Source organism: Lucilia cuprina, chromosome 5 (genome assembly GCF_022045245.1).
Source record: "Lucilia cuprina isolate Lc7/37 chromosome 5, ASM2204524v1, whole genome shotgun sequence".
NCBI lineage: Eukaryota > Metazoa > Arthropoda > Insecta > Diptera > Calliphoridae > Lucilia > Lucilia cuprina.
In genome coordinates, this window is record NC_060953.1 from 60320658 (window position 1) to 60444657 (window position 124000).

Below are 124000 nucleotides of genomic sequence, written 5' to 3' on the forward strand. Positions count from 1 at the left end.
ACAAACACTTCATTTCAAAATCGCCCACAGACGATCGATTGTAAAATTTTTTAATAATGAACAAAAAAGAACTAAATAAAACAACACTTAAAGAAACTAAACAAATAAAAAACCATAAACGTTTTTAATATCATTCATTCTATTCTTTCATTCAGAGAACCATAAAACGGGCCAACAACACACAAGAACAGACAGACAGACAGATAGCCAAAGTTAACTAAAAACTATGGCTTAAAAAGTATTTAGTTTGTCTGATAGAAAACACTGAATATGAACGTTTCTTTGGTTGACTGAATTGAATATTTACACTTTAACATTTAACGCTTGTCTGATTTGAACAGTTGTTGCCTCTGCTGCTTGCTCATTCAATTGTTTTCATTATACCCTACACCACTATAGTGGGGAGGGTATTATACGTTTGTGCTGATGTTTGTAACATACAAAAATATTGGTCCAATACCCACCTTAAAGTATACCGATCGATTCAGAATCATTTTTTGAGTCGATTAAGACATGTCCGTCCGTCCGTCTGTCCGGCTGGCTGGCTGGCTGGCTGTCCATGTAAACCTTGTGCGCAAGGTACAGGCCGCAATTTTCAAGATAATTTGATGAAATTTGGACCAAGCATGTTTTTTGGCACAAGGACGAAGCCTATTGAAAATGGTTGAAATCGGTCCATTATTTCACCTAGCCCCCATACAACCGTACCTCCCGATTTGAACTTTTTATGCTATAATTACGTCAAATATTCTGCTATCTATCTAAAAATTGGCACAAATAAGTTTTATATAAGTATAAATGATACTGCAGATTTTCGTAAGGATCGGCCTATATTTGACCCTAGCCCCCATACAAACCCCCCTTCAAAAAATGACTTAAACGTCTAAAATTGACTTGTAACCATTTGTATCGCAATGAAACTCAACAAAACTAACTGTTATTTAGAAATATATCCTTTTCCCAAATTTACCGAGGATCGGCCCATATTTGACCTATGTAAAGCCTCATTTAGAAATTTTAGTTTTTTATCAATAAATGGCTTAAATATTTTGGAATTATGGTAATATTCAACATAAAAGTTTCTTTACAAAAAATAAAAATTTTATAAAAGTAAAAATATACTCATGGTGTAGGGTATCATATGGTCGGCCATGCCCGACTATACTTTCCTACTTGTTTTTTTATTATTTCGCTTTTATGTTGCACAGGTTGTTGTTGTGCTCTACCGCAATATGTAGTAAGTTGTTCGTTCACAAGCCAACACCAGTTACTTCTTGTGTGGACTTCAAATCAAATTTTAACTCAAAATATTTGTTTAACAAAATCTAAATGAATTATGAACATAAAAAAGATATGAGGAACAGAACTACTGGTGAGCTGTTGAGAGTTTTAACTCAAAGTATTTTTTCAACTCAATAGAGCGTGAGTGGTGTTAAATGGATTCAATGAATATAAAAAAGATTAATAATAAAAAAAATATTTTTCCAAAAAAAAAAAAAATATTGTTTTTGTAGGTGACACCAATACTAAATTATAAAAGTGAAATTTTGCCTCTCGAAAAGATATGTGCCAATCTGTGCTGGTCATCGTTATATATTTCTCTTGGATAATATGATAACATTTTGCTCTTAAGGTATACCTATTTTTTCAACATCTTAGTATATAGGAGTTTTTGGAAAAACCCTTTATAAATATTTTTTATTAAAACTTTATAAACATTATAATAATTAAATATTAATACTGAGCATTTGTCAATCGTTGATTTTAGAACCCTTAGATATAATTTTTCTTATATATTATAGGTCTGACATCTATCCATGTATAAGAAATTTGCTCAAGCCTTCAAGCTTTCATATTGCTAACCATTCTCATCTGGAATATCCGGAAATTTTCAAACTATATCTGAAGATATCCTTGATAACGTACACTTGGTAGATTTGGCATCAGGGACGTATTTGGTAAATTGAAGAATTATTTCCATTGTTAGATCAGGTATGAACAGAGTAAAGCCCTTACTTATTATATCCGAACAAAGATGGTAAATTTATCGATTACTTATGGACAAAGTGCTTAAGATCCACTGGGCCTGACATTTAATCTGAAACATGAAGTCGTCATATTATCAAAGGTTAATGAGATAAACCGCACACCTCTAACTCAATCTGCATCCTTTTTCTGTGATGTGAATCCATCATACTATATAACTCTGTGAGGTACATACATTGTTATTCTTCGAAGGGATCTAGTCATTACCATGTACAGAAACCCAAGTCGTTGAGATAATTTTAAAAAAATTTTTCCATGGAAAAATCTTGATCCTTGATGATTATTTCTGCAATATTTTCGAAATGGGTGTCGAAAATTTCGTACTTTTATATATAAGTTTTTTCAATAAATGATTTTATTCAACAATTTCTTTTAAAATTTCGGACGAGTGAAATCCAGTATTGGATGGTCACCAACTGGCCTCTATAGTCCCCCAGATATTGTATTGTTTTCAAAATAATTGTCACAAAAATTTAAAAAATTACATTGCAATAATCTTAAATCTTGGTGAATAGACGCCATTTTTATCACTTACACTTCCAAGAGTTTTTCGAAAAAACTATAAGTGGGAATTGAGTGGAATTTAGATCCGTAAGTTTGTAATACAAAAATAAAATGTCAATAATTTTTTAAATTTAAGTTTTTTATTAAAAAAAATTATCCTAAAAATTACTAAAAATCGGGACAAAAATGAAAAATCTGATAAAAACTGGGTTAATGGAGACGTACATTTTATATTACTGATTGTTTCTGAGTTGATTGTTAGATTCCCAAAACAGGTGCAAGAACCTAAAACTCAATTCTCATTTTTAAATATTTTTCCATCACTACTAAAGAAACCACTTTATCTCAAAATTTCGAAGTAAAAAAAAAATAAAAATTGTTAACAAACAAAAAAAATATTAATTTATAAACTTGTGTAATTACACTTAAAAATGGTTACAAAAAAAATCAAAAATGCTTTGAAACTGATTAAAAAAGCGTCTCGCGGGTAGTGTACCATTTTATCATGTATCATGATGAGCAAAAAATTATTATATTGATTACTTTAATCTTGCAGAAGAGTCATAAATGGCTCGTTTATACATCAAATCTAAAGAAATACACTTAGGACTCTATCGGACCTTTTGCTCGCTCCTTAGCCAGTGCTTCAGATAGGAATCGAACCCAACACCTCCGATCTACCTCCGACAAGAACAAGGTTTTAAGAAAAACATCCTTCCCAGATATATGAATGTTCATAACTTTGAGGTATATTGTATTTTTTATAGCCCTTTCCTCTGGAGTATTTCCAAAGCCGATATTGCGAAATTAATCTTTGTTTTGATAAATTGACTATTTATAATCAATCGGCCTTACCATGATAATTATAACATGCCATGGTTACAAACTAAATAACTTTAATAAGAAAAACCTACAAATCTGTTAAATACTGGAACAAAGCTATCATTAATAAATATATTCAGTTCAAAAGTTTAAATACTATGTATTATCTTTCCATCCAACTGTAATACAAAAAAAAAATATTACCCTCCCTCCTATATTTTGCTGTTATATAAAGAAAATATTTGTTGTTGTTGTAAAGTCCTCTATAATTTATTTAACTTTCATTTAATAAATTTCATAACAAAAGGCGTTTTTTTTTTTCTTAACCAAAATGTTTGCAATTTTTTTTTGATATAATTTTTGTTTTCATATTTTTATTATTGCATGTTGTGAAGTCTGTTCCTTGTCAGATATTGTACTATGTATATAAAGTTCAATAAGTTTTTTTTTGTGGTTTTTTGGTTAGTATATTTAATTCTTATGCACAACAAACTATGTATATATTTTTTCTATAGATTTTGTGGTTTTCTTTTTATTAAAAAAATAAGAGCTTTCATTTTCATGTCTACACTCTTCAATTGAATAGGAAATTCTAAAGCATGAATATGAGTGTAGAGGGAAGAAAAGTTATTAATGTCTACACTCTTCAATTGAATAGGAAATTCTAAAGCATGAATATGAGTGTAGAGGGAAGAAAAGTTATTAATAATAAATATTATTTTTAATAATACCATAAACAACCTTATGTTATACTAGTTAAGTAACATCATGCAATATTTCAACATTTTTGCATTTGAATAGCAAAACACACAATTTATAATATTTAATAAAATATTCTATCAAATTTAAATTCAGATTTCTTTTAAATACTTTCTTTTAATTATTTATCTTAATTTTTTAAGTATTAAGTAAACACTTTTATTACCATCAATAACTTAATTTCCTTAATATAACCTTGAAATTGCAAAAAAAAAAACAAAAACAAATATTTCACACACAGCAAAATCTGGTTATAATACTAATTAATTTAAATTATAATCATTGTACGAGAATATGTTAATAATACAATGTTTTTCTTTTGATTTCCTTTTGCCTGCAAATAATCAGTTGCCTTGAAATTTCAGATTTCAGTTATTGCTGTTTTTTTCTTGTGCTTTCTAGAGACTTTAATACCTCATGAAACATTTTGATTATGTTTTACAAAAAATTTTGTTAACAAAAAAAAAAAAAAAAATAAAATCCAAAAGAAAAATAACGAAACGAAACAGAGAAATGAAATACAAACTTGTAGTAGTAAAAATTTGCTTAAACTCCACTAAATACAAATTGTGAACTGTGTATGGATAAAAACTACGTTTTTTCACGTACTATTCTTTTATACCTTCTTTTTTTTTTGCATTTTGAAGCTTTTATATTATTTTCCAACATTTACATTTTCTATAGTCAACCAGGCAGTTCAGTTAAAGACTCCACTTTAGTTGTTCACTAAAGTTGATTATTTTGCATGAATGTACAATTCACGTAATGTTCGCTTACGGTTTGCTCTCTGGTCTGGTCTTATTATTACCACTAGTCAGTGAAACATAGGAAGTATAATGTTTCTTTTTTTTTCTTTCATTATTTTCTTCATCTGGTTGTTTTTATTTCAGCAGTTTCAACAAGTAATACAATAGAAATTAAAGGGCATTAAAGAAAAGAGGGAAGATTAACTTTTATACATATATAACCAAATAAACATGGAATCATGTATGTATAGGGCTATAGATAGATGTTAATATGTACATATTAACATGCTTATATACTGATATGTGTTTATACTTAGTATCTCTAAGAGTACTATTTTGTCTTGAAGTGAATCTCCTTTAATTATTAAAACAACAATAAATCGTAGGTATTATAGTCGTTTCCAGAATCAGGCTTGGGGGGTAATGACTACATTTTCAATTACAATTACATTTGAAGTAATTGTAATTGAAGTATTACCAATTACAATTACATGTAATTGTAATTGAAGTTTTGTTAATTACAATTACTTGTTATTGTAATTGAAGTTTTCAATTACAACTACTTGCAATTGTATTTGAAAAAATTCTAATTACAATTTTTTGTAATTGTGAATTTTGTTCCTTATTATAATTACATGTAATTTGTAATAAGCAATACCTAATTTCAATTACAGATACAAGTAATTGTGATTGGCAAAATTTCAATTACAATTACAAAGAATTGTAATTAGTTATTTGTCAATTACACATTACAAGTAACTGAAATTGGAAAATTTTCAACAATGTAACTAACTAACGCACTAACAAACAAACAAACAAACAAACTAACTAACTAACTAACTAACTAACTAACTAACTAACTATATTCTGGAGGACAGATTTCGGTTTGGTTAAAACACAATTGCTGCATTATCAATCAATGAAAAACAAAAAAGTCAAGGAAGTTAAATCCTTCATTGTGGAGTTATGAAGTTTGAGGACATATTTTGGTTTGTATTTAACACGTTCTAGTCGAATTTCATAGTTGTAAGCACTCATATTATTAATCTATCACCCATATTTTAATGTGTTATAAACGAAGTAACAAAATCATCTTTATCTTTTTTTAATGAAAATTATGCTTAGGAAAACATCTAAAAAATATAGGTTTCATTTCAACCTAACGTATTTAAAAAATTAATTTAAGTTAACTAACAGCTGGTGTAAGGTATTATAGTAGCGGTTATGCCCGACTGTACCTTCTTGGTAATTATTTTTTTTTTTTGAAGAATGTTTGGCTGGAAAAATAACAGTTAAATATAATTTTATCTTTATTTTGCTATGGCTTTTATTTGTTTGTAGTTGTTGTTGTTGCCTTTGTAAGCCAAATAATTTGCAATAAAAAATTTAACTGAAAAGAAGAAGAACAACAACGAACATCTTAAAGATGAAACAAGATTAAAGTACTGGTACTTGTATAAAACACTTACTCTTGAATATAATATTTACTATGAATATGTACATATATGGATAAAAAATATGGCTGTAATGTAGATTGTAGTTAAATAATTTCTGGTATTAAAATATTACTTACCAGTAATATTTAAGACACATTCTCATATGTATTACTTATACTACTAGTACTACTTATTTCATACGCTTCATGAAGCTTGGCTTCGTTGATGGTTTAATTAGCTTCGAACTTTTGACTTTTGACTACTAAGAAACTGAAGCTAAAATAATAAAAATGGTTTTAAAAATTCAGAATTTAATACTTGTGAATATTAGTGGTAATGAGTCAGTAGTTTTAGTTCTACTGGTATGAATAAATAAAGTTTTTAAATTATTTGGTTTAAGATTTACATATATTTTTTTTGAAAAACTGTGTAATTTATATAACATAAGAAATGTGTAATTTATGAAAGCTGTTAATATGTATGTGGATATAGAATAAATATTAAAATGGGTTAAAGTAAATTTCTTACTTTACTATCAAACATTTTGTATAGCTTTTTATAGTAAATATTATTTTCATTACATTTTTATATAATTGTTGAGGGTTTATATTTACTTATGGGCAATTTCAAACTTAACACAAACAATAGATTTGTATGAAATTCGCACCAAGATTACTACAATTGAATAGTAGTTCGGACACAAATTGTTCAAGAACTGCCTGTTTATGAAGGTGCCAAAGTAGGACAAATAAATATCACTTTTCACATCCATATTTGTTTTAGTAAATCTTGTTCAAAGGAGTTTATAAATCTATTTCTTCACTGTTTCCAAAAAATGAGCAACTATTGAATTTTCCATTATTCATTTTTGATTTGAATAAGTTTTTGTTTGTTTTATGTAAAATTTTGTGTAAGGCATAAGATAACAATCTTTTTTAGAAAAAATATTTGTACAAATATGACCAATTTTAAAAAATAGGTATAATTTACATTAACTTAAATTACAAATTATTTGAAATTATTACTGTCATCAGAATGATTTTCTAAATAGGACAGTAAATATCAGCTGAGTTCAATAAAGCTCTATAGAAAGAAAGGGTAGGATGTATTATGAACCGATCCTCATAAAATTTGTCGGAAACATTTATATTTCTATATCACTGGTAAATATTATTAAGGCAGTTATTAAGGGTAAGTTGTTTTCTAAAGGTAATCATAGATGTGGTTTAAAATCAATTATGAACCAATCTTTAAAAAAACTTCAAAAGAAGCGAAAAAGAAGTACAATTTACTCCATGGAAGTACTGAAAAAAACCTGAAGAAGTGATGATTTTAACACAGGCTTGTCATAGGAGGTATGTTGATTCCAAATTCACTACATCTGAAGTCTTTCTCAATAATCTATTAACTCAAAAATAAAATTGGTTTAATTTAAAAAAAAATCAGTACAGAAAATATGGCTTCAATTTTAAACAAAGTTAGATTCTTTTCGCTTCTTTGGAAGTCAATAAACATAACTTTCAAATAAAGTAAAAAAATCACTTAGTGCTACTTTTAAAGTAGTGATAAATTTGATTCTTTTGGAAGTACTTCATTTTATTTTTGCTAGGTTGTTAATGTTTTAAAGCTTTTTTCCGAAGCTTTCAACACTACAAGACTACAACCAATAGACTTTACACAAATGTCCCACACTGTGCAATGGATAAGTAAGCATTTCTTGTTGTTGTTGTCTTTTGTCAAACAATTGTACTGTTGTTGTGTGTGGTAATTTGCTAGAGCGTATAAACGCGCTTGTAAAGAGTAGTTAACTTTAGTTTTCTTTGTTTTATTTTTTGTAAATACCAGGGTTGGAAGTTTTAGTACTATAAATTTTTTTATTAAATTTACTTCAAATTATTTTTTTATTATATATATAAATAATGGCCAGAGATCTCCAAAATTATATGTGTATATTGTGAGTTTTTATTAAATTGTAAGATGATTTAGCCATGTCCGTCCTATCGTTTGTACGTCTTTCTGTTGAAAACAGATATAATATTTCACAAATAATTTTATTGGTTTAAAATGGACAAAATCGGTTACCCATACAAGTGGCCGGTGGAATACAGTTTAAGAGTTATAACTGAAAAATGCGATTAAAATGATGAAATTCGATATACGACAATTCTATAAGTACCGAAATGTATATGGTGAATATTATAAAGATCAGCCTCTTCATATAAGGTCCCATTCAGAAAATTATCCAAATCTCGATATAAAATGTTTAAAAAATTATTATACATAAATCATTTTAAAGTTATTTTTTTTAATCAATTTATAACTTTCTCGAAATCTGACCTAAGTCCTCATAAAAACACATTTATTTATTTGAACTCATTTAGGTAATACGTAATAATAAAAAAATACTCTCCAGGCTGAAGTTCAGAACCATTTCAAAATCTCAATTGTTCATACCTGGTAAATATTGCTGTTGACCAACAAACTGTTGCTGTTATTGGCACTCTGTTAATCTGCACAGAGAATGTGTGTTGTTTTGCTTCTGTTACTACCAACATTAACTACCAATTTTAAGCTGCGGCTGACGCTTTTGCTGCTAGTGCTGCTCTAGCAGTGGCTGTTGCCCATGCGGCATTAGAGTTCTTCAGTAACAAACTAAACTTGAAACGTTACGGTACTAAAAAGCTGATTTTTCGCATGAAATTGTTAAAGCAACAGAAAAGGAATAAAGTAAATAAAGCTTGAAAATAATCATAAATATCATTCAACAGGTGTTTTGTGAGTGTTTTTTTTTTGGTCTTGCAACCAGCCTGAGAAATAATTTGTATTTTAATGCTAAAATAGGGAATTTGGATAAAAAATATACAAACGACTACAACAAAAACCTATTGATAATTGTAGTGTTTTCTGATAAAAGAGTTTAAATAAAATTAAAATCAGTTTAAAAAGAGCAATAAAGAGTGAATAGAGTTGTTCGTAGAAAAAAAATCAAGAAGAAATAAATAAAAAAATATTAAGTTTGTTGCGCAGGCGCACATGAATGTGATACCACAACAAAACGTAATGTATGTACGAGTAGTCGTCGTTTCGTCGGTCGGTTACAAGTATTGTTGTTATTGATATCGCTCCATAATAAAAAATATATACATATAATAATAAAAAAATCATAAAAAAAGTTTTGCTTTATTTATGGTTTATTTGTGTGGAATTGAACCAGGTTGAAAACCTCGTGGCCAAAACCATTGTAATGTAGATTTTTGTTTTATATTTATAATTTTTGGAGTGTTTTTGGCCTTTTTTGTGTGTAAGAGTGTTTTTTTTAGTTTATTGTTAATTTTCGGCCGCATATTATGAAACCGTAATAATTCAATAATACACAACCACAAAAAGGTGGTGAATGCCTTAAGAAAAATATAAAAAAAACAAAATAACCAAAAAAAAAAGATTTATAAATATGTGCTGATCATTATTTACGTGTGTATGAGATATTTGTAAAAAAGAAGAGAAAAAGAATAATTAAAATAATAATAAGCCAAAAGTTAATGATGTTTATTTGTTGAAAACAAAAGAATTTATAAGAAATACTTAATAGCAAAAGAAAAGTATTGTATGGAAAAATTAACATAAAATAACAAAATTTTTATTGAAGGTGTTAACAAATTCATTAGTTGTAACGGTTTTAAAGTTACATATTTTGTGGGTTTTAAACAATACTGTTTAACACAAATAACCTTAAATACAAGAAATATTTTGGATTTTAACGTTTTACAAATGTAAGTATTATTGTATAAAGAATTTTAAATTTTAGATTTAAAGAGAACAATTGTAAATTAAATGCTTTGTCAGAAAATGTCTTTTCATATGAATGAATTGGAATTTAATAGAAGGCGTTATCTTTTTTCATTTCTTTTTAAGAATATTAAAAAATTATAAAGTATTTAACAAAAGAATGATGAAAATATGTTAGATACTTTAATCAAAATAAACACATAAATAAGTTTTATTTAAACATAAATCTATCCCAGTAATTTTATAAAAATTTGGCCTAAAATTTTATCTTAAAACAAAAGACTTAGACAGCAAACTTTATTATAGAACGTTAGTATGGACTTGGGTCCTTATGAATTTATACTTTCATTATTTACTACCAGAATTTATTAATCTAAGTATTAGATTAATGCTGAATTATTTTAGCATAAAGCTATCATTTACATTCTATGGAAATCTGCAAAACAACAAAATACTTAGGAAGAGCACTTTATTGTAGATCACCAATATATTTATACCCACCATCAAGAAAGATATTGATTTTGTCATTACGTTTCAAATACATCAAAATATTGGTCATAGGCGCGCAAAAGTCCCATAATATATAGTGTCCTTATTAAATTCTAAAACAATCTAGTCATGTCCGTCTGTCTGTTGAAAGTACCATATATCTGTGATAGTACCAGCAGAAAGAGCTAAAAAGTATTAATTATCCACAAATATTCCTATAAATTAGGTTTGTTTGGTGTAGAAAATGGGTAATATAGGTCCATTTTCTTGGATATCCCCAGACTAGTAGACCTTCGAAATACAGCTTTAACGGGCATAATTATTTTAAAAGTTCTAGTATAAAGATGAAATTCATCATTAGTAAGCTTTTTACAAGCCAAAGCCTGATAGGGATAGGATCATCCCCTATATAGATGGGGCACCCTTTAAAAAATTACTTTAGCACTCATTACTGACATAAATATAACTTTAGAGTCGAATAAAAACAAAAGACTTAGACAACGAACTTTTTTTGTCGATCATTCAAACTTTGAAAGTTCAATTAGTTGGCTAAAACTCCAGTATAAAGTAATCGTGTTCCGGACAAGTTTATCACAAAATTCTAAGACTCGCTATAATCAACATTTAAATGTAGAATTTTAATAATAAGGAATGTCCATTATAACAACCAGATCACGACAAGTAAAGCCACGGTTTACTGATGTCTGGTTTATGGATTTACACTTCCTCTAACAAAATTTATTAAGGATCAGTAAGTTATATAACCTAGTCCTCACATTAATTTTCAATTAAAAATTAAACGTATAACCCTTAAGGTAGTTAAGAACCCGAAGTTCTAATCTTGGTAAGGCATCGATTGGATTTTATTAAAAAACGCAGAAAATCTATTACTTTAAACATTTAAAGAAAACTTCCCACTAAGAAATAAGTTAAATTTATATTATGTGTTAATTTAAAACCCTATTCATATGAAATAGTATCTCATTTTCAAAAAGTTAAAACCACATAAAAGAAATAATTATCTCGTATATATAGTAAAACTATTGTTTAAAAAAAAATAAATTTTTTAAACAGAGTAACTAACACAAGTCGGCATTTAAATTTTATTGTTGTCAGTTTTAACAAAAATTTGTAAACAATAAAAAAAAAATTAAATGAATAAACAACTAACGAATGAACGGATGAGTTATTATGTATGTACAAGCAGCCATAGTAAAAGTGGAGGTTAATGTTATAAATTACACAACTACCCCCTTCCCGACTGTTACAGATTTGACAATGTGGAAGCAAACATGTTGATGATGACGTTGATGATTTTATTGTAATCGCTGATAAAGTTTAAAATGATCACCATCATTATTTGCTGCTGATGATGGAAAACAAAGTATTTATAATATTTTATTTAAAATGGTTTGCAAGTGACAAACAACATTGTTTTCTAGTAATAAAACCAAAAAAAGAAAGATGAAAAAGAAACATACACATTGAAATCAACATAAAACGCATAAAACTCAACCAAAACGCAACCAACCATTTAACAACTTTACAATAGCAACAACAACTATTGTAATTGTTAACATAATCACAATGATGATGATTATGATCATTACTATTGTCATCGTCATCATTTAATATTGTATAGAAACTCGTCATTTAAATAGTTGTTGTTTTTTATTATTCTTTCTTTTGCATTTTTTTCCTTCAGTGTTTTATTACTGTTGTTGTTGCTGTTTTTATTATGACTTTTTTGCATTTTTCAAATTATTACTGCATTTTTTTGTTTATATATTTCTACAAATAAAGTTAAAATATGCTGACAACTGCTTGAAAAGTTTATTCATGTTTACTAAATAAATGTCTGTCTGTCCGTCCGACCGTCTGTCTACTAGTCCATCTGTCTGTCCTTGCAACATACATTTGACAGTCTGTCTATTTGACAATTCTGAGCTGCTAGTTGTTGGCGGTTTGGTTTAGTTGGTAACTTGTTGGAAAACCATAAAATAGAATTAAATAAATAGAAATTATAATAATACCGAAGAAACTCAAAAAAAAAAAAAAAACTCATCTACAACTCGCATAAATAAGTATGTTAAAGTACATTCCATGGAAAATATTTTTTTAAATGAAAAAACGCAGAAAAAAAACTGAAAATGAACGTGAGAGTTAAATAACAAAAGAAATACTTTCATACTTTTATTATGCATTTAATTGCTATATGATTAAAATTTATAAACGACAATAATATTTAATGAAATTTTATCAGCAGGCGGCCGTTCCATGTGTATTCAACTTAATAATTATAAAAATTTAACATAAATATTAAAAAAGAAAGTTTTTTTCTTTAAACATTTGTGTCATATTTGGTTGAGACTTTAAACCACATTATTTTATAGTCATCTTCAAGCAAGAGAGTATACAAATTGAATTATAATTATATTTTTTATGGCAATGAATAAAAATAATGTAGAAAATGTTAAATGTTTAATTTTTATTAAATTCCACAAACATGCTTTTCTTTTAAAGTCATTACCTATGACAATTATAGTGTAGAAAATTTTAATAATTCGATCATATATTCCATTTAACAATTTAGTAAGAAAATTATATTTTTATGTATTATTGAGTTTATTGAGATAAAGATTAAAAAAAAGCAAACAAACAAAGGACTTAGACAACAAACTTGTTTTGTCGATCAATAACATTATTTAGGATTAGTCGTATTTAATATCACATATTGCAGAATTTTACGTATATAAACAAGGTATTGCAAATAATGTTTGTTGCTAAAATTTTAATAAAAAAAAAAATCATTCTAAGTAGAAATGATCTGTTTATGGTCTTCTGTAACGATCACAGATGTTTTCGAGATGAGTTAGAGTCAGTTCTAGTTTAGTTCTAGTTCAGTTCTAGTTCACATCTAGTTCAGTTCTAGTTCAGTTCTAGTTCAGTTCTAGTTCAGTTCTAGTTCAGTTCTAGTTCAGTTCTAGTTCAATTCTAGTTCAGTTCTAGTTCAGTTCTAGTTCAGTTCTAGTTCAGTTCTAGTTCAGTTCTAGTTCAGTTCTAGTTCAGTTCTAGTTCAGTTCTAGTTCAGTTCTAGTTCAGTTCTAGTTCAGTTCTAGTTCAGTTCTAGTTCAGTTCTTGTTCAGTTCTAGTTCAGTTCTAGTTTAGTTCTAGTTCAGTTCTAGTTCAGTTCTAGTTCAGTTCTAGTTCAGTTCTAGTTCAGTTCTAGTTCAGTTCTAGTTCAGTTCTAGTTCGCATCTAGTTCAGTTCTATTTCAGTTCTATTTCAGTTCTAATTCAGTTCTAGTTCAGTTCTAGTTCAGTTCTAGTTCAGTTCTAGTTCAGTTCTAGTTCAGTTCTAGTTCAGTTCTAGTTTAGTTCTAGTTCAGTTCTAGTTCAGTTCTAGTTCAGTTCTAGTTCAGTTCTAGTTCAGTTCGAGTTCAGTTCGAGTTCAGTTCAGTTGTTGTTGGTTATGTATGTATTTACTAATAAAGGATGGTAAAATGTATCTAGTATTGAATTATGCAGGCTGTATTAAGAGTTTAAACTCTCAAAAAATAATGAATTATCTAGGTCATTAATTGAATGTCAAACTAAGACAACAATTAGTATAACTATCACCTAATATAATTATTTAAAATTTACTACAGTTTTGCAATTAGCAAAATTGAGCAATTCGCTTCAATATTTTTAGAGCAGTTAATTTTTTATTACATTTCGTTGCTTAAGTTAAATTCTTAAATACAATTAGCGGAAAGCTTAACTAATTTGGGGACTGTTTCTTAGCAACCTGTAGTATAACTGTTTAAAGAATACAATCACAAATTTAAATATTTTGCAATATTCATCATCATTAAAACATAAACCATCAATCATTATTACAAAAAAATAAATATTTTAAATAGAAATATGTTTATAGCTGTTTTAGCAACAATGACATAAAATTAAACATAATTATTGTTGTGACTTTTTTTATACACTACAGCACTGTATTGGGTATCTTATATCTTTGCTGCCGATTAAACTATTGGAATCGGTTTAGAAATGTTGTATGTGTATATTTAGTTTATTTAAATTTATTCCCCTGTAGAGTAGCATATAGTCGTTCTTGATCGTCATTTATTGCTTATTTGTATTGTCTAAGTTCAAAAAAACTTTTTACTACAATTGCATCAGGCATATGAAAGAAGGGTAAGGAAGGGTTAGAAGGCATTCAAAAATTGTTTAAGTTTTAAAAACTAACACATTTTATCTGAATAATTGTCCAACTTTTTTTAACTATTGACTAAAATATGAATGTCTAATCATTTGTATTTCTTAAAGGCATTAAAAAAATTGTGAATTATCATATTTTAATAAGAAAAATTTAAATAATATCTTAAAGAATATATAATTATTTAAAATATATATTTTTCGACATCTTCCAAGTTACATGAATCCATTTAAGGGCTATTACTAATAAAAAACTGGGTGTTATTTAATGAGAACTTTAACATATAGATTTATTTCTAGATATGCATGTATGTCGCTTTTAATATTTCTTATAACAAATCAATAATTGTGTCACTTGCAAAGTTTACATGTTCTAATACCCGAGTTACTTCTTGTATTTTTATATTCCATTGATTTGCAATGAATTCAACCTGTTTACCCAAAAGGAATATAAATTTAATAGTACAGCAACTAACTTTTTGTTTTATTCTTTATTTATTGTCAATAATATATAAAAACTTTACAATAAAAAAAAAAAAATTAAACAAACTATAGAAAGAACAAAAAAGTTTTTAACCCTTCTCTCTTATTTTTAGCCATAGTTCTACTTATTTTAACTGTGTTGTTGTATGATGCAGTTATTGCTTTAGGTTAAATCCGCACAATAACAACTATAACAATGGACTATAAAAACGTTTAGCTTTGATATTAAAGCAAAAAATAAAGAAGTATATATGTATGTGTATACATAAATAAATATATGAAAATGTCCAACCATTATTGAAGCAGTAAAATTATAAATTGTTGTAAAAAATAAATATGTATCTATGTAAAATAGGTTTTAGTCGATTTAGAATTACACTATATGAGAACAAGACCTGAACTAGAACTGAACTAGAACTGAACTAGAACTGAACTAGAACTGAACTAGAATTGAACTAGAACTGAACTAGAACTGAACTAGAACTGAACTAGAACTGAACTAGAACTGAACTAGAACTGAACTAGAACTGAACTAGAACTGAACTAGAACTGAACTAGAACTGAACTAGACCTGAACTAGACCTGAACTAGACCTGAACTAGACCTGAACTAGAACTGAACTAAAACTGAACTAGAAATATTTCTTAACAATTTTGTAGAAGTTCAGGGTCAAACAATAGCTCTAAGCCACAAAAAAACCAGTTAGAATAAATAAATAAAACAGTCAAATCCTAATAAAATCAAAGTAATTTCAATGTGACATATTGTAGTGTATGTGGGCGGAATAAAAACGTTTTACAATTGATAAACCCTCAATAAAGTGTAGTTGTACTTTTTTCTAACTTCTTTGAAAAAACGGCATTAACAACAAATACTTTAATTCTCTTACAAACATCTGTACATATTTGAACATAAATAATAAATCGTTGGCGCTAATGTTGTTTGCCACATTCATTGTTAACTGGCTGCTGTTTTTGATGGAGCTGCCGTATTTGCCTGTGTTTTGATCTAAACCATGGCCAACTTGTACAAAAACAAAGCATTTTCTAATATATTAGCACATACATAAATGTGTATGTATATCATTTTTGTTTGCTATTTTTCACTCGACAATGTTGAGGTGCGACAAGCGCGTTTGTGGTGATTTAGTTCGTATATATTTTTTATAATATTTTTTCTATAGATGAGAAAATGTTTTACATACTTATGTCGATTTTTTAAAGATTTTGCGCCAGTTTTATTCTGTTTTTGTTATAGTGAAAAGATAAAGAAAACACAATCTCTATTGGCACTTCTTGGTATTTATAGTGTGTAAAAACGTTGATAATACATCTTTTAAATATAATGATTTACAATACATTTTTACGCTTGTTTTTCCCATTGAATTGTAAAGAAATAAACAATGAAATAAATTTTCATTGCCATCACATTGTCATAATTTTCTAAGTAGTGAGAAATATGAGGGCACGCTGAAAAGTGAGTTTGATATATTTAGAAAAATAGATTATGCTAGTTAAAGTAAATTTTATTTTACAGCAAGAATTAATTCCTGAAAGCTAAAAATGTCTTACCTTTTAAATAAACTTACTTTTGACTGAACAAAGTTATGTTCTCCATGTACTAGTTATATTAATTTGATACATAAAAGTCTTTTCATACCGTTCTCACCTTAATTACATTTAAGACACAATTTAGGCCCCCTTTCATATTTCTAACATTTTCGTAAAACAACTAATGTTGGGTGTCAGTTTTCAAGTTTATTCGTCTTTACTGTCCGTCCGTTTGCATGTTTGTCTAATTTTTAGTCTAACTATATGTTTGTTGTATATTGCAAATTGTATTACGGTTAAGCATGCGCTTTGACAGTTACACACAATTTTAACGTCATGTTATTATTTACATAAAAAAGAAAAAAACCAAAAAAAAAACTACCTAACTGAAAATTGCAATAATCTATAGAAAATTAAAAATTACATGAGAAAATATTTAAAGCTAACACAATGGCTTACTTAGAGTAAAATAACTGAAACTAAGTGGAAAATAGATAAAGATTTACAACATGTGCATGAAATTATTTATTTAAATTGCATTCAGTGCCAATTTTTATGAATGTATACAGTCTCCAGTCAAAAACATTTTAAAGCGATTTATTAAGTCATTTATTTATATGGATTAAAATATTTATATTTAAATTGCTATATTTAAATTAAGAAAACATTGTCATTAAAACAGCAAAGACAATTTATGAGGTCAAAGCAATTGTCTCTACTATTTTATGCATTTTGTTGTTTCAAATCAGAATTTTGTGCAGCATAAGAAGGAAAATTGGAATTAATTGGATGTAATTTAGTTTTATTTCAAATCTAGTTAAAATGTATTTTTGTATTTCTTCGTAGTTCAGTTCTAGTTTAGTTCTAGATTAGTTCTAGTTCAGTTCTAGTTCAGTTCTAGTTCAGTTCTGGTTCAGTTCTAGTTCAGTTCTAGTTCAGTTCTAGTTCAGTTCTAGTTCAGTTCTAGTTCAGTTCTAGTTCAGTTCTAGTTCAGTTCTAGTTCAGTTCTAGTTCAGTTCTAGTTCAGTTCTAGTTCAGTTCTAGTTCAGTTCTAGTTCAGTTCTAGTTCAGTTCTAGTTCAGTTCTAGTTCAGTTCTAGTTCAGTTCTAGTTTAGAAAGTCATGGACAGTTAATAGACGGAAATCGATATTATATAGAAATAATATAAATATATTCGTATCAATCAAGAGCTTAACGTCCTTCTTGTTAAACAAACGGATTATATGATTTCGTATAACAAACTAATCTTAATGTGCATATTTTTAAATAGTCACTCATCAAAAATATTTTTTACTCACTACTAGATACAAATAATAATTATGTTAAATTCCACTTATAATAAGTTTATTAAACAATGACTTTACTTGATCTCATCAATATTTCTTGATTTATTTCAGTTTTCTTTAACACTTTCAAAAGCCTTTGTTGCTCAATAATGACTTAACGGATTTTTTCTTTGGACTTTTTTTCTACTTATGGATAGATAGACATTTCGTTTGTTTACATGTTATATTTTTTGCATTTCACTGTATTATACAAACACACAAATATGCTCTAATACATACAACTCATATTAAGTCAATGACATTCATATGACAGCCACGAATGTTGGTTAATATACATAGCCATAAACAACAGCTACTTGAACATCCAACATTATCGATGAAATACAGTTACTAAAATCTGCCAGATATTTTCAGTTCATACGATTATAATAGATGTTGCTTTAACTATGTTTTCTTTTTCACTTTTTTCATTTATTATAAAATTACTCTATTATTATCAATAAAATTGCATGAAAAAAACCAACTGAATGTTGTATACGTAATTATAGATTTGCATAAAACAAAAAGCGGAAAAAACTTTGCAATAAAAACATTAAAAACAATTGAGTTGCGTTTTTTGCTGTCAAAAGAAAATTTATTTTTTGTTTAATTATTCAGTTGTTAGTTTTTCAAGTGGCAGATACTGATACGTGTATTTTCATCACTTTATCATTAAAATTACAGGTTTCGTGATTATGTATATATGAATTGCAATTAATTTGACAAATGGTTAAGGCCTCATGAGCAATTAAAGATTATTATTAATATAAAATATGACTTTTTAAAACATTTCTTTTTTGTGCTTATGGATGATGTAATTAAAATATTTAATTTATTGAAATAAACCTTGTTTTCATTATTATTAGAAAATTACATTAAAACTATTAACTAAAGGATTTAAAAGTCGTCAAACTAAACCATATATCAAAATGTTTATGTAAACCTATAATAAGGCTATAGATTACAATTTTAAATATAATATATATCATTTCGTTCCGCAGTTCCATCGACTTTCGTTATTTCTAGAAGAACTTGTTCTTTGCTTTAATATTTTAAATAATTTTAAAAGAGATATTTATTGCAAATTTTTAAGTTTATAGAAAATATACAAATCCTTGTGCATTGAACCTCTTGTGCTTCCTTTGCTTACAATTTTTTTAGGGTCTTTAAACATAAGAAATTTATATTAAGTGGTTTTGAATGCAAAAATACGATTTCTATTTTAGATAAATTATTTATAAATTAGTTGTGTTTACATATTTATTTATACAAATTTTAAAAATACCATACCCTGCAGTGCGGAATGATATAAAAAAAATAAATAAATATAAAATAAAAAATTATAAGTTGAAGAAATTAGCAAACTGGGAAAATTTAATTCAATAGTTTAATGAAAGTTGCTACAGAATTTTGTCTTGGGGTTTTTAGTAAGGTGCGAAAAGTCAGCATTTATTCCATGTATGCTAAGTTAGATGTTGCAGGTCAAAGATTACAAAAACAGTTTTTTTACAAATATCTCGATTGTTGTAATTCCTAGGACATGAGATACTACTATATTTCTGTAGACAATTAAATATCCAAAATTTTAGTTCAAAAGTACTATTTAAGTCATTAATTGCTTTTAAATATTTTCAAATTTTAATGTAGATTTTATGTCTGTCTATCTATAATTTAAGATAGTGTCACAGGTCATAATTTTAAATAACTAGTATGAAAGATTTCCTTTCGAAAGATAATATACTACTTAAAAGGATACATCAATTCCTTGCTAAAAATGCTGGTATATTTTAGTATTATCCACAGTTACTCTTTTAGGCAATCGTGTAGGTGTGTAAGTAGATTTGTCATTGTGTATGTATTTATGCTATGACTTTTTTCTATTTTAGAACGATAAAAACAAACAACTGAAAAAAAAAACAACAGCAACAACAACAACAACACTGTATAAGAAAATTGTCTCATGTATTAGAAATAACAAATTGCATTTAAAATGCCTGGCTCGTGTAATTTCTAGAATTATTATTTCTACTTTTTATTACTACGTCTTCTTCTGCTGCTATTCTTTTACTTTTCATAGAAAAATTAACAATGTTGTCGTCTAAAATCACAGTGTAAGTTGTTTGTTTTGCCATGTTTCCATGGGTGTCATTAGTACTTTGCAGTGATTTAACTGGAGACAGTGGAAGCTTTTGATTTTTTTCTCCATTCTTTCTTTTATGTTTTATTTAAGAGTTTATGTGTGTACGTTGCGTAGCATGGTTTCTAACAAATGTTTGAAATGTAAAAAAAATGTGTTGGAAAATGTAAAACATAGAGAAGGGGTGGGGGGAGTAAGTGAAGAAAAAATAAAAATGTTTCTTTTTATGAATTATAATTTTTGCTAAGAAAAATAAATTAAAATAATATTTAAGAATTTTTTTACTACGGTTAAAGTCGGTAGGGAAGTGCCCAACAAGTAGTATCAAGATGCTTTTAAGTTTTAAGTATATATTAGTTCGATTTTAGAATATAGAATATAAATATATCCTGGTTCATTGCTCTATATATTTATATATTTAGATTTGCTTAGGATTTCTTGCTGAAGATTCCTTTTTCACATAACCATACATCCATTCAAATTCCCTTTACTCTCTCCTTTAATATACAAAAATGTATATGAACATTAAATCAGTTTGAGTATGTAGATATCCCCCTTCCTCCTTCCACTAAATTAAGATTGATTAATTAGACACATATATTTTATACCACACTGGTGCATTATTTTATTTACTTTATTGCCATTTGCTAGTTTTTCGACTAAAAATAAACTCATGTTTAACATATTTCTGGTGTATTTAGTCATCAAGTACATTTTAGTACATTTGTCGTTCTTGTACATTTCCGGCAGACAGATGGATGCATAAATAAAAGACAAAGCACTTAACACAAAAGGACAGAATAGCAACTATGTATGCATGTATTCTAGTAGTAGACCTCCTAGAGGTATACAATTTCAAAATGTTACAAAAGGCAAGATTAACTTACAATGCTTTCCCCTTTTATGGAGATGGTTGTTGTTGGTGTTACAGCAAACAAACGCGTATTTTAAATGACGCTACATGGTTATGGTTTGGTTTGCATTGCTAATGTTTTTTCTCTTCAGTTTGGTCACACTATGAAATACTAATTTCATATTTTAGTCAAGTCCAAGTTTTACACAGTCTGCGTGAGTCTTGTGTTGGTATTTGTGTGTGTGTGTTCATGCCGCAGCAACATCAGCTTCAATAACTTGGTACGTTTTAGTTTGTTTCTGTTTAATTCTTTTTTTCTACTTTTTTTCGCCAAATGAGTGTGTTTGGAATTTTAAATAAATCCGTCAATTGTTTCACGATGGCTTCGATAATATTTGTGTTTGTTTACTTTATTTTTAACGTTTTTTACTTTTTCATGTAATATTTTATTTATTATTTTGAATTTGTTTAGAAGTTGTGTTTTTTTCGAATATCGTTATATTTTGTGCCCAAGGATTTGCGCAGTTGTGTGTGTAAGCATGTATATGTGAGCTTATGAATTTGTATATGATATTTTATTTTATTTTAAACCAATATCAAAAGCTGTCGAAGTTACATGTTGTAAATATAATGTTTGTATATTATGCCTTACTACTACATAGTAGCTAACTAGCCACTGAATTTGTTTTTATTTATACTGTTTCAAATTTCTAATGAACTTTAGAACACATTTAAATCGTTGTAAAAAATTTCTATTTCGTGATCAAGGTTTCATTGTAAGGATCCTTACTTATTTTTCCAATGAGAAATTTCATTTAATTCGGCTCTTCTACAGTCCTAGTCTTAATTTAGTACATAGTGCAGTCTTTTTAGTCAATTATATACTCTATTATAAAATCTAACCTATAGTCTTGTCTATAGTCTACACTATAATCCAGTCTATAGTTTAGTCTATAGTCTAGTCTATAGTCTAGTCTATAGTCTAGTCTATAGTCTAGTCTATAGTCTAGTCTATAGTCTAGTCTATAGTCTAGTCTATAGTCTAGTCTATAGTCTAGTCTATAGTCTAGTCTATAGTCTAGTCTATAGTCTAGTCTATAGTCTAGTCTATAGTCTAGTCTATAGTCTAGTCTAGTCTATAGTCTAGTCTAGTCTATAGTCTAGTCTATAGTCTAGTCTAGTCTATATTCTAGTCTATAGTCTAGTCTATAGTCTAGTCTACAGTCTAGTATATGGTCTAATCGATAGTCTAGTCTATACTCTAGTATATAGCCTAGTCTGTAGTCTAATCTATAGTCTGTTCTATAGTCTATAGTGTATAGTGTATTTTATAGTCAATATTTCTTTCTATAACCTAGTCTATAAATATTCTAGTTTATAATCTATTTTAAAGTGTATTCAATCGTGTAGTCCGTGGTCTAGACGATTGAACAAAAAACTTATCGTGTCGCTTCAGTGAAGGTTCGAGTTTATGTCCTGGAATTTCCATTACTAATAATATCGCTATGAAAAACCTATACAATTAATATCAAAATAAAAATGTTAAATATTATGGTAAATATTTTTTAGGTATAAAGCAAACAAATTTTGTAAAAATTTACAAAATTTACTTATTTTATATTATTTGTACATATTTTGGTTTGTTTATTTTGCCAAATATTTATATTTTACCCAATCTTTTTACCATTCTAACTGGCAGACAAAGCCAATAAAAAAACGTGTTGTGTCGTGTACATTATTTTGTTTATTATAATTTATATAGATTATATTAAAATTTTAAAGGTACTTCTGGGAATATTGATTAAATGAAATATTTATTGAACAAGTAAATTTGTAAAATTTATTGACAAATTGACTAAAAAAAGAGAAATTATATATATTTTACAAAAGGTGTTTTAATATTTGATACTTAAAATAACCACAAAATTTGCCAAAGTAAGAGTGTTATTACAGAGAAATTTGTGTGTTTGTGGATATTAAATATATTGTATAAATTTGATAATAAAATTAAATAAATTCAAGGTTATAGTTTTATAAACATATAAAGCTGTGAAATATAAAATTAAAATTATTTATTAAACTTTTAATAAAGATATATTTGGTATATTCTTGTATATTTTATCTCTTTTGTTTCTTTGTATCATAATGGGTTCACTTTTTCTGAAATGTTTAATAATATTGTCATTATATAATATTTTAATGACATGTCTATTATGATTCCATAATCAATAACTTGTTATTATAAGTTCTATACATAAATAGTCAAAATTTAAAATAATTTTTTTTTTAAATTGTTGACGTGTTAAGATTTATTCATGCTTTTTTTGTGAAAACCATAAACTATTTAACATTTTCTAAAAAAAACTATAAAATTGATATGTTTTATTTATTTTTAATTTATATGGATGGGTTTTTTATGATGAAAAAAAAAAAACATGAAAAATTTTAAATGTTAAATGTTTTTAATAAAACATTATTTCTAATTTGCAATTCTATTGTCTGAAAGAGTTTATAAAATAGATTATTTTTTTTGTAAATTTATAAGAAAGATTAGATTCGTTATAAATTATTTTTATTGTTTTTTTATGAGTGGGCTGTTATTATTAGTTAATTTAAATATTTTGTTGTTTTATTATTCTTTTTTAAAGACTAATACGGATTTTATTCAATTTAAATCAAAAAATGTATATGACATTAGCAATGTAAGTAAAAATTGGACATTTCATAGACACTTTAATAAAAAACAGTCTGCTGGTTATAAATACATAGAAAAATATTTTATATTTATCTGTATATATGTAGACACATGTATAAATAGTATTTGTACATGTGTATACCCAGTAGTTTTGCCAATCAATGATTATTTAATATTCTACTGAATAGTCTATTAGCTAGTCTAGTCCGTTCTAAACTATTGACTAGTTTAAGGATAACTGTTGTTGTTTTCTTAATCATAGTTAGTTTTTCTATAAAAACAAACTACGAGTAAAAGTTATTTCTTCGAAAGAAAAGTTATTTAAATAATTTCTATAAAATATAGCTGTTTGAGTTAGAGTAACTTTCTTTATAGAAAAGTTATCTTTATCAATAATAAATTGTTTTGATAAAAGAGTTGTCAAAATCAAAATACAAATTACATAGAAGTAGTTTGTTAAGGTCTTACTAATAATGTGTTATATAAATACGTTCTAATACTTTAGTCCTCTTGACTGCCAACCAATTGAAGTTGTATACTTTTTTCAGCGTTTGTTGTAAGTACTTGCCTCCAATGACATCATCGTGATAAAATAATGACTTAAAATGCTATTTTGTAAGTAAATAGCATACCTTACATAGCAATGTAAGTTTTTTGCTCTATATAAACTAGTTTTCTGAGTAATTTATAAAACTAATCATTGTATAGTTCTATTGAATGCTTTGGTATCTAATCTATTGTTTTATGATAGAAGGGCTTCGAAACATACGAACAGATATGATATTGTTTATTAACTTACTCTCAAAACTGCAGGGTCCATATAAAAATACTACAAAAAAATGATGTATGTATTTCGTATGTACGTACGTGTGTTCAAACAACTTTAGTAATAATAATCCACAAGTATATCAAGGTCCAAAAGTAATTTGAAAAAATAATAATAATTATTTCGTATAACATATACAATTCTGAGCAAATAAAATTTATTAAAACTTTAATATACCGAGGGATTATATTCAATAGTCTCTATCTGTCATTTTCTTGAAAATAAAATTCTGATGGCAAAATATTCGGCAAATTTTCCCGCATTAGTAATATAAATTTCTAAAAAAAAATATATATTTTTGACAATTTTATAGAAATTTTTAAATTTCTCTATCTTAAAAAAAAGAAAAGTTCTGAATGCAAATCTCTTTGCCTTATCCATAAATTGCTTCAAATTCTTTTATTTTGGATAATTTTCTGTTGCGACACAAGTGTCTTTACTTATTTGGACATGATGAATCGGTTTAATAGTTTTCGAGATATTGCTCATTATGTTAGTAATTTGATTAATTTTATTGCCTGATTTTTATTATTTCTTAAAATTGCACAAAATAATATATTTTTTGATTTTAAATTAAATTAAATTTATCTGAATGTTGTAAATAAATTTTGGTTGAAATGAAAGCTCTATCTAATATAAATTTATAAATATTTTTTTTCTTTTTATATACGAACTTAGAATATGATCATAAAAATATATATTGTTGAATAAAATATGTAAAAATCTTTGCAAACAGTTTTTTGGTTTTCCTGAAAACTTTCATTATTTTAGATAGAGACTATTGAATATAGTCCCTCGATATATATTTTTTTCAATTTTAACTCTACATCATTCAAAAATCAAATAAAACTTTAAATTAACACATCATTATAAAGGTTGAAAAAATCATTTTGACACATTCTCTCAGAAGAACAGATTTACTCATAAATTTTGTTTAAATTACAAACAGATGTCTCAATTTATTTTCTTAAGACTTTACCAACTTTCATTTATTTTTCATTATCAACAGATGACCATAAAACTACATAATTTAAACAAAATTTCTCAGCCCAAATCCATAGAATTAATTTTTTTTTAATTCTTTTAATCAATTCAATTAATTTGTTCGCTTTCTTTAACAAATCCTCTAATAACACGAAAACCTTCTTTAACAATAAAATGAAGCGAAGAAAAAGGAAAAAAACAGCAAATAATTATGTTAAGTAAAATACGACAAATATCAGATAAATAAGCTCTTAAGAAAATAAATTTTGAAAAGAAAAAAAGTATTTTCTTCTTTTCTTGACTTTTTTTCTTACGAATATTTTTTATTTTCTTTAATAAAAACATTTTCACTTATAAATATTAATTTTGTATAATGCCATCATCATAAATGACAGCAGAAATAATAAATGGAAATTCTAAAGAAACTGACTGACTGAATAACTAGCTGACAGACGGACTTACTGAATATTACAGAGAGCTAGCTACTCGAACAATAAAACATTTTAAGAAAATCATAAAAAGTAAATCTAGTGCAAAAGGAGAAATAAAAAAAAATCATCAAATTTCTTTACGTTTAGAAAAACTTTATGAATTTTATTAGTTGATTTCAAGAAAACTAAAATAGTTTTCCTATTGTTATTTTTTTAGAAAACGAAATTCTGGAAAAATGAAATACAGCTAAGAATTGCATTTATATTAATTTCTATGTTTAATTATATAAATATCCAATTTTGTTAAAAATATTAGTTATCATTGATTTTTATTATATCTTCGAATTATTTGAACTTTATTAAAAGTTTTGCATTACCCATGGAATAATATTTTGGAAATAACTTTTATTATAAACATTTTTATGATTGCTATTTTAAATTTAAAATTTACTACTAAATTTAATGCATTATTGTAAATTTTTTTTACTGAAGTGATTTAATTATATTAATGTCAGATTTTTTCATATTTTTTGTAATTCCTATATTTCATAAATGTATTTTTTTTAACGAAATAAATGGGTAAAATAAACAATACATATGTTTGAAAAATAAACAACATAAAAAATGTAATAAAACATAAAAACATCATACATGTTTTATTCAATATGAGTTTTTATGATAAGGTTTGTATTTAATTAAGTTGGCCAAGTTTTAATAATTGACATTGAATTTTTTTCGTTATTTATGATATCGTATTTACATATTTACAAGCAAAAATACAGGTGAAAAAAATGTTTCAGCAAAAATACAGGTGAAAAAATGTTACAGTTGAAGAATTTTTTTAATAGAAAATTTGCCTCATAAAATAATAAATTTATTCCACGAAAATATTTATCAGAATCAGAGTGCCTTTTCTTTTGAATAAATTAGAGCTATTTTTATAGAAAAGTTGACTGAACCTTTTCTATTGAAGAATTGTGTAAATCATATCAATTTTTTTCTATAGAAAGTCTCAATCTGTAACTTCTTCTGTAGAAAAATTGAATGAATAAGAGCAATTTTTTCTATAGAAAAGTTGTATGAAACGGAGCAACATTTCTATTTGGTTTTCTATAGAATCAAACTCTCTGAGTTAGAGCAACTTTTTTATTGAAAAGTTTTCTGAATCAAAATAACTTTTTCTACAGAAAAGTTTTCAGAGCAACTTTTTCTATATAATTGGAGTGTCTGAATTAGAGAAACTTATTCCATAAAAAAGTTGTCTGAATTAGAGCTACTTTTTCTATAGAAAATTGTCTGAATTAGAGCAACTTTTTCTATAGAAAATTGTCTGAATTAGAGCTACTTTTTCTTTCAATCAGTGTAACGTTTTTAGAAAAGTTGTGTGAATCAAAGTTACTTTTTCTATGCAAAAGTTTTCAGAATCAGAGTAACTTTTTCTATGCAAATGTTGTCTGAATCAGAGCAACTTTTTCTATAGAAAAGTTTTCTGAATAAAAACAGCTTTTTCTATAGAAAGGTATTCTGAATCAGAGCAACTTTTTCTATATAATTAGGGTGTCTGAATCAGAGTAATTTTTTCCATAAAAAAGTTGTCTGAATTAGAGCTACTTTTTCTATAGAAAATTGTCTGAATTAGAGCTACTTTTTCTATAGAAAGGTATTCTGAATTAGAATACTCTTCTACAAAACTCCATATAATTGGAGAGAGAATCAGAGAAACTTTTTCTATGGAAAAGTTTTCTAAATCGAAGCAATTTTTTATATAGAAAAATTGTCTGAATCAGAGCAACCTTTTCTATAAAAAGTTGTTTGAATAAAAAAAAATATTCTAAAGAAAATTTGTCTTAATCAAAGAAACTTTTTCTAAAGAAAAGTTGTGTGATTCAGATACACTTTTGCTATTGATCTTAATCAGATCAACCTTAGCTATTAAAAAGTTGTCTGAATAAGGTTAAGTTTTTCTATAGAAACATATTCTGAATCAGAGTGTATGTTTTCATTAAAATGATGCAACATTTTTCAAAACAAAAAATTTCCAAAAAAAAAATTTGAAATTTGCAATAATATTTTTCCTATAAAATAAATTAATTTGTTTTAAATTACTCTTTTAGTTAAATTATAAATATGCAATAATAATTTTAATATACGAACATACATACCATACTTCAGCTATGATGAAATATTTTATAAAACGTTTCTTTTTGTATTAAAAGATCACAACAGTCTTTCCCTACTTGTTGTTTTATTAATTTTCTCATCAAATACTACAAATATTAATGTCTTAATATTTAAAAATAGGCCAAAATATCATATTAAACACTAGAATTTTAAGAAAAACACAAACAGCAACATATACTTATATAAACTGATTTAAATAAAAGAAAAATAATTACATTTTTTATTATATGTGTCGGCTTATTCTATTTAAAACATCCCAACACATAATCAAGTCTTTAAGTTTTAATTATATGTTGAATGACTTTAATAAAATTAAGAATAATATAAAACTCTGAATTGTACAATATATAGTACAATCTCAACATTAAACAAATATGAGTCTTGACAAAACTACATCTTTACTAAATTTATTTATATTTTTCATTTTATTCATTCGTTCGTTTTCTTTCTTAAATACTGAACAAAAAGCACTAAAGACATTAAAAAAAATAATTAAATAAAATTTCACACGCTCGCTGTAATGTTTTAAATGTGAACACGAATACCAGAAATAACCCCCATTGCTGGCTGGTTCAGTCAGAAGTTTAATAATTATTTAAGAAAAAAAAAAAAACGAATTAAAATAATAATAATGTATGCATGCTTAAAGTAAAAAGTTAACAGAACATTAACTAACAAGTACTTCTTAAATTAAGAATAATTTTAAAATACAACAAAATACACTAGACAACAGCCTCTACAATTTATAAGTATGTTGGTATATGAAAGTCTAATTATTTTTTATTTCAAAAGAAGTCCAATTGGAAATATAATAAAAATTAAATAAATTATTAGAGCGTAAAAAAATAATAAAACAGAATGTTAATTTAAAAGGTTTTATTTAAATGTATTATAAATAATTAAAAAAATCCTAAATAAAGGAATTTACGAGTCAATAACTTTATTATTTATGTATATCCGATTAGATTCCTTTTAATTAATTACTTTTTTCATTTTAGGAAATTTATTTTATTGGTCCAATTATAAATTATTTTATGGCAAATTTAAAATTAAAAATTTTACTGGTTATAAAAAATACAAAAACTCTATTAAAAAAGTTGCTCAAATTAAAACAATTTTATTTTTAGAATGTTTTCTGAATCAGCTCAACTTTTTCTAAATAACTTAACGAATCCATGAATATAAATGATTCTGAATCAGAGCTACTTTTTTCATAAAATAGTTGTCAAAATCAGAGCACTTTTTTCCTATTAAAATATTATCTGAATTGGATCTATTTTTCAGAAAAGTTGTCTGAATGTTAGCAACTTTTTCTATAAATCCTTATATCCATAATATAGTTGTGTGGATCGGAGCATCTCTTATGAAATATTATCTGAATCAAGTTTTCGTACCAAAAAATTGTCTGAGTTTTAGCAATATTTTCTGTAGAAAAGTTGTTTGTGTTATAGAAACTTTTTCTATAAAAAATGTTGCCTGAATCAGAGACACTGTTTCCAAGCAAAAGTTGTTTGAATCAAAACAACTTTTTCAATAGCAAAGTTGTCTAAATCAGAGCAACTTTTTGTATAGAAAAAATGTCAGAAATAGAGTACATTTTTCTGTAGAAAAATTTTTTCTGAATACGAAGTTGTCTAAATCAGATAAAATGTTTCAATATAAAAGTTGTCTAAATCAGAGCAACTTCTCTACAAGAAAAATCTGAATCACAGCAAATTTTGCAATAGAAAAGTTGTCTTAATAAAATAATGTTTTTCTATAGAAAAGTGGTTTAAATAAAAAAATCCATAGAATAATTGTCTAAATCAGAGCAACTGTTTGTATAGAAAAAATGTCAGAAATAGAGTACATTTTTCTGTAGAAAAAATTTTTCTTAAATCACAGATAAATTTTCTATAGAGTAACTTCTTCTATAGATAGTTGTCTAAAAAATCTTTACTTTCAAACTCTTTATTTTTCTACTGGGTATTGCATTGTCAATTTTTGCCAAAAATATAACAATTTGTAACTTTAATAAATGAAAAATAAATAAACTAAATAAAATGTTGTTGTTCTTATTGCTGTTGCTGCTGTCGTTAGTTGCCTTTTGTTTATGATAATGATCATTTACAAACAATGACTTATAAATCCGCCATCCAAAAAACCGCATCAGTATCTGAATTACAGTGTTTGTTCATTCATATCTATGTATGTATCTATTTACGTTTGTTTGTTTGCTTATTAGTTTCACTCGATGGATGTATGTTTGTCTGTGTAATTTTTAGTAGAATACAAAACAATTATAAATGTTTGTAGCACGAAAACGTATAATAATCAAATGTGTGGCAGCAAAATGCCTTTTTGTTGCCAAAAAAAAAACACATAGCGAATAATTCTAGCGAATTTGTTGCGGTTTTCAGTTGCTACCACATATTAAGTATGAATAAGTATAATTATGTTTAGTATGGATGAATGTGTTTTAATACTCGGCATGAATGTTACTTCCACTTCAAGTGAAGAACTAGAGCAAATCGTTAGTTAGTATAAGTTAGTTTCTTTTGTTTATAACTTACAATACAAGGATGCACAAATATACATTCATGTGTGGCAACATACACATGTATACTCATTCATTAATAGAACATCATTCAACAATCATAATTGCTGGCTGCTGCTTGCTGTTGGTTCAACAGTAACCAGCACATACATAATACATTCATTCATAAGTGCTTACATAGGACAGTGGCTCAAAAAGGAAATTATTTGAGATATTATTAGGATTTTTAAAAACTACACTTCCGTAAAATATAACTTTTCATTACAAAATTATTGAAATCACTGAGTAAACGAATGAAATATGATTGGATTTCCAAAGTTTTAGTGGCATTTAACAAAAACACTCCACTGTGCGTACATACTTAAGTGAATGAATGACTGAATAAATTGGTTGGACTGTAGATCCATCCGCGCCACTCTGCTTTCATGCTTCCGTAGTTAATTATTCTGTTATTTTCAAAACATTCAATGCCGCCCAACAAATTCATTTAGTTCATAAATAAATAGCCTTTTTAATATAGACAAAAAATAAAACTCATATTTATACACCAGCAAATGGTTGATGGAAAATTATTCATAACCATTTTGGATCATTTTTTTAAGTTAATACCCTACAATAGGGTTTGTGGGAGTATAAAAGATGTAATGAATATTTTAAGACAATTTATTTAGTTGAGAAATTTCCTAAAATAAAATTCACAAATAATTGCTTTAGAATAAATTATATAAATTATATAATAATACAATGTAAACGTTTATACTTTTTTACAAAATTTGGGAAAAATTATATAAAAAAACCTTTACTTCTGAAGGTCACTAGTAGTTAATATTAAATGTTAGGATATTTAGAGATAATTTTTTAATTTTAAATTATGGATTGAATATTATTGGATACCAATATGGTTATTAACAGGCCCTATTTCTAGACAGAAATAAGGCCAATACCTGGTCCTATTATTAAACACCAGAACGACCAGCAACTGTCTCTATTACAGGACAGCAACATGGCCAAAAAAATGTTTTTTGTGCTGGACACCAATAAGGCCAGTAACAGGCACTATAAATGGACAGCAATATGTCCAGTAACTGGTCCTATTACTGGACACAAATATGTACAGTAACTGCTCTATTAGTGGGTAACAATATGGTAAGTAACTGGTCCTATAACAGGGCATCAATATGGCCAGTAATTGGACATGTTGCTGGACACCAACATGGTCAGTAACTGGCCCTGTTACAAGACTGAACTATGATCAGTGACTGGCCTTATAACTCGACAACAATATGGTCAGTAACCGGCCCTATTACTGGACAGCAATATGGACAATAACTGGCCACTATCTAGCCCTATTTATATATACTAATATGAATAAGAACTGGTCCAAATACTTGATACTAATATGTCTAGTAACTGACCCCTTTCTGGCTTTTCTAATATGCCTATTACTGGACATATTAGAAAGGGGTCAGTTACTGGCCATATTAGCATCAAGTATTAGGACCAGTTACTATTAATATTAGTGTATATAAATAGGGCTAGATACTGGTCAGTTATTGTCCATATTGCTGTCCGGTAATAGGACCTGTTACTGACCATATTGTTGTCCAGTTATAGGGCCAGTCACTGGTCATAGTTCAATCTTGTACCAGACATAAATATGTCAAATAACTGGTCCTATTACTAGACATCAAATACATGTGACAACTGTGCAACCTCTAAAAAGTGAACATTGAGAACGTGTACATACTTACATTTATAATTAATTAAACATAATTGTGTATATGTAGGGCATCATAAATTTAATATCGACAACTATTGTTATTTAACAAAATGTTATTATTTTTTCTCATTTATATTCTTGTTTATTTGCACGCTTTTGCCACTAACTCAATATAATATTCCATTTCAATATCACGGTTAATAAAACAAGGGGGAAAATTATTAGACCGTAGTGTGATTAAAAGACCCGTTAATTTATGATTGTTGTTGTTATTGTTTTTATAAACTTATATTCGTTAGCATTATTGTAAACTGACCATACATATCACATAAAGTGCAAAAATTTTCCAAACAAATTTATGAACAAAACATTTTTTTTTTTCATATTATTACCAACAGATAAGTAATTTTTTTCTGCCATTATTATAGGTACTAGTCAGTTTTATTCAGTTCATTTTATCTTCTTCTATACGTAGGCAAGTGGATATATTTTTAATTTAATTATATTTGCAAAAATATTTTTCAATTTATATTTTTTAAACAAACATGAACAGCCAGGAATAAATAAATAAATACTGGGTTAAATTTTTTATATTGAAATATTTAATAATTAAGGAAATACTTGCAGTTTAAATGAGAGTTTTGTTGTTGAAACACGTAATAGGAAATTATAAAAGTAATTTTAATGTTGTGTTCGTAGTTGTTAGTGTAAAGCGTAAAAAACATTGAGAAGCATAGAGGCTCTACAAAAAGTTTTAAGTAACAAGTTGAGTTTTATGGAAATTAAAAATTTCATAGTAAAGATGTAATATCAAAGAAAATTATGTAACTTTTAGAAATAACCCAGCAAAATCTTTATTTACCCCTTAAGTAGGCAAGTAATATTGGAGCAAAGAGTAAGTAATTCCTTTTTTTTTGGAGAATTACTACTTTGTTTTTGTTCGCCGATGACTAAAAACTAACTGGTTGCAAATGTGCTTACCATACTTTTCTGGTTTTAAAACTGGCTTTTAAGTAATTTTCTATGTTTATGCTCTATTAACATTTCATTTTATAACATAATTTTATCATTCTATCTAAATAGATATTTATTTTAAAATGCTTTTAATATATACTAGTGTTAAAATACTAAGTATTTCCTTAATAGACATATGCCATAGACAATTGGCTTCAAATATTACTAAAAGAAATTAATGGTTGAAAGATAAAGACCACTCATTACCATGTTATGTATGAAATAACTATATAACCAACGGTACTCATTACCAAAATTTTAAAATATTTTACTGAGAACATATCCATAGCAAAACTTTGTAATGGTTTGCAATTATAACCACTTATCTTTGAACATACTTTTCAATGACTACTACATATCATCTTAATAACATTGAAGTAGTCTAATAAGGACTTGTTAATAATATGTTATATACTTTCTAATTCATTAATCAGCTTCTGCTTAAAGATATAGAAGCATTGACTAATGTTTTACATTACTTGTAAGCGATTATGGTAAGCACTTGCCTTCATGCTATTTACTTAAAATGCTTAAGTAAGTTTTAGCACTTTAACTCTTTATTTGGTAATGCAAGTTTTTGCTGGGTACTTATTGTAAATAACTTATGAATTTCATACATTATATTTTAGTTATTCTATCTTCTTTACTTCCCTAGTATCTTATTAATTGAATTATTTCCAGAGTGAATCCAAAATTATCATGAAATTTTAAACAAATGCATATTTCTCATTTTTACGATGTATTGACTCTATGTCGAACTGCTGGTATATTAATTTAGTAACAAGCTAATGTTTTACTTTTTATGTGTGTATATGTGAATAATACTATTATTCAACTCACACACAGATATTTTCCATTAACTATAAGTATTTTAATACATTTTACAAACATACTACTAGTACTTTAAATGGAAACTTGCATCTATGTTAATGAAAGTCTAAAAATGACCAAGCACTAATACATAAACAGGGATATGTATGTATTTAGTAGTTACTTAAACATACTAACACACAGTACTACTACTTAACACTTATTATATTTATTTAAAAGACTACCACTTAAAATTTGAAATGTAATGTAATATTTAAATAAAAAAAATATTTTTGTTTTATAATCAGTGGAACTATCCTAATATTTATAATATATAGACTAAGTTAATTGTTATAGTAAATGAAACTGTGTCATTTGCTTGTGTAGAAAAAATACATACAACTAGAATATAAAAAGCATATCAATAAAATTCGTTATAATGTTTATAATAGTATAGTGTAATACGTATGATTCTTACTGTGTGGTTTTAAATTTCCTTAACTGTTACATACTTAAGTGCGGAAATGTATCTGTAAGTGTATATTAATGTGCCAACCAATTGGTATGTTTTGTGTTATAGTTTGTATGTGTATATGTTTGAGAGTGCGAGAAAGTGTAAATCTTCTGTAGCATAAAATCTTTGTTTAATGAAGTGTTGAAGTATAGGTCATTTATGTCTAAATGCACGAATGTAGGAGTATATAAATATATATAAAAGACCTTTTAATATAGTAGAAGCATTTGTTATATTCGATATTATAAAGTATATTCTGGAATATAGTTTTAACAATTTACTGATCTATAGTAGTGAAAATAGACTATACTATGGTGTTGACAGTGAATTAGAATTTTTTAAGGCTATAATCAATACAATAAGTCAAAACTAACTATGGCTGTGGAGAAGAATATTTCTAGAACAGATTTTTATAAGAATCTTTCGTAGGAATTTGGTTATAACTTCAGTATATCTAGTTCAAGGGATGTCCTACTGTATAATCAAGACTAAAAACCTGTTAATAGTCAACTGCCGATACTGGTATAATCTATAGTCAATTATATGAACATATCTCCAACCATAGCCAAGAGTTTAGTCCTGTCTATAGTCAGGTCTATCTATATTAAGGTGAATCTAATCTATAATCTAATCTATAGTACATAGACAAGACTATACTCCATACTCATGACTAGGGTCTGAAACATATGAAGTCGAATCTGTAATCCATACTATATTCATACCGTGTTTGTATTCATAATTGTTGGTTGTTTAGCCTTTAAATTTCTTTTACAATAAAATAGTATGCCCTCGTTTATAGTAGTGTATATAATATATATGCGCCGATATTGCTTTGTGTGTTGAATAAAGTTAATGCCGCTGCCACACATAATGCTTATAACAGAAAAAAAATAAGTATGAAATTAAATAATGTATTCTGGAAATTATGTTCTAGGCAGAAAATAGTAAAATTGTGTCAGTAAAATAATAATAATGAATATATGTACATATGTATATTGAACTCATACATACAGACTTCTCTACATATATAAATGTATGGAATTCTTATGAAATTATGTTTGTCATGATTTTTGCAATAATAATTTTTTTCTGTGGAATTAATATTTCAATTGGATAATGGAGTAAGAGTAAATGACACAATTTCAATAATATGGTTGGGTTAATGAACAAATGTTAAATGCAATAATGAATTTTTTTTTAAGAAAATGTAATGGATTTTAGTTAATGAAAACTAGAAAATATTTATTAACTAGGTTTAGGAAATTAAAATATGACAAATTTTAATTTCCTAAAGGGTATTAAAAAAATCAAAATTTTATTTCTTTTATTGTTGGATATATATGTATGTATAAATTTATGTACATATATGTGTGTGTAACATTTTATTATAGTACTTTTGCTAATTTTCTATTTACATTCCTAACAAAAAAATTTAATAATATGTTAGCTGTAAATAATGTGACTAAAGTATAATTTAACCATCAATACCAAACTACAGTAATTAATGTCTACTTTAGTAAGAATTTACCCCTTTTCCAAAGCAGGAATTGAATATTGATACCGAAAGGAAATACAAATGAAATAAATATACATTTGTATTTATACATACGAATGCGTAGTATTGAACCTATACTATACATACAGTTGTAAAGATACGTATTATGTATTTCCTTTACTTACTTTTTTGCGTTGTGTTAACATAAAGTTCTTGACCTTTTTTGGCGTATTTATACCATTTTGGTGGTGTTGTGTAAGTTGCTTGTTCTTTCTCAATCATTAAAAGCAATTCTTTAGTTTCAGTTTGTTTCTTTCTTATTTTCTGTTTCATGCTCATGTTTCCCATTGTTTGTGTATTTGATCTGCAAATGCTTTTAAGTTCATTCATTCGCTTTTTTTTTTGTTTTTGCTTAAAACTCTATTTCATTTTTCCTTTTTGTATGTTATTTAAGTAGTGTTTTTTGTTGTTGTTCTGTGTTCGTTTTACATTTAACATTTTGAACGCATTTCCGTTTGTTTGTACAACTGAAATCGTCTGGTTTTATTTTTTGTGTTTATTTTTGAAAGCCCTACTCCAGATACTGATGGGTAAATGATGATATTTTAACACATTTGTAACCGTTTGATATCTTAATGTTGTTGGTTGTTGTTCAAATGATTTAACGGAAATTTATTTAGTTAAGAGGGTGTTTGTTTGAATAGAGCACAGTGGTTTGAGTTAGTTTTGATTTGGAAAAATTGTTTATTTAATAATAACCTACACCACAATAATAATTTTAAACCGCAATATTTCATAAAAATTTTTAAGAACAATTAAATATATATTGTTCAGAAAAATCACCATTTACAGATAAACTTTCGTTTTTTTTTAATTACAAAAAAACAAGTTCTTGGAAAATTTCTAACAAAGTTGTTAACATTTCCAACATTTAGTAATTTCCTTAAATTTTTCGGATTTTTTTTTAATATTTTTTAAAAATTTGATGGTGAAGCAGAATATTAAAGAAAATTCCTATAATTTTTTGCAAAAGTTTATATAAAAATATATTTTTCTCCAAACTTTCTGTAGAAGAAAATTTTTACAAAATGTTCCATAAAATTAAAAGTTTACATTTAATTTTTTGTTGAAAAATATAATTTTTTTAATTTCCTATACAACGAGAATTTTTTCAAGTTTTTCTAATTTTTCAAAAAACTTTCATTAAAAGAGATGTTAAAATATTTATTTTAAAAAGTGTTCTTTGCAAATGTATTTTTTAAACAAAATTTTAAAAGAAATTGTTTTTTTATAAAAAACAAGAGTTTTCGTCAAGGTTTTCCATTAAAAAACTAGATTTTTTGCAAGATTTTCTATGAAAGGAGAATTTTTTGGAAAATTTTCATTGAAAGGAGAACTATTCATAACATTTTCTTAGAAAAGAGAATTTTTTATATTATATAAATTTTATACAAAATTTTCTTTAAAAAATAAATTTTTTGCAAATATTTCACAAAATTTTCTATAATTTTTTTTGTAAAATTTTGTATTGAAAGCAAAGTTGTTTTTGTAAAATTAAAATTAAACTTAAAGGAAGAATAAAGTTATATCAAAACGTAAATATCTTAAAAATTATTTATTTCCTACATAAATCAAGGTGTTTTGGAAAACTATTAATATCACTTGATTTATGTAAATATTTTAAGGGCATTCAAATGGTCAGTTTATGTCGGTTTATAATAAAAAAAAACTCAAGATAAAATCTACTATTACATTGTAATTTTATGCCATTTTATATGTTTAAATTGTATCATGTGTTTTTGGTAACTGACCAAAACGAAAAAAAAAGAATTTTGCTTTAACCAAGTGTATCGGGGAAAAGAGGAATCAAGAAAAAAATTTAATGGAAATATAGCACTGGGTTCCGTATTTAAAAATTACTTACTTTTTCATAGGCACTATAGGGATTTCCTTTAATATTTTCCTCCTTCTTTTTTTGGCTTTAACATCTTCATACTAGTCTATAGTTAAAAATGGTGTTGTATTATATTTTATTCATTTAAATGGTTGGATGATTCCTCTTTATATCTTCTGGATTGTATCAACTTTCACTAACCAATTTTTGTTTTCTGTCTTACGTTCACTCATTCAGTTATTCAGGCTTTCATTCACTCATTCATATACCCATACAAGTAGTAGACATTCATTGTGTTATTACTTAGGTTCTGTGTTTTAACTTGCGATTTCAATTTTAGTATTAGCTACTACTGTTAACAAACTACGTACTAACAAACTAAACTTTAGAGCATAAAACCACGAATCATCCAACCAAACAACCATCCAATAATCATGGAGTACATAGTTGTTTAAATATTATTTCAGCCATCAGCTAAATGTACTTACGTCTTACGACTACCTCCTTTCCGCACAACTCCCACTCTCTTATGTTTGTGTTAAAAAAACTCATATTACCTTGCTTGGTTTTCTTTTCACTTTTTATTATAGTGATACTTCGCAGTATACATATACATATATTTAAAAAAATATCTATAAATACATACATATGAATATGATTTAAAATACATATAATATGGTGTTTTAATATTAGATTTCGTAAGTTTTCAATATACTAACGGTACAATTAATTTGAATTCAATTAAAATTTTTTAAAAGGTTCATTTTTTAAAATCTTAATTAAATGAAAAAATTTGCAAGAAGTTTCTACATAAGTTGAAATGCTGAGACTCTTTTAACATCTGACATAATATTGGATCAACACTTTTCTGACAATGTTCCAATTGACTCAAAATCATTTTCTGATTATGTCTGTCCGTACGCAAGCTTCAACGGGTGAGATCTCAAAAACTATAAAACTTATGCTTTTCGATATATTTATTGTATTATACCCCGTATAACAAGCAAAAATATTGAATTAACACCTTACTGAGGATGTTCCAATCAACTCAATATCTCTTTTTTATGTCTGTTCATCCGTAAACTGCAACGGATGATATGTCAAAAAATTTTTTTTTGTAAAATAATTAGCCTAAAATGGTGTGTTTTCAAACTTCAAGACATTATATCTCAAATTCCAAAATTCTGAGGCCAGATTCGGATTCAATGGTACTCAATCCATTAGAAAAGTGTACTTAAGTCTCTGGGTTAAACGATCTTTATCAAATATGTTAAAGAAAAGTTTGTTTTTATAGATTTTCGAACTTCTATACTAATTATACTACTATGTATTATTAAATCAGTTATGAGCGTTAATTTTTTGAAGGAGGTTGGTTCAATTATGGTCTGATCTCCGTAATATGTATAATACAGTAAAATTTCTGCATAAAAATGCATTTTGTAAAATTTTATCACGATTGCATAAATAAAAATATGAACTTTTAAACTGTATTCCGGTGGGCACTTATATAGTGGTGAAGTCATGAACCGATATTGTTCTTATTCAATACCTACCGTAAAGGGATTACTCCCCTAAAAACGTCAGGATGAATGAACAGAATATTAGATTTTAAAAACGAAATATTTCTGCTTTTTAAGTAATAAGCATATACCTTAAAGAAAGGGGGACTATGCAAATATTTCACATTTCAAAACCATTTTCTAGCTTTTGACCTACGGACTCTTTAATGCTTTCAACAGGCGTGTAAACAGACAGATAGGTGAATGGACATGACTAGGTCGTCTTAGAATTTAATAGGGACCTGGAATATACATATACCGTTATGTCTGTGGTTCTTTAAATTTTTTGACGTTCTATAAACGAAATGGTAAAAACAGTATACATTTTTTTCTCGAAATTTTCTATAAGAAGAGTATATATCTATTTTTAAAAATTTCTATAAAAAAGTAAATTAAGAAAATATTTAAAACTGAAAATTAAAAAAATTCTATCAAAAGAGAGTTTTTGGAACATTGCCTGTAAAGAAATTTCACAAAAATTTTTTCTTAAACATGTTCTATACAAACGTTTATTATATTAATCTATGTATATTGATTGAAAACATTAAACACTATTGTCCTGATATAGTATATTTAAAAACAATATGATGCATCAACATGTATCTGTATATATAAACATACTACGTGCATTTTTGTATACACAGGTAAACGAGGTACTTTTATTATTTTATTTCGACTTATAAAACATTCAACCACCAAACCCAAAAATGTTTTTTTTTTCGTATACCACATAGTTATTCGAGCGTTTAAATGGTTTCCTTTTTCTCACACAGTGCTCCAAATACATACAATTTAAAAATACAAACATTTAAAAAACATAACAAAAAATACACTGTGCTGTTTTCTGTTACATACGTATGTATATTTAATTCGATTTTTTTGTTAGTTAAAGGGAATGTGTTTAAAAATAAGCTGCAATATTTTGTATTTTTAGTTGTTTTTTGCAACAACAACAAAAAAAAGTTGTCTTATATTTCCGCAAATTTGTTTTGGGAGTTTATAAGCATAACTACAAACTTTAATAAACTTAAAGTTTTTATTATTTGCTTTTTTGCTTTGTTTTTTTCAGATAATATCTTAAAAAATTCAACAGATGTTATAAATATTTTGCGCAAAAAGGAAAACAGCTACAACAAGATATTTTGTACATAAAGTGGCAACAAGTTAAATACAGTTCATAAGAGGGCGAACGGTATTTTCTTTTAGTTTTTTTTTTGTAGTGTGAGTAAAAATTGTGAAGTTTAAATATTTGTAGTTGTATCTTATATTTTATAATATTTGGTGTGCTGTTTTGAATACTGAAACTAACATATAGTAGGTTAGTTTATGTGTAAATGAAGATTGTGTGTAGTTCAATAATAAATGTTAGAGTGGTAGGACCTTAAGTGTAGTATTTGATATACATTTTTATATATGTAAGTACCCACATAATAATGTTTGGGTGTGAAGAACATAAGGTTGTATTATGCCAATCGATTTAATACGATTAGTCATACACCCACCTTAAAGTATACCAATTGACTCAGAGTCACTTTTTGAATCGATTTAGCTATGTTTGTCTATATGTGCATGTAACAAGGACAAAGCATTATAGAAAATGGTTAAAATCAGTCCATTATCTCATATAGCACCCACGCAACCGTACCCCCGAATAGGGTTTTTGAGCTCATAACATTGTTAAATGTTTTAGTATCACAACAAAAAAACCGGATATAACATTTTTTATAAAGGAGACAATTTCAAAAATGTTCTAACAAAGAAAATTTCTGATATTTTTCTCTGCAACAGAAGAGGAAAAATTTTCAATAAAACCACACATTTTCAGAAAATTTTTGCATAAAGATAACTTTGGGAAAATGTTTTTTAAATAGAGCAATTTTTATAAAAAAAATAAATTTTTAAGAATATTCATACCTGTTTTTCTTTAATTTTTTTTAAGAAAAACAATTTTTTATGAAGAAAACAATTTTGAAAAAGTTCTAAAGAAGAAATTTTCTACTGCAATAAACGAAAAATTTTCCATAAAATGACACATTTTTAGAAAAATTTCTATAAAATTTTTGTAAAAAGATAACTTTGGAAAAATGTTGTCTAAATATTTTCGACAAGAAAAGCGAAATATTTGAAAATATTAAAAAAACTGGAATTTTTTTATAAAAAGAGAAATTTTTAAAAATGTTCTTTAAAATGATAAATTTTATAAAATTTTTATAAATGTGAAATTTTTAAAAAACTATTGAAAATTTTTAATAAATAGAAATATATAAAAAACTAAATTTATGTAAAAAAATATCTTAAATAATTTTTGTATTAAAATATTTTTTTTATTTTTGTTCAAATGAATTTTGGCAAAAAATCATTATTACTACTTTTACAATTAAATATATTCATATCATTCTTGAAAAATCCTACTATTTTACTAACCTAATTTCTAATTATAATCAATCTTTTTATTACAGTTAACAACAGCCAGCCTGACAAATATTATTCGGAAAATCCAATTAAAATCTTAACAATACAAATGGGATTAGAAGCAATATCAACAACAAAAACAGCAACAATATTACAAACAAATCTAGCTCCTAGTGATGCAAGAAAAGACAAACATTTAAATTTTTGATACAAAAGTGTTGTCAACATTTACACTGGCACTTGAACATACAATTGTACTTGTTTATAATAATGATCAATAATATTTGTGAAACTAATAAATCTGCAAAAACAGACACGGCCTTTAAAGCAACGACAACAGCGGCAATTGTGGACAACAGACACAATGATGGTGATGAGTCCCATGATGTTGCAACAGCGAATAATAACAACAATAGTAGGGGTGGGATAGTACAAACTACATATGGTCATGGCATTTGGTATAGTGAAATTATTGATGGTGCCAGTAATACAAATAATAATAAAATTTTCCATCATCAACAACAATATTACAATAATGCCAATAATAACAACAGCAACAACAATAATAAAGAGAATGCAGTCAATAGAAATGTATGGTCAACAACGCGTAGTGATGTTGTAAAGGATCAACAACAGAAACAGCATCAAACTCTTAACAATAATACGAATAATGAGTGTGATATTATTATTGTAGATATAGAAAATGATGACAATGATAATGTTGAGGTTAAGGGGGAACAGCAACCAATATACAGTGTACCTCAAAAATTTTTCATAAATGCAAATATGCATTTTTCCAAAAATAAAGCAACATCAATTTATGACAGCAAACATATTGCCAATGATGGAAAAGTTGATTGCAAGGCTGTCGTTAACAATAACACGGTTGCAATAGTTAATGGCGATGAGGAGGATGATGATGATTCGTTTGCATCAATGGAAACCCTTTCGGATAATGTCTCAATATGGATAGATGGTGAAAAACATTGGGTGGCAGGTGTTGATGCGAATACAACCTGTTCAGATCTAATCTGGGCACTGCTCAATTATCAAAATGGACAACAAGTCAGTCAGCAGCAAACGCAACATCAACATGCGTTTGCTTTAGCCACGACAATGCCATCGGAAAATGGGGAAAATATTGCTACATCTGTGATTAACAAAACAAATAGTAATCAATGTGAAAAGCATATAATGCAACAGCAACATCAACGACAACAGCAGCAGCTGCTGCAGCAACCACCAAAAGCATATGATACAAATGTTATAGATTTTAGTTTTAGCAAGAGTACAAATGAGGACAATAGCAATATGCAATTTACAGGCAAGAAACCAAATATTCCAAATACAGCTAATACCAACAACACAACAAATCCCAATACCACTACCAGCAACACCATTACCACGACTATTAATCAATCAATGCCAATAAATACCAAAGAAAATTGCAAAATAATCCCAAACTCAACGTCAGCGACAGCAACGACGACTGCAGAAGCTGCATTATCAGCCACACCGATTATATCATCATCTGCACCTGTTCCAGTTATGACACCACCGCCACCTACACTTTTACCTCTAACATTGCCACCTGGCATCACAACTGTTTCGCAACTTGCCACCGAGTATGTCATCGTTAAACAGTATCATCACTGTGAGGAATATCTTGATGGTAGTACAAAAGTTTTTGATGTTTTGCCACGACGTGATGGTTCGCATAGAAAGGAGGTAAGTGAGCAGGGACTAATAACTTATGTATGTTGACTAACTATTTCATTGTTGAAGTTAGTTGGCTGATGCCTGTAGGTGCATATATGGTTGCAAGTATTGGCAGACTGATAATTGACTGTTGTAAATTGTTATTGTTGCTTTTTTTTGTATGTTGAAGTTTGAGTACGTAAATGAGTGTGGTTAGTTTCAAAATGTTTACGCTATTTACAGGTGTTAATGGGACTGCTTTTAATATTCACAATTTTGTTGTTTCCCCCATTTTCAAACATTTTATACATTGACATTCTTATCGCTTCGATACTTAATAGGATTCATTATTTTGTGTTCTTCTGCCTTTAGCTTTAGATCTTCTATCGGGTAGATATCAAATTGGAAACAATAAGGACTTCATACTCGTAAATCTGTTCTGTAATCTTTCATTAAAACTATGATTGTTGTTAGGATTTTTCATCCTTGGAGCTGGTTCTAAGGTAGCCTTTGACAACTTATACATATACCTTCTTAAGGACAGTTGTGGAACTAGTTATTTTTCAGATTGAAACCATTTTTAAGAATAAATAGTTTTTCCTACTCAGATAACATTTTTTTAAATCATCATAGCAAATTTCTTGTAGAAATTGATAATAGTTCAGTTTTCTACTCAATATATAGAAATTTTGAGTAAAACAAAAATATCTAATTGCAAATTTCCATTTACTTTCCATTCCATTAACTTTACTTGAAAATTCATTACCAATTTGGATAATATAAATTCTATATTTTAATGTTACCAACTATGTACTACAATCAAAATGTACAACTAAAAAGCTATAAAGTTTGTAAAGTATTGATTGTCTCTTAATGTTAAGTATTTTTCGAAAAATTTGAAGAAACTTTTCAAGTACTTTGTGGTTTTAAATTGATGTGTATTTTATGTTAGATAATGTTTGCATTGATAGTTTAAAAAGTTGTCTTGAATATTACGTAGTAATTTGTTTTAAAGGAAAGGTGTGGTCAAAAGATTAAGATTTTTTAGTAAAACGAAAAGTTTTCAAAAGGGAAAATGATTAGGAAAGCTATTAAACTATTTAAGAATGTTTAAGTAAAAAGCTTTAAATATAATGTAAGAAATATGATTTCTATATAAAGTGCCCGGTACAGGTTACTACTTATTACAGGGAATCTAAAGCAAATACAACTGATTCATTTGAACTGATTAAAAACACTCACAATATTTGGACAATATTTTTGTCTACTTTTGTTACCCCAAAGATGGAAATTGGTCATATCTAACAATTTTCAATACAGACTTTGGTTTAAAATAAATCATTATTATAATATAATAATCCCAGTGGATTTAACTGTATGATATTTACACAAATATTTTCTAAACTTTGTCTTTAAATCCTTTAAAAAAACATTTCTTGAAAATGTCATAAACTATAACAATAAACTTTCTTAATAAAAACTAAATATGTATGTATAAATGAACGTTCGTACGTATAAAATGACTTCTTTCCGCTTGGTAAACCCACATTGAAAAGTAATTTAAAAACGTCATTTAATTTATTTTCCATCTTTAAGAAACTTGTTTGAACAAAAAGAAAACGCTGTAAAACATAAAAACTTCATACACAATTTGGGGAGGACAAAACTTTCAAGTACACAAAAATATACTACGTCTAACCTACATATGTATATGTGTTACTTAATATTTTTTTTCTTTTAATAAAATAAGAAAATATTCCATATTTTGTTAAAAAAAGTATAAAAAAAACTAAAAACTTTTGGTTGCTTTGTAATATGTTCTACAAAAAAGTGTTTTAAAACTTTTTCTTTTTTTTTACTTTAACTTGTCTTGCATTGTTGAACATTTCATTATCCTTGTTACACACATACTACTCATGCACAAATTTAAACAGAATATTGTATTGTCTGTATACACTCATGCATTCATGAAGTTGTCTGTATGTAGAGGATATATAAGTATGCTTGCTTGTGTAAAATGTTGGGAATTTTTGACAGCAACTACAAATATGTACTTGTATACCTGTATTCAAAAACTTCTTATACGAGTATGTATGTATGTGTGTTGTGGTTTGGATGTATGGAACTTTTGGTATTTTAAAGATACGAGCACTTAAGTGGCTGTAGACAGGTCACGCAAAGTATTTAAATCAGTTTGTTTTTTTATTATTGTGTTTTATTCTGTGTGTGTGTGTGTTCGTTCACTTGCTCATTTAAGTACTTGACGTTCATTTTAATATATTTGCTACAAAATGACTGATGTTGCAACTTCAGTGTAAAATAATTGTTTCAATTATGTTATTTTTTGCTAGTATACACAAGAACTTTGCAATGTTTTTGCGAGTGTTATATAAGTATTTTTGCTATGGTTTTTCTTGTTATTTATTGAAAATAAATGTATTTTGTGTATTAAATTAAAGTTTTTATCGATACGTTGATGTGGTTGTTGGTTTTTTTTAATAATAAGTAAAACGTATCTTCGTTGAAGATATGTAAAGTATGGAGTAACTGATGTTACAGCATAAAATGAAAGGTATTATTTCTCTAATTCAATGTTTGGTTAGCTTCATCAAAGAATCTAAAGGTCCATTTTGAGATTTTAGTGATTTTTTTTGGTCTCCCTAAGAAAATAAAAGAAAATTTGGTATCACAAATATTTTTAAAAAGCTACCTCAAACTACCGGAAGAAAGGACCTTTTATGGGTAAACCAAACTCCAAAGATTTTACATCAATAATTAAAATAAAGTTTAAAATTAATTAATTCATTGATTGAATTAAGTATGAATTTAATACAAACAAAAATAAAGACAAAAATTAATTATCTAAAGAAATAAATTAATTCGATGATTGAAACAATCACTTTTAGCATTTGTCATTTTCTGGGTCGACAAAGACATGTCCGTCCGTCCTTGCATCTCTCCGACTGCAATGTTTGAAATCGGTTCATTATTTCATTTATCTCCCATATAATCGGACCTCCCAATTTAAGCTTTTTATAACATAATAATATCAAATATACTACCTCTTCAAAAAATAGTATAAATAACACTGATGATTTTTTAACGATAGCCCCCATAAAAAATGTTTTACATAAAAAATAAATCATTTTTAAAATATATACTATTTGTTTAATATATGATTTGATTGTTTCAATTATCGACTTAATTGATTTAAAAAAAATTAACAAAACGTTTAATTTACTTGATTAATAAAATTATAAAAATGAACTAATAAATTCTTAATTTTAGTTCAATTATTAATATTAATTATTTTGATTATTTTTTTAATTGGAAAAGGTACCCTGATAACGGTATGACAAACTAACTAAAATAAATCTACCACATATAATTAAATTATCAAGGTTAGCATAAAACGTTTTATAATTGGCCTAGTTCAATGACCTCCTAAAAACTTATTTTAGGCCTCAAAAACCATACATAAACACAAAAACATATGAACACATTCCTTACTTGCTTTTTATTTCAAACAATTATTTATATTACTTAAATACAAAAAAATCTTAGTAATTTTTTCTCTATAAGATCACCACTACATTACTCTAAGCAGCTACATTATTAAGTAAAAAGCATAAAAACTTAATTTCAACTGAATTAAACCCACTTTGCCTCTTTTACTTTGACTGATGTTCGGTAATATGAAATGATTAAAAAGAAAACGAACAAAAAAAAGGCAACTTAAACTTCAACATTATGAACAAAATATGGGTGAAACATATAAATAGCAATGAATTAAGACAAGTCACGCAATATGCACGTTTATGAAAGTTTGTGTGAAAACAAACAAAAAATCCTTTTATTTTAAGATGTACACAGAAACTGTTGAAAGTACTAATATCCTGTTTAATGTTTTTTATCACTTCTTTGCTGTTGTATTTCTTTGCTTCGTTTCATTATTATTATTATTCTTATTTATTTTTCTTTTAATTTTTTTTGTTGTTTCCTTAATTATATTTAAACCACAGTGTGAATTGTTGTTACGCCATTTGGGTCCCGCACCAGCCGTATACATCAATAATACAACACCACAGTTGTCATCATTAATCTCCACCGACAAGGACAGCGGCATGGGTAGTCCGGTGGGTAGTGCACGTAGTGCTAAGTTTCGTCGTCGCAAGCATAAATCATCCCAATGGCTGGCACAGGCCAATACGCTGCATCCGAAATTATCACGCTGTACAATGGGCAATGAGCGTCTGATGAAAATAATTTTAGCTCAGGATGAGACAATACAGCGGCAATTGTCACTGTTACGGTAGGTATTCTTTTGATTAAAGTATTTATAAATAGCAAATATGGTTTAATATTAAGGTGGGTGTGATTTTTATTGATATTTTTCAAAAAATTTTAAAGTTTTAAAAAAATTATTTTCCTTATCTTAAAATGTTTATTGTCAAGTTCAAAATTTCAGTTGACTTGAAAATTATTCCTGTAATTTTCGATATTTCTTAAAAATTTACTCTACTATACTTGTGTATCGCATACAAACATTTACATAAATAAATACATGGACATTTTCATAAAGAAACGAAACATAAATTTATTTTAAATGACATATACAAAAATTTCATCATATATTAACAAAGATACAAATGCGAATTGGGATATAATTGTGATACTTTATATATACAGAGATGGACAAGTGACCTTATTTTCTGATAAATAAGTAACTTTCGATAACTTTCTATAGGAGAATTTTTACGAAATCTATAATAAGACATGTTTTTTATAAAAATAGAAATTTTATGAAAAATTTTTGTAAAAAGTTTTTTTTTCAGAAAATTGTTCAAACATTTCTCTATAAAAAAATCTATAAGATATGATTATCCACACAATTATTTTTAAAAATATGAGCTTTTACAAAATTCTTCTAAAAATTAAATTTTTCATTTTTTTAAATTTTTACCAAATTTTCAGAAAATTGTTTAAAATATTTTATAAAAAAATATTTTTTCATATTTTTTTTTAACTTTCTATAATGTTATAATTTATTACAAAATTTTTATATAAAAAGATAATTTTTCACAAAATTTTCTATAAAATATTTTTCACAATATTTTATAGAAAATGACAATTTTTCACAAAATAATTTTCTATAAAAAGATTAATTTTCGAAAAGTTTCTATAAAAATATTTTATAGTAAATTTTCGAAAGAAAATTAAAAACTGTTTTTTTAAGAGTTACATTTTCTATATAAATTATTTTTCACAAAAATTTCTTTTAAAAATTAATTTTTCTATCAGAACCTAATTTTTCAGAAGATTAAAAAAAGATTTTTTTTTAGAAAATTCGCTATGAAAAACAATTTCTATAAAAAAGTACTTTAAAACGTCTTTCTAAGTACGACCCTTTTCATATCGAAATCGTCATAGAAACAAAAACTGTTTTGCTATGAAAACGTCTTTTTTTTTAGCAAAAGTTTTTTCAAAAAATTTCCATTTTTATAGAAATTTATTTTAAAACATTTTTTGTAGTTTCACAAAGATCTTCGACGACAATTTTTAAAAAAAATATAATATTTCAGAAAAAAATTATAAACATTTTCAAAAACTTTTCTATAAAAAAATAAAATAAAAATTGTAAAAAATGAATTTTTCTACAAAAAAGACACATATTTTAAAAGTCTGCTTAAATTAAGGATATTTCAATTTGCAAAAAATATTTTAAATTATGTTTTTGTGTAGTTCTCTTGATTAAAAACTTTAATTTATACAAGTCACCCATTCATCTCTGTATGCATATTTCAATAATTTTGTTTTTTTACAAGGTTGATATTAAAGTCATATATTTACGAAAAGTAATAACAACAAGCATTGTGTTGGTCATAATTAAAAGAAACTGCTTGTATAATTGGGTTTTTACTTAACTTTTTATCTTTTATTTCCGTTTTTGTTTTCGTTTCGTTTTCATTTGATTTTCTTTTTGCTGTCTCTGGTTTGTCATAATGTTTACTACTCTCTCATATCCTGCCTTCCTGATGACACAATGTAAATGTGTATTTTGTTTGTTTTTACTGCTTGCTGCCTCTGGGCTATGTCTTCTGATTTACAACAATAATTTGTGATGCTTTTGGACATACATTGGAATATTGTCACACATAAACATACAAATGCACTCATACTATTGCCAATAAAAAATGAAAAAAAAAAAAATATATATAAAAAATAACAACACGTTCACAGTGAAAAGGAACGTCAAATTACCAAGATTGAAGAGGAGAAACATCGTAAACGTGAACGTGAGTTGGGTAAAAACTATTTGCTGGAAACCTATTTAAATGGTTTAGATGAAGCCGAATGCGAACCGGAAATACAAGATGGTGAAGAGATTTTTATAGGTAAGTACATGAGGAACATCATGATGAATTTCCTTTACTAACACAACAAGTAACAAAATGAAACCAAAAATTATTATTATTTTTATTTCATAGATCTATTATGTACTACTACATAGATGTATGCATAAGGTTATATACACGTTTGAGATTTTTTGACATGTTTTGACATTTAATACGTGTTACATGTATGTCTTAGATTTCATATCAATAACAAAGATTGACACAATTTTAAATTGCTACAGATGTTGTACTGTTTTTTATGTGTGTATTTCAATTTTTTTTTTATTTTATATTATTCTAGAAAACAAGTACATCTTGTTGTTTTATATTAAGTTGTAACCATAAATCACTTGAAATGTTTAAAGAGGTTTCAAGATGTTTTCTGTTATTTTAAGATAAGGTAACGATAATTAAGACGTAATTGTTTGGAAAATGCTTAAAGGTATAATGTCCATTGTAATGGAGTTTGCTTAATTGTGTTTTTGGAGAATTCGCAAAAGTATCAATTAAGGTTATACTTATTTCCAAGGAAAGATAATAATTAAATAATAGAAAAGAGTGTTCCTTAAGGTGAATTTTTTTACAGTAAATAAAAGAACTTTTTGTCTTTTTCTGCTGCAAGCAGTCATCCTTAAAAGCTATTTTTCTATAACTATAAAATGTTGCTATGTAGAAACCCATTTTTATTTGAATAGCAGTCTTTGCAAGAAAGTTATTTCCTTTCACATGTATAGGAAAACATTGATCATTAGAAAGACATTTTCTACGAAGGAAAGTAGAAAACCTGCCATTCCTTAGGTAGACTTTTTCATTAGGAAATTGGTTCCTATAGAAAACAGTAATCCTTAGGAAAGAAAACAGTCATCATTAAAAAATGCTTCTTATAAGAAGAAACACACTCTTCCGTAAATAATAGTTTTCTGAGAGAAAACAATCATTCTTAAGAACTTTATTTCTTAAGGAATAAAGTTTTTCTTAAAAAATGTCTGTAGAAAAACGGTCTTGGAAACTGGGCCACCTTGGGGAAACTTTTAAATTGAACTCCCTTCTTTTGTCACACAAGAAATAAGAAAACATTTTCTTTAACATAAAAAGCAAACAGTAACAATAAAGTCTCTACCACTACTTATAAAAGATGAATGTTGAAAAACATTGTAAACATTTTACCTTAAAACCACTTTTCATTTATTTATTTATTCCCTTTTTTATTATTGTTAACCCATTTTAATTTTAGTATTCTTTTCGGGCGACAATGTTTGTTTAGGTCTCATAAAAAATATTTACAATCGTTAAAATGAACCACAATACTGTAAACACTTAAAAAATATTATTTGGTTAAGGTGAAAAGGACTTATAACAAATTATTTGTTATTTTAAAAAAAATCAACAGGATAATTGTTAAACAGTGTTTGAAACCATAGCTAAAAGTCTAAAACTAATTTATTTGAGACCTTTTTAACTTAAACCGTAAAAAACTTTGTCAATTTTATAATTATGTATATGTCTAAAATATATAAAATGTTATAAAATAAAATGATGTAACAAAAAATTGCTATTCCATTGAGGTTTTTTAGATAGATGTATCGAATTAACGAAACTTATCAAACGAAAGTTTTACCTAATTATAAGTTTTAATATTTACTTAATATATTGAAACAAATTCAAATTTTCAAAGTTTTTAGAAAGGTCATGAATAAAGTATAGATTAATGCTTTTATTTAACATGACTCTACTAAATACACAAAAAAAGTATAGTACAGACTGTTGATATGCACTAGGGTATTTAATTATTCGGGTTTTTGTCTTATTCGGTTTATTCGACAAATAATTATATGAGGTTTTACGTTAGCCGGTTAATATTCGGATAATCAAAATTTATTCGTTTATTCGAATAAAAGGAAACTAGATGTTATTTTTACAATAATTTTCTTCATTTAACACCCTGTAACAATTTTGAAAAAAGCATTCACATATGGAAAAGTTGACAAGCATGTGAAAATAGATTCCACTTATAGAATTGCGTACTCCGATTTTTATGTCCTTAAAAAAGGATTTCAAAGTTTAAAGGATTACAAACGAATATTTAAAATATTTATGTGTATTATATAATGCTAATATTCGTATCAAATGGAAGCTGGGAAACTGCACATTCTATCTATATTTTTGTGACAAATTTTCTTTAAGGTTTCCAATTCTTTCTTGATGGTCTTGATGATTTGAAATAAATTATATTATTTCGAAGCAGAGGAACTCAGCTTCATTTGAAATTGATATTTATACCAACTTTTTAATATCATTTTACTGATTTGCTGATTTTCCTCCAGTGTTTGTGTATGTTAGACTGGTAAAACTAAAAAAATGAAAGTAATTTTACATGAAATAAGTCTTATCAATAAAATACCTACAAAGACAATTTTGTTGTCTTTAAACAACATAAATAAATCTCTTCAGGTGTGTTGTAAGAACTCCTTGCTTTTCATTAAATTTGTTATGAAACAAGTAAGAATTTATAGCCGGACAAGGAAGACCATATGACACCTTACACCAATTATTATGTTAAATATGTTGTTTTTTTGCTTAATGAAAAGCATTTAATTTCAGAAATAAAAGAGAGGTTATATGGGTTCAGGTGCTTATTATGGTATTTTCTTTATACGTTTTTATAGAGGGATTGTTGTTTTAGATGAAAATCGGCAATATCATTAAGACTAAGTACATACAACTAACTTTTGACAGTTTTTGGAATGATATAAAAAGATTTAATATACCTATAAGCTGAAAAGTATGGGACTAGACGAATAAATGGAGTGATTTTAATCATTTTTAAGCCTCGTCCTTGAATCAAAAGAATACCTATACATGAACAGAAAGACAGACAGACGGAAAGACAGCCATACAGAAAATGATTCTTATCCGACTGAAGGGTATTAAAATCATAAAAAACATAAAGCTTTAAAGTAACACAACTGTTATTATGGCTTTCAAACAATAAATTTTATTTTAGGCTTTTTTTATGATCGATATATTTCATTATGAAGGCTTCTTTTTAAACAGATAATTTTGTTAGATGTGTCGTTAGTAGGGGAGTGAGTTAATTTAAGATTAAAATTAACAATGTTTATTACGGAAGTTATGCGTGTTGCTACTTCCTTATTTATTCACTTTATATTAAAATTAGCATGTTAAAATGTTTTAATAGAATTTTGATTCAATATTTTTTATTGCAATTTTAATAAAATTTCATTTTTACTCAAATAAGTCTTTGTATAGAAAAGAATTTTTATATTTTTTATTGTTTGTAAAGAAAAAATGAGAAATACAATATTCTAAAAAATACGCATAAAATCTGGGAGACAAATTTAATGCTGAAAATTTTTTCTTTTAGCCTTGAGACTTTTTTGTTTATCTCAATGGCAATAAAGGTACGTTTATAACTTTTTTTGTGTGAGGCACAATAATAAAAGTATATTTAAGGTGATATTCAATAACCATAATAAGTATTAAATTTATGAAGATTGAGGTTTACAGGAATGTTTTTGATTCATACCTATAGGCGAAAATTTATACGGTTATCATTGATCGAACAAAGGTTTTCCATTAGTTTGTAGTTTGAAAGGAGGATGTATATTTATCAAATCCGTAGAAATACACCTATGAGTCTATCCTGAATATTGTGAACTCCTTATTTAGTGCCTTAGGTGGAAATCGAACCCACCACTTCCGGTGTACCAGACTAGAACACTAACCTGCCGGATGCCACAGGTATTTCATTAAAAATTAATTTGTATATGAAAAATTAAGAAAATAGAGAAAATAATTTTTTTTAATTAATGATACACTTAAGTAAATAATGTCATATTGTCTTAATGGGGAAATGGCTAAAACAAGATTAACAATCAGTTATAATTCTGTCTGTCTATCACCCCTTGAAATATTAAAACGAGTTCTTTGAAGATCCTGATTACTAGCATAGTTTCGATTAGAAATCACTTTCATATACATATAATGAAAATATGAGAAAACAACTTAAGAAAATATTTTGAAAAAATTATAATTTTTCTTTGATTTTGATTTATGATTATAATGATACTAAGGCGATTTAAGCTGAATACAATTTAGGTGCCTCACAAACATCAATACAAACCCAATATAATCTCGCCGCTAATGTGGTGTAGAGTATAATATTATTTTTTTAATATTCAGATTTTGTATACATTTTTAATATTATTATCTCAATTTAGATTTCAATTTCCCAATATATTACCTGTATACATATTTTATACTCGTGCAGGAATTACATGTAAACAACGGAAATTGATTCAATGTAAATGGCAATGAAATTTAAAAAAAAAAAAAATACTTTTTATAATATTTCCGCATTTCTTTTTCGGCATTCAACTTATGCGTATGAGTACTACCAATATCCATAAAATAACATCATACTCATACGCTGCGGTGACATTTATATTTTTATAGGAGATTGTACAGATTTTGTTCGACAGTGGTTTAGAAACTAAAATGCTATATTAGTTTTTCATTTTCCAAATGTTTCTTCTATAATCATAAAATCCATCTGTATGTTTTAATTTCAAATCATGCTTATAAACTGTTTGATAAAAAACTATTTCATATTTCTAATCTTTCTTTTAAACTCTCAATAATTTCCTACAAAATAAACAATGTTTTATTTAAACTACAGTAAAGTTAAGTGGCATTAATTTATGCCATTGTTAATTTTTGTTCAACAGATTTTTCCATCTTTTTTTCGATTCACTCTCTGATGCTTGTATTTTTGAAATATTTGTAAAAAAATTTCCCACTTCAATAATATTGATTCTGTTTAATTCCTTGTGTTCTGCAAGAAAGGAAAATAAAAGATACATAAGAGAATCAGGAATATTTAAATTGTATTCTATTGAATTGTTTAAATCCCATCTATTTAAAATGTTGTGGGATTTTGTTTATTTTTTTTTATACAACGTGGTAAGATAAGATTTTATAAAGAATTTGTTGTTATGAAGGAATGTTTTTTGTTATGATTTCATTGTGAAATGAATGACATTTTATGTTTTTTAAATACTTTTGTATATAAGCAGAGAATAACGAGATAAATATGGAAAAAAATTAAATAGTTTTAAATACCATGAAGTTAAAATAAATTCTTTTTATTTTGTTTAATGGAATATTTTTAATTGGAAACAATTGTTGCTAGAGCAACCATTATAATTATTTAGTTATAAACATATATTTCTTTCAAAACACCCAAAAATTTTCAAGTTTACACTTTTTTAAAGATTTAGAAATATTTACATTTTTTTAAATTTGTGTAATTTTTAATTTATAGTTAGATACTAATTTAGTTAGTTAGTTTGAAAGTAGGATGTATATACATTAAATCTGAAGAAATACACTTAGGCCTATATCGGGACTGTGTTCTCTTACATCAGTACTTCAGGTGGAAATCGAATTGTTCTACTACATTAGAATATTAACCACTAACCTACCGGAGGCGTAGGTTAGTGGTTAATGTTGATGTTTGCAACACCCAATAATATTGTTCCCACCTTAAAGTATACCAATCAACTCAAAATACTTTTCAGGGTTGATTTAGCTATGTTTATTTGTCTGTCCGTCTGCAGTCAGTGTGTCCATCTAAAACTTGTGTGAACGCTACAGGTTGCAATTTACAAGATAATTTGATGAAGTTGCACGTACTTTTCTTTTGGCTCTAGGACGAACTTTACTGAAAATGCTTGAAATCGGTCCATTATTTCACATCGTCCCCATATAGCCATGCTCCCGAATAGAGCTTTTAGGCCAATAATTATGTTAAGTGCTCTACTACACATGTCAATAAAAACTTAGTTTTAAAGAAGTTCAAATGACACAGATTTTTGTAATGATCGCACCTCATTTGACCCTAGCTCTCATACAAACTCCCCTTCAGAAAACTACTTAGTTGGTAAAAATTCACATATAAATACTAATAAAACAATTAAATTGTACATAAATAACCTTGAAACCAAAATTTATAATGAAAGGAACATATTTTTACTCCTACCTCCATATGAGCCATTTTATAGAAAATCTCTTTTTAGGCCAACAATAATTACAAATATTATTATGAAAACCTTACCATTATGCCTTCGAATTTCCTACTATAATTTAGCGTTTTATAATAAAAATACTTAATTCAAAACTACAGAGTAACAAAAGTTCGTTTACACAAAGCAAACCATAAACCCTATTGTATTGTTTTGCTTAATATTTATTTAACAAAAATCTTGAACACCTTGAATATTTTCTTTTCTCTTGTATCTTAATTATCTCATAATTTTATTATATCTACTCTCGTTTTTTTCGGCAGATGAACCATATCATCGAGCAACCACAATACCAGCAATGCTACAAACAACAACAACAACTCCTAGGACAACAAATATGCCTGCAGGAGCAACGTTAGCTGCTGGAGCCGTAACCGATAATATACCATCAGCAGCGGAGGCATTTAATATTATGGCAAAACATAAACTCAAGGATAAGGAAGTAAAAAAAGAAAAGAAAAAGAAACGACACAAAGAAAAATCCACAATAGATGAAAAAACTCCAGCTAAGGATTTTAATTTAAAAACAAATAAAAATAAAGATAAAGAAAAGGTGGATAAACAACAACAACATCATCACCATCAGCAGCATGAATTGAATGCTATAGATGGTAAACATCACCTCAAGGACAATGAACAGGAAATTGAAATGCAAATGTTGTGGTTGGAAAAAATCTACACTTTAAATAAACAACTACAAAAGGAGGAAGAGCTGGCTGCCAAATTGCATGGCAAGGTACGCAAACATCAGCTAAGGATGGCCCAACAGACACAACGAGAGGCACAAATGGAAATTGAAAAACTGGATAATAATTTGGCTCTACAATGTGGAGATATACGTAAAGTTGAAGCTAACCTGATGCAAACAAATGAACAATTACAAAAGAAATTGCTTATTTTGGAACGACTTAGTATAGAATATTTGCAGGAGCAGCAAGAAAAGGATATAACTGATTCGCAACAAGATAATAAACAGACTACTCAAAGACAAGGGGATACCAAGACTGTTACAAAAGACTTAACAAATCCACTTATAAATGATACCAACACTATACTCAGCAACTTGGAGAAATCTATAGATATAGAAAAATTATCCTTAAATAACATTAAATCAAAAGAAGAGGTAATACAATTAGAGAAGATTATAGCCAAACCAAGTATACAATTATGCTCTAATAACAAGCAGCAGTTGGAGCCAAAACAAGCTGTAACCATGGCTAATAATCCTGCAATAGTAAATATGAAAACAACAGCATTTCCTTTAATAAAACAACAACAACAGCAGCAGCAGCGAGATAATCAAAGACTTACAAATGAAATAAGAGCAAATTCCATTAATGGTACTTCAAATTCAACGAATCGTAATATTACTATTACAAATACAGATAATCAGCTAGAGCAGCAGCAACAACAACAACTTACAACTCCCCCCATAATGTCAACAACAGTTACAGCAAACACTTTGCACAGTGAATCGGCATTATCTAACAGTACAATGTCAACGTCATGTATGTTTATTGATAAAAATATGTTGTCGTCATTACATGTACAAAATGCCAAAACCATTAAGAAACAAATGTTTCATACACAAACAACAACAGCAGCAACAACAACAACACCACCAGCAGCAACATCTTTATTACCACAACTACCAACTCAACCCCCGCCACAACCAAGTGCATTCCCTAAACAAAAATTTCAACATATTTTACAGCAACATCAACAACACATGCCAATGGCATCTACATTTCTAACCTCAAGGCCACAAAATTTTCACCAAATACCAGCTACAAATATTGTTTTAGTACAACAACCTTCACCCTTCTCTGCTACATCATCTTCTAATTTTACAACATCACCATCGTCATCATCATCACTAACGTCATCATCTGTACCAGTACCACCAGCAGCAACAGTATCCATATTAAAAGCCTCACAACCACCCACCTCAGCATCTCCCTCACCCTCTATAATGGCCATGAATACTGTAGATATAAGTCAATTGGGTACATTGGTCTAGCGCACATGGCCTGGCCGGAGTATATAGAAGTGATGATGATGATGATTATGATGACTTATTGTGTACATTAGAGAAGTCTCATTGTAATTAAGAAATTTATATATTTAATAATAATATTTTCTTTATTAGAATTTAAGTTAAATTTAAGCATTAATAAGCAGAATAATGACTTGTTTTGTTATTGACCTGTATGGAGGATTTCGTATAGAGAAGAGATTTTGGAAAAAAAAATTACTAATGATTTTTAAAACTTATATAATGCACACTAAAGCCATTTTTACAAGATCATCTGGGTTACTTTATATTTAATGAAGATCAAATGCAATAAATTGTTTTAATGTTCTTTGATGCACTTTTCCTGGTATTCTGATAAAAAATAGTATAAGGGTAGAAATACAATATTGCGGCTGCGGAGGCGGATATTTTTTTATATTGAGTTTTGATAACTTAAACGGTTGAAGAAATCCGCACCAAATTAAAATTTATTTTAATTTGTTTACGGATTTTCTCTCATTTACATTTAGAGTTGCTATGTCATTCATACTTTTCATGAACAAAAACCATGTGGTGAATAAATAAACTATGAAATACAAAAACAAAAAACAATAAAATGGTTACAAAATCCGGAAGCAGAAAACGCAATCGCATCCGCAGGTTTGTATTTCTACTCTAATATTGATAAACCAAGAAAAGTATATACAGGGACTATATTCAATAGATTAAAAGATTAAATGGCAAAATATCCGCCAAACTTTCCCGCATCAGTGATATCAATTTTATAGCAATTTTTAAATTTCTCTATCTTAAAATAAGAAATATTCTGAATGCGAAACTCTCTTTCTTATCCAAAGATTGCTTTAAACTATATTATTTTGGATAATTTTCTGTTTGCAACATAAGTTTTTATACTAATATGGACATGCTTAATATTAATAAATAAAAATTAATAAAAAAATATTTAAAATTGGTTTAATAGCTTTCAAGATATCGCTCATTATGATACTAATTTCATTAGTTTTAACAATATTACATTGATTTTGTACATAATTCTTATAATCTGTTTATTTATTATTTTAGATAGAAACTATTGAATATAGTCCCAACATATATATGTATAAGGGCTTCCCTATTATATGAAAAATAATAAAGTGCTGATATTCCCTGTTTAAATGAAAGGTTGTTCTGTTCTAAGATATCATTGCTTAAAATATTTATCTTGCGGTCACTATTCTTTGAGCTGGGTCAAGGGATAAAAATATCTATAATTTTTTATATAGAGTCAAGCTCGATGTCATGTGTGTTGGTCTGTTTTATAAACATGAAAAATTTTATGTAAAAATTTTACAAACATACTTTTCTAAATTTCTAGACATGATAGCAATTTAATGTTATCTTAATTCTGGATCATTATAGGATCAAAGAGACGATCTAGACATGACTTTTCATATGTCCATCTTTAAAACCATTAGTTTATATTTACCTTTATTCTTTAGATTTTTAACGCAAGTATTAAGCTAATATTATTATTAAAATTACAACCTTTTACAAAGAATCGAATTTTCAACTATAACCATTTAAAACTCAGGCTTAAAGGGATCATATTTTCAACAAGATATATAAATATTCTTAACACATAGTTCTGATTATTTATAAACATTCTGATAACATCTGATAATTTATAAACATTTCGAAAATGGGTGATAACGGTCCACGATTTAGCCTATCCCCCGTATAAGGTCCTATTAATAATGCAATTATAGCGGTTCACAACCAATTATTATTTCTAGATAATTCGTTTTTGATATCATTAATTTATACTTAATAAATTATTCAAAAATCTCACCATAAAAAATGTAGAATAAATCCTATTAATAAATAAATTGCAGGTACGAGTCTATCTTCCGAAATTCAATATTTTTTTTTAATTGAAAGATCCAAAACTACCTGTGATTTTTATAAAGTATCGACGATATACAATTCATAACTACAAATAACAAAATAACCCATAAAAAGGACCACTTTCCGAAATTCATGTTAGTTTTACAGGTTACGATTTATATAGCCGAATATAACATTCTCCCTTGTTCGGTTTTATAAATTCCGATTTAGACCTTTTTATTTGAAATTTGTATTGGCTTTAAGACGATTTACAATTAAACATCTTAAAGAAATAACAATCTATACGAAATCTTCCTCAAATTTCCAAAAATAAATAAATTTAAGTAATTTAGTTGAATATTGTAATTCTAGAAATATTTAAAGTTTAAACAACTAAAAATCATTGTTAAAATACATTTAAATATTTATAAAGAGATAATAAAAAATGTAATATAAATAACTAAAAGTTTATTTTACATTAGGTTAATTTTTTGGCATTAAATATTTAATAGAACTTTAAACTTGAAATGCCTTTAATATTTCAAATGAAATTTAAGAAATGTAAATATAAAGGTCAACCTTATAATAAAAATTATTTAAAAAAGTTTATTAATAAATACATGTATCTCAAAGAGAAAAATATTTAATAAAGTTATTAAATATTATAATACTAATACTCACATACATACTTACATATATTAAAAAAGTTATTTTTTATTGTTGTGGTTTAAGTTTTTTGTTTAAAATTTTATAAATTTTAAAAATATTTTACCAATTCATATAACTTTTAATTGCTTAAACAAGAAAAAATTAAATTATAAAATAGAAATATTTTTAAGAGTAAAATGACAAAATTTAAGTAAATTTAATAAAAAAAATTTAAATTTTTTGTACTTACCGCTTTTTATTGTTTATAAATATTTATAAAAAAACTAAATGCTAATGGTTTAAGTTACAAAAACTGTTATTTAAATAATCTGTTTTTTCTTTCTATAGTTCAAAACCAAATTATTGTTAATTAACCAAAAAACAAAAAAAAAAGTAATTGAGTTTTATTAATAAATATTTAATTTATGCAAAACAATTCTGAGAACTTTTATTTTTCAATTTATTTAATAGAGAATATTTATTTCATAGGCATTAGTAGGGGTAATGTGAGGATGAGTGGCCAATTGATTAAATGAATTAAGAGCCATTACAATAAAAAATTTATAATATTGTTTGAAAAGTAGTATAATTTATAGTTACCTTGCAATTAGCATAATGAATTGACATTTGATAATTAAGTTATTTTAATGTAATCGAGTTTAAAATGTCGTATGTATCTGCCGATAATTAAATTTTAGTTTACCATATATTTTGTTCTGTATAAGTTCAATAATGAACCGAACCGATTTCATTTTCGTTGGGAACATCAGTATCTAAACAAACATAAAAAATATAATTTCGGATATATATACAACACTTATGTTTATGTTTTCTCTGAAATCCGTTGAATTCAAATCGCTGGTACTTCTAAACTTTAAGATGTATTGATATAAAAATTTTACCGTTTTATTCTTTTATCTATTGCCTGTAAATCTCTATGAGATCATCTAAAAATTTTAAAATTTGTTTCTTAAAAACTACCCAGTAAAAACTTCCATTACCATGTAAGTGGTTAAAATGCTAAAATTTACTTACACAATAGCATTTTAAGTCATTATTTTAACACAGTGATGTCATTGGAGGCAAGTACTTACATCAAATGATTACAAGTAGTTAGAAAAAGTTGTCATTGTAAATCACATGAATAACTTCTATATCTTTGCTGGCAAGATTACTTAAGGCCTTATTAGACTACTACTATGTAATCCAGGCGATATCTTGTAGTCATTGAAAGGTATGTTATTACAATTAAAAGCAATTACCCAGTTTTTCTGGGTAAAGTTGGAAAAAAACTAATATTTGGGTAAATATGTATAAAATATGTTTTTTTTTTTTTTTGGAATATATTACAAAAAAGTAGAATGGTGTAGGACACGTTAATTTTTGTATTCATAGTTGTACAAACCAAATTAAAATTCTAGAGCAAAATTCATTCACGTTTTTTAGAGTAATTACTACGTGCGAACACTCTAGTCTAGAGTCGCAGAAACTCTGTTTTGACGGGACCAATGCACTCGTCAGGTGTAGAATTGCAAAGTAGTAATTACTACGCACGAAAAGTCTAGTAGAGTCGCAGAGACCTTTTGACTGGACCAATCCACTCGTTAGGTGTAGAATTGTAAAGTATCAGATTCAGCATCTAGCTGTGAGAAATTCCAGGTAATCATTAAGCTTAGATCAAGATATTTCACCAAAGTCAGACATGAAGTAACTGCTAAGAAAACGGTATTTTAGCGAAGAAAGCAGGGCATTCGCTGGAAAGATGGAAGACCGTTTTTTCTTTTCTCTATCTTTGCAACTGAAACAGTGTTCAATAAAGGATAGTTCAAGCCGATTTGCATGTCTGTCCAGCTCCCAGTATCCTGTTATTATGGTTTTTTAATGTATACGGTTTTAGTGGGATATCATAGCGTATAAGTAGTTTATATTTCAAACTAATTTAAAATATGATAAATTTTTCTATATTTTATTTTTTTAATTTTTGTTATATTTTTTTTAAATTTTAAATATATGCCAATAAATTTGAAATAAAAAAATCATTTTTATTATATATTTTTCTCAATTTATTTATTGATAAATATTTTTATTTATTTATTTATTCATTTATTCTTTTATTTTCAATTTATTTTTATTACAAACTAAGTATGATTTATCATACAATAAATATGTAAATAACACATATTCCTTATTTGCTGGTTTTTGTTAGTTAAATGTTAATACCTAAAAAATGAAAGTTGTATTGAAAATACATTTTACATAGATACTTACACACACATACATACACGCATACAACGCTAAAATGTTATTTAAATTTTAAATGTATTTGTTTAAACGAAATAAAATGAAGTTTTATATAAAAAGTAGCTGCTTCAATTAAACATTACATTGTCTTCAAATATATTCTTATATCTTCTTTAGCCTTTGTAGTTGCATTTTAATTGCAAAACTTTTTAAATTTATATTGTATTGAAGTAAAAGAAAAGAATCTCTTGAAATTATGCAACACAATAAAAAATTTACAAATTAAGTAAATCAATTGTAAACTTTAAATCTAAACAAAGATTTTTGTAAAGAAAAAGTAATGAACAATTTTCTACCCAATTAGAATAATCATTATATAATTCCTCTAAAGTATTATTACATACATATGTATTGTATGAATGTATTTCCTAAAGTATTTAGTTCATGAAAAATACATATTTCCTAAATCAAATCATATCAAATAACATAAATTTTAAATGACTATGAAATTTTAAATAACAACAAGCAAGAGTGTTATATTCGGCTGTGCCGAATCTTTTATACCCACCATCAAATCACTGATATATATGTAAATGAACTTTGATATTTTGAATATTTTATAATTATATATCGATATTAATGAGAACATCAGGGTAACATTTGAAAAGGGTCCATTAATGGTGGTTTTAGTATTGAAAGTGCTAATTTTTATAGCGGGTAGGGGAATTTATATGTACATATATGGACCAATTCTCATAAAAGTGTGTAGGAAGATTTCAGTTCCTTATTTGTTTAAAATTTCATCGATCTACTTGTATTTTGAAGCCATTAAGGAGCATTAAAGTCATAAAATATGGTAGAGAGATTTTAAATCAAAATTGTTTTATGTCGAGTTGCCTTGCGGTATTCATATTTTTCGCGTCATTTTCTGGGGCGGAATTTATATGGGGTGGTGTTATTATGGACTGATCCTCATAAAAATTGATAGAGAGATTTCGGTTGCTATAGAAGAGATAGAGATATTAGCTTACACGAAAGTAGTTTATGTCGAATTTCATAAATCTACTAGTATTTTTAAGCTAGTATTGAGCTTTAAAGTATTTTTCTGATAGGGACCTCATGTTGGGGGTAGGGTCAATTAAGGCCTGTTCCACATAAAATTTTGTAAAGAGATTTTGGCTTGTGAAAAACATACTTCTGTGAAATTTCATCGCTATACTCGTATTTTTAAAGCAGTAATGAGCGTTAAAGTATTTTTATGGAGGGGACCTTATGTTGGGCGCTAGGGTCAATTATAGACCGATCCACATAAAATTTGATATAGAGGTTTTGGTTCCTAAGATACATACTTATGTCAAATTTCTTCGCTATATTTACGCCCATATTTAACGCTAAAGTCGTTTTCTGAAGCGGGCCTTATGTGGGGGGAAGGGTCAACTATGGACCGATTCACATAAAATTTGGTAAATCTCGACTTGTATAAATCTTACTTCTGTGTAATTTCATTGTTGTAATCATATTTTTGAGTCAGTAATGAGCATTAAAGAAAGTTTATGGGAAGACTTTTTATGGGGGGTAGGCTGATCCACATAAAATTTCATAAAGATTTTTTGGCCTGTAAGACACTTACTTATATCAAATTTCATCGCTATATTCGTTTGTTTAAGCCAGTAGTTAGCTTAGGGGACCTTATATGGGGGGTCAGTTATGGGCCGATCCACATAAAACTTCATAGAGAAGTTTTGGCGTAAGAAACTTATTTATGTCAAATTTCACACTTATGTGTGTCGAATTTCATCGCTATATTCCCATTTTTAAGCCAGTAATGAGCGTCAAAGTCATTTTCTGAAGCGGACCTTATATGGGGGGTAGGGCCGATCCACATAAAATTTCATAGAGAGATTTTGGCTAGTAAAAAACTAACTTATGTCAAATTTCATCGCTATACTTGTATTTTTAAGCGAGTAATGAGCGTTAAAGTCATTTTCTGAAGGGGACCTTATATGGGGGGTAGGGTCAATTATGGACCGATCCACATAAAATTTCATAGAGAGGTTTTAGCTAGTAAGAAACTTACTTATGTCAAAATTCATCGCTATACTTTTATTTTTAAGAGAGTAATGAGCGTTTAAGTCATTTTCTGAAGGGGACCTTATATGGGGGGTAGGGTCAATTATGGACCGATATACATAAAATTTGGTTGAGAGATATTGACTTGCATGAAACTTATGTGTGTCGAATTTCATCGCTATATTTCCATTTTTAAGCCAGCAATGAGCGTTAAAGTCATTTTCTGAAGGGGACCTTATATGGGGGGGTAGGGTCAATTATGGACCGATCCACATAAAATTTCATAGAAAGGTTTTGGCTAGTAAGAAACTTACTTATGTCAAATTTCATCGCTATACTTGTATTTTTAAGCGAGTAATGAGCGTTAAAGTCATTTTCTGAAGGGGACTTTATATGGGGGATAGGGTCATTTATGGATCAATCCACATAAAATTCATAGAGAGGTTTTGGCTAGTGAGAAACTTACTTATGTCATATATTATCGCTATACTTTTATTTTTAAGAGAGTAATGAGCTCATTTTCTGAAGGGGACCTTATATGGGGGGTAGGGTCAATTATGGACCGATATACATAAAATTTGGTTGAGAGATATTGACTTGCATGAAACTTATGTGTGTCGAATTTCATCGCTATATTCCCATTTTTAAGCCAGTAATGAGCGTTAAAGTCATTTTCTGAAGGGGACCTTATATGGGGGGTAGGGTCAATTATGGACCGATACACATAAAATTTCATAAGGTGGTTTTGGCTAGTAAGAGACTAACTTATGTCAAATTTCATCGCTATAATTTTATTTTTAAGAGCGTAATGAGCGTTAAACTCATTTTCTGAAGGGGACCTTATATGGGGGGTAGGGTCAATTATGGACCGATATACATAAAATTTGGTTGAGAGATATTGGCTTGTATAAAACTTATGCGTGTCGAAGTTCATCGCTATATTCCCATTTTTAAGCCAGTAATAAGCTTTTTAGTCATTTTCTAAGGGGGACCTTATATGGGGGGTAGGGCCAATTATGGTCCTATGTCCGCCATAATGCAGAACTATTTTTCAGACGTCAAAAAACTGACCTATGCAAAATTTGGTGCTATTTGCTTCATAAACAACGAATTTGTGAATATTTGAATCTATTTATACAGTATTCCGGGGGGTACAGTTGTATGGGGGCTATGTGAAATCGTTGACCGATTTTGCCCATTTTCAATACCAAACATTTCTGATCAATAAAATATATTTTGGGAAAATTTCATCTCAATATCTCTTATTTTGTGGACGCTATCGTGCCAACAACAGACAGACGGACAGACGGACAGACGGACAGACGGACAGACGGACAGACGGACGGACATGGCTAGATCGTCTTAGAATCTTACGAGGTCCCAGAATATATATACTTTATGGGGTCTTAGAGCAATATTTCGATGTGTTACACACGGAATGACAAAATCAATATACCCCCCATCTTTTTTGATGGTGGGTATAAAAATTATTTGTTATAAATATGAAAAAAATCCATTTGTAGACTTAAAAAAATCTTAAAATTTCGTAAGATTATTTCTAAAAAGTTGTTAGTGTATATGTATGTATGAATATATCTACTTCCATTACTTTCATTTATTCATTTTTATTCTAAATGTAAAGATAATCTTAGAGACTTATATCAAATTACTAGTTTAGAGTTTCATAGTTATGCATTTAAATAAGTAATTGTTGTTGTTGTTTTTAGATATTTTTATTATTACTTGCTTTTATTTGTAACTTTAAATTATATTTTAATTTCTACAATACAAAACAAATTAAATTTATTTCACTTTGGTTTGTTTGTTTATTTTAGTTGTTTTATTTATATGTTTCTGTAGTATTTAATAATAATTAGTTTACAATTTCCTGTATAGTATAAAATTAAAGAAAAATAAGAAAGAGTGTATAGGCGAACGTGACCGACCTTGTAATACCCTACACCAGTGTGTAGTATGTAGAACATGTCAATTATTTTAAATAATAATATCAAAAAAAGTGATTTTCTGAAAGAGAGATTATATAGGATCAATGCTAAAATTTAAGAATTTAGATAAAACAATTAACGTCTACATTAAAATGATTTATCCATGATCTTATCTTGATATTAGTGTTTATAAATGAATTTTGATCTTCAAGGCAATTTCTGAAGAATACTTTGTATGGAAGGTCTAATGAAGCCCGATCATTATGGAAATCGCCATTATTATTTAGCTAAGCTTTTTAATTTTTAATATAAAAACAAATAAGAAATTATAGTCGGGCGAGGCCGACCCTACCTACACCTTTTACAAATACTTAAGCCGTTTATTGTTGAATAAAATTGTGGACATTTAAGTTAAATTTTTAGGGAGGCTTTACATAGGGGCTAGGTCATATGAAAACCTATATAAAACTCAGTTTTTGCAGCTTTATTTCGAGATAAGAGTATATATTTAATAAATTTATAACTTAAAAACCCTATTCTGCGGGTTCAGTTATATGGGGGCTAGGTGAAATAACAGACCGATGTAAACCATTTTCAACAGGCTTTATCTATGGTACCTTAGAAGATATTTCATTGAATTATCTCCAAAATTGCGACATGTAGTTTGATTACAAAGTTTGAAAAGGCCTATTCGGGTTCAGTTGTATTATGGCTAGGTGAAATAATGGACCGAGGTTTACCATTTTCAATAGGTGAAATAATGGACCAATCTTAACCATTTTCAATAGGCTTCGTCCCTAGGACAATAGAAGATTATGTACCAAATTTCATAGAATTATCTCCAAAATTGCGAGGTTTACATGTACGGACAGACGGACATATGTAAATCGATTCAGAAAATGATTCTGAGCCGATACTTTAAGGTGGGTATAGGACCAATATTATTGTGTGTTACAAACATCAGCACAAACCCAATATACCCTCCCCACTAAAATAGTGTAGGGTATAATGAGTTTTAAAGCTCTATTCGAGGGGAAAATGAACCGATTTTAACCATTTTCAATAAGCTTCGTCCTTGGATCAAGTATGTGCCAAACTTTATCAAATTATCTTGAAAATTGAGAACCGAAGCAAGCCTTGTGCTGTTGGACACATAGATGGAGAGACGGACGGACGGAAGGACGGACAATGCTAAATCACCTCAAACGCATAGTACCCTATAGTGGTGTAGAGTGCAATAAAATATATTTTTTTGTTTCAGAAGTATTGCGTTATAATTTTAGAAATTCTTTTTTTTTATTCTGCATCAGACTTGAAATAGAATATTATAAAAAAAAAGATTTAAACCATTTTTCTCGAGTCAAAAGAAGAGTTTTCACCAAATTATCTTAAAATTTTCTATCTTGATTTACATGAAGACATACACGGACAGACATAGCTTAATCTACTTAAAAATTTGGTTATTAGGCGATACTTTAAGGTGGGTATAGAATTAATTTTTTTGGGTGTTACAAACATCAGCATAAACCCATAATACCCTTCTTACTATAGTGGTGTAGGGTATAATAAAATATATATTTTCGTTTTGGAAGTATTGTATTATAATTTTAGAAATACTTTTTGTTGTTCTGCATAAGACTGGAAATAGAATATTATGAAAAAAAAGATTATTTGACTTTATCGAATCTTTTATATTCTCCGTCGAAAAATAATCCTTAATTTAACATGGATCACTTATGGAACGAGCTCCACATAATTTAAAAGTGTGATTGATTTTTGAGAATAAATCTACGTTCACAATGGTGTAGTACTCTAGCAAATTGTATTTCAGTTTATTTTTATTAACTATATTTTAAATTTAACTTTTTCGTTTTAATTCACTTCAAAGCGGAGTACCCGATTGTGAACGTAGCGTAATTTCAAATATTTTTTGGAATTTACAAATTTGATAGAGATAACAAGGGCCAACAAAATTTAAAAACGATAAACAACAGGCTTTCCAGTTATCGGGTCATATTTTTATTTGGAAAAAATGCCATATCATCTAAATGTTCAATATGTCAACTTTAAAATAAAGGTTTATTCATTTCTATACATTTTTCGATCTTTGGGTAAAGCCTATGAATAGTTTAGAACATAGTAAAATGTCTTTAAATATTTAAAGGAACATTTCTCGAAACGTATTCTTTTTTCAATTTTCTAGAGTCTTGAAAAATTATTTTCTCAAACTCATATTTATAATAATTTATCAAAACAAATTTGATATGAAAATTTGTTTTAAAAAACCTTTAATAAAATGTTATATACAGACTCCTATAAATTTTCTTAAAAAGTGATATATGTAAAAAAATCTGACACAGAACAACAAATTCAATAATCTACATTCAACTATCTGGTATTTGAAGTCCTTGCATGGTTTATTTTTTTTAATTACCTTATTTTAGTTCTAATTTTCAAATGCGAATTTTATACCTTTATATCTATACTATAATATATTATTATCCTAAATAATTTTAATTCTTTTAAGTTTAATTAGTATTTAGTTATATAAATTTACAACTTAATTTTAGCTTAAATATCTAAAATTATAATAAAACTAAAAGTTCTTTCAGTTATTTTAAATAACTTTCTAAACTGTTTTTTCGTTTTTATTTTTTTTTATAAAAATAACAAATAAATTATATTCATTTAATTACTTTTATTTTTTTAGAATTTTTATTAAATTACTAATATTTTTTATTGTGTAATTTTTTTTCGTTTTAAAAGTTTTTGCTTGTTTGACTGGAACAATTTTTTTAATTTTAATTATGTTAAATAAAAATTCTTTACAAAATTCTTGAGTTTTTTTTCAAAACATTTCAAAGAGAGAGAGGATACTTACATAAGTTGCTCATATTAATTAAATCTCTAAAGATTTATATGTACTTTTTATCCTTTTTTAGTTGCTGTTGTTGTTTTGCAATTAAATTATAGTAAATATGTATATAAATTATTTTGCTAATTATTTCGAGGAAATATCCTTGACTTTATGGCCATGTTAAGTGTCTAGAGATGTCTTTGTGTGATATATATTTAATTTTATCTATATATGTAGGCGGGTAAGAGTAAAAGTAATATAGTTGCCAATAACAGATTAATTAGCCAAGTTTGATGATTCAATTGCTGCCAACCAAAGGCCGCACCATGATGTAATTCGGCAAAACTTTCACCTGTAATAGAAAAAAATCACAAGAGATTTAAAATGTAAGAATGAGTGAGCTATAGTATAATTTAATTAATTCAAGATTTTCAATACAAATTGCACAAATAGAACAAAGACTACGATAGATTAAGGATCTGCAAAGATAATTGAATCATTTACACAAATTAATTTTAATCGATTTGCAAAAAAACTTAAGGCAAGAGTGTATAAATTGTTTATTAAGAATTTAACGGAATGAAAAGAGAATTTATTAAAAATTTTCTATAAAAGAAAGATTTATTAAAAAACAGCCACCATATAACTGTACCCCCGAATAAGGCTTTTTTATACCCTACACCACTTTAGTGGGGAGGGTATATTGGGTTTGTGCTGATGTTTATAACATACAAAAATATTCGTCCTATACCCACCTTAAAGTATACCAATCGGCTTAGAATCATTTTCTGAGTCGATTAAGCTATGTCCGTCCATCTGGCTGGCTGGCTGTCCATGTAAACCTTGTGCGCAAGGTACAGGCCGCAATTTTCAAGATAATTGGAAAATGGTTAAAATCGGTCCATTATGTCGACTAGCCCCCATATAACCGTACCCCCCAAATAGGGCCTTTTGGCTTATAATTAATTTAAATGATATATTATGTTAACAAAAGTCGACAAAACTTAGTTTTATAGAACTTTAAATGACACTACAGATTTTTGTAATGATCGGGCTTCATTTGACCCTATCCCCCGTACAAACTTCCCTTCAGAAAATGACTTAAAGGTTAAAATTCACTTACAAACACTAATAACACTTTTAAATTCTACATAAATAATATTGAAGAAGACTTAACTCTCCCTACCAACATTTTTAAGGATAGGGCCATATTTTGCCCTACTCCCCTTTGAGCCCTCTTAAAAAAATTTCTTTTTTTGCCAAAAAAAAGTAAAAATATTCCGAAATAAAGTTAAAAAAAAAACAAACCAAATGCTTAATTTTTTCAAATAATCCCCATTTTTAACATACATACTGACTGGTGTAGGGTATCATATGGTCGGCTACGCCCGACTATACATTCATACTTGTTTCATAATTATTTTTAATATTCTATTATGTTCTCAAAATTAGCAAAACCTAGTCTTATTGAAGTTCAAACGACACTGACGATTTTGATAATTATCGGTCCCCAATTGGCTCTTGTCCCCAAAAATTTATTTAAATTACTCTACCAATATTTATAAGGATAGGTCCATATTTGAGCTCTCTTGTATAAAATCTCATTTTTGTTATACTTAACATACTGTCATAAGATGGTGATGCCCGACTATACTTTCCTACTTGTTTTAAATTATAAACAGAATAATAGCATCACAAACTAAATTTCAAGTTTTCAATCAACTTCTTAATAATTTTCAATTAAATTCCCTTTGCCATAGAACGTGAGTAAATAATGCTTAAGTAGCTATTTTATCCAATGTCAAAATGTAAATGCTGCACGAAAATGATGACACAAACATTCAGGTGATAAATGGAAACAAAATTTAATAAAGCATTTGATTAATTACACACATTGAAGTAAGCGCTGTATTGAAAACACATACATATAAACAAACAATTTGACATAGGCGTTTCAATCACTTCAAACATTTGTAATCATACTTTACATAAGATGACAGAAACGATACAGAGATAGAAGTGATAATAAATTAGTATTAACAGATATGTATTTATGTAATAGGAACATATGTATATTTTCATAGAAATGCGTAGGTGGCTGTTTAAAGTTTTGATATAAAGAAAATCTGTCATAAATTTAATATAAAATTAGCACATTTTTTTATATGTATGTATTAGTTTTTACTACTAAAATTATATACACTTAACAACATGACAAAAAAAATTTTCTTTACCTTATCAAATAAAAAAATAGCAATCTTTTCGTATGAAAATGCCATAAACTTTGCACGTAAATCACAATTTCTATGGAAAAACTGCTTAAGTCAATTCTAAATTGTGTTTACTCGGCAATTTAGTGGTTTAATTGCAAGCTTAATTGAATGACAAAGTCTTTGATGAGTGTAATTATAAAATTAGGAGAAAAGCAAATGGTTGCCTTCATATGCAGGCATTTACCACTGACATTTGTGTTTATAAAAAGAATTTTGTGTTTAAATAAACAAAATTGTTTAACAAAAATAAAAATTAATTTATCCTGTAATTCAGTGAACTAGAAATTGAAAAATACCCATTGAATTTTTATCTTACTGTTTATGTTATTGGTTTATAAATCAATTCTAAATAGCTTACAAAGAGAATTTTGTTTTCTAAAGAAAAATGTTTGCTTAACCAGTTATCAAGTATCTCCTTTTTTTCTACAAAGTCAAATTTATGATATTTTTTATAATTTATATAATATTATTTCTGAATTTGTACACTTTTTGACTTAAAATGCATGTCAATTAAATTTCAACGTTAAATTAGCAGCAGCAAAAGAATAACATTTTTCACTACTTCTAAAGAAACACAATGTAATTTTTTAATTTTGAAAAAGAAATGTATTGGAAAATGTGTTTTAGATTTAAGGAAAGGGGTACTCTTATTTCGAAAAGAATTGCTACTAAGTTTTTTATTCATTTAAAAAGTGTTCTGTAAAGCCTTCCTACAGAATAGCCTTCCTAGGGTATTTCGAATACAGACTTCATTTAATTAAACCTCTTTTGAAAAACCCTTTTTTATGTTCATGGATTTTAATTCTGCTCATTTATATTGTGACTCTTTTATAATTTTAATAATATTCAATGACAAAATGACTCAATTTAGTGTGTTATAACTTCCATGGACATTATGACATCTATTCTAAAGTTATGTATATGTTCTGATATCCAAAGTCTGTGCTTTTTTTGATTATGTATATTTTATGTATAGAATTTTGTATCGACAGCGATAAAGCTTAGGTCATATTCGTGTCCAATGTCTAGTCTAGACTACAGTCTGGAGTTTGCTCTAGCCTATAGTTTGCTTGATATTTAGCTAAAATGTGAACTATGGTTTTGATCAAAAATATCCAGATATTAATGTAGTTTAGATAAGTATTTATATACAGTACATTATTGAACAGTTACTAATAGTTTGTACTGATGATTGTAACGCATAATAATGTTAGTCCTTAACCAAAGTACACTAGTCTAACCATCTGGATCGTTCTGTCTTTCTGCATGTCTGTCTGTCTTTCTACTTATTAATCAGTATGTTGATTCAGATTTTCGTAATGATTGCTCCATATAAAATCCTAACCCCATAGTTGACTTATACACATTGGTAGTACTTTGAAAATCGGTATAAATAAGTTTTATATCAACATTTATAAAATATTGTACTAATAGAACCATATTAGTACCCACACAAAGATCTTTTTAAAAAATGTTTCTTAAAACAATTATTTATATTTCTTTAGTCATTATTAAAAGTGCTGTGTTAAATGTTTGATCCTTACTTGAACTTTACATTTGTATCTCTTTCATTGTAATTGATTAAACTATATGAGACAAAACAATATTTTTATACATTCTTTAACAAGAACAATGACTTATGAATGGGTTAAAATGATACACTATTTTTTAAATTAATAAACTACTAAGAAAATCTTCTTTTATTTTTATTCATGTATATACAATATGTTAGTTTCTTTATACCAATCTATTCAACAATTTATAATAAAAAATGTAACAATTCAAGCAAATAATATTCATACATATGTATATCTGTTTACAATTCCTGCTAAAAATAGTTTTACAGATTTAAGCCAAAAACATGCACACAATTTGTATAAAGTATCAGTTTCACCAAATATATACATATAACATACTTCAATACATATGTGTAGTGAAGTGAAATGTGGTGTGAAAACCCTAATTGTTTGGTATTTAGTTTCTCTTACTAAGTTTCGCAGTTTCCCACACACACACACACTATTATTTACTATTTCTATAAGTTTATTGAAAATGCTAAATTGATTACAATCAATAGTGACAACACATAGACACACACACACACACACACACACACACACACACACACACATGTATATATGTGTGAGCAACTATTTGGATAAATTTCCCTTATTTTTTAGTTCTCATCCAAAACTTTCACATACTCCCACATATATAGATCTGGTAGAGTTAATTTTCGTGCGTTGAGTGTTTCTCTAAATAAATAATAAAAACTGTTACTTACCATTTAGTATGTGTACAACGATTGTATAGTTTTGATATTCACTAATTGAGCACGTATAGTTACCGGAATCGGCTTTATTGATTTTGGCAATGAATAATGTTGAATTGGCGCCATCATCCATCAATTCTGTTTTCACACTACAAAAAGAGCAAAAGCAAAATAAAATCAAATGAATAAAAAAGATAAATTGAATAAAATTAAATAAATTTGTAAATTGGGATATACATACATGAGTTAATTTATTTATACAAAAAAAAAAAATAAAAAATAAATAAATAAACTCACATAATAAAATAAATATAAAATACAATAAATTAAATTAAATACGTATTGATGCGTATTTTCACATGGTTAATAAATTAATTAAATCATTAGTTAAGTTAAATGGAATTAATGTGGTTGTACATTTGGAAAAAATGCGGCATGAGAATGTATTTATTTAATTAAACCAAAAATTTTTAAACTAATTTTTATTGGAGTGAGAATCTCAAAATTTATTCTATAAGAATTTTGTTTAAAAGTCTTTTGTATCTTTAACGTTTAAACTACTAAAAACATTTTTCTTTAAAATAATAAATTTATTTTTTTTTTTACTTACCTAACACCACCCCTGGTAACATCATAATTTAAAACATCTTCACTATGTTTCCAAAACACCACCGACGATGACATGGCAACATTACGTACAACACAGGAAAGCTGTAACGTTGAGTCTTGTTCATAATATTTCTCCTGTAAAGGATCCCCAAATTCATCAACAATCATTACTTTGGGTGCTGGAAGCAAACATAATAAACCACAAATATAATTTTTGTTATAATTTACAAAAAAAAAAATGTTTCATCATTCTCTGTCTCAGCTAGACAAACTTACCGTTGACATGTAAATTTATTTGTATAACACGAGGCGGATGTGTTGATATTTGACATTCATAAGTGGCCTCATCGTCTTTCTTGACATTGTTGATTTTTAAACGCCAATTACTGGGATATTGAAATTCCATTTTATAACGTTTATCACCGGTGTAGGTGTGCAAACCCACTGTCAGTAAATCTAAGGCATTTTCACCTTGTGAATTGCGACGAACCCAGGAGACCTGTTGGTTAATTGATGGTGTTTGGTTTAGTTAGGTATTTAGGAAAAAACAAAAAAAGTGAAACAATTTTATGGAAGTAAGCTCAACAATTACAATGTACTTTGTTAAATATTTATGCTGATAAAAGTTAAAGTGAGTTTAATAAGTTGATGAGGGAAGGTATCCTTAGATTATATTTTATATCTTTGTCTTATACACACTCTTTAATTATAATGGATCAATCATTAAACATAGAAAAACTGAACATTTACATTTCATTTTAACTACATTTGAAAACAAACACCTTTGCTTCTTGAGGTACTTTCTTCAAAAATAAATTGTATCTTATTTTATATACATATATAATCCATCTAAAATAAGTCCTCAAGGAGCTACATTTTATGCAACATCTTCTTCCTAACATAGTTTGACCCTTCTGCAACGGCAGGTAAGATAAAATTGTTTAGAGAGAAAACAAAAAGTATTTAAACCAAACAAGCCAAAGTGCAATCAAGTGTATAAAAGCCCTATTATAGCTTAGAAAAAAATTTCCATATTATCAGAAGTAGGAAGTTTGTAAAACAACTGTCACCCGTTTACATGCAATCGCACGCCTACATACAGACATGCTATCAACCAAGCAGCCAGCTTAACTCAAGAGTAAATACAAGAGTTTTAGTTAAAGCAGCAGACTGAAAAGAAAACTTGTGACGTGTTAGGGAAATAGACAAAGTTGCAACGAATTTAAAATATGTTACGAGGGTTGATGATTCTGCTTTTTAAAATTGAACATTTTAAATATATATGTTTTTTTGGAATAATTTCTATTAATTTTCATTAAAAAATATTTTTTTTTTTTAAATTTCGGTTTATCTTCTTTTTATAGAAATTTTCTTTTTAAAACAAAAAATTATTAAGTTACAAAAATTTTCTAAATTTATTAAAAATTTTACAATAAATTTTCTTTTGATTAATCATTTTTCAATTTATTTTTTTTTATTTAAAAAATGTTCTATAAATTAACTTTTGTGGAATGATATGAATAAAAAAATTTAAATAACCGAGGAAAAATTGTACTAGTTCTACAACTAGTTCTAGAAAACATGATTTAAACCTGAACTCATTCTAGTTTGGCGTTGCGACCAATGATTTTTGTTTGAAATTGTCATCTACGAAACTGGTTCTGAGGAAGCGTTATGTAGTTGAGACTCGTTCTTTGGAACGCTTCTGGAACTAGTTCTTTTTCTTACGTAAAATTTAATATCTTAAAATATTTTTTTTAAGCACATAAACCAGCTAACTTTCCATTTTCTCGGTACCATTCAATTAGGTATCTCTTTAATATCTTGTAGTTCAGTTGAATACAAAAATATACATTTGAACGCGTTTTCTATTTCGATAAAAACAAGTTTATAAAATTTAATTTTTAAACATTTTTTCATTTGATTCCAAGATGTTTCGGAACTAGTGTAGTAGCAATGTATAACTATTTTCAAAGAACTAGTTCCTTAAAAACTATTTAGAAGTATTTAAGAACCAAGACAATATTCTAAGGAACGGGTTCCAGAAGTAATGGCGATACTACTAGTTCTAAGGCTGTTGTTTAAGAATCTGAAGTGTTTCTGTTTTCACTCGTTCTAGTACTAGTTCTAGTACTAGTAGTTTTTAGAATAAGTTTTTAAATTTTTTCGTGGTAAATTTTCTTTTTATAAAAAATGTTTCAAAAGATTTTCTTTTCTAAAAAGTTTTTCAATAATTTTTTTATAGAAAAATTTTTATGAAATAAAAATTTTAGAAAAATTTTCCTTCAATTTAAACCTTTTCAATAAATTATTTTTAAAAGAAAAGATTTCAATAATTTTTTTAATAGAAAATTTTTTGCTTTTGATATACATTTTTTTCGATAAAATGTAATTTTATAAACAAAATTTTATAAATATTTGTATTTAGAAATTTTACCAACAAATTTTGTAGAACATTTTTTAATAGATTTTCATTTTATAGAAAAAATTTCGATAGATTTTCTTTTTATAGAAAGTTTTCAATAAACTTGTATACTTGATTTTTCGAAGTATTAGCTTTTATAGAAAATGTTTTTGATAAAATGTAATTCTAAAAAACTTTTTTAAAAAATCTTTTTTTTTTCGATATACATTTTAAAGTTAAAAAAAAGTTGTTTTATTTATTGCACTCCTTTTGTCTTACAACATTAATTTAACTCAAATTTCTCTCTCTACGTAATGAATTTTATAATAAAATTTAATACACTTCTTGTCCATTATTACTCTCATAAATGATTCTTTGTATTCCTTTAATATTCACAAAGTTTATAAACAAAATTATACAATGTGTTTTCGTACCAACAAAGTTGTTAAGTAAAAAACTGATTTTTTTCTCTTTTTCACATCTTTCCTTGCGGAAATTTTTACTATTCCTTTTGCATCTACAATGCAAGATAAAAATGTTCGCTAATCTCTAAGGATGGCTGCTTGCAACGCAATAACTTTTGACTGGTGGCAATTTCTCAGTGAAGTTTTTTTTTTGCGTTGTCTTGTTGGAAATTTTCTTTTAAGTCTTTGGATTGTGTAAAATTTTATTTGAGTCAAACATACTTACAGTCTTATCTTGTAGTAGAGATATTCTGCAATTTAAATGTATACTGCTGCCCGCTTGTACTGTCATATTGGTCGGTTGTCCCACCAGCTGAACATCTTCAAAGTGTGGTCCATAGCTGAGGAGGCATTAGCATAAATAAATGTAAAAGAAAAGAGGAGAAAATCAAGAGTGTGGAAAGAATGTTTAAATAATTTTATTAAAAGAGTACATTTTTTATTAAGGTAGAAAAATGTTGTTGATATCAAGAGAAATTTAATTCAACGACAGGAAAATATATTTATTATGTATTTATAGTAAAAGCTTCAAAGTGCATGGCAATTAACCAAATTCACTTCAATTATCTTCCCACAGTGCGCATGATATATTAAAATTTCTGTTGATGTATACATTGCTCATTCGCCACATTTTCAATATTAAAAATTAATGGATTTTTATAAATTTTTGATAAAATGTTAATTTAATGCTAATTTCGGTTAATTTTCAATTGGTGTTCTCGAAAACTAGAAGTCTTTTAAATAGTTTATTACCTTAAAAACATTTTGCTGTATTGTTTGCTTGGTTTATTATAACCTTGTGCTTTAAAAAGTTTTTATTTATTTTTCGTTTGTTCTATGCTTATTTAAATATACATATTAAATATAACAAAACTAAAAATGTTAACAAAAACGAAAACATAAAGTACAACTACTAAATTAAAGTAGTATGGAAGCTTTTGGCTTTGCATTTTAATAAACTTCCTTATTACATACTATACAACACAGATAAATATTCGAGTATATCCTCTTCTTAATTTTTTGTGTTTGCATGTAAATAGGTTACTTGTTTTTTTTTTGTCTTGGTAAACTTAAAGTTTTGTTATGTATTCATAGTTTTTATGACGTATTTTGATTTATAAATTATGAAATATGTTTTATAGTTGTCATTATTTTTTACGGCAGCGATTTAAAAATTTCTGTGACATATACTTTAATTTACGATTTATTAAAAGGTACTTTATAGAAATCAAGATTTTTTCCTAATTATTAGATTGCATTTGTAAAAATTATTATCTTTTGAATTTTTTCTTAGTTAGAGATTTGAAATGAATTTAATAGTCAATAATAGTCAGGGTTTTTTTGAAATTTATTTCTGGCGTAATTCTTAATTCACTTTTGTATACATATTTCACCTCCTTTTATTGCTAATCTCTATGAATGATTTTGTTTAAATAAAATTCCGAGTGACAGTAATTTACTGATGCCCTTGTGAAATGCATTATTTTCCATGTTCATATTATACTACTATTCATAAGCAATCAGGATTTTCGTTGAAAGCATTTTATTGTCAGTTTTACGTAAAATGTAGATGTAGAATATATTTAAGAATGAAAATAACTCAATTTAATTTTATATTTACATGTGTATGTATAGCAAGACCATATACCAAGGGGGGAAATTCGAATCGAATTTTTCATACAAAATAAAAAAACGAGGAAAAAGGAAACGAAAAACAGACTGGACTATACTAGACTACAGACTAGACTATAGACTAGAATATAGACTAGACTATAGACTAGACTATAGACTAGACTATAGACTGGACTATAGACTAGACTATAGACTAGACTATAGACTAGACTATAGACTAGACTATAGACTAGACTATAGACTAGACTATAGACTAGACTATAGACTAGACTATAGACTAGACTATAGAGTAGAAAATATTCAATCCAAACATAAGTCAAGTTGGAGTCTAGATTATAGTGTCATTTGTCTATATACAGTGTTAGCTATAGTCTGTAGCATATGGTATTCTTTAGGCTTTAATGGAAGAGAGCTAACTTATTTTTAAATAATTTTTTTATTATTTTAATTCAGAAATAAATAACTTATTTCGTATCATGCAAAACGAAGTATAATCTAGTTACATGACTTTTAATAAAATTACTTAAATATATTTATTAAACAAACAATTTAATTTAAGAATTATTACCCTACTTTTGCTCTTTTAAAGTCTTATTAGATTCAAAAGATTTGTAATTTATAAAATATCCTAAAATATTTATTAAAAAAAACAAAAATACTTCTGATAGCTCTACAACATTATACAACATTTATAAAACATGGTAATAAAATTTCAATATCTTAATTTAATCTACTTCGTACTACTACGAAGTATACATTCCAAGTAGATAAATATATTTCCAAAAATTTGAACAATTTACGGTTACAAATCCATTTAAATTTCGTACGAATTCCTTTGTTTCAGGGGCGTATGTAGGTGGGTAGTCGAATTTGTGTTTCATATGAAAATATTTGTTCTCATTATTTACAGGACACGTTTCTTCTATTTAAGTGTATAACAATTTTAAATAGAACAAAACTAAAATTTAATTTTATTTAAGATATTCTTGTTTTTTCTCATATTGGCAAGTAGAACAAAAGGAATATAAAATAGGGAAGAAAAAGAAAAAATGAAATTTTTGAGTTCAACTTGTTGTATGTGCAAGTGACAAACGAGGGGTAATTTTTAAGTAAACGAAAGTTTGAGTATAGTTTTTAAAATTTTTTTGTTAAGTATCTTCAAAAAATAGGATTTATCTCTAAGTTTCGTGGTTTTGTTAATTCTAGAAAGAAATAGCAGTTAATTTTTTTTTTTGGAATTTATCATTATTTAGATGATAATGTCTAGTTCTTAACACTTTAGCTATTGACATCTTCTAAAAAAAGATGTAACCATTCTCAAAACCACAATTACATTCTTGATCTGGTCTAACAGACTTTTCTACAAAATTAAACCTCGTTATGGAGCAAGGAGAACTAACTAAAATTTTGTATATTTTTTAAATAAGAGGAAGTAGGTGTAACTATCTAAGGAATGTATGTATTTATAAGTATGTGAGAGTACATGTATATGTATGTGAAAATTTTACAACTTTTCAAATACACCTCCACATTTTCGCTTCTACCCCCCATAGACTACAAATTGTTTACTAAGGGAATGACTTGGAGTAACATTTGAATGGATGTGTTTTCAATATGTGTATGTTCTGTTCATTTTCTGTTTTTTTTTGTATTCTTTCCTTCTACATCTGGCAGTATGTTTAGTATTCCTACTACTACTATTATAGTTAGTATGCTGTTGCTGTTATCCTTGTATAAAGGACCCTATAGAATACTAAACATACATACTTAAATATATAAAATACAAGAGCACTTTTTTTAGAAATGTTTCTTCAACAAAACTTTTACTAAAATTTACCAATTTTTCTATATATTTATTTCTTTGTTTTGCATTTTCTTCAGGTGTTTAAAGTATTTCAGATTCACTGCACACAATCAACGGCAGCAGAATGATGACAAAATCCCAAATAAAAATCTAGCACAGATGGATAAATGATATTGTAATATTGTAAATAGTTGAAGGAGAGAATAAATGAAATATTTTCGTTCATAAATAGAGTTTACTTTTCATTTGCAAAATAACAGCAGAAGAAAATTTGAAATTCTAATTAAAAGAAAAAGTGAAACTAAAAAGTTGAAGTGAAAAACTATTCAAAATAAATATTTATAAGTTGTAGATGTTTTTAATTTTTATAAAATTTATTTTTTTTCAGAAAATTTCCGACAATATTTTTTGTAAAATTTTCCAAAAATATGTATACAGAAAATTCAATTTTTACAAAAAATTTTAATAAATCTTCTTTTCTACACAAAATGTTCGATAAATTTTCTTTTTTATAAGAAATGTTTGAAAATGTTTGCTTTTTCATTTTCTAACGACAATTTTTTTGTATTTCCTTGAATTTGATAGAGACAACCTCCTTTGAATATAACTTACTAATTATTAAAAAAATTATCGACAACACTTTATTTCTATAGCAAATTAGCGATTAAATTTTCTTTTCTAAAGAAAATTATCGACAATATATTATTTTCTATAAAAATGTTCGTTAAAATTGTTTCTATACAGCTACAAAATTACTTTACTTTATTTTCTATTGAAAATTTTGCGAAACCAAGTAGTTTTTCTATAGAAAATAATTTTTTAAAAAATTCGTGATATACAGAACAGTTTCAATGTATTTCTTTCTTCTTTTTTCTGTAGAAAATTGGAAATAATGAAATGTTACATAAATTCTCCCTTTAAAGAATTTTTTTATAAATTATGAAATTAAAAATTTATTTGAAAATTTCTCAATTTTGACAAAAATGTCGATAAACTTTCATTTAATAAATGATATAATTTTGTGTATATTCTTCTAAAACCCCCAAGTTTATGTAAACCCTAAATTGAAAAAAAGTGTTACATTTCGGTATTTACATAAATACTCGTATTTGCAAATGTTTATTCTATGTACCTTGAGTTATGTTTGCATGTATGCTCCATTTGTAAACTTAACAACTGACCTATATCAGTGTCAATTTATTTACTTCACTTTATACTGGCATCGTTGTTAGTGCTGTTTTTATTGTTGTTCGCATTTTCAGTTTTTAGGAATATTCTCATTTTTCTTTTTTCCACTATGAAAATAAAGATAATGCAGGTAAATCCATTCCATTCTCATTTGTCAGTGACACACAAAGTCGACCAGTGAGTAGTGAATACTTGAACAGTCATTTTGTATTAAAAACAAATGAATGAATCGAGAAATGAATGTGAATATTTTCCTTTTTTTTACTATTTTTCCATTGAAGTGTATGGCGAAAACATATTTTTTTAATTAATGCATGAATAATTTTTGGGATTTTTTGTTTGTTTTTCAACAATATGTATGTTTTATTATTATTTTTCTTAATCAAAATATTTTTAAAGTTGTAAAAAATTGCACAAAAAATATACAATAATTTTATGCGTTTTTAAAAGGTATGCATGATTACAACGTTATATACTGTAGATGAAAAGTGAAACAACACCGAATAGAACAAGACTCATGAATATTACAATATGTAAATGTGAAAATCTATAATATTGTGTATAGCGAATTTCTTTGAAATAGAGTTGTAAGAGTAGACCTTGATCATTTTATTCGTTTGATTTTTTTGGAAACGGGTTACCAAAACAGCGTAAAACATATCTTTTTTAGAATATTTAGAATTTTTTTTTAGAAAGAGTAGACCTTGATCATTTTATTCGTTTGAATTTTTTTTTTTGGAAACGGGTTACCATATACATACATTTAGAAAAAAATACTAATTTTCTAAAACATATCATTTTTAGAATGTTTGTTTTCTTATTTTCTAGAGAAGAAAATTTTAAAAATCGTATTTATTTTTGAGAACACTTTGGAAAGTTATTGAAAATGTTTGAAAATATTTCTTTTTTCCTTTTTTTTTGGCAAAATTTATCTTCTCGTAGAAATTCTTGCAAAAAACAAGGAATTATTTAAAAAAAAAATTGTAAAATTTCTATTCTTAGAGAAGTGTTTTTCTTATAGAAAATTTTTCCCTTTATAAGGGAAATTTTTACAAAGGGTTTCTACTTAAGGAAATTTTGCAAAAAATTTCTCTTCCTTAGGGATATTTACAATGAAATTTATTTTTATAAAAACTTTTGTTAAATATTCGCAAAATTTCTCTTCTTATACAAATTTTTCACAAGATTTCTTTCTTATAGAAATGTTTCAAAACATATAATTCTTTTTATAGAAAATTTTCACAAAATTTTTTGAGAATATTTTTGCAAATTTTGTTCTTCTTATAGAAATTTGGAATAAAATTCTTTTTAAATTAAATTTTCCCAAAATGTCTCTTCTTATAGAAAATTTCCACAAAAGGTTCGTTTTTAAATGAAATTTGCACAAAATTTCTCTTCATATGGGAATTTTTCTTTTAGAGGAAAGTTTGGGAAAATTTCTTCTTTTATAGAAAATTTTCCCATTTAAAAAAAAGACATATTTTTTATAGAGAATCGTTAAAAATTTTAACTTTTATAGAAAATTTTGGCAGGATATTTCTATTTTTATAGTAAATTTTCTTTTTATAAGTATTTTTCCGTAAATTAATATTTTCAAAACTTTGCCTTTTGAAACTTAATAAACTTTAGTTTTCATTACTATTTATTGACAGTTACTCTTGTCAACATGTATTTCATCTCTTTTACCAACAACATTTTTCATACTGATAAGTGTATCTTATTCTCAATCAATGACAAAGTCAAATTAATTCATAATTGAACAAAACACCACTTCATTACTTACCGTTGGTCATGGTGATGATGTTTATTCGCCGATGAAAATGTATCAAATATATAATTAAGCATGGGTGCATCTGTTTTATGTGCTTTGGACAAAATATATTTGCTATCAACTTTTCTCGCTGAAATTCTAGTTGTTCCTGTATTAATTTTGCTACTATTTCCATTGGCAGTGACAGGATCTCCCATACTTGAGTTACTACTAGTGGCAGGAACACTCCCACTACTACTGCTGGTAACACTTGAAAAGCCTTTAGCAATTGAACTTGTATTCTGTAATGACATTTTTGTGGCTGTATCCTTAGTATGTTGATGCTGATGATGATATTGTTGTTGTTGTAGTTTCGATGTAGTCGTCCTGTTGGCAGACACTATAGTGGCATTAACATTGTCAACTGTCAAGAGGCTGTTGGTATTGTGCATATTTTGTTCATTTCCTTTATGCCTGAGGGCAGTGGCCGCCGCCGCCGACGTCGCATGATTTGGAAATGTTAAATTTGATGTGGAAACGGAAGCGGTTGTGGATGAGGATGTTGAGGATGATTTTAATTCGGTTGTTGTTTTTAGGGGTGATGTTGTATCATTTAATGATGTTGTTGCTAACAATGAAAGTGATGATAGAACATCTAATTGAGTCTTGTTTAAATGCAACCTCGTTGGGTCATCATCTTCACTATTTGTTAATATGGGCAACGTAGATGATAATAATGATGATGACGACGATGATGATGATGGTGCTGAAGACGTTAAAGTTGACAAGGATAATAGTTTTCTAGTTGTACTTGTTATTTTAGTTGTTGTTGCTTTAGCTGGTTTTATAGTGGGTATTAATAATTTCGTTGTTGTTCTTGTTGCTGCTTCTGTTGTTATTAGCGTTGTTACAGTTGCTGGTAGTTGTGTTAAATTGCTAGACAAAGCAATATGTTTTGTCATAATGTAATTCCTTAACAATCCACTTTCATAGTTGTCACTGTCATCATTCAAAATATCGATTTCATTGGAATCTATTGTTTGTTTTTTTTTTGCCATGGCGAATATAAAAGAGGGGAGAAAAGAAAAAACAGAGAAAATATAAGGTCAAAATGTGAAGAGACAAACACATTTATTATACTTTTGTTATACATATATTAACTTCAAGAAGAATTAGTTTTATGTGTGAGTGAAAATATTGTCACCTAAATTAGAAATAAAATATTTTTAAACGTTGAAGTATGTTGCCATAGGAACAAATGGAATAATGATTCCTTATTTTCTAGTTAATTAAAAAAACTAAAAATAAATATGCAAATAAATTTAAAAGTATTTCTGTTATAATTTCACCCACTGTAACTAAAAAAATGTCTGACCGATCTTGTTAAAAATGCGTCTAAAGGCACTTTGGTGCATTCACTCCGATCGAAAGATATCTGCTTCAAAAGTTGGGTCAATTGACATAAAATTCTCCATATACACATGTATGTATGAACTTTAAGATTCTCCGATCAATATTTTGATAAGATATATATAAACATGATTAACGATTTAAATACGATCTTTAGATATTTATTAGCTAATACTTTAGTTTTTGTTCATCTACAATGTATATTCTACCAACTTCTTATGTTTCATGTTGTACATTCAACATACACATTTGTCTTGTTGTAGTCTATTCTTTATATTGATGTTCTTAACCACTTAGAGAAAAATAACAAAAAGAAAAACTAGTTGAAAACGGAGATTTAGATAAATGATTACCATTAGTCATTTTAAGTTGTTTTGTATTTATTTAAGAAATGATGTTTTAATTAAATTTAAAGTTAAATAAAATTTACTGCAGTTTTTAAGCCAAATAAAACACAACCCAAGTTTTGAGCTTTTATTAAAAATATATTTGTTTTTAGTAAAAATTAGTTTTAGAATATTTCAAAGTAAAGTTTTAATCTTTGTTAACATCTAACAAGACAGGGAAACGTTTTTAATATACATACACATGTATTTTTTAATACCCAACATCAAAATGACAAAAAAAAAAAAACAAACTATAGGGGTATATTGATTTTGTCATTCTATTTGTAACACATCGAAATTCTGGGTCCTTATTAGATAAAAAGTCGTTTAAGCCATGTTCGTTCGTCCATCTGTCTGTCCGTCTGTTTGTAAAAAACAACAATAGAGTCAAGCTTAAATTTTGTATAAATATTTTAAGTTGATACAGATTGTTTGGTATTATAAATATCTTTGTAATATTGTATATACATATATCTGAACACAATTGACCCTACATATTTATGGTCTCCTTTAGAAAATGTTTTAATGATAGTGTATATACAATTCGGTATAACCAAATATACCACCCTTACTTGTAATATTTTTAAGTGCATAGAAGTAGAAAAAAGTTATTTCATCTTAATTTTTTATATATCTAAATTTATTCATATAGTTTAATCTTTCATATCATCTTGTTTAAATCATTTCATTTGAATATAAAAATATTTTTGTACCATTTTTTATGCTAGTAATACATCTCTATCTTTTGGAGTTTTATTTTTATTATATTTAATGTTACTATTTTCTATTAAGATTTTTATGGGTTTGTTTGTAATCCTTATAAAATACTGAACTTATTTTTCGATTATTTTCTTAGTTTTTTTCCGGTTTCCTTAGTTTAATACTACCTTTCTGTTATATGTATGCAGATTTGCAAAAATATAAAAAATTTGCATTAAACCAAAAACATCAATTTAAATTCATTTACTTTTGGTTTTTCTTTTGTTGTCTAAACTTATGCTCGTATTGGCTTAAAGCAAAAACTTTTTCCACATCTTGGTTTGGATTTGCAAATATGAGCATATGTGTGTGTGTTGTTGAAAAAGTTTCGTTTATTATACTTGTTTGATTGTTCAATTTAATCTGATACCGTGTGTTAAAATCTATTTGACTGACAGTGGGAAGTAAAAGTATACGGCAAAGTTTGTAAGCTAAAAGGGATTTTTGTTTGTAAAAAGAGCTTTGTATATCGATAAGTTTAAAAGTTTTCAATAGTATGTCAGTTCACTTGCTTGAGAGAATAATGAACTCAATTTGATAATATATGAAATGGAAATAAAAAAAATGGAAAATTTAACAATTGTGGAGAGATATCTAAAGATTTTAAGTAATGTTTATTTTAAAAATTGTGAATAATTAATTAACGAACTAACGAACAAACTAACAAACTAACTAACTAACTTACTAACTAACATACTAACTAACTAACTAACTAACTAACTAACTAACTAACTAACTAACTAACTAACTAACTTACTAACTGACTAAGTAACTAAATAACTTATTTAAGAAATTATAGAATTTTTCTGTACAAATTGAGAGTTCATCGAAAATTTTCAATTAATAGAGAATTTAAAAGTAATTTTTTCAAATAAAGCTTTTATAGAAAATTTCTTATTTAGTGAGTATTTTTTAAAATTTTTCTGTAAAACTGAGATTTATCGAAAATTTAAAAAAATAAGGCTTTGTTTTATTTATGTTAAAAAAATTTTAGATTTCTTTTACTATCTTCTTCTATTGGTACCTGTAATAACAATTTTAATAAAGATGTTTTTATCTAAACAGAAGAAAAATACTTCCGTGTCTTAAGAGTGCATAAAATTTTCTATTCTTTGACTTTCAATAAGAAATATTAAATGTTAAGGAATTTTTCCCTTAATCTCAAATTATCCAAATTTCTTTTATATTTTATTTAAATAATATGCAGGATTTTCATATATTATACATATAATTTATAGCAACATTATAAGTAAGTTAATATCTGTGCAGTTTCCTTAAAAATGTGTAAATTTAAATTTTTACATATGATTTCTTTTTATTAAATTTTCATAATGTCTGTACATATTTAATATCTACATGCGTAAGCCATATGTTGAAAATTTCTGTACGCTTATTCATAATTTAGAGATTTTTAAATAAGTGTAAAAATATGATTTTCCTTAAATATTGAAATATTGTTACACAAAACAAAATTCGTACTTAGTTTTGATAAAGATTAAAATAAATAAAAATTTCGATATTCATGAGAATTTATATATATATAAGAATTCTTTTTATACGTGTTAGTGGTTTATATGTATTAGGAGAACTTCCAAAAAAATATATATTTTTTCAACTAAATCAGGTTTTTATTTGAATTCCGGTTATAACTTTTCCCATGGATAAACATCAGTAAGCTAAATTTGTTTAAATCTAAAGTTTGTAAAAAATCATACATGTTTAAAGTACACGTTCATATGCATATTTATGTTTGCTTATCATACAAATATTGTATATTATATTTTTTTGTATTGGTTTTATGTTCTTGACATTACAATTTATTACAATTTTCCATCACCATTATTTATATAAATTCCTAAAAAAAAAACTCATTGTTGCTGATACACTTTTCATGATTTTTTGTCAAAGTGGCTTGAAGGCAAATTTAGATATGTTTTATTTAAGAGCAATAATAATGTGGATAGAAAAAAGAATGATAAATTTTGAAGAAATATACTTGTAACTTTATTTGCTTCTTTACGACGTATGATTAATTTTTAATTCCGAATAGTAATTATACGTAATTCAGATATTCAAGGGTACGATACCCTTGAATATCTGAATTAAAATTTCTCGGAAGCAGTCGATTTTAAAAGAAGCAAGAATGTTGGGCATGGCTGACTCCACACAAGTGAGTAGTATCTAAAAATGTAAATTATTTTTAATAAAATACCATTAAAGTTGTTTATCACCAAAAATCGAAATATTTTAATATTTGTTTATAAAAAATAAACAAATATAAGGGCTGTACGAGAACAAGGCAAAATATGGATCTATTTAGCATGATATTAGCGTTTTTCACGGCAATTTTGATAAACAAGCCATTTTCAGAATGGGGCTAAGATTAAATGAAGTCCGATCATTAAGAAAATCGGGAGTTACAAGGTGTTGCACACATAAACACAAACGCACAGCGTGGGAAGATCACCATTTTAGTGATTTAGGCTGTAAAAATATCTCTTCTTTTAAAGCGTAAAAAATTACGTAATTTTATGCTGATTACGCAAATTTTTTACAGTTTTTTTGATCCATTTTTAATGGGTTTCAGAGTCATACTATTTTTTTTTTTTTTGACGATACTGGTTTCAGAATTTTTTGTTTTAATTTTTTGAGATGTGACATCCCTTTCAGTAATTTTATTTTTGCGCGTTAAAAATTTAGAAATTTTAAGACCTTTTTCGAAAAGATTGCAGAGAAAAATGCTTAATTAATGCATTGAAATCAAGATAGCTGTTGGAGAACTGAGACCCTTGATAAATTGAATATCAATCAATATTAAAGTTCCAAGAAGTTATTTCTTTTAAATGATATATTTCTTTTAAATAACACATTCCTTAATATACAATACTTTTAGTTCCTGTTAATATATCATTTGAACTTTACTTAATTACATTCATATGTATTTTCTGTTATTGCCATTTAAGACATATTGCTATTTTTATACTAAACAATATTGACCTTAAAATAATTTGTGCAAATTTTTCAAATATTATTTACAACAATGGCAAGTTTCAATACTTATATTGTAATACAACAACATCAATTATAACAATATATTGTTTTTCTGTGCGTAGGAAGAAAAGTTGAAAACAATATTATTTCTTTTTGTTTTGTGTATTTGTAATGTATTTGTTTAAAATACGAACAATAAATATAATGTAATTGTTTTCCTTTAATAGAATTTACTATATTTAACTTTTTGTACTTTTCAAATAATTGAAAAATTTTAATATTTTCGTGGGCGTATAATTGTGAATAATGATGAATTATTATTAATCATACGCCTAGTAAGTCCAGCACTTAAAAATAATTTGCAAAATGTTTTTATTAAACCTAAAAAGTTAGTGCCAGACAATATGAAAATTTTGTTCATCTATAATTCAAATTATCACAATTCTAAATCACGATTATCTAATTACCTCGACCTACATAATAGACTTTTACTCTTTTCATTTTGGCAATTATTCAAATTAATTGCGGTTTACATGCATACACTATTAAGTATTACTTTTTTATTATTATATATGTATATAAATATAAAAAAATAAAAAGGACGCCATCAACCATATGGTATATTAAATTCTAAATTATGTTAATGACTTTGCGGTCCATAATGTTGTAATCAAATTTTATCAATAAATATCCTCTAACTAATTATTTACACAGTAATTATACAGCTCTCCCATCCACTCTTTATAGTTAAAAATGCTTTAATTAATGTTACAAAATTTTGTGGGTATGAGTGTAACTACAAAGTTTTATTCTTGTTTGTGTTAATTATTTTTTAATTTTTTTACAACGAATTTTGTTTTTCTTTTTTTTTTGTAAATAGCTTTAAAAAAAACAAATAAAGCTAAAAAAAAAATTGTCAACCATAATTACACCACAAATCCGTTTTGTAATGTATTATAAATTTTGGCTCGTTTAAGGCGCTTGTAATTAATTTGTTTGCTAACTACTTAATTTGTTTTTCTCTAATGTTTTGTGTACAATTAACCCTTGATATGAAAGGACTTTGAATTTATAAATTGCAGGTCATCGCGTCTTTTATATTATTTAGAGGCAAAAAATTTATGGTTATTGCTTTACTAGCTGTGAGACAATGGACCTTGGTGGTCCATTGTAATTAACATTGCTAAGTTGAATTAAAAACCATTAAAACAAACCCGAGCCAGATTTTATAAAACTCAAATTATCAATTTTTTTAAAATAATACGTGTTGTTATAAAACTTTTTCATACAAATTGTTTCTAGCCAAAAGATGAATACAAACTGAAATTGGAAGCAAAGCTTTATAAAACTTGAAAAAAAAATTTCTTATTAAAATTAGTTACGTGCTCATATCGACTGTTAAAGATAGAACATAGTCTATAGTCTAGTCTATAGTCTAGTCTATAGTCTAGTCTATAGTCTAGTCTATAGTCTAGTCTATAGTCTAGTCTATAGTCTAGTCTATAGCCTAGTCTATAGTCTAGTCTATTGTCTAGTCTATAGTCTAGTCTATAGTCTAGTCTATAGTCTAGTCTATAGTCTAGTCTATAGTCTAGTCTATAGTCTAGTCTATAGTCTAGTCTATAGTCTAGTCTATAGTCTAGTCTATAGTCTAGACTTTGACTTTAAAACTTATATACATTTTATTATAAATTAGATTATAAAACCTGTTAAAATTAATGGGAAATAGTACTATGTATTTTCATTCATATTTTCATATATTAAAATATGGTTTAATAAGTAATTACATATTCTAATATATGAACAATGTTCATTTTTTTACATATATAGCATACATGAAATGTTATTTAAGGGGGAAGGTTATCTTGAAAAATGTAGAATTATTAATTTTTTCTTCAAATAAACTAAATAAATAGAATACAAAGGATTCATTTAGCCAACAGAAAATTTGTTTTTTTAACACACATTTCATTCCATGCTTTCGTCACATTTCGATTACCAAAACCAAAGTAAACTTATAATGAATTACAATCCATCAATGTCTGGTCAAAAGCAGTTTGAAATATTATATTTTCTCGTTATGAATTTTAAATAAGAATATACAGGTATAAAATATTATACTCCTCTTTCTATATGAAAATTCTGTAGTGACAACCTTACCAAACCCCTTAGAATGCAAAAAAGCAGCAGAGTAAACATTGTTTTAAGTTTTTAGAACATGCTACTTTTTTTAGAAAAAAGTTTTAATGAAAAAAAACGACCATCCGAAAACAGCTACAAAAATAATGATTCAGGTTTATTTTCATCCTTGTTGGCTTTTTTGGCTTTTTCTTTATTAAATAGGTATACAATATAGAAAACCAAAAAAAAAAGTTTATTCATACTTATAAAAACCGAGAAAAACATCTAAAACAACAAAATCTTAAAAGTGAAGCATTAATTGAAATTAATTACGCCAAAAATGTTCTTTTCCCAAAAGAACGGGGTAAAATTGTTAAAATAAAGAAAAAAGTGTGTAATGCGTTTTTTTCTATTCTACAAAAAACCATAAATATTTTGATCAAAAAAATATGAGGGTTTGTTACATAGTATGGCTCAGTAATTATATCAACGGTTAAATTAAAAAATAGGAAACTAAGAAAAAATAGGTTCTTAAATTTATAAACTTACACTGTAATTATTTTTGGGTTTAATTTGTTAGGAAGACAATTAAAAAAATATATATATATAAATTTTTTATGTAATTGTTGATGGATAAAGTTTTGTATTTTTTTACATAATTGATGGAAATAATTTTAATATTAGGTATACTTTTTTATAACATATTTTTGAAAAATAAACAGTTATTACAGGATATTAAATATTTTTAGGTTTTGTTTATTTTCTTGATTTTATTTTTAAATACAAAGAATGAATTTTTTTAAAAGTCATGGTTATGAGGTCTTAACGGACACTTTTTACAAGATAAAATAAAATCTAATATCGGGGTCCTGCTGAGTGCTTCTTTTTAAGGAAAATGTTAATTGTGTGAAAAATGAAAACCTTATGTAGACATCAATAAAGGTATTTTCCAAGATATTGTTGCCTTCCTTCAATGAGAAATGCGCAAGACATCTTATAAACCGGAGTAGACGGAATATATCGGAATATATATTAACAGCACTAATAACAGGACACTGGGTGTTAGGCAGGCATGTAAGTAGACTTGTGCTACTCTTCAAAAATCGTTTTCTTGACAGTTACTTTATATTTAACCTTGGTGAGATATCTGGATCTAAGCTTAATGATATCACAGGCTAGATCTAAGACTATAAAATACTATATTAAATGAGTTGAAAATTGCGGCCTGTATCTTGCGCACAAGGTTTACATCCAGCCTGACGGACGGACGGACGGACATGTCTTAATCGACACAAAAAATGATTCTGAATCGATGGGTATACTTTAAGGTGGGTATTGGACCAATATTTTTGTATGTTACAAACATCAGCACAAACGTATAATATCCCCCCACTATAGTGGTGTAGGGTATAATGAAGAAGTAGTGAAAAGAGGTTTCATTACCATTTCAAGTCATTGCGTTTCAATGAAAAATTTTCCAAAAAAGATCCATTAATTAGGTATGAATTTGATGTAGTTTATACTTTCAAAATTCATTATGTAATCATAAAGAGTTTAATTTTATTAGAGTTTACTACACACTTGTTTTGACGTACGTAATTTTTGATGAAAATGCAAAAAAGTATGTTCGAAGTAAATTATGATTTTTAGCATTCAGTGGCATAAAATTTGAAATTTATACCACAGTTTTCTACGTTCTGTACCACATACAAGGAATCTAGTACTTTAACTATTTTAAAATTTCTTCTTAAAACTAATGTACAAAAATCACTTTTAACCATATTTAAGCTTGGCAACAAATCACAACAATTTATGTTTTATTAATATCATTCTTCCTTTAAAAAAAAACAACGCACAAATATATAATTCATATAAAAATGAAAACTTTTTTTTTTAAACTGCCATTCACCCTAACTCTCACGCTACTAAGATGACACTTGAAAATGTTTGTAATCTTTCATGAGTTTTTGAACGTGTTTCGCACGAAATGACACAGGTACTTTAAAGCTACTATATTCCGCAGAATAACAGGGATGAAATCTAACAAAAAAGTAAAAAAATAATAATTTAGCCATACGCATGGTTGCGTCGAATTTTCAATGGAGTAATGTGAATTTTGTTAAATGCTAACAAATAATTGGCTGAAGGCAGGAAGTAGCGTATATATACATATATAAGTTATATGGTAGCCACTCAAAGATAAGTATACATTTCCTTGTAATAATATTGTTTATTTTAAATTATATTTCAGAATAAAGTTAAGAATGCTTTGTAATAGGACTTCATTGTTTTGCTTGAGTTCCTAGGTATTCATATAAAATAAATAAAATTTAAAATTTATTTTTGTTATATAAACAAAAAACAAAAACTTTTTATTTGTTTTATGTAATAAAATAACTTTACCAATTGAACAATATAAATGAAAATTTTATTTGTGTTAAATTGTTATGTTTTATAACCTAGCAAATATTTGCATGTAAGGGTTTAAAATCCAAATTTTTACTTAAACAATAGTAATTTAAGTAATTTTTTTAACATGGTCTTTGAAGGCAAGTTTTTACCACAAACGTTTAAAATTAATTAGAAATAGTATTCTTAGTAATTTGTATGAAGAAACGTATATAGCTTTATATGATTTACAAGTATATAAACAACACATTATATGACTATTTCTATGTTATCCAGACGATATGTAGAAGTTATTGAAAAGTATGTTGTTAGGTTTGTAATTACGATTGAATGTCATTAGCTAATTTTTGCAGTTAATAATAACTCGTTACTTGCAAAGAGCAATTTGTCAGTAGGACGATATAAAAAAATGGTTTACAAATGATCCTTAAAATATATTCCATATTTGTGAAAGCATCCTTAATAGTTTTTATAAACACTAGTGATCTATACAATATTCCCCATTTAATATTTGCCCTTATATTCCCTTGACACTATTTTACAAATCAACTTTAATTTAACTTCCCAAAATGCCTTCACATATGCTACAAGCGATTGATTATTCCTTCACCTATTGCAGGGACCATAAAAACAACATGCAATTTACGGTTTATTGAATATGCCAGCTTACTGGCCATAAAATATTCCATCCCAATACATAGAAAAAAATAATAAAAATAAAAATGTTTTCCTCTTTTGTTTTTCCCCGATTTAAGCAAATATTTATTCGTAGTCATGTACGTGTTTTGTTCAGTTTCGCTTTTTTTTCATAAATGAAATAAAGATAATATAAACATATAACTCATGGTTCGCATAATGTGAAAATATATAAACAAAAGAAAAAAATCCGCAAACTCTGGGGTAAAATCACAAGGTTGCGTTTATCGAAATTATTTAAGTATTTAAGTTGGGGTAAAATACTTAATAAGTAGTATGCATCTGAAGGAGGAAAAGTTATAGTCAATAAGATTTTTCTCACACATATAATTATGAAAATTATAGACTTTTAAAAGCAACTTTTATCTTCCATCTTCTATATATAAAATGTAATGTTTGCTTGCTTGTATGTATATGTAGGTTTACTTGAAGTCTGAGACGCATAACTAATTTTCTTTAAATTTTCTCATAGAGTTTCTATATGACTGAAAAAATTCTATTTTTATGCGCACTTACTATTTAATTTTACGCGGACTACTTTGACACTTACATATACGAACATTCTTGGAAAAACTGGGCGAACTAGCTGGACGTAAATTTTGAAAACTATATTGACTATATTGAATTTTGAAAACTATATTTTGTTTAATAATGGGAGGAATAAGGAATTCTTCAGCTTGTCATCCCACATAAAAAGAAAAAGTACCAAAATTCGTAAAATATGAAGTCCTCCAATATCGTCCTCCAATTTGAAAGCAATATTAATATTAAAGACAAAAATATGCGGACTATAAAAAGGGGGCGTGGTACTTACCATATGAATTAAATTAATTTTTTCGGGGAAACAATTTTGAAGATAAAATGCCCAAATTTTGCAATAACATTTTTAACATTCATCTTAAGGTATATCGTATAAATTGGAGGATTACGGGAGCGTGGTGCATCACATATGAATTAAATACAATTATTCGTTTATCTTGAAAACCATTAGAATGAAATTAATACAAAAATTCCTATAGAAATCTAAAATTTTGCATAGACGACATTAAAATCCTTTTGAATATTTGGATAAAATGGATAAACTATCAACAGCGGGCGTTACATCTCCTATATGAATTAAACATAGGTTCCCACCTTATCAAATCTGTAACAGGTACCACTAGAAATGGTTCCTTTAGAAGCTATTCTACTTGAATCGTTTCTTTTTTAGCAAAAAAGTAATGCTCACGATAATTTTGAAAGTATAAATTCTACAATAGATTCCTCAACACGAAGTTCCTATGCTATTTGTTTCATTCTATAAAACGCAAGATAATTTTGTAAAGTGGTCCCCGCTCGATAACAAAATATTTGACACTTGGTTGATAAACGTTTTTCTGAACCTTCATTTTTCGACTAGAGAAATATGAGTGGATTTTTACCTAAAATATAAATATGAAAAATAGTTTAATATTTTAATTTATTTTCTAGGCGAAGTACGCTGGGCATAGTTAGATTCATATAAATACTTTTTTTCTTTATAAATTCTTTACTTATAAACAGGAGTAAATATTTGTTTAAAGGCATAAGTGATAATATGCTTGTGTAAATAATAATTAATATTAAAAAGCTATCAATTAACAAATAAAACTAAAGGAATATTGGCGTTTAATAAAAATAAAACATATTTAAAGACTTAAATTGATAGAGAACAAGGTTATTTGCAATTGCATCACAGCATTTGTAACTTGATGAAATAAAATTATAAAATGTTTTTTTTTAACAAGTTACATTCTTTGACAAAAGCACTAAACTACTTAAATGTGATATAGGTGCTCAGCTATGCTGAATCTTAAACACCCTCCACCTACCTTTTATGAAAACTAATCAAAGTAGTTTTAGATTTTGCTTCGGTGACGGGTGCTATCATTTAGAAATTATTCAGTAATATTTTTTCGTTTATGTTAAAGACCATATTCTAAAACAAAATCTCAAAGGCTAAAAAGTAAATACTATTCATTAAAAAGTAAGTTGTTGAATAAATACAAGTCATTGCCATATAAGTTACAAAGTAACTTTAACTATTATTTCCACAATGTCGATTATGTATACTTTGGATTGCTTCCTTTTATGAAACTTTTTAAAAAAATCATCTATTGGTACATATTTCAATTTTGTTGTTCTTTTTGCTACTTTCTTATTTTCGTATACATATGCACATTTATACATAATATTTATGAAAAATAAGTTTACTTTGGGTTAGTAGAGGCAATAAATTCACTTGAAACATGGGATGTGTTTCTATCGTTTTGCTATTTTCTTTCCCAATTTTATGTTTATGAACAAACATAGATTTAAATTAATATTCGAATATGAGTTTCTTGGCATGGTTGATTAATTTTTATGAGAAGAAAACAAAGGAACCAAATTTAAAATTAATAAGAGCAAATGAAATTGTATAAAAATTTTTTTTGTTTTAAATAATGAAGTAAAAATGTATTATGAAACAATTTTTAAAAGAAAAATATTTTTAGAGAAAACATTTTTAATATAACCTAAAAATAATGCGAAATTAATAACATTTAAGGCAGAAGAAAAAAATTTACTTTGGTTATTATATGTATGAAATAAAAAGAAATAGAAAATGTATTATTTTTTCAATTAGTATTTGTAAGTTGATTCTTTAAACTTTTTTTTATAATGTTAGTTGATTTACAATTCCTTTTATCTTAGTTGTAATGTGCTGAGCTAATATATATTCTCATATTCACTTTATATCTTTATACCAATTACTTGCTGGAATACTTATATTAAAAAGGGAAAATAAATTCCCTAGACATCACAACCCTTTTACTTGACTTTTAGTTAAAAGGAAATGTTTTTCTTTATTTAGTAATAGATAAGTACTATTTTTGCTTTTTCAAAGTGTATAATTTTAAAACAGAATATAAAATAAGCTTATAAAACAATTATCCTTTTTTAATAGATTTGTGTGTATTTTAATTTATAAAACATTAGTTAATTGGAATTGGTTGTTGAACTTAATAAATACCTACCTTTAGTTTTTTCTCAAACGAATTCTTTCTTAAATATTTTATTAACAATAGTGTTTTAGAAAGTTTTATTTTTTGGAAATAATTTGGTATTTCTGGAATTCTCAAATAAAATGCAAAAAATTTCACACGTCTGGTCTCTTGTAAAAGGAGTGGAGTCAGTAATGGACTATCCTCATTGGTTATAGAGTCAAATGTGGACTGATCCTCATAAAATTTGGTAAAGGGATTTCATTTCGTTTAAAACTTGTTTGTGTTGTATTTCATCGGTGTACTCGTATTTTTAAACCCGTAATGACAGCTAAAGTCATTTTCTGAAGGGTTGAATACTGAACGATCCTCATAAAATTGGGTAGAAAGATTTTTGTTCTTACAAAACATGTTCTTGTTGAATTACATTATCGTATTTGTTCTTTTAAACTAGTAATGAGCGGTAAATTAATTTTCTGAAAAGGACTTTATATGGTAGGGCCAATTATGGATCCCATTCGTTAACAGAGAGGTTTTGACTCATATTTCTGAGGCTTTAATTTTCATTGAAGTAATTTTCTTAAGGAGATCTTATACACTGAAAATAATCCATGCTCAACTTTACGAAAAAAAATTTCGTAACTTCTATTTTCGTAATATTTATAAAAATTCCGTGTATAATACGAAATATTATTTAATAAGCCCCTTTTCTATTTTTATGAAATTACGAAAACCTTTCGTATAATTTTTTTCTTAAATTTTAGCGAAATTAAACATAATGATATTAATTATATTATGATTAAATAAAATTTAAGAAAAAGTATAATATTAATTTCATTGCTATACTGGTATTTTTAAACCAGTCAATACCAATACAAGTCAACAATACCTATTGGTAATATTTCTGTAAAATGTTTACTCTCTATTTCGTGCTTTCAACAGATAGAAAGACGCAGATGGCTAGATTTTCTTTGAATTTAAAAAGGACCATAAGTATACATATAACTTTTGTGGGTCTATGATCCATATTTTGATGTGTTACAAATGGAATGAAGAAATCAATATACCTCCCATTTTTTGATGATGTTTGTAAAAGAATTAATACAAAAAAAAAATGAACTAAATATCTCTTAAAGTAAAAGAGATAATACAAACATATTAGCATATTTTCTTCTAAATATTATTTATGTCATAAAATTGTATTCTATAAAACTATAATTTCACTATCAAATAAATTCCAAAAATAAAAGAACATAAAAATTACTTCATAAGATTGACTTCAGAAGCAAGGAATTTGGCGTCAAATAAGCAGGGATCTCCTATAAAATCCTGTATTAAAATCGTCACTTCTGCAGGTCTTTTCAGAACTTCCATAGAGTCAATTCTAATTCTTTTTCACTTGTTTGGAAGTTTTTTTTTTGCTGAGTATATGCATATTAAATTAAATATACATAAAGCATTTTGTAAATAAAACCTGAAATTTAATTCTTCCTTAGACATGTGTATAAAATTTAGTTTAACACAACATATCTCAATAACAATAACATACGTATATACATATATCGCTCACTTACTACAAAACTGACATAACTCAGAAAATATCCGATATATGTATGTATGTATTAATGTCCTTGTTTGTTGACTAAGAAAATCCAAAAGTTTTGTGTTTATGACCATGGCTACATTGCCTTGTATGTTTTCCTAATTGGCCTATATATTCTAATCATGTTCAACATTTTTTGTGTTTATATGTAAGTTGTTGGTTTCTTTTTATTTTCTTATTTCTTTTATAAGAATTTATTTTGAGTTCGGGTTTAATTTTTCTTTTATTTTTTTCCATTTTATTTTTGGTTAAATTTTTGTTTGGTGTCAGCCTTCATTTTGTTCCTTCATTCTAGCACATCACCAGGCTTTATATGTCGAATGATTGTTTGTGGCAATGAATTTCTGTTTGGTTTTCCAATATTTACATGATGGACAACCTTAATTAAAAAAGTTTGTTTTTCTGCTGTTTTGGCATAATTTTGGTTTTAGATATTCTATACACAACTACAAATGTTTGTATGTTTATGGCCAAAGATATTATTCTTTAGTATTTGGCTCTAATCAAATTCATATACATAAATACTCAGTTTTCTTTTTTGACATTTTTTTCATTTTTCTATCTTGTCTCTATTCTTTTAGTTTTCTTTAACTGAAAGTTTTTGTTGTTTTTTTTTAGAAAAAAAAAAACTTTTAAATATTAAAATTCAAAACCAGAAATATGTTTATTTTTGTTGTTGCTTGTTTGCTGATTAATATAAATGTAGTTTTTTGTCCCATTTATATTCTTAACTTTAAGCTGTAATGTTAAAGCAATTTTTTGAAGCTTTGTTTTGTTCAAAATTTTACTGTTTATAGAAAATATTCGATTAATCTGTAATTTATACAAAATTTTTGAAAAATTCTCAATTTATAGAAAATTTTCGATATTTATTTAAAATTTTCGAAAAATTATAGAGGAATTTTCTTAAATCCTTCATTTATATTCTTAATATTAAAGCAATTTTTTGAAGCTTTGTTTTGTTTGAAATTTTACTGTTTATAGAAAATATTCGATTAATCTGTAATTTATACAAAATTTTTGAAAAATTCTCAATTTATAGAAAATTTTCGATATTTATTTAAAATTTACGAAAAATTATAGAGGAATTTTCTTAAATCCTTCATTTATATTCTTAATATTAAAGCAATTTTTTGAAGCTTTGTTTTGTTTAAAATTTTACTGTTTATAATGTAATTTATACAAAATTTTTGAAAAATTCTCAATTTTCGATATTTATTTCAAATTTTCGAAAAATTTTAAAATAATTTTCATTTACACTCTTAACTTTAAGCTGTAATGTTAAGGCGATTTTTTGAAGATTTGTTTTGTTTAAAATTTTACTGTTTATAGAATATATTCGATTAATCTGTAATTTATAGAAACTTTTTGAAAAATTCTCAATTTATAGAAATTTTTTGAAAAAGTCTCAATTCATAACAATTTTCGATATTTATTTAAAATTTTCGAAAAATTCTAGAAGAATTTTAATAAATCTGTATTTATAGAAACTTTTTGAAAAATTATCAATTTATAGGAAATTTTCTATATTTATTTAAAATTTTCGAAAATCTCGATATATAGAAAATTTTCGTTCATTCTTAATGGATCCAATCTCAGTTTGTTTACCTTTTCAATTAATTTTCAAATTAACGAGAATTTTGTAAAAATTTGCGATAAATTCTTGAGTATAGAATATTTTGATATGTTCTTATGTTTGACAAATTACTGATTTATAATTTCCGACAAATATGGAAATATTTCAATAAATCCTTGATTTCAAAATTTATTTAAATGCCTTAATATTTATATGCATATATGAAAAATTTAGTATGAAGTTAACTAACTCAACAAACAATTTGAAAAAAAGGTTATTAAAAAATTAAAAATAAAAATAAATATTTTGTCCGATTATTACTAGAACTAATAAATGAAAAGTTACACTCATTTTAAAAAACTCTATATGACCAACCCTTTAACTCAGGCACTTCTTAACCTATAGAGCTGAAATTTGAATCTGGCCTACTATACAATCAATCCAAATAGATATTTTGTGTTGGATCACTTGACACGAAATTGCCCATATATATGTATTATTTTTTCTCTCCCTTTAAGTTTTACTTAAATGCAACAAATTGTTTTATAGTATTTTATATTTTGTTAACATTTATATTAAATACAAATACAAACACACTCATACTATAAATGGATTAAAGAAAGATTTGTTGCTCTATATGTATTTTATGAATAATGTCTGTGTGTGCTTTTGAATTTGTGTAAAAGAAAAACACAATTTCATAATCGAAAAAAAATGTTTCAACAAAAAACCACAATTTAACCTTCACCTCTTGTGCTGTTAACTCAAATGTTTTATAAGCCTTGAGTTTTAATATTTTGCAAATGCTTTTCTTTATTTAATTTTTTTTCTTCTTCTTTTTTACTTTCCATAGAATTACTGTGTAAATAGTAAAAACAGCTGGGTTAAAGCAGAATTAAACAAAATATCAATTGCAAATAGTATAATTTAATATCATATAGGTTAAGAGAAATTTCTATTTAGCAAATTTTGAAAAGGTTTAGCTATGGTAAAATTTGTTACTTGAAAACCATTTCAATTTACATTTGGGTACATTTGAGGATATAATGCAGTTTTTTTTCTTGGTTTGTTTAAACAAATCCCAGCAGTTCTAATTTATTACATTGTTTTTTAAAATTTTAACTACTTGTTATTGAAATTAGAAATCAATTACATTAATACAATGATTTACTTGAAATCAAAATAATCATTGCCGTGATAACAGTTGTATTTATTATTCCTAAATCAGATGTTAATTGATTTGATTTGTGATATAGCTAATTTTACAATCAAATAACTCTAAATTTATATGTAGCTAAACGACCAGTTTGAAGCCGATAGTCTGAGATTCTATTGTATATAAACATAAGAATACTCATTCATAAACATACATATGTATATAGTAAGTACATAAATATTCATGTTTCCTATACACTTGTGTGTTAAGCTGCAGTATATATAAATTCTAAACCATCCAGTTGTTCACAGATTTCATACATAATTTATAATTTCATTACAGTATACTTTAAACATACAAAATACATATAGTCCAATGTATGCAATACATACATACATACTAGTGTATTCAATTATTCGGGTTTTTGTCTTATTCGGTTTATTCGACAAATAATTATTTGAGGTTTTACGTTGGCCGGTTAATAAAATAAAAGGTTATTCGAATAAAAGGAAACTGGATGTTACTATTGCCTTTTACAATAATTTTCTTCATATTACACCCTGTAACAATTTTGAAAAAAAGCATTCACACATGGAAAAGTTGAAAGCATGTGAAAATAGATTCCACTTACAGAATTACGTACTCCGATCTTTATATCCTTATAAAAGGATTTCGAAGTTTTCGAACGAATATTTAAAATTTTTATATGTATTTTATAATGCTACTATTGGTATCAAATGAAAGCTGGGAATTTGTACATTCTATCTATATTATTTACCTCTTTCAATTAGAGAAAAAACGAAATAGACGTTAAATTTAAATAGGTTTCATTTTCGACTCAAAAACTTTTAACTTTTTTGTGAAAAATTTTCTTTAAGATTTCCAATTCTTTCTTGAAGCAGAGGAACTCAGCTTCATTTAAAATTAATATCAATACCAACTTTTTAATATAAATTTGGAATTCCATCTTTTGAAATCGGACGTCTTTTAAACTTTAAAGTCCTTTTACAGGATCATTACAGCTGATTATGAAAAATTGAATACACAGAGTTAATACTAATTGTCCACAGTTTCCTGCACGCATAGATTTTTTCATATTTGAAAATAACTTTTGCATAGTTTATAAACAATTAGATACAATTAGAAATTATTCCTGTTTATGTGAAATGTTTAAGATTTTCAACGAGTTCTAGAATTCATACGTTCCATTGAACACTAGTTCAACTATAACTGATACTGAAAAACTAATTAGAAATATGTACTTAAGAACACAACAATGTTCCCAAAAAACTGGTTGTTAAAATAAAAGCGATATAATTATTTCCATGATTTCTTTTCAAAAATCATCAAATAAATTTTCTTTATTATAGAAAATTATGAAGAAATTAAGAAAAGAAGAAAATTTATTATAAAAATATTAAATTTTGTAGAAAATATATAGTAATTTTACTACTAAATAGTGAGTTTTTCTTAAAAGGTTAATTGGTATAAATTATTCGGTTTATTCGTTATTTGAAAATTGACAATTTTCATTTATCCGAACGATTAATCGTCAAAAATTAATCTATTAACCGGATGACGTTTGAATACTCTAATACATACATATGTATATGTATGTTAGTTTGCATGTTTAGACAAACAAAATTATAAATATTTACTTTCCCCAAAATAAACAAGTGAGAGTGTTATATTCGGCAGAGCCAAATCTCATTTACCCACTATCAAACGATATGCCATAAAAAATGTTATCCTATTAAGATAAGGGTAATATTTGGAATATGGGTTAAGTCAAAAATGGTCCTTTTTTGAATTAACAAGTTTTTTATATATTAATATTTGTTGATCGCCTTAGAATTTAATATAGATCGAAAATATATACTTTTGTAGGTGTATGATCAATGTTTCTATGTGTTTCAAATGGAATAATAAAATTAATATACCAACCCAATTTTTTTTAATAGTGGAAAAGAAAACATTTAACATTTTTTAAGCACTTTTCACAAAGTAAATAAATATATATGACCTTAAAATAACTTAAATGTATTTGGTAACAAGATGGAAATTTTTTCTAATTTAACTGGCTAAATGTAAAGCTATTTAGCAAAAAGTAAATTTTTATAATTATTAAATAGGTCAACCGTAAATAATTTAAAACTGCAATATAGCATAAAGATGTATTTCCAAATAATTTTAAACGTAGTGTTACAGTGTGTTCCTGTATATCTGGATACTTCGAAACTCCGATGGAGTAAGGTGCCTCGCCCACTTACTAAATAAAAAAGAATTAGTGAACTATAATTTATAAGCGTGGCACGTATCACGCCAATATTGCTAGCCAATACCAAATGGCGTAAATATGGAAAACTATAACAGCTACAGTATGAAAAAAGGGAGAGGCTAATAACCTTGAAAATTATCGCCAATAGGAATTTGTTCAGCACTTTCTAAAGTTATCAAAAGTATGGTAAATTTCCATCTTGTCATGTATTTAAATACCTAGAGGTCGTTCTATGGAAGACCTAGTAGCAATCCTTTCGGAGAAATGTTGTCATTGCAATCACAATTTTGGCGGAAGTAAGTGGGGTCTCTATATATTTCTAAGGCACTTGATAAGGTATGGCATAAGACATTTGAATTTAAAATTTGTATTGTATTTGGTGTCATAAATGGCATTCTATGTCAAACTTCCAACTCTATCTACCCCTTTGCGAATGACAGCAATATCTGCCTTTCTTATTCAATCAATTATAGGCCAAGTCATCTATAGATTAGGACAATGAGATGCAAAATGAATGAATAGCTTAATGACGACTTGATAAAAATCTTGGAATAGGGTCGTGTCGATTCGATTTTAATAACCGCAAGATTCACATAACACATTAACGCTTATCAGTGACAGTAGAATATCCAACTGTATTGATTTACTGGAACACTGTCGCAACGTGGGGTATATTTCACTATTGATACTACAATGGAATGTGTTCCTCAGAAATTAGGGTACTTGTTCCCGATACCCGTATATTCTTGCGAAACACATGTCTTTTTTTAAAAACACATCCACTTGTGGTAGATTGGCCAGTGGACCGCACAACACACTACAGAGAAAAGTCATTCTTTAGCCGCACTGACAACGGATGTTATTTAAAAATATAAACTTTTTGGTGTCAATTTCGTACAAGGGGTGTTCTATATTTTTTCACTTTTTGTATATCTGGGAAACCATTGAGCTAGAAGCCATTTGAATAATTTTCGGAAAAATAACCGACATGTCATAGATACTTCCCATATGAATCTATTTCTCAAATCTCGAAAAATAGAGGAACTATACTAAAAACTTTGACATCAATATAGTAAACATATGCATAATAAATTTTTGAACTAAGAATTAAATAAATATTGTATGTATATGGTGCATCTTCCATACAAATTAAACATATTTTCACAATTTATCAATTCTTCAATAGGTTCTACTAGAAACTGTTCCTTTAGTAAAAGTTCTACTAAAATCGTTTGTTAGCAAAAATTAATTAAGAGAAGGTTAAATACTACAACATATTCCACTAGACCCGGTTTCTCTGCAACCAGTTTTTACCAGAATCTATTGTTATTTGCACAGGGTAATTCTGTTACTGAACAAACTACCGCCTTATCAATTCTACTTATAACAGAAACCAGTGTTAACAAAAGAGTTAACTTTTGGTCTATAAAATTAATTTCACTGCTTGCCGACTAGAGAAATGATAGTTAAATCAAATCGTTTATATATAATAAGAGTATATCAAACATTTTCTTTAAATATAGAATTTATAGAATATAGAATTTGTCTATAAATAAAGAATTTATCGAAATTTATTTTAAAATAAGGATTTCTTTTAAAATGTTTATAAATTAAGAATTTATCAAAAATTCTTGAGAATTAGTGAACTTAATAAACGTAATACTAGAAACAGTAGTCGTTACTTCTGTTTTTCTGTTACTGCTTAGATTAACATTACATAAATTCTCTATTAAATTTGTATTAAATTTTATTGTAGTGTGGTTTTAAAACTTCTCTAATCAAACACTAACAAATGTATTTGAATTCGTGCATAAATTTGAATACCAAATAAATTTATACGACAATTTCCGTTTAAAAATAAATAGAATTTATTTGTTTTCACATCAGCACTTACCATTTCTGTCAATTGCTTGTGCAAATGTTGAATCATAAAGATTGTTGTTGGTGGCAGCACCATTATCAACACTCTCTTCCGAGAAAAACAATGAGGAGGCGGATAATGATGGTGATGTTACTGCTGTTGTTGCTGCCAGAGACGTTGCTGCTGATAATGATGATGATGCAGCTGTCAGTATTGAGGGTGTTGATGGTTGCTGTTTGTCGGCAGCTGTAGTAGCACTATTTGCCATTATTGTTGCAAGAGTCGTTTTTGCTGTGGAAGCCATCACAACAATGTCGTCAATTTGTTTAACATTGAATGGATTACCGAGTAGAATTGTTATTAGTAATAAATGAAACGTTTCAATTATGAGTGTGGCAACATTTTTAAACTTAAACCACATTTTGATGCTTTACATACTTGAGCGAATTTGAAGCAGTTTTAAACATTTTAAATTGTGAAAAAATTTTCCGTGTTTTTTGTTACATTCTTTAAAATTAAATAATGCCAAATTCAATTATTATTAATTAATCATTATTCTGGTGGAATAAAGTCATTTGCATTTAATTGAATTTTTTCTGTTTTTATATATATGTATATTTTTTTAGTTCTATAAAATTTGTATTGCTGTAAATAATTATAATATGTTATTATATAAAATTAAATTAATTAAATTTATGTAGTGTTTTTTATTTGTTTTTATAAGTGCTTTCATTTAAAATAGCTATCTGTTGTGTTCATTCAAATGCTCGAGTTTTTTCAAATATGACTTTAATTAACAAAAAATAAATAAAATTATCTAACAATACGCATATATGTATGCCCAAACTCAAACAAACTTTTTCAGACTAGTAATTAAATTTGTTATTGTGGTTTTTTATTCAATTAAATCCAGATTTTTTCTACTTTTGGTATTTTTAATGAAGGTCAAACAAGCAAATTCTGTAATGCTGTAATAATTTATGTAAAAAATCCTATTTGTTGACATCGCAATTTTACTAAATAATTGTAGTAAAATATATATTTTAGTTTGTGATTATGTGGCAAGATTTTAAACATAATCCAAGTTTTTTAGTTTCTGGATGTACTCAATTTTTCAGATTAAATTCCACTCCATATAACATCAAATAAATTTGCTCAATTTGAGCATCTCATCTAGGGTGGTTTATACTTGTTAAATAACAAAACAACACATTTGTAAATTTTACTCCAGTAACAAAAAACTAAATAAAATTTAAGTTATTGTTGTTGTAAAAATTACTTTTTTCCACGTATTATCATCAAACATCCAGATCTCCAAAGATTGTCTATTATGTTGTTTTTAAAGACTTTCTGACTTTGTGAAATTACACGAGTAGTTTTCATATAAAATTTTAAAAATGTTTTCCTCTCATTCTCTGAATTTAGACACTAATCTGCTTTTATTTTCTTAATCCTTGGATTTTTTAAAGAGTTATTTATTGCTCTTATAGTAAATGAGAGACATGTAATTAAATATATTTATTATTAGTTTTTTACTAAATTAATTAATATCTTCTTTCCCTGTTGGCGTATGATGAATATTTTCAATTCATGTAAACAATACATAGCACTCATACGCATAGTTAAACCTAAATAAAACATTTTATAAGAGATTTAAAAAAATGGATAAAAAAATTCAAACTAAATACATTTGAAAATACATATAAACATTTTTAAATATTAAAAAAAGTATAGCGATAAAAAAAATTAATTGAGTAATTATCTTAAATTTTCTTTAAATTGAGAATTTATCTAAAACTTAACTGTAAATTGAGAATTTCAAAAAAAAAATGTAAATTCAGAGTTTTTTGTTTAACTTTAAAATTCATCGAAAATTTATTTAATTTTTTCTTTAAGTTGAAAATTTATTAAATTCTTCTTTTAATTCAGAATTTAATAAAAATTTATCGAAAAATTTCTTTGATTTGAGAACATTTTTCTACAACATTTTTCTAGAAATTAAAATAGTATATTGTAGAAGTTTAAAAAAATGTGTTTACGTTTTAGAAGTTAAAAAAATAATTAAATATTATTAAAAAAATTTCAATAAAACAATTATACCACTATAGTAGGGAGGGTATTGTGCGTTTGTACTGATGTTTGTAACACCGTTTATGCATTTGAATTGAACATACATTTTCATAAAAATATATGAAAAACAAAAATATATATAGTCATTAAATCAAAAGTTGATTCAGTACTCTTCGGTATTAATCACTTTGAAATATTCGACTAAAAATGTAAAACATGCCAACATAATTTTAAATAAGTAAAAATCCTGAGATTGAGTTAAATGTTTCTAAAATTACCGATTTTTAGATTTTCACCATCATATCTGAAATTTTAGATCGTAGCATAATGCCAAAAATAGAAAATGCTATTTTTGGCATTATGCTATTTTTAAATAAAAAGCTTAACATGTTTTTCGAGATATCTTTGCTAAAGCTTGAAAATTTATGGAACTCTTGAAATATACATAGTTTTTAATGTTTGTAAATTATATAATAAACAAAAATATAGATTTCACAACTTTTCGTCGACGTTTCAACATCACTCATCATCATTTTCATAAGAGAAATGTGAAAAATTGATTTTTTTTTTGTAAAATTAAAATGAAGTGTACAAAAAATACAATAATTGTAATAATTGTTTAATAATAAATATAAATAAATAAAAAATAATAATAATAATAAATTATTTAATAATTATTTGTTATTAATTCAAACTTAAGTTGAAAATATCTCAAAGAGAAAATATATATATTATATTTAAAGTCTATATTTTAAATCTGACAGAATATATTTTTAGATGGCATATAACATTTTAAAAATAAAGTTGTCTTGATGAGTTATAACGTCTCAAGAAAGGAAAGAAATTAATTTTTTTCACGGTTTATGTTTCTAAATATGAAACACTTTAATTTAATGAATAATTTAAACTCTTTTAACATTCTAAGATAATAAATTCTAAATTATATCATTTTGAGTTATGACAGTCCTGTTGCTCAGCTAATTTATTTGGTATACTTAATTATTACCTTGTGTAAACAAAAGATGTCGTATCGTTGTATGTCATAAAAATGTTCAAATAAATTTTTTTTGAAACTAAAACAAATCAATTATAAAAAAATTACTGCATACTACTATAAAAGCGTAAAACACCGATTGTGAATTTATACTAACCTATACACACTTACATAACGCCTTATTCATAAATAACATTTTATTTTATAAAACAAATTTTCCACACAAAATTTGATTTATAAACCGTTTATAAAATAAAAAAATTTTTGGAATAAAACCTAGATCTTATTTATAAACTTTTATCAAACTTTATTTATAAACTTTTATCAAAGGTTAAAGACTAATTTTTATAAAAAAAATGTTCAATAAATCTTCCATAAATTATTATAAATAAGGCAGAGAATATTTAATATATGTATAATATGCATGTAGATTTCTATATTATTCCTTTTTTCCAATTCAATATTACTTAATATTTTTCTAATTTAATAATGACACACTTTTTTATTATTGAAATAGACATTCTCTAATATGCAAATGTTTTTATTATTATTTTTATTTGCATAATAATATATTATATACATATATTTTTTCTGGTTTTCTTTTGCAAATCTCGGAATATTATTTGTTTGTTTTGTTTAGTTTGAAATTTGTTATTCAAATATATATGTATGTATTTTATTTGATAGATATTACCAGGGCAACAAAAAGCTTAAAGAATTTTTTTTCTATTTTTACTAAATGCACATGGTACTGATATGAATATTTGTATCAATGTAAATAGAATGAAAAAAAAACAGCAAAAAGTTTCTTGAACTATTTTTTTATGTTTTATAAAACTTTAGTTAGAAACTGTTTTTTCCGGGCTTTCGTAGTGGCTAAGAGAAAACAAACACAGTAAATAATATGAGCAAAATACTAAATAGTTGGGGAGAAATCAAAGTTTCTATTTCAAAAAAAATTTACAGTAATTACTTGCTTCAACAATCTTTGAGTGCCAGTTTTATTTAAATATTAACATATAACAAACTTTTATTCGAAAACATGTGATGATGACTTTTATAGTTGGTTTTCGAAATGTTGAATGGGTTTTCAATATTAAAATTAATATTAAATATATTTTATTAAAATTTTATATTTTATTTAAAATACAATTTTATATTGTTTAAAAATTTAATTAGTTATGGGTATCAAAGGTACAATAAAATTTCGTTTAAGTTGGTCCTAAACTCAAAATACGAGTGATATAGATTTTGTAAAATAAGGAAAAAAACGGAAGTGTTTTTAAAGTACATGTAAATATTTACGAAAATCTGCGAAATCTGCAGATGTATCTTTTTTGTTTTAATTTCTTACACTATGGGATATATTTTTCATTAGTAATCCATAATTTTTAAATGAAAAAAAATTAATATAATTTATAATGAACATTTTTAAATATCGTACGTGATACATAGTATGTGACAGATTATTCTCCTGAATTTTCTTTTTAGGTTATAAAATATATATTTATAATATATACATACACACATTTGAACAAATCAAAAGGAGTATGAAAGTGAATGGAATAGGGTCAAATGAGTCCAATCGTTATGAAAATCGGCATAAAGGTTTAGGCTTATATCTGCCGATTTTTGAAAAGATAGTATTATAATTAACAGAATTATAAGCTAAAAAGTGATATTTTCGGGTCCGTTTGTATGAAATAGACCGATTTCAAAAATTTTCAACAGTCTTCGTCTTTGGTTCTACATATTATGTTGAATTATCTTAAAAAATGCCGAAGTTATAAGGGTTTTATTTTTTTAATCGTGGTTTACCTTTTCATGGAATTGCCATATATTTCTGGGGTTTTCCAGCTCATAGAACGATGTTTGTATAATTATGTATGGGTCGTAATTAAGGAAATGTATAGAATACAAAATTTGAAATATTTCTAAAACCACATATCCAAAGATGATGTACTTATATTCAATTTGACTTTCAGTTCTTCTGTTTATTTTTTAGTTATAAAGTTTGGCTAGATAAAGCAGATCCATTTTATTTATTAGAAAATAATTTATAACTTCTGATAGATTTCAATTATTGCCATAAATGTTAAAATTTTATCAATTCGAGTGACGGAGGGTTTATATAAACTTTCTCGATATTTATTAAATTTTAGCATAAGGCGAATGTTATTTATTAAGCTAGTTTTTAATTTAAAATTTTCAAGTAAATGCCAAGTTTTGGCTCTAATAAAACTTTTTATTTCTAATATTCACAGAATCCAAAGATTGATTTTTTTTCAGACCGAGTTTAAATATAATTAATATGTTGTTTTGTTCAAGCATGTGCACTAAGTATTGGGGTTCGTGTATTCATTTTTAAATATTTAAGTATATTAAATTTAAAGTTATTTTTAAAGTATGTGGCGCTGGTAAATGTTATAATATCGCAGATATGGTATATGGTATACACCATGACCGTTATATTTGGTGTCCTAAATATTTTAAAAAAAAAAAATTGATGACTCCAGTATTCCAGATATATCATCAATGATATTAAATTTATACTTGATTTGATTATAGAAGTTACAGTTTGCGAAATATAAAAATTTTTAATAATATTACGCCGACTGATTCTTAACTACCCACTTTCCAGCGATGCCGCGTCCACTATTGTATTCCCAATATTTTTTTTTTTTTTTTTTTCAAAAAATTTTCAAGGATGTCAAAAGCAAACATAAAATTTTTGAGAACCAGAAGTGAAAATTTTTAGTAGAAATAGCCTAAGTTTATTTTTGAAAATAAATAAAATTTAAAAATTTTAGTTTTTTGGATATTTTGTTGTGTTTACTACAAATAAGTAACATAACTTTAAAATATGTAACCAGAAACAAATTTTATTGCCTGCGATTTAAAAAAAGCTTTTTACTGTGACACAAATTAAACAAAAAAGTTACAGTGGTTTCTTTTATAAAAGAACAACTCAGCCTTTTGTTAACATTTTTCCCTCTTTTACGTTGAAAAAAAAAAAAAATTAAACATTAAGTTTATCACAAGTAATTTGGCATTAACAAATTTTATTGGCCAGTGAGAACAATATAATACATGATCCTATAATATTATTCGCATTCCTTTAATCTGGAATTATCATAATAATTTTAACTTATCTTAAATAATGTTTGCTGAATAAAATATATGAGAAATTAAGAATGACACAGATAAACCGCGAACAAATATAAACTTAATTTTGGTCGTACAAACTGAAAAGCTGGTTGGAGTAATACAATTTGCAGTTTGCACAATCCCTAAAGCGATTTTTGATATCTTAAGGGAAAAACTCGAAAATTATTTCGAAATTTCTTATTTTTTGTCTGGCCATTTAAAGGCTTACATATATTTTATTGACTTTAAATTCTTAATAGTTTAACTTTTGAAATTCAATTTGTTTGATTTATTCATTTTACTTATGTTGAACAATTCCTCTTTTTGTTATTGTGTAAGATTTGTATTTCTATTCATTGCCACATAATCCCTTTCTAACATTTGTCATATATTACAAGATATTCTTTGTTTAGGGGTAATTTCTAGCAAGCAAAAAGGCAAAAATAATCCCAAAATATTTTATCTTTTATTTATTATAATATTAGATTTTATTTGTTCTTTTTTTTTGTTTATGTCATGAATTTTATTTTTTTGTGTTGTTTTTTTTTGGGCAAAATAATCATTTATCATTTTTTGTTAAAATGTAAGAGCCAGTTAGACACAAAAACTTGGACATTTAGAATTTTTAACAAGTTTCAGTTTTTCATATATTTTTCTATAGTATAAATTTGCTTCAATTATTTTTTCTTTTGTTGTGGCATATTTTAAGGCTGATAAAACAGAATCTCTTTTTTTCATATGATTTATTATAACACATTATATATATGAGTATTTGCATTTATATTTAATTTTTCACATGTTATATTACATTTAAAACACATTTTGTTTGTTTTTATTTTATTTCATTATATTATGTAAATATGCAAATATTTTAGTTACAATATAAATGATTACATATACTGTGTATTTTGTAAGTACAAACAGTTTTATTAGATTTCATTTTTACCAGTTTCACATTACGTTTTCTTTTGTGTTTTTATTTAAAACCATTTAAATTGTTGTTGTGTTTTTTTTCACTTTCTGGTAGCTGAAACACAAGTACTTTCACTTTTTGTGTTTTTATAGTTGAATCCTTGAATCCTTTTAAAGCACTTAACATACATACATTTGCTTTCACTCACATCATTTTCTAGATGAATATACACCACTGAACTGAAACCAAATATTATTTGAAATTGTTGTATTTACTCATACTCAAACATAGACATACTTTTACACATAGATACACTTATGCTTTTAAAACGAACGTACACAGACGATGAGCGACTGACATACATATATATGTATGTGTGTACATATATGTATGTGTTTATATATTTATGTGCTCAAATACCGATATACACTTTTATATCCGGAGGCCTCTTATTTCAAACTCTGGGAAACAACGACAATAACGAGCCACACCAATAATAATAATAAAAAACAATAAAAACAACAATATTATTATTGTAGCATATTTCTCCAAACTGTTTGTTGTTGTGGCGTGCTTTTAACGTGGCAGTGCGCACATTACTTATTTAACAATTTATTTTTTAAATTTTTAAATTAAATTTTTTGCTTTAAATTTAAAATCATACAATATTTAAATTTTTTTTTATTTAACTACTTTTGCATAATATTTTCTTAATATTTGGCTGCTTGATGATTTTTAATTTGATCTTTCATCACTTCTTTCTATATTCTATAATATAATTCTTCTTTATTTTCTTGATTTTCAATTAAAACTTTTTATAAAGATTTCGCCTCACTTTTGTATACGTCCGTTTAGTTTTAGCCTTCGTTTGTAACTATTTCAAAAATTTTCATTTGGTCGTTGTATAAATTTTATCAGTTTACCAAATGCCTGTAGCTTTCATTGATGTTTTACTTTATTTTGAAAAAGAGAATTTTTCTGATATGCCTCTTGTGCTCTTTTAGTCGTTTATGTGAGTTTGTAAAGCTTTTATGTTGAAGTCAATTTGCTGGGTGGGGAAATTCCCCTTTAAAGAGAAATTGGTAAAAATACTTCTTCAGTTGATGGTTAGAAATGCTATATTAGTGTTTGTTATCATAACTTTCTTTGAAAAAATTTTAAGTTGTTTTATTTAGTCAAAGAGATGAAATAATATTAAATTTTCGTAAATTTTTAAAGTATTACATGACCTTGAAAATATGTAGATGTATAGTTTTTTCGGATGTACATATATGTGGTTATACCCTTCACCTTCGTGAGAAGGGTATATATAAGTTTGTCATTCCGTTTGTAATTTCTATAATATAATTTTCGACCCTATAAAGTATATATATTCTGGATACTTATTTAGTTTTAGTTTTCTTTTTGTGAATTCTGTTCGTATATTTCTGTATAACTACATAACTAACTAACTAACACACTACAGAACTAACTAACTGACTAACTAACTAACCAACTAACTAACTGACTAACTAACTAACTAACTAACCAACTAACTAATTAACTAACTAACTACTTTATCGGCATTTCTGTATAACTACATCGTATCGTATATTTCTGTATAACTACAGAACTAACTAACTGACTAACTAACTAACTAATTAACTAACTAACTAACTAACTAACTAACTAACTAACTACCTAACTACTTTATCGACAATAATATGAAAATTACTCAATTTAACATTTTTCGAAAATGTATTAGTTAACAGCTTTCCCCAGCAGAAAGAGAGGTGAATATGGATATCCTAACATAAACACGTGCTTCTTTGGCCGGAGATTGATAAACAAACTGAGAAGTTTACTCTCAGACATGCGCTACCACTACATGTGAAAAAACGAGTGTACACTTAATGACGAATGTTCTCTTTTACAAATTACATTGGTGATGAACTATAGTGATGAATATTTTTCTAAAAAAAATAGATTTAAATCTTTAAGAAACTCTTTAACATTTGGTTGCAATAAAAATATAATGTTACGCTTTACAGCACATGTTAAGGACATTTATGCGAAATCCGGTGTTACGCCTTATAGCACCTGTTAAGGACTTTCCTTGAAATATAAAAAAATATGACATTAACAAATTGCGTAAAATTAAGATTTAAAACAGTTTGTAGTAGTTTTTTTTTTGTTGCTGAAAATTTTTAGATAAAGGTTTTCAAATCTTATTACGTGTGTTTGTGAGTTAAATGTAAATGTATTTTGCTTGTTAGTATCTTTAAAGGACATTTATGAAAATGTTGTTAAATATTTTAAATGAGGTTGCTTGGTGTTGTTGTCGTTACACATGTTGAGGAATCTGATAATGTTGATGATAATGGTGCATTGATGCGGAAATATCACATTAGTGTGCCTCATTAAATATATAATGTAAGAGTTGTTTACAATCTGTTGCATACTTACATACATAGTATATGTGTGTATGTATGTTTATGCCATAAGCACGTGTGTGCATGTTAGTAAGGAACCGCTGTTATGTGTCTAAAGAATTTTGAAATTAATGGAAACTTTATCGAATTAATGTAATTTATATATGATTTTTAAGAAACTTTTTTTACCTGCTTAAAAATGGTACTATCCTTATAATACTTATGTTTGAGGAGGTTATATATTTTTTTCTTAAGAACTCATTTAATTTACTAACTATAAGTGTTTGTTAAGTCATACTTAGATATTTATTCATTAATACATCGAATTGTATCCTTGATTTATTTGATTTTACCATTTGTTTTTTTTATATTCGTAAAATTTCTAATTTGCGACAAATTTTTTTGTGAATTTCTTTTCGTTTTGTTCGCTTTTAATTGGATTAAGTGTATAGTATATAAATTAATTTTAGCTCATTATAATCCTTTTTGCTTTGTAAACGAATAAGATTTGAATTTATAAGGATTCAAATATCAATTAGATTTTTGTAAATTTTTGTTAACAAATTTAAAAAAAATCGCATTTTAGATTGAAGTTAATTATTCTCAATTGAACCTTAAAAAAGTTTTATTTAATTATTTAATTAATTAGATACGCTTTTATATGTACACATTGGTATTGATTACAAAATTGAGCTAATCAGTTATTAAAGCAATTCTATATATCTGAGAAAATAGAAAATCTAGAGTCCCAAAAAATTTTTTAGAGTCACTTTTGTATCAACATAAATATTTGGAACAAATTATGGGCAGACTAGCAATAGGGGGCATATAAATAAAACACAAAAGTTCAAGATATCATGAGAACATTTGGAGAGGGGCTGTTGTAACTCCCATAATAAATAATTAAAAAATTTTTTTGTGTAGAAAATTATTATATCTAGAGTCCTCAACGAAGTTTGACATTCATCTGAACATTTGTTTAATAAATTGGTGAACTAGTAATATAATTAAATAAAAGTGAAAACCATTAGATGAATGGTTGCTAAAATTTTGTACAGAGAACTTTGGCATTCATGTGAACATAGAACGTACCATACCTCTATTGCGAAAAATCAGTGGGATCATATGAACCAAACAGAAAATAGTGTTTTCATATATGACGAATGAACGAATGATTCCTTGAACTAGGGTGATAAATTAAAACAAAAATCACTGATTATGATGTTGTTGTGGTATTTTCTATTAATTACTTACTAAAGTTATTCTTTCTAAATTAATAAAAATAAAATAAATATTAGAAAACTGTAGCAATTAAATTAAATATCAACTGTTACTCCTAGAAAAAATTTAATATATAATATTATCTCTAATAAAAACAAATATCTGACTCTCTATCCACTATGTCAATTATCGCACACGTTCTTACTCTAATAGTGAAAATAAATGTTATTATACTTGCAATATAATACAAAATAATTCATAGTCGTTATTTCAATTGTCATTCAGACTATGAAGACAATTTCAATTGTTGCGTACAGCAGATACTAAACAATTGTCATATAATTTGGACCATTTTTTTCCATTTCCATTTTCATTCGTAACGTAGACCCAGAACATTTTATTCATGTTGCCTTCATGCATTTAATCTTGTTGTCTTATTTTATGACTGGTTGAGTGTTTAGATGTTTTGTATACATAAACTTATTATAACAATTGCTGTCTTGTTTCTATTTTTTGTAACTGTTCTATTACATTTTATTTTCATCTGTAAACAATTGTTGCAAATTTCCCACCATTTTGCCAGTGGCACACAGAGTAACAAGCAACCTTGTAAATTTGCACACAAAAACATACACTCTTGTTTATGCTTCAAGAACCACTATTGTATGTGAATATTTGTGTGTGTATGTATAGTGTGTCAGTCAGTATGTTTGTGTAATAGGTAGTAACTTTCATTAAATTAAAGCAAATAAAATGTTTTTTTTTTTGGTTTCAGACATGGCAAATTTATAAAACTGTAAGGGAAAAAAAGTAAACAAATAAACATATTTTTTATTGTTCTACATCAACTATATAAATATGTATGTACACAATTTGTATAGTTTTTTTTTTGCTAAAGCAAAACGTTCTTTAACATAGAGAAAGCCAAAACACTGAACCACAAGCCCTGTTGGCTTCCAGCAATATAACAAATTGTGTCATATGGTTTTATATGAATTTATACACAATAAAAACAATATTAAAGGGTTATATTCGCCAATGCCGAATTTTATTTACCCAAGTTTGTCATATTGATATGAGTATTAAGAAAGAACAAAAATAATTTATATGAGCATCAAGAAAGTTAGAAATTTCTCAAATTTTTCTCATATCTCCGTTATATATGGACCTTTTTGGTGATCTTTAAGATCATACACATACATGCTTAATTGACTCTATATACTTAAGTCTCTAGTTAAGTATGTTATGTATGTGAATTTTTCTAATTGACTCTATATACTTAAGTCTCTAGTTAAGTATGTTATGTATGTGAATTTGTCTTAGGATTATAACGAAATTATAGACAAAAAGCTATTTTAGAAAAGTCAATGTATATTTGGCTAATGTTTTTTTAGAGCCTACTTTTTGGATCACATTAAAGTGTCGTCTGTCTCAGCTTTTGTCCACAAAAGCGTCGCTAAAGTGATAATTACTTTAAAATTTTTTAACAAAAGGTTTATTCGTGATGACTTAAAACCCACTAGATAGTTTGATATTAATACAAATGTATGACTTTATTAAGAGAATAAACTCTTTGTCGAATTTTGAAAATATTATTTCAACACGACAATGTCATTGGAGTCAAATACTTTATACAGTCGCTTATAATTCATTACTGAAATAATTCATTACAACTAGTTATTTGCTTTACCTAGAAAATCTTGGAATATAGTAACACAAAAATATTTTTATGGTTTATATGAAAATAAATTTAAAATATATTTTTGAAGTCAATGTCTATTAAGAATTAAGAAAAAATGTAATTTTTATTATATTACCAGCTCATCAGATATTGACACCATATTATAAATATCATAAATATCTGTCAAACGGCATCTTACAACGGGATCACCCTAATGTATTATGCATATTGCATTTTACGTTTCATGTGTACATCTACACATTTGTCTATGTACTACATTTGTAAAATTTATTTTACTTTTTTATCATACAAAAAACAACAGCAACTACAATCAACATACAGACATTTATTTTTATGCAGATGTAATTTACATACTTTTTTTGTCATCATTGTTTTTGTAGGATTTGTCAAGCTCATCTTCGACAAATACACAAAGCAAAATACATATACATTTATTCAAACATTTTTTAAATTTAATGGCATTTTCTTATTTTCATTTTAATAAACACATAGTAAATTAATAAAAAAGTAAGTGCTTTAAGTTCGGGTATGCAGTAAAATAGAGGGTATTTCGGAAGATTCATCTCTACATAGGAAGAATTTTTGACAAGTGATCCAAAAAATAATTTTTATTGGGTTGGAGAGACAAATTATTTTCGCTTTTTATCGATGTTAAAATTGTCATAATTTTTATTTTATACAGAAAAATCTTAAAAAAATAGCTTGGCGTTTAGTTTGGTCCATTTTAAAATTTTTAAGATTTTTTTGAAAATTATATACCAATTATAATACACTAAAAGTCGTTTTGAGGACTAGAAAAGCCTGAAAAAATTTTATTTATTTTTATCGCCATTTTCATATTTTTATATTGGTAATGAAAGTTTAAGTAATTTTGCGAGGGGGACCTTATGGGTGGGGTTAATTATGATCCTCATAAAATTTGAAGAGAAATTTTGGTTCGTATAAGAGTTGTTTATGTCGAAATTTGTTGCCTTACTGGCATTTAAAAACAATTATATCTGTTAAAACCATATTCTATGTAGGATACAGCATCGACCAAAATCGCCTTTTTTCAATATCAAACAAACCATAGACATACAGATAGCTAGACAGACAGACAGACATACAGACTGACAGATAGGCACACGACACGGACATTTGGCTAGATGGTGTTGAATATATTAGGACCAATATAAATTTATATATTTTAAAGAGTTTACGATCAACATTTCAGTGTTTTACAAACGAAATGACAAAATCTCATTACTTTCAATGGATATAAAAACAAATAAAATGTAAAGGCTGTTTATTTATTTAACTGTGTACTCTTCATATCATTCATGTTCATATCATTCATTGAAAAATCCTTGTTACTATAATAAAGATTACATTTTAAATTCTTTAAAAAGTGTTAAAAAATAAAATTTTAAATTCAGAGTTTATTGTAAATAAAAAAATATTGTTGAAATTCTAAAGTATTTAGCAAATACTTGAAATAAAATTAAGTAACGAATATTTTTATTTATACAGAAAATAAACTGAAATAAAAGATACAGAACAAAAATAATATGTTTCCAGGAACTTGTAGCGATAATTTATAAATTTCAATATTGGTTGTAATCAATATACGGAAGAAAAAATCATTTTAATTTATTTTTTCAGTAAATATAAAATAAATTACTTATTTATCTGATTTCCTTGTAAAAATAATAATTTGAATATAATACATTGATGTACCATTGGCCCTAGTTGCAATACAAAGTACTCTTCAGGAAATGACTTAAACGTCAAATTTGAGAAAAATTGATTTTTTTCATTAATGTAATTTACATTTACATATACGAAAAATTTAATAAGTAGGCGTATTAGTAATATGTTTTATCAATAATAAGTATACTACAATATAACGCAATATGCTTAGGTATTTATAATTAAACGTCCTTATTTTAATGTTCGTTACTTTTTAAAATTATAAATAATTTCTCAGTACAACTACTGCAAAAGTCAACCTAAATTCAGACATTAAAAAAAAACTAATGTCACACACATCACATTCTGGCTAAAAGATAACAAAAGCTTTATCAGATATCATTCATAAAAACTTTTTTGTTGAGAAAAGAAAAAAATCTTATTGTTATTTGTGTTTAGTTAAAAAAAATGAAAGTAAAATATAGGATGCGAATATAGAAAAAAAGCTAAATAAAAACTATTGTATGTCACTATATCTATAGTACTTTCTTAAAAATTATCCTTAGGTTTTAGACGTAACAAACTGCTCTAGTATAGCTATATACATAAATATTCTGACTATAAAAGCCATCCTTGATATAGCTTTATATGTAACTTTTTACTAATATTAATAAAGATTTACTTTCCAGGTTACTATTACTATGATTATCAAGAAGATTTACAATACACAGATACAATCAACAACATGTACTCATCTAAACAATGTAACACGTAGACAAAGATACACGCATTTGCAACAATGATAATAATAAGAATGAAAATCGTAAGAACCTACTGAGAGAGAGAAAAAGATTCATTGTCGTGGTAATATTTGTATAAGCTTTTGTTCAAGGTATTAACATTATGTACGTTGAGATATTTTCATAAGAAACTAATACGAGGGCGCTGTTAAATGTGTTTTTTAGCGAACATTTCAATATAAGAACATTTCAATATAAATAAGACATTTTTAAAATTTATTTTAACGAAAATTTTATTGAAATTTTAATTAAAAATGATAGATTTTGGTACTTTTTTTAATGACTACTAGATAACAAATTTGTTATTAACTATGAATTAACGAAGCATATAACCTCGGCATATCCGAGGATATATTTTTGACTTTGATGTGGAACTGGTAGCCTGCAGGATAAAGTTTCAGACTTTGTCTGAAACATGGCATTGTGAAATCTATAATTTAGGATAAGTTCGGTACTGAAGTTTCGGCCTGAAATTAACGGATACATCACCGAAGAATGACGGTGGAACTAAGCATTGGAAATGAGTTTTTTAAATGTGTTCTGGGAAAACTTTGTTTATACAAGATTAGCTTCAGTGTGTTCTCTGTTTTGAGTTTCACAAAAAATAGTTATTTGGTCCAAATTTCAAATGGTCTCAATTTAAATAAATTAAAGAAACCACCCATTTGACATGTCATAGACTTAAGACTTTAATCATGCATGAATATTATCTTCTTTAATTTTTGTTAACAAAGTGCAAATGTATTATTGAGGAATGTTTTTATATGTAAATGTACTTCCGCAAATTTTTTAGACATTTGAAATTTTGCTAATACACATATTAGCAAATTAGATATAGTAATCCTCTATTTAAAAATTTTCAACGTTTCAGTAATTAAAATTTTATAACATCTTACTTTTTTAAAGAAAAATGTAGGATACCATAGTATCGTTTAACACCAACGTTATGTTTCATCTTCCTTGTTTTCATAATTATCATAAAACTGACAATTGACAATTTTCACCCACAATAACTTTATAATTAAAATGTAAAATAATTTGCTAATGACTATGTTGAAATTACACAAAATATTTAATTTAAAAAATAAAACTATAACTGTGTTATTTAATTAATCTTTGGACAATTTTTTTTATGTTTTATTATTTTTGTTAAAGAAATCTACACGCGTTTTATACAACAATATACATAAATGAATATTAACGTCATAAATGATTTGTGTGTGTGCGCTAGTTGGTTAAGTCAGGGACAGTAATATTTTAATTCCTGTTTAATTTCCTTAGTTCTTAAATTAGAAAAACAGAATAACACTGAAACGTTATCAAACAAACACATCCTGTTCAAGCGTATAAAGACCAACCAGCCAGCTAAATGGTCATGCTAGAATTGCTTTTACTCGGTGATTATTTAAGGCACATCTTTTAAAGGTTTTTAGGAGGGGTTACTATTAACTCAAAATGAGAATAAAGATGATGAACATATAATGAATATATATTAAATATCATGTGTCCTTGTAATTTACTTTTTTGTTTCTATTATTTTTGCATTATTATGTACATTGTACAACCAATCTACATTAGTTGACAGAATGTTTTGAAAATTGAATTATAAACTATAGGGATATATATTCCTTTGCAGGCATAGTCGAAAAGTTTTTAACACTACTTCTGAATTTAATTACTTCCTTAACTTGGCAATATACATATTAAGACATGTCAGAATAAGTGCCTGTTTGTCTACCGAAAAATGTTAAATTAAGCGCTAAATGAAATGGTAAAAAACGATGCATTAAAAATACTGGCTTCTACTACACATACTTATGACATTCGATCAGGAACATAAAATTCTTTACAAAAATATTTAACATAAATAAACAAAAAAAAAAATATTTTTCCATTTAAACTCTTTTAATAACAGCGTTCACACACTTTTACCATGTATATTTCAGAGGAATAATTGTAATTTCTGATTTATTTATTCCTCTCCTTGTCACAAGAGCACAAAAAAAGTAAATTGTTTAATCACAGTCCTATTTACTAGTCATGTGTTCTACGATGACGAACATTTGTAAAAATAAATATATTTAAGATATTTGTTTAATTATATTACTATTTCGCTAAATTTATTTAATTGAATTTGTAATAATTTAATGATGGAATTTATTTAAAATAAAATGTTTTTGTTGTATGCAACAGGGTAAATATTGTTATAGACTGAACTGAACTAAAACTGAACTAGAACTGAAGTAAAACTGAACTAGAACTGAACTAGAACTGAAGTAGAACTGAAGTAGAACTGAAGTAGAACTGAAGTAGAACTGAAGTAGAACTGAACTAGAACTGAACTAGAACTGAACT

The 124000-nt window shown here is 26.5% G+C and overlaps 2 protein-coding genes across 6 annotated transcripts; one reads left to right on the plus strand and one right to left on the minus strand.

The window, feature by feature from the left end:
* Window positions 1–8950: 8950 nt before the first annotated feature.
* LOC111690853 (ras guanine nucleotide exchange factor B) lies at window positions 8951–60743 on the plus strand. 3 transcript variants are annotated; one of them, XM_046951077.1, is made up of 5 exons: window positions 8951–10083; window positions 42266–43946; window positions 47939–48228; window positions 50157–50311; window positions 56679–60743. In XM_046951077.1, the coding sequence occupies exons 2-5, from the start codon at window positions 42489–42491 to the stop codon at window positions 58433–58435; spliced, it is 3660 nt and encodes a 1219-aa protein (XP_046807033.1). In that variant the 5' UTR covers window positions 8951–10083; window positions 42266–42488; the 3' UTR covers window positions 58436–60743. The 3 variants fall into 3 exon arrangements, with proteins under 3 accessions (XP_046807033.1, XP_046807035.1, XP_046807034.1); XM_046951079.1 differs by lacking the exon at window positions 8951–10083 and adding an exon at window positions 40904–41027; XM_046951078.1 differs by lacking the exon at window positions 8951–10083 and adding an exon at window positions 41974–41983.
* Window positions 60744–69991: 9248 nt separating this feature from the next.
* Window positions 69992–114698, minus strand: LOC111690858 (putative GPI-anchored protein pfl2). 3 transcript variants are annotated; one of them, XM_046953063.1, is made up of 8 exons: window positions 114537–114698; window positions 106753–107364; window positions 84505–85504; window positions 78324–78438; window positions 75506–75728; window positions 75231–75408; window positions 74633–74769; window positions 69992–70427 (listed from the first exon to the last, which is right to left on the minus strand). In XM_046953063.1, the coding sequence occupies exons 2-8, from the start codon at window positions 107138–107140 to the stop codon at window positions 70297–70299; spliced, it is 2172 nt and encodes a 723-aa protein (XP_046809019.1). In that variant the 5' UTR covers window positions 107141–107364; window positions 114537–114698; the 3' UTR covers window positions 69992–70296. The 3 variants fall into 3 exon arrangements, with proteins under 3 accessions (XP_046809019.1, XP_046809018.1, XP_023309202.2); XM_046953062.1 differs by having other exon boundaries at window positions 114141–114698; XM_023453434.2 differs by having other exon boundaries at window positions 114052–114698.
* Between the last annotated feature and the right edge of the window lie 9302 nt (window positions 114699–124000).

What these genes read in the sequence shown, in the direction of transcription:
- LOC111690853 (XM_046951077.1), top strand. Translation starts at nt 42,489, where the DNA reads ATGATCAATAATATTTGTGAAACTAATAAATCTGCAAAAACAGACACG. An exon ending in ATGGTTCGCATAGAAAGGAG is followed by an intron (nt 43,947 to 47,938) that starts GTAAGTGAGCAG and finishes TTTAAACCACAG; the next exon opens with TGTGAATTGTTGTTACGCCA. An exon ending in CGGCAATTGTCACTGTTACG is followed by an intron (nt 48,229 to 50,156) that starts GTAGGTATTCTT and finishes ACACGTTCACAG; the next exon opens with TGAAAAGGAACGTCAAATTA.
- LOC111690858 (XM_046953063.1), bottom strand. Translation starts at nt 107,140, where the DNA reads ATGTGGTTTAAGTTTAAAAATGTTGCCACACTCATAATTGAAACGTTT. An exon ending in CATCATCACCATGACCAACG is followed by an intron (nt 78,439 to 84,504) that starts GTAAGTAATGAA and finishes ATGCCTCCTCAG; the next exon opens with CTATGGACCACACTTTGAAG. An exon ending in CGTTGTACACATACTAAATG is followed by an intron (nt 70,428 to 74,632) that starts GTAAGTAACAGT and finishes TTTCTATTACAG; the next exon opens with GTGAAAGTTTTGCCGAATTA.